The following is a 144,179-nucleotide window of genomic DNA, read 5'->3' on the forward strand; positions in this document are numbered from 1 at the left end:
ACGATGATTTAGACAAACAAAAAGACTTGGACACAGTAGCTCACACATCACAATATATTATAATAAAGGGCAAAAATATATATGGTAACAATAAATTCAAAAATAAGTAGCAAAAATAGCAACAGACTGGTGTCAAATAAGGAAACCAGTTCACATAAAGCGTATCTGGAGCGCCCGGCCGCACCCATATTCTCGGCAAAAGTCTCCTTCTCTGTCAGCTCGGCTCCTCACACCAGGCACAGCACAGCCAGTCTGATGAAGGGCAGCTGCTCAAAAGTGCTGCCCTGCTCTCATGCACAATGCTTTAGCGCTCCCTGGTGGTGGGTTGAATTACTGCATTGATTCGCTTCACAGCTCACCACGTTGTTAATCTGTGAACCCTATGAAGTACTGGTGCAATAGATTTAGTGATTAGAAAAGAAAGGAGACCACTAAAATACAGAAATTGTGAAGAATGAACATAAATACTGTTGTGTGTAATATTTTACAAACACTCAAATATATTTGGATGGGAAACTGCAACAATTTAAGCAATACATGAATGATATCAAGTCCAGCAGAGCAGCAGCTACTTGAAATGTTCTTCTTATTAAAATAAATGTTTAATAATAGTTTTGCTTAAGGTGATCTCATATAAAAAATAATTTCTCTATCAATAATATTTTTTAATCTGGTTAAGGAAAGGCTGATCTTGTTATTGTCTTTTAACAGACAAAACCTCTTATATTAAGATATCATGGTCTTTATTTCTCTACAGCAGGGGTCTCAAACTCAATTTACCTGGGGGCCACATTAGATAAAGTCTGAGTGAGGCTGGGCCGCATTGAGTATTCGATAAATAGCGGTTGCACGGGAAAAAAAGGAGAGAGAAAGAACAACACGCAACACACTTTCTTAATCTTTAATAACAGTTCAGAACATGAAAATGTATTCAGAACGTAAGTTTAAACTGATACGTCTACTCTTCTTCTTTTGCCTACTTCTTGCTGGTTGAAACCTGGCAACGATTCATCTTGTACAGCTGAGAGATATTTGGCTTGCAGGAGGAAGCGTATGAGATCCTCAGGATAGATTGAAGATGCTCATCAGTGAGCCTTGACCTGTATTAGGTGCTTTCACACCGACAGTATTTGGTGCGCACCAAACGATCCATTCGAACCAGAAGTGGTTAGCTCAGGTCGTTTGCGTTGGTGTGAAAGCGTCAATCGGACTCTGACCCGGACCAACTCAAGTGGACCGAGACCTAAAAAAAGAGGTGGTCTCGGTTCGCTTGAATCCGCACCAAAGTTGGTCATTTGGTGCGTGTGTTCTTCTGGTGTGAACGCGAACCCGGGTCCAAACCACAGACAGCAGGTCCAAAGGAACTATTCTAGATGCATCATGGGAGAAACGCGTCTCCTGCCTGTAATGACGCGCTGTACGACTCCAGCGCAGTAACAGATTGTTTTCCAGACGCAGCCGCGATTCATTTTCGAAATATTTTACCAACAATGGCCAATACAGAGAATGTAATACACGAAGATCAGAGCAAGAACGTGTGAACGTGTGGCTCCAGAGTGAGTCAAAAATGGGGGAGTGTACTTCTGTTCTGGACCTGCACAGAGGTCCCCGTGTTCCCCGTGATCATGTAGGAATCAGCATTTGTTATTTTAGGCTTTAATTAACCAAGTAATTTTATGGCAATAGGCAATCGCCCATTCAATTGATTCACCTTTAAAAAATGTCCTGCGTTTAGCCTAGTGTGAGAAATACAGTCGGACTAGATCCAAACCAGAGTCCCGATCCAGCAGGAGCAGCTCCGGTTCTGTCCGGGCTCAGATGACGTGGAGCGGGGAGTGAAAAGCGCTTTTCCCGGGAAGAACCAAATGCGGACACCAACTAAACTGGATTCACGTTCTGTCCGGATGCTTTGCACCACCTCGGAACCAGCCGCGGTTCTTGAGCGCGGAGGACAGGAGCAGCACAGACCTGTAGGTGTAGTCCACAGAACATTCTCACTTTCCCCGCACGGAACACGGAACCAGCGCGCAGACGGCGGAACGTACCCGCTCAGACCCAGTCATTGCGCACTGGTCTTGCTCGCCACCGTCTGGAACCAGCACATGGAGGATGGAGCCTCCGGACCATCTGACCAACGCGCTTGTAGGACGACAGAAGACCAAGAACCAGACTCCAGCACTGTCCTGAGGAGCTGCGCGCTACTGTGAGCGCTGTTGGCTTCTGCTGTTACCCGAACTCAGGACTGATGCGGTAAGTTTGTACAAAGTTCTACGTTGCTGTTTTATGAGTTCATGGTGATAATTTGAGATGAGGACGCCCGCGGTATTAACAGGGAACATCAGTATTAGTTACTGGAGATATCACTGTTCTACCGGGATACAGAGGCTCGTTAATCGGACCAGTTTTGGTTCGTTTGCCGGTGTGAAAGCGCCACACTGGAGTGTATCTGCTTCTCGTATGTCAAACATGGATGGAAGACGCTTGTTTTTGCCTCGTACTTTTTGCTAACATGTCGCCAAGCCTCTGGAATAGATCAGTGCAGTTTTGTGGTGCTTGCATATTGATGGGACAGCTGTGTTTGCCGCTGAGTGCGCGTGGATTTCGGTGACACATACGTGGAGCTTGGTCATCGAGTTGCCAGCAAGTTACGCACCGAGTGTTGAACAGGTAAACAGACTGTCAGTGTCTTTTTATTTCTTATTAGCCCCTCCAATAAAGGTCCCATACTTATGAACAGGGGAATTGTGTCAGCGCCTCCTCTGCGCTCTGATACTGTGGTTGTGGGAGCGTAAAGTGAAGTTTGCACACATGTACCACCACGTGTGGTTTGTTTTGGTTCTTCGGTGACGCCGTATGTGCACGTGTACTTGTATTAACAGATCCACTTAGACTTGTTGCTTCACAACTGCTGTAAATTGAGTTTTGGGATGTAAACTGCGTTAATAATCTGTTGTGAATCTGCATGGGCACCGACTGCAGCTTCATCTGTCAGTGCGGCCCGCGGCAGAGGGGTGGGATTGTGCGTACGTCTACCGCGGGCCGCACTGACATTATTCTTTGGAATCAAGTGGAGGGCCGCAAAAAATCCTTCCGCGAGTCTGAGACCCCTGGTGTAGAGCTTCCTATTTTGTGACAGACGGATTCAGAACTAGCCAGACTAGCATGATTCTCAATGTCTCACGTGAGTCCACCACATTTATTATTTTACCATGTTACTTGGTTATTTAAGTGTGTGTGTGTGTGTGTGTGTGTGTGTGTGTGTGTGTGTGTGTGTGTGTGTGTGTGTGTGTGTGTGTGTGTGTGTATTATGATACAGAATTCATAAAGCATTGCTTTTTTATTTGTCATTTGGATTTATGCTAATATCTAGATCTGTTCAAAGGTGCTGCAGCCCTGAAGCCTATAGAACACAATGACCACATGACAGAGACAAATACTACTACTACTACTACTACTACTCCTACTACTACTACTACTACTACTACTGCTACTACTACTACTACTACTACTACTACTACTACTACTACTACTACTACTACTGCTACTACTACTACTACTACTACTGCTACTACTGCTACTACTGCTACTACTACTACTACTACTACTACTACTACTACTACTACTACTACTGCTACTACTACTACTACTACTACTACTCCTACTCCTACTCCTACTCCTACTACTACTACTACTACTACTACTACTACTACTTACTACTACTACTGCTACTACTACTACTACTACGCTACTACTACTGCTACTACTACTGCTACTACTACTACTGCTCTCTTCTGCTCTTCTGTCATCTGCTGTCATCTCCTCATCTGCACTGCTGCTGCTGCTGTTAATATTGTTCGGTTTAGCTTTGATTCTCCTAAAACTGGGAAAGGTACAAGTAAGTATTTTTTTGTTTTTTTTTGTTTTTCCTCTCTCACTCTGTGTGTGTGTGTGTGTGTGTGTGTGTGTGTGTGTGTGTGTGTGTGTGTGTGTGTGTGTGTGTGTGTGTGTGTGTTTGCGTGCATGCGCGAGCCTGTGCTAGTTTCTTGTTATACAATTTATAGCCCAAGTTTAAATTGGACTTATTTATCTTATAGGTCAATTGTTTTCTTGCAAAACATGGACCAGGACATCGCACTCCTTCTGATCTACATCATGTGTATGAGGACATGTTATGAGATAAGATTCATACCTGTGTATGAAGAAATGTCATCCTGTCACCTTGGCCACGACGACGACGACAATGACAATGACAATGACAATGACAACAACAACAACCTGATAAAATAGAGTGAAAGAAAAGCCTCTGACGTCTTGTGACGTCTGTGCTCATGTTGCAGCACTTGGCAGGACTTGCCCAGAGCTCCTATTGCTTCTTCTTCTTCTTCTTTTTCTTGTTGTGACATTGTGTCATTTCATGTGCATATTATTATTTAGATGTGTTGTAATTCAATCTCCAATAAATGATTTTCTTTGTTTTTAACCTTTTGTATGTGTAACAAAGTGTAATAAAAAAAATAAAAATAAATAAATATATATATATATGAATAATTTTACAACTTGTAAGTTTTGCAGTACCAACAATATGCACTTTTGATCATTATTATGCATAATAATATAATAATAATAATAATAATAATAATAATAAAGCCGCATAGCGGCAATGATTGGCCCGCGCCTCGCACGCACGCGCGAGATGCCGAGGGTCCCTGGTCACTACGGGCGAGTCAGGTTTTAAATATATACTATGTACAAATTATTACATCGTAAATCAAAAGACAGTATTAGATTTATGTGTCTGAAGTCAAGAAAAGGTATGTGTCAGAAGTGGGATTCGAACCCACGCCTCCAGTCGGAGACCAGAAGTCCCGTTTCTACGGAAGGAAGGAGACTATCCTTGAGTCTGGCGCCTTAGACCACTCGGCCATCCTGACACGTTGCGAATACACAAACACAAGTATATATTTAAGCGCTAAACCGTAAAGCATGACTCAGTATTTGATTAAAGTACTACGAATATTTTGAAATCACGTTTACGAATGCATATCGCTATTTTTTTTTTATGTTTTACGTGTCTCTAGAAAGGAAACGTCACCTCATTGCGATCGCGGTTGTGTTCAGACGCTGTTTATCGCCAAAGACGCAGCGTAAACCAGCGGGATACAGCCTAACTTCTATTTTCTGTTCAATGCTTAAATGTTTTAATTTAATTTAATTTAATTTAATTTAATTTAATACAAACAAACGGAGCATTTTGTTTTAGCTGTAAAATTCATAGGAAGTAGCCTTAAAAGTGGACATGCGTAGATAAGGCGCATTACTGCCACTACAGGACAAACACTGAGTTGACCAGGCAGGATCATATGCTGATTATTCACTGTTTTGTTGTTGTTGTTGTTGTTGTTTTCTTTATGAAATTACGGTTTTGGTGTAGTAAAAATTAAAGTGAACTCCTAAATTAGGGAAAGAAGTTATAACAACAACATTTGAATGGTTTGATCACACTGCTTTCATCAATCTCCTCGATAAACCTTTTACCCAATTTTATTACAGCAAATATAGTCAAGTAGATACAAAATAAATAAAAAGTAATAGCATGCAAAAGTTTAGCCCATGTTTACTCCAGGTTGAGTCCTGGTTTAGCCCATGTGTAGTTCTGACTCTGGACACCAGCAGGAGGCCGGTCCCTGAGCTCCTAGTTTTCCCCATGTTTAGCCCATGTTTAGTCCATGTTTAGTCATAGTTTAGTCCTGGTTTAGCCCATGTATTATTATTATTATTAGTAGTAGTAGTAGTAGTAGTAGTAGTAGTAGTAGTAGTAGTAGTAGTAGTAGTAGTAGTAGTAGTAGTATTAAATAATAATATCATTATTATTACAATATACTGGACTGATCTGAAGGATAGCACAAGGGTTAAACAATCCAGAACAAGCATAATGTAAAATAATAACAAAATTTTAAATAAATAATGTCTCTATAGCCTGTCTGTAGCCGGCGGGCAAGCTCTAATATGTATTTGATATGATCTCGCGGGCCAAATATTATTATATCACAGGCCAAATATGGCCCCTGGGCCTGAGTCTGACATGTCTGCTCTATATCATGGGTTTATCTAACTCTTAAACATGTACGTTCCACATACCAATTCCAATACTGTGGCTTTGAGTCTCTGCCAATACCAACAGATACCAGCGTAGAGCATTTTTTTCCTTTAAACTAAAATAAAAAAAGACAGAACTTTTTCTTAATACTAGAGGTGAAGTATTTGTTATTTTTCTATTCTATGATTAGATTTAGAAGGGTTATATAAACAACTTCCATGACTCATAGATCCAAAATAACTACTACTAAGTGTTTAATTATGCTTTTTATTTATGGGAGTTGATGTTTTTAAACCACATTGTACATTTAAGAATATTTTTTTGTTGATAATTCTGATTCAGGTCTATTGTGTCAGTGGCATGACTTAGTTTCAACCTTTTCTTCAGCAATATATTGTGATAAAGTGTGTTATCACGACAAGCCTATATTGGGTATTGTGTATTTGCTGTAGTTGTAGTAAGTTAACAGACATTTGTTAACTTTATAATTATGACAAACTCTCTCAGAATACATTAGAGCTTCTGCTATTCTCACCTCTGTAGAACTGAAACAACCAATAGGAGCTCCTACACAGGTACAGCACCCATGTGGCTCCTGTCAATCAAACACATTTTTCCTGCTTCAAGAAAATCAACTCTGAGGACGAAATGTTCACCTGCTTCTTAATATATCAGCTAACAAGTTTGTGCAGGAGTTCACCTGTATTCTCTGTGTACCTGTCAGAAATCTCATGTCTCATCTCAAATTTAATCGCATAACACATAAAGGGTGCACAGTTTGGGGAAAAAAAGAAAAAAAAAAAGTGATTTGATTTGCGTGAGAGATTAGATGTTTAAAGGCGCATTTTGCAACTTTAGTGGAGGAGGGTCTGCCACCTGCTTGTTTCCATGGAGATGTCATGGCACAGTAATAATGTTTTTGTGGTATTTTTAAGAAACAAAAATACTCGTAACTGAATAAATACAAGATATATTTGTTTAATACTGTGTTCAATACTGTGGAGCATCCCAAGAAAAAGCAATAACATCAGAACAGACTCAAGCAGATGAGGATGGTCCATGAGAAAAGTTACACAGTGCACCTTTGATTCTATTATCTTTTAGAGTTTGTATGTAGTTTGTATGGCCAAAAACACATTGAGAAGCATTTTTGGGGGATAATTTCGCTTCACGATTATTGTGTCAGTGACATAAATTTGTTTTCTTTGTTATCATTTATCATCTATATTTTCTTCAGCAATATATCATACTTTAAAGGTGCAGTGCATAAGTTTTCTAGTAAAGGGTCTGCCACCTGCTTGGAAATGTTATTGCTTTGTCTAAAATATTCCATGTTATACATTAAATTTGTCTGTCTCAAGGGTTACAGCACTACGCTACATTACAGTTCAGATCTGCGGAGAGTCTCCCCTATTCACAGAAGGAATTATTAATAACAATAACACCTGTAATAAAATATGCTTGATGCGTGTTTAATGTCATTCCAAGCAAAGCAATAACAAGCAGGTTGCGGACTCTCCACCTTTAAAGGGAGAGTCCGTAATTTTGGACATAGGACCTCATTTGCTAGTGAGCCAAAGTGTTGGAGACATGTGGAGACACTTTTTTAAACATTCCATCCAGTCCTTTTATTTGCAGAGGTCACTGGTGCTAGGTTAGCGCATGTCAATGGCCATAGTTATCATGCCACTTAAAACAGACTTACCTACTCCACAAAGCACCCGAAGCAAATCTATTATTACGCCAGACTGTCAATGTGAATGTTTGTGTCGATAAAATAATTTTAGAAGTGAAACCATCCATCCATCCATCCATTTTCGTCCGCTTATCCGGGGCCGGGTCGCGGGGGGAGCAGCCTAAGCAGGGACTCCCAGACTTCCTTCACCCCAGACACGTCCTCCAGCTCCTCCAGGGGGACCCCGAGGCGTTCCCAGGCCAGCCGAGAGACATAGTCCCTCCAGCGTGTCCTGGGTCTTCCCCGGGGCCTCCTCCCGGCGGGACATGCCCGGAACACCTCCCGAGGGAGGCGCCCAGGAGGCATCCGGAACAGATGCCCGAGCCACCTCAACTGGCTCCTCTCGACGTGGAGGAGCAGCGGCTCTACTCCGAGCTCCTCCCGTGTGACTGAGCTCCTCACCCTATCTCTAAGGGAGCGCCCAGCCACCCTGCGGAGGAAACTCATTTCGAGCGCTTGTATCCGCGATCTCGTCCTTTCGGTCACTACCCAGAGCTCATGACCATAGGTGAGAGTAGGAACGAAGACTGACCGGTAAATCGAGAGCTTCGCCTTTCGACTCAGCTCCCTCTTCACCACAACGGTCCGATACAGCGACCGCATCACTGCCGAAGCTGCACCGATCCGCCTGTCAATCTCACGTTCCGTCCTTCCCTCACTCGTGAACAAGACCCCGAGATACTTGAACTCCTCCACTTGAGGCAAAGACTCCCCACCCACCCGGAGAGGGCAAGCCACCTTTTTCCGGTCGAGAACCATGGCCTCGGACTTGGAAGAGCTGATCCTTCATCCCAGCCGCTTCACACTCGGCTGCAAACCGCCCCAGTGCACATTGCAGGTCCTGGTTCGATGAAGCCAACAGGACAACATCGTCCGCAAACAGCAGAGATGAAATCCTGTGGTCCCCAAACCGGACCCCCTCCGGCCCTGACTGCGCCTAGAAATTCTGTCCATAAATACAATGAACAGAACCGGTGACAAAGGGCAGCCCTGGCGGAGTCCAACATGCACCGGGAACAGGTCTGACTTACTGCCGGCAATGCGAACACAGCTCCTGCTCCGGTCATACAGGGACCGGACAGCCCTTAGCAAAGGGCCCCGGACCCCATACTCCCAGAGCACCCCCCACAGGACACCACGAGGGACACGGTCGAATGCCTTCTCCAGATCCACAAAACACATGTGGACTGGTTGGGCAAACTCCCATGAACCCTCGAGCACCCTATGGAGAGTGTAGAGCTGGTCCAGTGTTCCACGGCCAGGACGAAAACCACACTGCTCCTCCTGAATCCGAGGTTCGACTATCGGCCGGATTCTCCTCTCCAGTACCCTGGCATAGACCTTACCGGGAAGGCTGAGAAGTGTGATCCCCCTATAGTTGGAACACACCCTCCGGTCCCCCTTCTTATACAGAGGGACCACCACCCCGGTTTGCCAGTCCAGAGGTACTGTCCCCGACCGCCACGCGATGTTGAAGAGGCGTGTCAGCCAAGACAGCCCCACAACATCCAGAGACTTCAGGTACTCAGGGACGGATCTCATCCAACCCCGGAGCCTTGCCACCAAGGAGCTTGCCAACCACCTCAGTGACTTCGGCCAGGGTGATGGATGAGTCCGCCTCCGAGTCCCCAGCCTCGGCCTCCTCCTCGGAGGACGTGACGGTGGGATTGAGGAGATCCTCAAAGTATTCCTTCCACCGCCGGACAACGTCCCCAGTCGAGGTCAGCAGCTCTCCCCCCGCACTGTAAACAGTGTTGGTGAAGAACTGCTTCCCCTCCTGAGGCGCCGGACGGTTTGCCAGAATCTCTTTGAGGCCGTCCGATAGTCCTTCTCCATGGCCTCCCCGAACTCCTCCCAGCTCCGAGTTTTTGCCTCCGCGACCACACGGGCTGCAGCACGCTTGGCCCGCCGGTACCTGTCAGCTGCCTCAGGAGTCCCCCGAGCCAGCAAGGCCCGATAGGACTCCTTCTTCAGCTTGACAGCATCCCTTACTTCCGGTGTCCACCACCGGGTTCTGGGGTTGCCGCCGCGACAGGCACCACAGACCTTACGCCCACAGCTCCGAGCAGCTGCATTGACAATAGAGGCCGAGAATGAAGCCCACTCGGACTCCATATCTCCAGCCTCCCCCGGAATCCGGGAGAAGTCCTCCCGAAGGTGCGAGTTGAAGGTCCCTCTGACAGAGGGCTCCGCCAGACGTTCCCAACAGACCCTCACTACACGCTTGGGCCTGCCAGGTCTTTCCGGCTTCCTCCTCCGCCAGCGAACCCAACTCACGACCAGGTGGTGATCAGTTGACAGCTCAGCCCCTCTCTTCACCCGAGTGTCCAAGACACGCGGCCGGAGATCAGATGACACGACGACAAAGTCGATCATCGACCTCCGGCCTAGGGTGTCCTGGTGCCACGTGCACTTATGGACACCCTTGTGCTCGAACATGGTGTTTGTTATGGACAAACTGTGACTAGCACAGAAGTCCAATAACAAAACACCACTCGGGTTCAGATCGGGGAGGCCGTTCCTCCCAATCACCCCTCTCCAAGTGTCACTGTCGTTGCCCACGTGGGCGTTGAAGTCCCCCAGGAGAACAACGGAGTCCCCGGTCGGTGCACTGTCTAGTACCCCTCCCAAGGACTCCAAGAAGGCCGGGTACTCTGCACTGCTGTTCGGCCCGTAGGCCGACACCACAGTGAGAGACCTGTCCCCGACCCGAAGGCGCAGGGACGCGACCCTCTCGTTCACCGGGGTGAACTCCAACACACAGCGACTGAGCTGTGGGGCAATGAGCAGGCCCACACCAGCCCGCCGCCGCTCCCGCGGCCAACGCCAGAGAAATGGAGAGTCCAGCCCCTCTCAAGGAGTTGGGTTCCAGAGCCCAAACTGTGCGTGGAGGTGAGGCCGACTATATCTAGTCGGTAACGCTCAACCTCCCGCACAAGCTCAGGCTCCTTACCCCCCAGCGAGGTGACATTCCATGTCCCCAGAGCTAGTCTCCATGTCCGGAGATCCGGTCGCCAAGGCCCCCGCCGTCGACTGCTGCCCAGATCTCTCTGCACCGGCCCCATATGGATCCTCCTGCGGGTGGTGGGCCCACGTGAGGACGGCCCCACGTCGCTCCTTCGGGCTGAGCCCGGCCGAGCCCCGTGGGGGGAGGCTCGGCCACCAGGCGCTCGCTGGCGAGCACCCACCCCAGGCCTGGCTCCAGGGTGAGGCCCCGGTGACGCCAATCCGGGCGACGTAACTGGCCTTGCTCGTACACTCATCATAGGGGCTTCTGAACCGTTCTTCGTCTGACCCGTCCCCCGGACCTGTTTGCCTTGGGTGACCCTACCAGGGGCATGAAGCCCCCGACAACATAGCTCCCGGGATCATTCGGGCACTCAAACCCCTCCACCACGATAAGGTGACGGTTCAAGGAGGGCAAGTGAAACCAACTTTACATTTATGTCTGCCGTAATACAGTAAGTGCTCCACTGTGTTTTTAAACTCCATACACCTTAACTACAATCATTTGGATAATTTCAGCCCTTGCTAATTTTAAACACAGAAAATAAATAAATAAATAAAAATTATGCATTAAATAATACGGTAGCCAAAGATCACATAACCAAAGTTTTGAAGGAGTTTTTTGAAGGATTTATGTAAGAGTAGCAGCAGCGAGTTGTACTTCCTGATAGAAAGCTTGGCAGCGGCAGACTGATATGAGAAAATAGTCACTCAACATGCAGTGATTCATGTGATGCAAAGTTTGTTTTATTTCAAACATTATTCTATCAACACAGACATTCACATCGACAGTCTGGCATTATATTTGTTTTGCTTCAGGTGCTTTGTAGAGTGAGTAAGACTGTTTTTAGTGGCAGGCTAACTATGGCCATTGACATGCACTAGCCTAGCACCAGCGACCTCTGCAAATACAAGAACTGGATGGAATATTTAAAAAATGTCTCCACACATCTCCAACACTCTGGCTAACTAGGAAATGAGGTCCTATGTCCAAAATTCCAGACTGTCCCTTTAACTCTTTTCCCCATGAAGACGACATTTGACGACCCCCCCTGAACCCTTAATGACGACTTTTGACACCTCCGCCGTATCACTAAAGACGAGATTTGACGACCTTTAGAAACGGCTCGGTTTTTCACATTTAAACAGAGGCTGTGATAGGTGGGGGCCACTACAACCCACACTAGACTGACCAATAGGATTCAAGGATATGTTTTCGCCGATTTTTTCCGAAGTTAATCGAAATAGTGACGATGGTAGCTTCCGGAAAAAACACAACACGAAACACGTGCAATGGAAAGATCGCGGCGCTGCAGCGCACAGTTTTAGAAATAATGAGGAGCGGACGTATTTTATGGATAAGTTTAGAGAAAGTGACTTTTATAGATTTCAAAGTGATGATGTTGAAGTTGATTATAAAGTGGAAAACAGCGATAGCGACGGACTTTTTGGGAGAAGGGGAGAATGCCGCTAATGCGTCTGTGTGGAGTCCTGCGATATCCGAACAAACTGTCTGAGCTTTATACTCGATTATGAACCAAAATTGCCCTGAAATCTGTATGTTGCCCAGGCTAGTCCTTTAAAATATTTCAGTCTTTTTTTCCAAGATGCGATGTATAACAGAATCGCTACAGAAGAAGCAAAAACTCAATAACAAAACTATAACCTAACCACCTCATCCATCAGATCTAATTGCCGTGGTTTTTAATGGTACGAGTGTTTGCACTATGCATGGGAAGATAGATACCAACTCACTCAGTATTGATTCGAATAAGATTTCAAGCCCAAGCAAATAACCAAAAACAAACTCCTCCACACAGAGTTTTTAGCGTCTTGACAGTGAAGTTAATTAGTAGTTAAGATGGGATTTGAGCAGTCAGGTACTTGGAGGCGAGGCGCAGTGAGTCAGCCTGAAGCCAACCATGTCAAAGTTTAATCAGACCTAAACTAATTACTCATACTTCATACTGAGCAACTTTTAAAATGCCTTACTTCAAAAAGAATTGGCTATTTCCATCTATGTGTTATTTAAAAAGAGATTAAAAGCAAATGTTATTACCTGTTTTCAGTGGTCAATTTTACCTAAAGGCGTTTTGTATAATGAACGGCTCTGCACAGTTCAATGCAAAACACATTTGTTCTAAACTTATATCTATATTATAATGTTGTTTCCACATCACAAACAGACGTGGAGTTGTGTTTTGTTCCATTCACACATGTTTAACACATATATCCTGCATATTTAGGCTGAGTTCTCCTCTGAAACAGAAAACACCTTGATGCAACTTGTGATGTCATGGAGTAATACAGGAAGTGCTCCACTGTGTTTTTCAACTCCATACACCTTAATAATAATCATTTGAATAATTTCAGCCCTGGAATTGCAAAGCTCTACTGAAGGTAAAAGGAGCTGTTTATTTTATTTATTATTATTATTATAATATTAATAATATTAATAATAATTTTACACAGAAAATAAATAAATACAAATTATGCATTAAATAACAAACAATACTGGACAGGGGTAGGGTAGACAAAGGTCACACATAACCAAAGTTCACATTTACATAAAAAATAAATACATAAAACCATAATAATAATAATAATAATAATAATAATTAATAATAATGCATTTAATTGTTCAAAATTTTCCTCGGTTTTAACTGCTCTGGAATTGGATGATAAGTGGATGGTTTTCTTACAGCACTGTTTTTCGGACAGGAAAATGGAGAAGTAGGTTTTACAAATCATTTATTTACATTTGTGGATATGAAATTTTGCCAAGATGATTCAAAGATTAATTATATAGTATTGTTTACAGAATGTCTTCAAAAGTGAGACATAAAGTCAAAAGAGGGTAAAAGGAGCTTCTAGACATTAATCTAATAATTCAGAATTAATCAGATTTGTGTGAATGAAACAAAAGTATCTTTTTGATAAGGTAACAACATAATAACATGGTTTAATGCTCATAAAAGTAAATTTGACATAATATAGGATCCTTAAACATCTTGTTATTAAAGGTACTTATCGTGTGGACCCATCTCCAGATCTACACCTTTAGGTTTGGTCAGAACTAAAGCTAATTTTGTTTCTAAAAATGTCAAGTTATTTTATTTTAAGAAAATAAATATATTATAGATAGATCATGTATTTTTAAATATTTTACCATCCACCTGACCTGATTTTTTTCTTGGTTGTGGTGATGGATTTACTTCAGTGATCCCCTTTCAGACAAGTTTCTACTTTTTTCAGACTCAGTACTGGCACAATCCACAAACCTGTGCTTTTTAACAGACATACTGTATATTCAGTTCTTTTCAAACATGTGTATTTGTTGTCATGTGGACTGGAGGTCCAAAACAGCATTTAATACAAAATTACATCACCATGTCACTTCCACTAGTTTCTCCTCACCTTAACTTTTTAGTTGGCAACTTTTTTGGTTTTGATTTGTGATGCGACAACAGATGGAAAAATGAAAATAATGAAAAAAGAGAGTGTGCCAAGGGAAATTAGGCTTGAAGCTTGTTTTTCAAAGCTTGACTAACCAGTTATGTCACAACAAATCCAGCTCGGGGCGCAGCGGCTCTGGAGCCTCTCTTGGCCGGGCTGTGCGTGTCAGCTCAGGCCCTCTCCACCGGAGGGAGCCGCCGAGCTTCAACTTCATGAATCATGCAAGACCCCAGCTTTGAGCTCCAAATCTGTCGTTTGGAGCCTTTTTTCTCCTTTTTCTGCACTAACAATGTTGGACGGTTGGCACCAGGAGCTGTAACAAGAAAGGGGATTTTTAAGTGCTATCGGTGAGCAGTGACTCAGTGGCTGAGCATGTGCCCACTAACCCAGAGGTTTAAGGTTTAATCCTGTCCAGTGAAGACTTTTTCTTGTCCCACTGCTGTGTTGTAAATCAAATGGTTTTCAAATGTTTTCTTGGAAACAATATAAAGAGGGCTGCTTTATCATGTTATTATGCCATTACTGTTATGCTGTAACACTGTTTCCCAAAACTGGGTTGCGACCCTCAGATGAGTCGCAATGTAGGTCTGCAACATACAGTTCTGACACAGTGCTAGTGACTATTTTGTTCCAATATTCCAATTGAATGTTGAAAAGAAAAAGAAAGGGGCTATATTTAATGTCCAGATAGGCGACTTATGGATCCTTTTATTGCTGGGTCAATCACTGTTTATCATTGTTTAAAACTTGAGTAATACTAATTCTTCAGAGAGACACGATCACTCAGTCAACAGTAAAATATCCTCATTATTGTACAATAATGGTCAAATCCACATTTATTTTGAGATTTACCAATAATGTCTATTGACTTGGGTCGGAAAGGTTTGTGAGTTTTAAAATATGGGCCCCCAGAAAAAAAAAACTTTGGGAAACACTGCGCTATACTGTTCAATTACACACTATACTGTTCACTTTAGTAAAGTACAAGATATTTTCTCTGTTATTGCATAATATTATGGTAAGTAAGGTTTAACACTCACATTTCATTCATTTGTCTCAAAATGTAACTGTGGATTATTACATAAAGTTGCAAAGTACTGCAAAATATGTTTTTATTACATAATAAAGAGACCTTCTTCACATTATGATTACATAATTCAGTTTTATTACATAATGCAGCTGCAAGGTTTAACATTTCAGGTATTTCCAGATTAATGATGTCAAGAAACTTCTCCTGAGATATGAATCAATACTAAAACTATCTCAAAACTAGATAAAATTGATCTAGTCTCAATATTGAAAAATGGTAATGGTAAAGATCTAATCAAAATTGGTATTGAGTATTTTCATCAGTATTGGACTTGAGTTTGACATTTTCATAAACAACACTGACCCAGATTAAGCCCAGTCAGTCCGGCCGGTGACAAGACGCTTTTCAAGAAAAACGGTGACATCATCACTTCCTGTTTCATATATGCCGGTGTGCACAGGTCACTCTCACGTTCTTCTTATCCGTCTTTCTCTACCCCCCTGTCTCCACCCCCCCTTTTCCCTCTCTCTCTCTCCTTATCTGTATAGTTTTACGACTCTTTAGTTTAGACAGAGTAAAGTTCACCACGCCTCGCTGCTGTCAAAATGAATGAGCCCCAATGCACACACCGCACTTCAACAGGTAAGACAACTACGCTTACTATTATTAATCTTACGACTACTAGGCCTGTCACGGTAATTACTATATCGACTTCAGTACATGACAGATGGAACAATATGTTTTGGGACTCAGTGTTTATTGTGGTACTTTCTTTGTGCTAGTGGGAACATTTTAGTTATTTTTCTGTACTACGATGAGATTTGAGCTGAAGGAGGTTGAATTATGAACTTTTATGACTCATTATAGAGACAAGGTAAGTACTTAAAGGTGTACTGTGTAATTTTACTGGTGGAGAGTCCGTCAAATGCTTTTCTCCATCATCTGGAATGTTTCACAGTATGGCATTTAACATTTCTGTCTTCATGGAGACCAAACCAGACCAAGTTACAGGTCAAATCTGAGGAGAGGCAACCCCACTCAGTCAGAATACCTCTTTTTCAAGGTATTTTTTACCTATAAAACCACCTGTAATTTAATAAATGTAAAGAAGAGCAGTTTAATGTCATACTGTGGAACATTCCAGGCAGAGCAATGACATCTCCATAGAAACAAGCAGGTGACAAACCCCCCAAAACGTTACATGGTGCAGTCTTGCAGTCTTACTTATTTTTGCACCTCATGGTTTTTAACAATTTTGTGCAATTACAGTAAAATGTTTTTGTGAATAATTCTGCTTTATGATTTAGTTTCAACATTATCCTTTATTGTCTATATTTACTTCAGCAATATATCAAATTTCAAAATGTGTTATCATGACAGGTCTAATTATTGCTTCTACTTTTTTCAATTAATACTCCGTCACAACTTTTACTAAAGTTAATACTACAGTGTGACTAATTTCTTGCCTAGAATGTCCCACAGTATGGCAATAAGAACAACCATAGTGTTTATTCTTGACTGGTAACTTTGTGCTTTGTGGTGCCATCTGTTTGTGTGTAATTTAAAGCCATACCGTGGAACATTCAAGGCAAAGTAATAGCACCTCCTCGGAGACAAGCAGGTGGCGCACCCTCAACCAGAAATGTTACGCAGTGTGCTTTGAAATAATGATGAATGAATACTGCATTTTGAGATGAAGGATACAACTTAAAGAACTTTGTGTAAATTTTTAAGGTCACAAACTTTACTTTTGATTCTACTTGTTGCTAACAGAAATAAATGGTCTATATATTTAAGGCATTTTAAATTAAGAAAATTGTTGACATGTCTGTGTGCACAAAAGCGTTCTCAAGGTTTTTAACACATACTTGAAATGTTTAAAAAGAAGAATACTGTAATTGTCATATAACAGTGTGTGTTAGTTTAGCGTCATCCAAACTCCACAGGTTTATAGATAAACAAATAATAAAACGGAAGTAAATTTTTATGATACCACAAGGAGGGCCTTAAAGGGACATTAAAATAGATGTGCTAGTGTTGTTGGGACTGGGCGGACTTCAGGGACAAACTAGTCTTTACATTTGTTTTAAACGGTTTTGAATCTGGCTTAAAGGGCCATATTACAACATTTTCTGATCTATGTTGTTTCCTGATCCAAAACAGACCTGGTGTTGTGTTTTGTTTCATTCACACACGTTTAAACACATAAACTGGCATATTTAATATGAGTTCAAACAGAAAACACTCTGTTCCACCTTGTGATGTCATGTGGTAATACAGGAAGTGCTCCACTGTGTTTTTAAACTCTATACACATTCACTAGAATCATTTGGACAATTTCCATCTCTCCTGTACTAAAGATAAAATGTAGCTGTTAACTTGAAAACGACCGCTTCATGACATCAAGGTGGAGCAGAGCATGTTGAGCGTTGGAAATGTAGACAGAGTAATAATAAAGGATTACTCAAAACGTGTGAATGAAACAAAACACAATTCCAAGTACATTTTTTGATGAGGTAACAGCATTATAACGTGGCTTAAAGCTCACAAGAGTCAATTTTGAGATTGCAACATCATCACGTAATCTGTGAAGCAGTTCACACACGTAAATCTACATCTGTAATTTAGATTAAGACTGACCAACTTTATTGCTAAACCAGGGACATTATTTAGACACAGCTCTTATATTTTAATATAAAGAGTTACCAAAGAGTGAATCAAATGGTAAGAAAACTGTAAAAAAATAGCAAATCATAAAATGTATAAATGAAGAGTGCATTTGCAGATATCTCCATTTTGAAAAATTGCATAAAAGTATTTTTCTTTTTGTTACCATTTTCTGCAGGTATCAATCAATATAATGTATAGTGGATTTTATCAAGGAGGGATATAATAATAGTTTGATAGCAGTCAAATGCATTTGATTTTTTTGCAAGTCTTGGATGATTTTTTTTCAGTGGCACTTTTTGCTAAGTAGTGATTGATTCACTGAATGGTTCGCTACAATCAGAAATAAAAGTGTTAGTGATTAGTCTGAGGCAAATAGAGCCAATGTATAAGATATTTGAAACAGGTTTAATTTTCTTTCAGGTCTATTCTTAGTGTTTTCAGTGGTTTGCGCCTTCTCAAACAGAGACACAAATAGTATAGAGACATTCTTCATAATTTATGTTCAGTTAACAGGTCAAACTCTGCCTCGTTTTGCCTGGGCTTGTATGAAAACTGAGGAATGAAGGGACATGGGGTCGTCCATTGTATCCTATATGTTAAAGTATTGATTTTAAATGTTTACATACTTTAGTGGGTTATAATAAGTTATCCCCTTGTGTTTAAGTAATAAGTTACATATTTAATAAACAAGTCCCGGGCGCTATGACAGCTACAGAACAGTATGTCCAATGTCAACACACCCTCACATTATAATAATACTCTATGTTCTTAAAGGGCCATTTTCTGATCTATAATGTTGTTTTCTCATCACAAAAACACACCCAGAGTTGTGGTTTGTTTCACTGACACATGTTTAACACATAAACTCTGCATATTTAGGCTGAGTCCTTCTCTCAAACTGAAAACACTCTGTTCCACCTTGTGATGTCATGTGATAACACAGGAAGTGCTCCACTTTTTCAAATTCCATACACACTGTAAAAAAAACAATATCTAGTTAAAATAAAATGAAATATATTAAGAACATTTGACTTTATTTGAGGAGATTTAACTTGACAAGTAGAATCATCTGCCAAAGGAATAAGTGTGTTTTTGCATCATTTGATTTGGTTTGTTAAGGGCAAAAAGTTGTTGTTTTTCTTATTTGAAGTGAAGCAAGTTGTGTTTTCATTTTTTAAGTACAAAAATTCTTGTTCCACTGGCAGATAATTTTACTTGTCAAGTGAAATTACTCAAATTATGATCAAACTTTCTGAATTCAAGTCATCTTAACTTGGCTAGATTTTATTTTTTGCGGTGCACCTTAACTAGAATTATTTGGGTGAATTTATCCATCAAATTGCCAATTTCTACTAAACAAAAAGTAGGTGTTAACTTACAAACTACCTCTTAATGACATCACAAGGTGGAACAGAACATTTTGAGCTTTCAAGATATACACAGACAGGATTACTCAAACAAATGTAAATGAAACACAACACAGCTGTTTGGAAGGTTTCACAGTATGGCATTATCTTACTACATTTTTCTATTGCTAAAGATTGTTACTGTTGGCGGGGTTGCCTCTCCACAGATCTGGCCTCTAACTTGGGTTGGTGAAGTTACCTGCTTGTCTCCATGGAGTTAGATAAGTTTAATGTCTTATTATGGAACACTCTAGCCAATAACATTTCCCATGAAGATATGCAGATTTTACAGTTTAAAGTTACATGTTACACCTTTAAGAGTGTATAGTAGCCTTCTTTCTCTTCTTTCAACAGCTCAAAGAAAATGTGACAGCTGAAAAACCAACTTAACTCTCAAAATGTACCATCAGACCAAGGGTAAGGCAACAGCTTTCACATATTTTCTAAATGTTTTTAAACATAAAATATAGCACCCATCACATAAGCATCTGGGACACTCAAGATTCTTTGTCCATGTATTTGAAATAATGCGTAGTTTTGCCAGTTAATTAAATGTATATCTCATTGCTCATTACTGTGTCCACATGAGACCATAAACCAGACTGCTGCTGTCTGTAGTTAGAGGTAATATTGTAATTATCGACCTCCCTGTTTTCCCTAGATCTGTCAAACGATACTCAAACACATGCATATTGCTGTGGTTATTTATACTCTGGAAGGAATTGCAGGACAAATACAGATGTTTAGTGTTAAAGTACTAAATACAACTACATAGAACAGAACAAAAAGGTCTTATATTATGCAAAATGTACTCTTGTGAGCTTTTAGCCAAGTTAAATGTTGTTATCTCCGCAAAAACACACCTGTACTTATGTTTTCTTTCTTCACACACATTTGAGTAATCCTGTATTATTACTCTGTCTACACCTCCAAAGCTCAAAATGCTCTGTTCCACCATGTGATGTCATGAAGTTGCACTATATATGCCTTTTGCAGTTTTGCACTATTTACGTTTATTATTTATTAGGGGTGTACCAATATCCAAGTCTCACGATACGATGTCGTCACGGTTTGAATCTCACGGTACGATATTTATTATGATATCGTGGGAAAGATCATGATATGGTGGGGAGGCTCATGATTAGCGATGTAACAATATTCAATTCTCTCGGTACGATATTTTCATGATATACATCTCACAGTACGATATTTATTGTGATATTTTGTGAAGACTACCAAAACTGTTAATATGTTACTTTTTCCTCTTAAAATGCTTTGACAAGACTTAATCCAGAGAACCAAGACTTAAAAGTGCTTAGAACTGTTATTTGTTCTTGTAGTCTACACTGAAATGGAGCAAAGGATCATGGTCGATGCAGTTCCCCCTGTCTTTTTTTAGCTGTTGCTGCACCATAACTCTTCATTTAAGCAAAGAGACTTGTAATTTGATATATTGTGATGGTCCACGATATTATTGTGAGAACTTTGACGATACAATATCGCGATATTTCGGTTATTGTTACATCCCTAATATTTATTATTTATTTATACGCATGGGAGTGAGAAACACAATTTCGATTCTTTATATATATTTTTCGTATGAAGAATTGACAATAAACTTTTTTGAACTTTGAACATTGAACTTTACAAGGCGACAGCTACCTTTTGTTCAGTAGAGATCAGCAATTCTGAAATCATCCAAATGATTCTACTGAAGGTGTAGAGTGTCTTCTATTTGAGAGAAGGAATCAGAAAAAAAATATGCAGGATTTGTGTGTTAAACATGTGTGAATGAAACAACACAACTCCAGGCATGTTTGTGATGAGGAATGTTAATAAAACATAGAACAGAAAAAAGCGTAATATGGGCCCTTTAAAAATAATTCACTTATTTAAACAATGGCTCCTAGTTTTTTCAGAAAAGCATAAAGTTCCATGTGAAAATAGTTTCTAATCTACACGTACTGAAGTAAACACATGCTTGTTATTGCTTAGCTAAACAAAAAACGCAGTTATGTTGAGGACCAAACTAAACAGTGTCCAAAAGTCCAACTCAAAATATCAAATTCATAACTTCTAACTACTTTACTTCAGCCACAACATCAAAGACCTCAATACAACCAGTGTTATTTTTCCCATTTCAAATACTGTCAGGTATTTTCAAGGCTTTTTCAGAATCCCTGTCTGCATGCTTAAAATAGGTGATCACTGAGCAAGTTTTCATATCAGATTTAGAAGGTCACCAATTTCCATTTGTGCGAATATAGTTTTGAAAATCTTATCAGCTAATGCTTCTCATAATGTATAGCTTCAGGGTTATCACTATTGTACAGAGCCCTGGTGGAATAAACAAATAATACTGTTAGTGAGTCACATAAATGTTTAAAATACAATGTTATAGGACTATAACATAAATATAATGTTGTTCCAGACGAAGTTTATGCGTACGCCCTGTCCAAGACCCTGAGTAAAGTGAGAGCTCCGGCTACAGTGGGGCTGTATTCAACATGTCAGGACCGTATCAGCCTTGTGCTCAAACAGATGGAAGGTAAGAAGTTTGTAAACACAGGTCTATATGGTAATACAGGCCTTTATTCGGTTCTTTTCAACAAACTTTTACACGGTCACGGTCATGTTGTACTCAAAGACTGCACTCCTCTCTAAAGGAACAACTAAGCTCAAGAACTCTTCAAAATAATGCAGAATCTAAACTCTTTTCGGTCTTTCGTAAACTATAAAAAATAAGTGCATTAAGCAAAGAGAAACTGATAGATGAAAGTGCAAAGAGTGTATGACCAATTTTCATGATTCTCTATTTTTGACTAAATTTGGCGGGGTAATATCTATTGTAAATAAAAATTCTAGTTTTACATCAATCAAGAAACAATTTGTGAAGAAAAGTTGAAAAATATATTGAAAATCACAGGAAGTAGCAAGTTCTAAACATACTGATGCTATCACACTAGGGAGAATTCTGTCCAAAGTTTAGCACAATTTTCATGTTAAGAACGATTTTTTTCTTATATCTGTATTTGTCAGATAATTTTTAATTTTACATTAGAGGAGATCTGGAGGTAACAATGGAAATCCCTAGTGTGATGTCATAATTTCTAACCAAGCTTTAAGGCTAAAAAAATGTCTAAAATGGGACAGTGAGTATGAATATTTTTGCAAAAATCTTAAATATAACTGTGTTTTAGTCAAATTTGTGGTGAAACCTGTCATGGGCTAGCCTGATTCTGAATTCTAATGCTGGTCTGACCTCGCAGCATTAGAATTTGTTAGCTCGATGGTAGGCGGGTCCTTTTTTATTTAGCCAGTCGCGGCTATTTGGTCGTGACGTAATGTGCTGCTAAAGGGGTATATTAAGCTTTTCCCAAATCCCTTAAGAAAAGGGCAATAACGTCTTCCCCCTTGATAAAATTCACCAAACATTCCCTTTGTTCCAGCTTTAAATCCTCGATCTCGGGAATCTTTGCCAACACAGAATGTATGGCTTCGTGTACATCCATCTCGACCACTTTGTTTACTGTTGTGCTGTACCATAAAAAGGAACCCAGACAGGAGCTTGAGTTTCACATTATGGCTTCACAGCTCTTCGCTGATTGACCGGTGCGTGGTCTACAACCTCTGGGATTCTTGGAAACTGTCTAGTGTATTCCGATTCCTGACCTAGTCGCTGGAGAGAAATTAAATTGAGCGGAGGCATTAGGTAGCGCCAGCCTGGTTAGTCATGGGCACTTCAAGTTTTTTGTTTTTTTTTTAACCCGCCAGAACCCATACCCCCATTTAAGGCCCTACATTTCATAAATTCAGTCTCAGATTTTAGTCCTGACAAAGTATTACATGCGCTGTGAATCAAATTTAGGATCGATTCTGTAAATAAAGAGTAAGTAAATAGTTTAATGAGTGGGAGATTGTTTTTCCAAATACATCCATGGCGACAGCATGTGACCAGATGTCCCTATTTACCCGGGACAGTCCCAGTTTTGAGTTTTGTGTCCCCTGTCCCAGCAGATTTATACAAAACCAGTGATTTGTCCCAGTTTTAGACAAGAAATGTCCAAGCTGTCCCTATTTTTGACCAATTTGATACCCGCTAACAGCAGAGAGGGGAATATATTTTCATTTGTTTAAAAACATGCTCGAAAATTACCAATGTACTCAACTGCGCTCTCTCAAGTTTCTCTGGTTATATAATGATTCACAACAAGGTATGAGAATGAGTCATAACAATTTTCCTTAATTATGCACTCGTTTCTACAAATAGGCAAGGTTTACATAAGGCCAAAAAGAAAATCTGCCAATATGCGTAAAGAATCTTATAAGGCAAAAATGAAAGATGATCAAATCTGTTGCCTAATATTCAATTCAAAAGATACAATGTGTGGTTGGTTTGAGCTGGAAGAGGCAGAAAGAGAAGCTCATCGTATGTTCGAAAGTATTGTCCTTTCTGTAATGAATTTAGAAATAATTTATTTGCAGTAATGTTCCCCCAAAGTCCTGATACATTCTGGAGTAAAGACAAGAGAGGGAAGAAATGGTCGCTTAATTCTAATGTTTATTCATTGGCTTCATTTATTCATGTAAAGCTTGGAAGAGGCAGCAGACTTGTTTGTAAATGAGTTCATTTGCGGTGGTGGAATGTAATGAAGTAAAAGTAGTAAAGGACTGTGCTTAAGTTTACATTTTAAGTATCTGCACTTTAATGAAGTACATTTTAAATTGGATACTTTTTACATTAAGTTCAATACATTTTTGAACAGGACTGAAAATTATTTATGTTTTAAATTATTATTATTATTGCATGAGACCTGCTGAAAAGGCTGAGGGGTTTACTTTTAACATGTTGATAATTTGAGCAAACAAAATTATACAATAAAATAAAAACAGCTAGGAAAAAAAAGAATCCAGTTGTTTCTGTTAAATGAAAATTCAGTGTAAATCTGCAGGCCTATTAAAAAACTGTTATTATATTCAAATAATATAACTCAAACTTTTTTCTTTTTTTACTTTTTACTCATTAAGTAAACTTTTAAACAGCTGCTTTAATACTTTTACCTAACTTTTTTTATGTGATACTTTAACTTCAGTATTCTTTTGCTTATGTACCTCTACTTTTACTTAAGTATCAAAACTGACCTACTTCTTCCATCATTGTTCATTTGTATTTGTAAACAAATATGTATTTATCTTTATCTGGAAACTGGCCAACTGAACTTTTGTCTAGAGCTGAGCAGAGGATATAAGACACAATAATACAAATGACTTCAATTCAATACAATGAGAATAAGCTTACTTTCTGACTTGTCCAGACACTTTTTCTTACCTTGTTTCCTCTCCTGCAGCGCACCTGAGCTCAGAGGCGCAGCTCGTGGAGCAGGAGCGCGCAGACGCACCCGCGCCTCGCTCCACGCGGCCCTCCCTCTGCGCGTGCGTGTCGCTCATGTGGAAACTGCTCTTCTACAAACCCATCTGGACCCAACACAACCAGAACCACCGCAACGTCAGGTTTGTCCACGTGCACTTCAGCGCCTGGCACTTTGCGGGCAGCGACCTCTTGTGGGCGGGAATGGCGCTGCGGCTCTTCTACGCCATGCAGGTGCACTTCGGGAAACTACAGCTCGTGTTGCACCGAGTGGCTCAGTACGATGAAGAGGATGAAGTCAAGAAAAGGGTTAGTTGATGATTCTTCCATTATGTAAAATGACCTAGTCCCAGAACATATTAAAAAAAAGAGATAAAATAAAAAACTGAAAATGTTATAGAAATATAGCCTTTAAATGTCTAGTAGTGTCATATTATGAATTGGTAATTTCAGATAGATTCTTTATTATCCCGAAGGAAATTCGTAAATTTTGTAGTGTACAAAGCAGGAGAATTAGAATTACCGTGATTGTGATGTCCCCGACCCTATACTCCAAAAAAGGATCAATAATGTTTCTCTGATGTTGGTTATACAAACCTAACATGATAGATAGGTCGAGGTAGGATCTATAGCAAAGGAGAAATTCAGTTCTGTCAACTGGACAAAAGTTTTTGATTGAATATGTTTTCTCCCTTCAGACAGATATAAGGCAGTGTCCATCTGACCAGAACTGAAGAAGCAGCTTGGATGAACTGTGAAACATACTCAATCAAAAAACCTTTGGACAGTCGACAGAATTTAATTTCTCCTTTGCTAACATTATATTCACCAATTTGGCAAATTCTGCATTGCAATAAATCCAAAAACAATGGTGAATAAAAAATATTTAAATATTTTGAGCTCGGCTGCTTTTAGTATGGTCAAACAAACCAGAACCAGCCACTGCGTTTTTGATTTGACTCATTATTGCTGAGCCAAACAAGCAGGCAGGAGTTAGTTTTGCCCATCAGCAAATCTAACCAAAAATATCAGCTTCAACAAAGTCTAGACTTGGCATAAACTCAGCTTTTTTTTCATTTATTTGTTTTGTTTCTCACAGCTACTTTACTTTCTTCTTTAGCCACAACATCAAAACCTCGATCAGTGTCTCATTATTTTTCCTGTTTCAAAGTGAGACTTGGGACTGTATATTTAGTGCAGAAAACATAGTAATTTATTCAACAAAAATAATGACCGTGACACAAACTAGAATACAAACTTTTTCCTTTGATAAACAGCTTTCTCACACAAAGGAAACATATCAATATTACTGTTTTATGGTTTGTTGGTAAGGAACAAAGTCTAACTCCATACTGACCTGGGAGTTTAATCATTAATTATTATTAAGCCACATTGTACTTCCTATACTCTTATTAAATGGCATTCTCAGTCCAGTGCAAATCACTACTGTGTCTTTGGGCAAGACACTTCACCTACTTTAGCTGTCATATAAATGTGGCGAGTGACTGATTAATGGTTTTTGGAGGGGCCATTGGTGCAGATCGGCCGCCTCTCTTCCAGGACAGAAAGAATCAGGACTTCAGCAAGTTGAAGTTTGTAGGGTCAAAAATTAAGTGAAATATTTATGTAAAAAAAAAGATTTACGTTTTACATTTAAGTGCCCATGTTGTACCATTTTCTGATCCGTGATATAAGGTTGTTTCCTCATCAAAAACAGCTCTTCTCTCAAACAGAAAAGACGCTGTTCCACCTTGTGATGTCATGTGGTAATACCGGAAGTGCTTTGCTTGTTTTTAAACTCCATACACCTTCACTAGAATCATTTGGATAATTTCAGACCTGGACTTGCCCATCTCTAGTGAGCAAAAGCAAAAAAGCTGATGTTAACTTAAAAATTACTGCTTCATGACATCACAAGGTGGAACAGATCATTTTAAGCTTTGGAGATGTATAAAAGAATAATAAAAAAAGGGTTACTCAAACTCAAATGAATGAAACGAAACACAACTCCAGGTATGTTTTTGAGGAGGTAACAACATTCTAACATGACATAAATCTCACAAGAGTCAATTTTGCATAATATAGGACCTTTAAAAGCTTTAATAAGACAAAACTTTGCAGGTGAATATGGAAAAACTTACATGTTAAAACTTCTTTTGTAGTTTCCTTGCATAAATGTTAAAAATGTAAGAAAAAAGTTTAAGTTCAAAGTTTAAGTAGATGAAATTATAAAACATCATGCAAATTGTTTCCATATGAAAGCTTAAAAGACCAAACAAAACATGAGTTACGCCTGAAGTGTCTCCTTAGGAAGCACTTAAACAGGTTTTATGAAGATATTAAAACCATTTTCTTGTATTTCAGGAGATAGAAGACTCTACAAATGACTGGAGAGCTAAAAAATGCTGCTGCTGTCCTCTTTGGCTGTGTTCCCTTTTCATTCTGATCATCCCATTGGGCTTCCTCATCTTCTATCTGACATTAGGCTCACGTGACCCAAACCCCAGCGAGATGGTCAACAACGGCACCACAAGCCAAGTTAACATGATTGAGGGCCTAGTCATCGCTTCTTTTGGGGTCCCTGCTGCAACTGCTTTAAGATTTGTCCTTTCAACCATCAAAAACCTCATATTTTCCCAAGATCATAACATCAAACGTGGCATGGACAACGAAAAAGTTAGCTCCAAACTTGGCTTCATGAACGAGGTGCGCAAAGAGATCTGGTTTTTGACCCGTTTCGTGCAGTTCATGGAAGTTTTTGAGAGACGTCGGATTCGGATAGTGCTGCAAATAACCAACGTAGATCGCTGCCCGCCGATGAAAATAGTTGCGGTTTTGGACGCTATAAATATATTGTTATCAGATGAAGAAAGTCCATTTATTCCAATCCTAGCTGTCAATCCTGAAATTCTAGTTGAGAAAGTGAATTTCTCAGATTATTGTTTCATCAAAGAGGACCAAGCGCATGCCCTTTTGAATCGAATTGTAACTCTACCGTTCACTATCCCACCAATGTGTGCGTACTCAAAACGTACTTTATTCTACAACCTTGCTTGCAGTGGGAATATCAGCGATAAAAACAACCATATTAAGAATAAATCCTCAGGGAATATTCCTTTAGTGGAAGTCTCAATGGACAACGAAAAGCACCCTCTGATCACTTCAAGATCTAGTTTTGAAGTTAACGAAGAGGAAGTTGAGACGATGGTCGAAAGTATTGCGAAAAATACTGATTCAAATTTGAAGAAGTACATTTTAGATGACGCCATGTCCATGCGGAGGGTGATCAACTCTTTTCGAATGGTTGTAATCATCATGAAAGCGTTACAAAAAGACATATCGTCGACAGAAAATATTGCAGCTTGGGTGGTTGTCGCAAACCACTGGCCGTGCCGCCTAAGTTGGATTATACAGTGTGTGGAGGACGCCAAGCAAAGAGCAGAAATTGAGTGCACGAGTATCAACAAATTGAAAACACTTTGGCAGGTTTTTGAAGAGTCTAAAGCAGAATTACATGTTATGAGAGAAGAGATTGAAGAGTTTCTGGAACAAGACAGAGATCCAGAAATGTTCGAAATGTTTCTCAAAGAGGATTTCCAGTTCACCATAAAAGATTTGGAGATTTTGGAGGAAGCAACAGTGAACTTGGACCATTCGATTAAAAAGGAAATGGCGAGAATCAGAGGCACTTCAACGCTGAGGGATACGAGATGGAAGAGGAGTCTGGCCCCGCTGCCGATCACAACGATTATTAACATGAAAACTGCAGATGTGTGTGCAGAGGTAAGGGGCAAGCACTTTTGTAATCTCAAATCACAACAAATGATCACACTGTGGAGGTTTTGTAAAAAAAAAAAAAAAAAACACACATTTCAATCATTTTCAGGTAGTTTTACCCAACTTTGCTAATGGACTGTCCACCAGTGTTCCACAGAATGAAATTCAACTTATCTCTTATCTTATCTTAACTTAAAATTTTTGCAAGAAAAGAAATTTAAATAGACAAGCCAAATGCCACACAGTGAAACATTTCAGGCAATGCAATAACATTTCCCTAGAGACAAACAAGACTAGGGTTATTTATACTATATACAGGGTTCCCACTCTTTTTCACTGACAGACTTTCAAAACATTTCCATGACTTTTTCATGCCCTAAAGTGAATTTTCCATGACTTCTACATGTGTATAATTGAGCATACTTTTAGGGCTAAATATAAAAATGTTAACCCTTTCCACTCACCTTATGGTGTAGTTTGTTAATATTCAAAATACTGTCAGTGCATTTATTGTCATTTCTTTTAAACAAAAGGTGCACATGTTTGGAAATAATCATAATAGCTGAATTATAACTTAACAGAACGCTGTAGTTGCATGACATACTAAAATTCCATGCCTGTTCCAAAACATTCTTTGAATTTACATTAATTCTATAACATTTCTAGGCCTGGAAAATGACATTTCCAATTTCCATGACTTTTCCAGGATTTCCATGACCTTGGGAACCCTGTATATAATTTAGAAAAATGTTTTGCATATAAAATTAGTTGCGGCTACATTTTTAGCTCTGATGATTATGTTATATGCTTACATTTAAATGGTAATTGAAGTAGATTTATTTAAATGCTACTATTTAAATACATTTTTCATAATGTGATTCTTTTTCTTAATGATAGGAAACACCATGTGTTTTCATTTTTTTCCCTTTTAATTCCTCCCTTATTCTATTTGTGAGCAGTGTTTAAATGCACCCTTTCTCCTCCAGATGGAGCGGATGGACTTCCCCTCTCAGTACACTGACATTGTAAAAGCCAACGACCTGAACGGGCCTGCGCTGGTGTTTGGAGACAGAAAAGACCTGAAAGAGCTCCTGGGCATGACATTTGGAGAATGGGCCAAGTTTAAGATACGATTTTTGATTTTTAAGACAAATAAACCAAATCAGAACAAGAAAACTGAGCCTCCACCACAGCGACTTTATCTTCACAGACAACATCAAGCAAATGAATGAAGCATGTTAAACTGAGGCATGTAAAAATCTAATTAGTATGTACACTGTTTGGTTTGACATTTGTTTGTTTGTGTGTAAAAATGTGTTGTTGTGAAGTTTACTAATAAAAATCTTAATCATTTTACATTATGGTGACATAGTATTAGTTCAAATCAGAAAGCATCAAGTCTCAAGTATATTTTAAGTGGTTTAAGAGGTTTTCCAGTTGGATAGTCCAAAGTATAAATACCCAGATAACTGAGACCAAAATTAGTATTTAATACTTTTTCTAATTATTTTTGGCAAATAATAACACATCTGCATCTTGTGATTTTGTTGATTTTTTTCAAGTAAAAAATGACATTTATATGAAGTATTTATATTTAAATAATTATATGACGTATTTACATTTGCCACCAAATTTGCTGCCAAATTTTCATCATCTGACAAGCTCGAGATCAAATAGTGACATTCAGCACACGTGCAGAGTACTGTAGTGCAGTTAAGGACAGTGTTACAGTGTTAAAGTACGAAAAGTTGACAGAGAGAAGAGTTACAGAAGCCGGGAGGGCTCATAACAAATGCGAACTCCACAACAAATAGAAACGCGACAAAACAACAAAAAGCCACAACAAACCAAAAAATACCACAACATACCAAAAAAAGCTAAAACGGGAGTGACCGCGGGACTCTAATTTAATGCAAACGCCGCAACAAATACAAATGCCACAACACAAATGCAAATGTCACAACACAGCAAAAAGCCACAGAAAACCAAAAAAAGCCACAATGGAAGTGACCGCGGGACTCTATTTTCCAACAGATCAAGCAAAGCATTAAAGGATCAAGCGGGAAGTGAATGGGAAAAGTTGAAGAAGAACAAGATTATGAAAAGTAAAGGAACAGAGAAGTGAACGAAGTTGGAAACGTAAGTAAAAGTAATTTATTGTTTTGCTTGTCTGTTGGAAAATAGAGTCCCGCGGTCAATTCCATTGTGGCTTTTTTTGGTGTGTTGTGCCGTTTGCATTTTTTTTTTTTTTTTGCATTTGTATTTGTTGCTGCGGAGTGTAAGGACCGTGCAGTTTGTCTGATATGTAAAGAAAATGTGGCGGTTTTCAAAGGATATAATCTGCATCATCAGGGTCATACAATTCTGTTATACAGCCGACCCGACCCCGGCCCCCATCACAGTCAGGAGTGATAATGTGGCCCCAAGAGAAAAAAGTTTGGTGACCTCTGTTTTACATTATGAAGTATTAGTTTAAATCAAGTCTGTTGTTGGATGATATGAGAGCTCAGCTGCTGATGATACCTCTTTGCTAAAGATCCTTCCAGTATTACTAAAGGATTATACCGGAACCAAACCAGTATCACAGCTAGATACTGGAACTTTGAACTAATACTGACGCTGAAAACATAGAAACATTTTTCGAAGAACTGTCTTTCAAAACAATTATCAGACCACATGGAAATATTAAATAAACTACTTTTATGTTGTATTAAAACTCATCTAGTGTCTGAAAAGAGTTTATTCTGATAGAATAATTGAAAATCTGTGTGTCATAATATATACTGAAACTTCAGGGTTAACGCCATTGTACTGAACCCTGGCGGAATAAACAAATAAACTGTTAGTGAGTTATACAAAAGTTTTAAAGGAAATACAAATCTTTTATACAGCGATATATAGGACTAATATGTTGTTCAAGATGAAGTTTATGCGTACGCCCTGTCCATGACCCTGAGTAAAGTGAGAGCTCCGGCTACAGTGGGGCTGTATTCAACACGTCAGGACCGTATCAGCCTTGCACTCAAACAGATGGAAGGTAAGAAGTTTATAAACATAGGTCTATATGGCAATATAAGACCTTTATTCTCTTCTTTTCAACAAATGTTTATGTGGTCTTGGTCATGTTGTACTCGATGAATGCACTCCTCTAAAGGAACAACTAAGATCAAGAACTCTTATAAAAACTTTTCAAAATAATACAGAATCTAAACTCTTTTGGTCTTTTGTAAAATCTTGGGTAAAATAAATAATGCATTAAACAAAGGAAAGCTGATAAAGTGATTTTTACATTCAACATAAAGTAATGCGATAAAAACAATAGCTATACATGTGCATAGTGCAAAGGCTTAAAGGTGCACTGCGTAACTTTCTTGAAGAGGAGATATTACCGCTTTTGCCTTAATTATTCCACAGTATCAAAATAAACTTGGTTATAAAATGGAGGCAGATTAATGTTCAGATCTATGGAGAAGCAACCCTGTACAAGCATTCATGTTTTTAAGCAAGTTTTTTTTTTTATTTATATAGAGCTTTTCACAGACATTTGTCACAAAGACGCTTTACAGAGTATTATTTCATTTCATTTGTAAGGTATTTTTGAGCTATAAAACACCTGTAATTGAACAAATGCAAGGGAGATATGTTTAATGCCCTAATGTGGAATATTAGGCAAAGAAATAACATCTCCATGGCAACAAGTAGCAGACCCTCCACCTTAGAAGTTGCATAGTGCACCTTTTTAATCCTCCAGAACCCATAGTCCTATTTAAGGAACTACATTTCATAAATTCATTCATATCTTCAGGTCATGACAAAGTAGTCCCATTACACTTGGATACATGTGGATAAAATTAAGGAGTGATTCTAGAAATAAAGAGTGGACTGTACTGAGTGAGAGTGAGTTTCTCCTACTTTTATGTTATATTAAAACTAGGGATGTAACAATACCCAACTCTCTTGGTACGATATTATCACGATAAGCATCTCATGGTACGATCTATATTTTGGATTGTAGATGGGACACTTTTTTGTTTTTAAAATACCTTGACAAGATTTTGGTGTGAATTATTTCTGTCATAATCAATATTATATATATTATATATTATTATTCAATATTATCAATATTGAATTCAAGTAAAAAACATATTTCATCATGTTGTCTGCACTGAAATGAATCATGGTATATGTAGTTTCCGATGTTTATAAGCTGTTGCTACTGTAAAACTATGCATTTAAGCAAAGGAACTTAATTCGATATATTGTGACGCCCCACAATATTATTGTGAGACTTCTGACGATACAGTATCACAATATTTTGGTTATTGTTACATCCCTAATTAAAGCTCATCTATTGTCTGAAAAGAGTGTTTTCATTTGCATTGTGTTTGAAATTACAGACCACAGGATTTGCTACTTACAAAATGTGTATAATTTTAAAAAATCCACTTACCAAAATGTGTTAAATTTGTCTAAAATATATATAAAAGAGCATCTTTGAAATTTCTCATGCACATTTATCAAAGCTAAAATAACTTAAAGGTTAATCAAACAAAACAAACTGCTTAAGTTAATATAGCTGCTTTTATTGAGTAAAGCTTTTGATTACATTATTCTTGTTAAACGTTGCTTTTTTGCATATGTCTTTGCATCCACCATCATAGACAACAAATTAGAGAAATGTATCTATAGGTACCATCATATAAATGCATATAGACAGATTGTATATATAACTTAATATCTCTGTACCATGCCCCCAAGCTACATGCTGACTCATTACAGCGTAACTTCAAAGACTTCTATGTGAAATATTCTGCTCATCTGAATAACTTTGAACTCTGCCCCACGGAAGTGGAATAAAAGACTAAAAATAAAGGCAAATGAGCCTCATGTAACTACCGTATGATATCAATATACTTTCACACACACACACAAAGGCTTAGACAAAGTACAGTACATACAGGACAATATCTTCACAGACCAGACACGTTTTCATATAATAAAAAAGGGAAATGCTAACTTTGCCATTCATTAGTAGGTATTGTATGATTGACAGCTTAATACAATAAGGCCATTTTAGTTAAAGGTGCAGCTCAGTAAACTGCATTATTGTAGTAAATTTATTTTAGAAGTTTGTTTTAAATTCATGAGACAAAATTTAAGAAAATAAAAACCCTTTGAAATGAATGCAAGCCAATTCAAAATTCTCTTTTAGCTATTTTGAAAGATGTACACTGACCACACCAGAGCTGCTGTTTACATGTTCACAATACATAAAAAATTCATTAGGATACACCACCTGCTTGTCCCGTGAGTGCTTTGGCAAGAATGTTTCATAGTATGGCATTAAACTTATCTTTTTTGATTGAGACAAGCCAGTGACACCGCCACATCACAAGTTCGATTTGTAAAGAGGCAACGCCACTCACAGTAAAAATGTGTCTTTTTTTTTTTTTTTAATATTCAATAAAGTGTATAAAAATGTTATTAAGAAAATGCAAGATAGATTAGTTTAATGCCTTAATGTGGAGAATTATTGACAAAAACACTTCAGGTGGTAGAAACCTTAAAAGAAAATCTATGTAGTGCCACTTTAACTTGAGGAAAAATTTTCATTTACTACAAGCCAAGCTAAGTTGACAGTTGATAATGTTCTACTTAGTAAGAAGGCTATAGCTTAAAAAAATCTTTAATGTTTAAGAATTACAACTATACTGTAACTTAATGCGATGCATCTGCATGAAATAGTCAAGGCACAAGGGAACAGACACTAAATGATAATAAAAATCTTGAAGGAGAGAGTAAAATTTAGGAATGCATGTAAAAAGCAAATTCATACAAAAATGAAATGTTTGGTTATCTACTGGGTTTACATAGTGTATCTTTGCAGTTTTAAGGCAACGTAGCATTAAAATCAAATGTAAAGGACAGATATAAGGCAGCCAGGACTGTGAGCATTTTTCACTTGCGTCCTAAAGACTCAGCCAGTTTCTTGAGTCTCTTCTTCAGCTCCAGAGGAAACTTCTCATAACATTTTTTACAAACTGGCTTCATGTCAAACTCAACAAATTTGTTCCTGAAAAGAAGCAAAAATATCACGTGACCACTAATTTTGGTAAAAACAGTTGGCGGTCAATTATACAGGGCACACAGCTTTGTATACAATAAATAGATTTGATATTAAATAGGATTAGGTTAGGAATGTTAGTAGTGAGTATAAAGATACAATACAATCTTTTCAGGATATTAAAGTGACTGAGGTGTAAGCATTATATATAAAAAATATGTTTTAAATAATACTGTCAGCACAAATTAATACATTTTAATATAGTGCTAAAATAAACATGCTTTAAATAATAGCGTTTGCATGTCAGTTGTTATTGAAAAGTTATATTTCACAAATTAACTACATTTTGAATATATAATTTTACATTTGTTTGGTTTAATTCACGTGTAAAATTTTAAAATTGAACCTGAATTTTCATTAAAAGGAAAAAAAAAAATCTGTATGTGCATTTCACTTTGAACTGAACCAACATTTGTACATAAATAATTCAAAATAAATAACTGATACTGTAATGAATTGACCTCACTGTGTACATTCATTGGATTACACTGGATTACATCTGAAACATGCCTAAGTGTTGAAGTGTTGAAGTGTTGAAGTGGACTGGACTGTCTAAAAGATGGAGTTTTTTTTCTTGCGTTCTTTGGCCTCGCGCTCACGACGGGCCAAACGGCGCTTAAGCTCCTCAGGCAGACGCTCATAACAGTGCTTACAGACCGGCCTCAGGTCAACCTCTACAAACTTATCTCTGACAAACAGCAGACGCAGCAAAGGAGGCGGAGAGAGAGAAGAGGATAGAGGGATAGAGAAGCAAATAGAATGAGGGAGAGAGAGAAGGGGAGAGAGGGAGAAGGAGAAAGGAAAGGGATAGAGGCAAAGAGAGAAAGGAGGAGAGAGTGGGAGAGGAGAGAGATACAGACACAGAGGGAGAAGAGAGGAGAGACAGGAGTAGATAAAAAGGAGAGAATCAAACAGAAAGGCCGTAGAGAGGCAAAGAGAAAGAATGGAGAAAGACAGAAGAGGAAGAAAAGAGGAAAGGGAGGGGAAAAGAAAAGGGAGGGGAGGAGAGAGAGTACAAGACACAGGTGAAGTGTTAGGACTGGACAAGTGTTAGAGACAACAGAAAAACAGTAGAGGTGGGTAGTAAATGTACTTCTTAAATAACACTATACCTGCATCAGCTTTTATGAATACTTTTTACTTTTACTCAAACAATGTAACATTTCTGGTGGAAGGATCACCATTGAAATATTGCTGCTTTTAAAATTTTCAACAGTATTGCATTAAATTCATGTGTAACCATGAAGACTTGCAGGGGATGCCACCAGGCCAAATTACAGGATAGATATAAACATATATGAATACTACAATGTTTCAAAATAGCGTTAAATTGTGTGCCTATTTAATCTTTTGTGCTTTATGTAAATAAATTAATTTCAATTATTGTTTTTAACAGTTCTGCATATTAGCTCCATTTGATTACCTCAAACCAAAAGTAAATTAAATTTGACATTAAAACTAATTTTGTTTTGTAATTATTTTTCAGTTAACTTTTAATGATTTCTTTTCACTTCTACATGAGTAATATTACATAGAAGTAATAATTAAATGTTAGCCCTACTCACCTCTGAAACAGCAGCGGTTAAACAGTGATTAGAAGTAAAGCACAAAATGCATAAAATCACACGTAACTTACTTGAGAGTGAGTTTGGTGTTGCAAGTGGAGCAGGAGAAACAGCTGACGCACCAGGCTTTGTTCAGGGCAGAAACCACTGAAAATAACAATAAAAAATATATATATTATTAGCTTAAGGCCACCACACACCACAGGATTTTTGAGTCTTAAGCCATTTTCAGATGTGTGGCCAAAACCGCACACCATCAGAAATCTTATTTTAACTCTTGATTTTAAATCTTCGATCGCAAAGCCTGCAGTGGGATATGGCTGCGGACCACAAGCTACAAACCTAGAGCCAAGGAGGCTGTTACCTTCTAGGCTACTATTTACTGTGCTAAATCCAATATCAAATATTTAGAATGTTCTTTTGAGGATCTAAGCTTGAAAAAAGCACTGATGGCTCATTCCAACCTGTTTGAAATGCACAGATTTCAACTAGTCACTGTAAGTCTTCTTGCTTCGTCTGCATTTAAATAAGCGGCCCTAGATGAAAAAAGCTTGGACACTCCTGGAATAAATGATATTGTATTGTTCTTACCGTCGCCCTCAATCACACGGTTGCAGTGATAGCAAACATCTCCAAAAAGCTGAAAGAAAAAAAATAGTGAGTGCAACATAAAAGAGGATAAAATTGGCTCATAATGTATGAAGACTAAGTTGTTTTTCAAAAAAAAGTACAATTTAAAAGTTTATTTTAAGAAATAAAAATCTCACCTGGTTGTAGTGGGTCTCGCAGTAAGCAAGTCCTTTCCGTTCATAATGACGATGACCGAGGAAGGGCTTCTCACATTTAGCACACACAAAATGCTAAAATGAAGATAAAGAAATTATGTGTTACAACTTTGATTTATGTACACTTTATTGTCCCTGTGGGAATAGTTGTCCTCTGCATTTGACCTATCATACCTTGTCAGGATCAGCACCCATCTCCAGATTTTGTGCTAGGCTTGTTCAGGTTTGTCTTAGCAGTGGATTTTACCACAAGAAGCTCTAGCATATTTTAGTCCATACACCTGACTTTTTCTAATGCTTCAATTAGTCTTCAGTTTTTTGCCACTAGTGCATAGTCATTTTGAATCATGCATCAAAGGGCTTCATTTTGATGTAGAAGTAGATGTGTTTTTAGCGCCCTCTAAAGGTTATTTGCATAGAAAATTTCATGAACCAACACCTAAATAACACATACACAACCAGTCAAAAATTTGAACAATAAAGAAAAAAAAACATTGACAGGGTGTGTCCAAACTTTTGACTGGTAGTGTATTGTATTGTATTGTATTTATGGGCCCAGCCAAACCCACATGCTTTGACGGAGGTTTCTCATGCTCTATTGTCCAGTTCCAGTCCCTTCTGGATTCGAACAGAGATAGAAGAGACTGGCTGGTGAGGCAAGTATTCTATTGCAACTTATACTAAAGCCCAAAGCCTTATCAGTCACTAAAGCCATTACGGTTTTGACACTGTAATTTTTCCACATTCCGCTAATATTGAACTCTGACATTGTTCCAGTTAAAGCTGCAGTGTTTCCTCACCTCGACGTGCCACTGCTTGCCCATGGCATTGACGACACGCCCCTCGATGGGCCGTCTGCACGCTCCACAGATCGGGACGCCCATTTTGTCGTGACAGGGCAGACAGTAGAGCTCTCCCTTCAGCTCGCGCGCATCTGCTGTCAGCTCTTTACTGTGGGCAGAGACAATGATATTCCCACTCAAAGAGAAGAGGTTTCTTATATAATGTAATGTATTCAAGAGGTTTTTTTTTTTTTACTTGCAGCATGGGACTTTTTAAGGGCCCATGTTAATCTATTTTGTGATCTGTGTAATAATGTTTGCTCATCAAAACAGACCTGGAGTTGTGTTTTGTTTCATTCACATGTTTAACCTACAAATCCTGCATATTTAGAGTTCTGAGGTCTGTTTTTAAACTCCATAAACCTTCACTAGAATCATTTTGGTGACTTCAGACGTAGAATTGCCAATCTTTACTGAACAAAAGGTAAAAGGCATTTAACAGAGACAGACTAAAGGGTCACTCAAACATGTGAATGAAACAAACTCCAGGCATGTTCTTGATGAGGTAACAGAATTATAACACAGCTTAAAGCTCACAAGAGTCAATTTCGTTTAATATAGGACCTTTAAACTTGGTAACACACCTAAAAAGTGCTCTGTAATTTCACTGGTGGAGAGTTCACTGCCTGCTTGCCTGCTTGGAGATAATATAGTACTGCCTTCAGTGTTCCACGGTATGATATCCAGTTTATCATTGAATTACTGGAAAACAAGTATTCTTACAATGAGCTGCTTTTCTCTAGATCAGTAAGTTTAAAGTTATGCTCTGGAACATTGGTCTTTTAGTCTCAAGACCTCTTTTAGTAACGAGAATTGCATTACAGCTTAAAGATATTATATCATGCAAAATTGATTCTTGTGATATTTAAGGTATGTTAGTTCTTACCTTACCTTACCTGGAGTTGTGTTTTGTTTCAATCACACATGTTTGAATAACCCTTTATTATTAGTCTGTCTAGATTCCCAAAACCTCTGTTCCACCTTGTGATGTCATGAAGTGGTAGTTTTCAAGTTAACAGCTACCTTTTACTTTTAGTTCAGTAGAGATCGGCAATTCCAGGGCTGAAATCATCCAAATTGTTCTAATGAAGGTGAATGGAGTTTAAAAATAAAAACAGTGGAGCACAAGGTGGAGTGCTTTCTGTTTGAGAGAAGAACTCTAAATCTGCAGGATTTGTGTGTTAAATCTGTGAAACTAAACCCAACTTCAAGTATGTTTTTGATGAGGAAACAACATAATAACACAAATAAGAGAACAGTGTAATATGGGCCCTATAAATCTAATTCTAATATTGAACACAAACCCTTTATAACATTACTAAAAAACTGCTCTGGTAGTAAGAGTGGTGGCAGAGTTGAAGATTACAGAAATGTAGTAGACAGAACAGTGGATTCTACTGACCCACAGTTGCTGCAGTTGAAATGGTCAGGGTGATAGGGGTCGTTCTTGAAAATCAGCGGCTGCTCCTCAATGATGGCGTGACACTTCTGACAGATGTATTTGCCCAAACCTCGAGCCTTTTCGCGGTTATGGCACGGGCGACACAGATGCCTAGGGAAGAAAAAAAAAAAAAAGAAAACTCAATAAAACGTCAAAGCGTCAAAATTCTAGTTACAACTATGAAATATCCTGTCCAAGCTGCTCAGAAACCAGTATGGTGTGTGGTATTGCTGAGTGAGTTGCCAGGTTGACAGGCCTAAGTAGGAGTATTAAGACAGTAATGGGACGGGCTACAGACCTGCCGGCGTTCTTGACAAAGCCCACGTCGGCGAGGACAGCCTGGCAAATGTCGCAGCAGAAGCAGTCGGGATGCCAGCTGTTGTTCATGGCCTTTATGACGCGCCCAATGATGAACTCCCCTGAGCACGAAGAGAGGGAGCCGTCAATGTCAGGAGACGGAAGAGTCCATTTATATGAATACAGGAGTGGGACTTGGCACTATTGCAGATATACAGTGTATATACTTGGAATACTTTTTTTTTAACTTATTTTACATAGAGTTAGGAGAGGTTTTGCAGTTGTTTTGAGGATTTTTAATTAGAAAACCCACTAATAGAAAAGTGTTATGTGCTGCTGGTGTACTTTTGTTTACTTACACCTTCATCTGTTTTGTTAACCTTTTGGTACTCAAGTTTTTGTAAGTTTCTTGATCAATATTGTTCCTGAATATTTTTGTAGTTTATTTGCGTGGCTTTTTGACATGCGCCCTGCTCCACCCAGCCTCACTCACCTTGTACGCCCCAGCCAACATGGTGGAGGTCGTGGTCATCTCTGTACTTTTTTTTTTTTTTTCTTAGCCTTTAGCCCTCTGCCTCTTCTTTGGATTCAGGTTTGTGTTTTTATTTTGTCTTAAGTTAGTGGTGTTGGCACCGACTCCTAAGGCCCTGTGCGGGGTTGGCCCGGTATCGCACCTTTTTGTTCTGTTTGGTCGAGTCATCAGGTCCACCTTTTTGTTGATTACATGTCGTTATTTAAAAACCCTCCTGTGCCTGAAAATAACTCCTTAAAAAGAATAAAAATCAAGAAAAACCAAGAAGAAACCAGCTAAAATAAAATAAATTAAAAGTGAACCCTTGGCTACTGTGTTCTTTTTAATATGTTCTGTCCTTTGGGTCGTAACAAATAGACGCAGCAATAAATGCGCAAAGGGGCTATAATAAAAATATTTGAATATGTAGCAAAAAGGGTGATAAACAATAAAAGAAAACAAACAGAAATTCGCAATGTCATCTTCTAAACAAGGGTAGATGACTGCATTTTATGTTTAATCTCACAGTCAATTTACTTTTGTGCAATAACTGAGTACAAGCCAGTGCATTTACAGGCATGTTTTAACAGATTTTTGATGAACTAATGTCTGACTATCATCATTGGGATTATAACACAAGATGTAATATTCTTTTTATTGTCAATAATATTGTCTCTAACAGAACCTAAACCCACAGAACACAAAGAGGCAACAATGAAATCCATTCATCATATTTCCATGTTCTCTGTGGGATGCAGCTATTTAACCCAAGAACAAGAAAATCTTTGTTCTACATTTTTGTCATTACTAAGCCTTTATTGGTGTGGCACCACACCAATAAACACCACAGTTTCTGAATCCAGATAATTAGTATTATACGTTACATTTTGATCTTACAATATGCAATTAGTAGAGTCCCATGCCAGATTTGGGATCAGTGTGTGAAAACCTTGACTAAACAGTTAAAACAATTAGGCAGACAGTCTGTTGACACTTACCACACTGGTGGCAGCATGGAGCGAAGAGCATCTGGAAATCATGCTCACAGTATTTCCTTCCTTCAAACTGTAAAGAGACAGAAATGGTTAGATAGATAGACTAAAATTCAGTGTTTCCCATTTATACAGGAGACTAGGGTGGCCCCCCATAATCCCCCATAGTCTAAAAACAACCTGGACTAAACAATGGCATAACAAAATTAGACTTTGCTGCTTATTGTATTTCATAAACTGATAACACTGGTCCACAGTGACTCATTAAATATAGGCAGAAAGTGACATTTATACTCCACACATGTAATGAGATTAAATAATTCAAATAAAAATCAGTTGTGCCGCCATAGTCTTAATAAAATCTATTGGAAACACTTAATATTTTACTATTGTAGTGCATTTTACGGGTTGTTTTCTGATTGTTACTCATTCAGGTTTAGAAAGGGGGAAAACTATAATTCTTGTATCCACACCACAACTTTACCATGAAATCTGCCTTGCTTCATATGTCAGCAACTCACTATATGGATTAAGACTGCAGATTTACCTCATAAAAGAGTCCCTCGGGAAACTGCTGGAAACACTGGGCGCAGACGAAGCACTGCTCGTGGTACAGCTCTCCATTACTGTTGACGATCTTCTCCGTCGCTGCAAAACCGCTCTTACACCGCTCACAGTTTGCAGAGGCAAGGGCATTGGAAATACTGCCAAGGATCAAAACACACATCATTTCAGAAACAAAAGCGTCTTATTAGCTTGAGACGGTCAAAATTTGCTACAAATGAGAAGTTAATATATACAATTATACTTTGCAATATATTGTTTTTCTACGTTTGGCCATGTAAAATATATTTTACAATGTTGACAGAGAGCAAAAAAATCTGCAAAAAATGTCTTTGTTTGGTAATAACATGATTTTCAATAAAAAATTTTAGATTTACATCAGTATGTCCAAATCCTATGCATTTTGCAATTATTTTGATGACATTTCACTTTTGAAGTATCAGCCCTTTAGTATAACTCCTGCATTTCAATCATTTTTCCACTTGACTTTACCTACTTTGCCATAAACAAGGCAATCAAGAAATAAATACGGGGACGCTAGGGGAAGCATTAGATAAATCATTATGTGGCATAGCAAATCAAATACTCTGATTATTTGAATAACAACATTTTACTTCAGTTGTATTACCTATTATATTATCTCTTAATATAGGTCTTTGTGTATTATTGCATTGTCCCTGATACATAAACTAATAAACTAAACTATTTGAAGTAACCTTTCTGCCTGCTTTGACTTGACTACAGTGAAAATGGGGCCTAAGGGCACAGTTAAAATCAAAACACATCTAGTGTTAGTCACTGTAGTATTATCAGTTCCTGTTAGAGCAGCAGCTGCACAGTGGAGGAGGGAATAAGTGAATCACACAGGGGAACTCAATTATTCACAAGAGAGCCACCCCCAAATTTAGGAAGGAGACATGAACTTGTACTGCATAACAAATGTAAATGAAAGTTATCAAATTTCCAAAACAAAAAATATTACTATTACTATTTTGGTCACCATACTGAATTTAAAAAAACATTATTCAACTTCTGCAGATATAAACTATTTTCTCGTGAGTTATCAAATTTCAAAAACAACCAAAAAACAAAAAAAAAATTACACATCTATTTTAAATGCCAGTGTTTTACAATATTTTCAAAAACATAGCAACTTCTACACAAAAGAGGAATACAGTAAACGGTCACAATACTGTACAGAGAAGTTACTTTGCCATAAACTATTTTCTCGTGAGCTATCAAAAAAAAAAAAAAAGCTAAATTACACACCTATTTGAAATGCCATACAATATTATCGAAAACATAACATAACATAACTTCTACACAAAAGGGAATAAATTAACTGATCAAGACAACAAAACAAGGTATATAGAAAGCCAAGAACATAATAATGACTACTTTTACTGTACAATATAACAAATGTTAATGGGAGTTGTGCAATTTCAAAAACAAAAAGACAAAAATAAAAACATTACAAACCTATGTTAAGTGCCATACATTTTTTAAAAAGCTTCTACTATTTTGTACTTCTACATATTTTCTTCAACTTCTACACAAAAGAGGAATAAATTAATTAACTGAACAAAACAAAGTACAAAGAAAGCCAGGAACATAATAATAATAATTACTTTTACTCTACAGAGGAGGTATTTTGTCATGAACTATTTCCTCTCAAAAATCACTCCTGAACCTCAAACAAATCATTCACCACCATCAAAAACTATCATTAAAACTAAACTATCAAATAAACATCCAGATAACGCAATACTATGGAAAATCGTTGACTGACAGACTGGAAAAAACGCGAAACAGATTAGAAATGATTAAAATGTGAAGTATGTGATGTGGTATGATTAGCTTGTTAGCATCAAAGCTAACTAGCTGACTAGATGGCAGAGCTTTCGTGCGCTTTTTAGTCCAAATACTCACCTGCCCGGCATGCCTGCTACCCCCAACATGGCCGGCAAGTTCCGTAGATTTAGTAACAAAAATAAAACAGATTAATTTCTACTTTTGTGGGCAATATTAGGTAAACTTTACGGGGGACACCCAAGGGAGACGGGTCCGGTCTACTCCCGCAGCGCAGGGCGGAGGTTGCCAGATCAGAGAAATGCCATCCTCAAATCGGACACTTTTTCCTCTTTTGGCAGATCAAGCGTGTCCATGTGTAATGCCGCCACCTGCTGCTTGAAGAAATGTACTTTTTGTGGTTCATTTTGACTTTTTTCTGTTCTTGAAAGTGAGGCGTGCGAGCCAGTAGTTTCAAAAGGAAAAACAGACTAACACAATGGTAAGTTAAACACATTTAAAGCAGGATTTATTTTAAAGACGATCCGTAGGTGCACAATTTTAGGGTGGCTAGTCGTCCCTGTTTACCCGGGACAGTCCCAGTTTTGAGCCCTGTGTCCCCTATCTTACCAGATTTATCCAAAACCAATGATTTGTCCCAGTTTTATACAAGAAATGTACCTATTTTGGACCAATTTGATCCCTGCCAACATTAAAGAAAGGCATACGTTGTCATTTATATAGGTAAAATTCAGAAAACCTGCTTAACAATGACTAAAACACGAAGAAAATGTGACTGTACTGACTCACATTAGTGCCGATTGCAGAACAGTTTTCCTTACTTACGCACTGGTTTCACAATTTTATTATTACCAACCGAAACCAAGCATGTCCAAGTTTTTTTGTTTTTTTTTTTTTTTTCTTTTTTGAAAGTCTGATCAACCTATGCACAATAGATCTGGCAGATAATTTTTCACACATTTTCACGAATACATTGGAGTTGTATTTAAATAACGTGGCCGATTATGCCATTTTGAGTGTGACTGACTGGATAATTTGCTGAATATTTCACATTTTACAGCAGCAGTGAACGCAAACTTCATGAATGTCGTGTCAAGGTTTAATTGTAATGTTCTCATACAGGCACAAGAGGACGCTGTTATACTGTGGTGTAAAAGGTGAAACGTAGTGAATCCAGGTGAGATTAAATTTAATGTTTATTATTCCAGTGAGGAGGCAGGGCCATTCCAGCCTCACGCCTCACTGATTAATAATCCTGCAGAAAAAGCTCTGTACATTTTATTGATTTTATTTTTATGGGCGCGTGTGTTTTGTTCACGGCTCCAGCTCCTTCCCTCCGCCTTTATTCACACCAAGGCCCTGCTCTGATTGTGTTCTTCATAAATGATGCAGCTGCATTAGTGTCACCCCTCGGAGGAGGCACTTTAGGCACCAAGATTTACTATTAGCCCTTAAAATCACATTTTTCTGGCTTTATGCGAAAGACCAGAGAGAAATAGGTAAAATAAATGAGCACTTACATCTAAAACACACAAACTTGTTTAATTTATATCACGTAACTGTGCAATGTAATATTTTGTAGGTTTTTCCATTTGCATGTGAGACATTTATTATTGATTTCTTCTGCACTTGATGTAGTTGTCAATTCATCATAGTAGCTGCTCAAGAACTGCACAAGTAACTAGGTATTTTACTTAAAAGGTGGTTTATGTAAGTTTTCTTCCACTTGTGTGAAAAATCCCTCAGTCGTCCAGGTAGAATCCATGGCAAAGGAGAGAAATCAGTTTGTTGAATGGCCAAAAATTTTGTTTCGTTGAATACGTGTCGCAGCTCCACCAGCATTCTGACCAGAACTGAAGAAGCAGCTTGGATGAGCTGCGAAATGTGGCTTAACTTGGCTTAGTAGCATTACCTCCTTCTATCCATGGAGCTGGACAAGTTTCATGCCATAGACTGGAACATAGGCAAAGCAATAAGCATCAGAATAGCTGTAGGACGTTGTTTATTAAGCGAGAAAGAGATTATTGTCAAGTCCAGGTGTGTATGTTTAGTTTGAAGATAGTGTATACAGCCCAAATAGAAATGCATTAGTAAGACCCAATATTTTTAGGTTAAAGGTGCACTATGTAACTTTTATGGTGGAGGGTCTATCACATGCTTTTCTCCATGGAGATGTTATTGCTTTGTCTTGAACGTTCCACAGTTTGGCTTTAAACTATCCATCTTGCCTTTAATGAATTACATATGTTTTTATTGACTTAAAAACATGCATTCTTACTGTGAATGGGGTCACCTGTTCATAGATCTGGTCCATAACTTAGCTTAACTATCACATGCTTACGGAAATGGCTGTAAAAATCTAATACCATTCTAATACCATATTGTGGCAAATTCTAGGCAAAGCATCTTTATGGAAAGAAATAGTGAGTAGACCCTCTACTACAAAAGTTGTACCTTTAATTCAAGTATTATAACATGCTGAAGTAACTGTGATTGTGAGTTGTGTCTGTCTGCCATCATTGTTTTCAGGACCTCAACATTCTCCACCTGTTGAAGAGACCTCACATTTTCCATCACTCAAATGGCAGGAGGTAAAAAGGTAAAAAGGACTCAATCAGATTTGTTGATGTAATGTGATGCTGTAGTCACTGTCGTCATATCACTTTTACACACAGAATGTATTTACCATTGGATTTCTCTCGCTCTCTGGGGGTTTGAGCTGACATAAAACTCTGTGACTTACAGAAAATACTTGTCATAGGTTTATTTTTATATTCTGCTAAATATGAGGACAATTGTGTAAAACTGATCTTCCAGCTTTTGACCAAGCTCCTGTATTAAAGGGCCCATATTACGCTATTTTCTGATCTATTATAATGTTGTTTCCTCATCACAAATGTACCTGGAGTTGAGTTTAATTCACACATGCAACCCTGCATATTTAGGCTAAGTTCTTCTCTCAAATGGAAAACAGTTTGTCCCACCTTGTGATGTCACGTGGTAATACAGGAAGTGCTCCACTGTGTTTTTAAACTCCTCACACCGTCACTTGAATCATTTGGATAATTTCAATCTTGGAATTGCCTATTTCTTCTGAAGTAAGGGTAAATGCAAAATTGTTAACTTGAAAACTACCACAACATGACATCACAATGTGGAACAGAGCATTTTGAGGTTTGGGGATATAAACAGACTTATTATAATAAATGGTTACTCAAATGAAACAAAACAGAGCTTCATGTATATTTTTGACTTGTACCCTGGCATGTTGGCGTCAACCTGCTTTTCTTTACAGATATACGGTAAATTGAGTGCCTTACTGTTAGGGGTGTAACAGTAACCGAAATATCGTGGTATCGTATCGTCAAAGTTCTCACAATAATATCGTGGACCATCACAATATATTGAATCACATGTTTCTTTGCTTAAATTAAGAGTTTTGGTGTAGCAATAGCTAAAAAAAGAGAGAGGGAACTACATAGACCATGATCCTTTGCTCCATTTCAGTGCAGACAACATGAAGAAATAACTGTTCTAAGCACTTTTAAGTCTTAGTTCTTTGGATTAAGTCTTGTCAAGGCATTAAGAGGACAAAGTAACATATTAACAATTTTGTTAGCCTCCACAAAATATCGCAATAAAAATCAAGTGAGATGTATATTGTGAAAACATCGTACAAAGAAATTTGGATATTGTTACATTCCTAATCGTGAGCCTCCCCATCATATCATTAGCTTTCCGCCGATATCGCAATAAATATTGTACCGTGAGGTTCATACCGTGACGATATCATATCGTGAGACTTGGATATCGTTACACTCCTACTTACTGTGGAACATTCTTGGCAAAGCAGTAACATCTACATGGAGACAGGCAGGTGGGGGACCTTACACTTTTTTTATCCCTGAAAAAACCTTGAAGAACAAATTTAGTGAGCGGGCAGCTTCTCCACAACCTGACGCATCCCTTAGGAAGATAGGATGTTTATTGTATGTATTGTCACTCTTGTAAAGTAAAACAAATCGCACGTTTCAGCAAAATAGAAAAGATTTGTAATACATTCATTCTCTGATTCTGCTCTCTTTAATTACAGCCCGTTAAACATCCCCACAGAGACTTAAACTGTGGGTCCGCTGAGTCCCTTTAGACAGACTTTGGTTAAATATGAGACATCTGTCCAGTCTTCAAGGCCCATTGCAGCCTGTGACTGTGGATGGGGCCGGAGCCAACGCGACATAAGGGACATTACGCTGTGGATTTGTCTCTTTTAATGGGATGCACTAAACGGAAATGTCTTCACAGAGAGTTATTTAACACATGGACGGTCTGAGAAAATCAACTGCAGACTTCACTGGATACATGTTCATTGCACTACAGCAGCCACTAGAGGCTTCTGACTCCATATCAGTTATAAATAGTAGGATTTTTCTGAAGCTGCAATACAAAAAAAAGGTAAAATCACAGAAGAAATTGATCATTCAGAAGCTAATTATTCGAAAATGACTATTTAAAATTGCTCATCACATCACAATTTGTCTCCATAGGGATTGCTTCGCTTGGAATCTTCCACAGTGTTAGACATGGGACGATACTGAAATTTAGTGTCACTATTATCATGGTCAACATAATAGTAAGTAACAATAATATCATGATGACGATTAAAGTTGCTGACAGTTTCAAAATGTTACGGATACAATGAACTGTAAAGCGCTTTAGGTGTCTTGAAAGGTGCTTTAAAAATGCTATTATTAATTAATTAATTGATTTTAATGTTATGAATAGGTTCTATGTTAAACCACTTTTATATAATTGTCTACACTTTTTATTACGCTAAACAGTATTAAGAAAAAGTTTCAAAAGGAGCGCTTCCTGGACCTCCAGAGGATAATACACAGTAGATAGAACTCAGTGGTGCTCTTTGGAAAGGGAAGACAATTTAAAGATGCACTCACTGGGTAAAATAAAATGCCTTTATTAATTTACGGCATGTCTTAATGGACAACTTACAAAGTCCCGACGCGTTTCAGCCTTAGGACAAACCAACGCTAAACAGTATTATTGTTTATTGTCCCATCCCTACACTTCAAGGCATTAAGCTTATCATTCTCCATAGAGACAAGCAGATGACGGCACCAAGCCAAGTTCCAGTTCAGATTTGTGGAGCACAACACTACTCACACTATGACCCCATGTTTTTTGAGGCAATAAAAAGACACATGTATTTCAATAAATGGAAATAGGTTTAATGCAATACTGTGGAACATTCAGGGCCAAGCAATATCTGCATCAGGACAGGCAGGCGGCAGACCCTGCTTCGGAACTGTCCTTAGTGCACTTTTAAATCACTGCTAGTTGAAGTATAGCAGAATCAAAAATGGTTAATGTAAATGGTTGTAGTAACAATATGAAGTAATAGTTGTGTAGTTGGAGTTGTAATGAAGGACATTCTTGCTGTGATGTTGCAAAATATCTGATTATGTGCCAAATCAGCCACAGAGAAAAGCAGTGTGAAATTAAGAATGACTTTTACGTATTTGGCGCTGTCCCTTTAAGACTGTGGGACTGTTGTGATTGGCCTGAAGGATGTTTATGAGCAGTGATCAGAGAGGGGTCCCGAGCAGCAGGTAGCCCCTCCTCACTCCTCTCTGCTCCTCTCTCAAGTCCAGGTTCAGTCCTGGCACTAGTCCTGGTCTAGTCCTACTCAAATCCTGCTTTAGCCTTGGTCTAGTCCTGATTTAGCTTAGTTTTAGTCTATTCTACTTTATGTTTAGTCCTGGTTTAGTCCCAGTCTTGGTCTTTCACTGGTCCAGTCCTGATCAAGTTGTTGCTCAGACCTGGTCTAGTCTAGCTTTAGTCCTCTTATAGTCCTGATTTAATATAGTCTGGGTCTGGTCCCAGTCCAGTCCAACTTGGGTCCTGGTGTAGTCCACAGAGATGAGTTCAGTTTCAGAGCCCTTGGTGCGGGGGGGCAGTGGCAGGTCGGGCCCAAAGAGACACAAGAGTGTCCGGAAGAACTCTCGGAGACTGTACTCCTCATTCCCGAACCACCAGGGGTAAGTTATCTGAGCATTTCCTCCAGTTCATGTGATTAGTGTAAAGCAAATCTAATCATCAAGTCCTGTTTGTAAAGTAATGTTATTTACAAGTCTTTGAAGTGCATCATTTAGTTAATTTTACTCTTCATAGTAGTATTCATCAGCTTGTATTGGTTTGCAGTTGTAAATCTATTATTCAATTGGTTGCAGTTGTAAATAAAGCAAATACTTACTTAGAAATTATAAAAACGGGACAAAGTTGGAGCTTTCTTAAATAGTTTTTAAATGGGCTATGTGTTACAGTAAGATAACCATTATTTTGTTTTGGAAATAACATTCTATTGTATAAAAAATGTGTTTTCATTGCCACATATTGAAACTGTTATGAAGTATGAAGTCTGTTCTGTAGCATCAAAATGCAGTTTGAAATTTTAGAATTGTCTATTGTGTGTGCTATGTTTTATGTCTTATGGCAAAATGTGACAAAAACATAAACTAATAATAACTGGCCTTATTTGCTTTTCTAAGTTTGAAATAACTGAGGAAAACGTATGCCACACAATACATATTTTCAGTCTCTCAGTGTCTACTCTCTCCTAAAGCAATGCCTATCTTCTGAAAACAAAACTATCAATATTATTATGGTACATAAAAACACAGCAGCCACATTTGGTTTTGTCTTTTGGTCTAATTTGTTAATACTACACTCAAATATTCTGCATGTTTTAGAACAAACAACAAGTCTCAAATTATAAAATATATGTAATAATAATGATATTATAATACACTTTGTTTTTCTGCATATTGGTACTATATAAATAAACGTCACTTTCTTGTCTGTGTTATTCCTCAGTCATCTAGGTAAAATCCATAGATAAAGAAAAATTCAAGTCGTCAATTGGACAAAAGTTTTTGAGTGTTTTGTGTTCATCGAAACGGCTTCTTCTGATTTAATCCTTAACTTAATAACTTTGTGACTTACTTTTTTAACACTGTATTTTTATTTATTGATTGAATTGTTCATCAAAAATTAAAAAAAATTCCTGTCAGCTATTACTATTACTTATTATTGTCCCAAAAGTAAATTGATATGCAACAGTGTCAGACGTACAGTATAATATAATGCAATAATAAACTCCTCTATACATTCTATGTTCTTGATTAATTTTATCTCTCACTTGTTGCCCTCTGAGCTGTGCCTTTTCGTTTCAGCTCTTCAGACGATGAGGACAAAGAGGACGAGCGCGTGGAGAGCGATGATCCTGAGGAGATGTTCCAGAACATTCAGCACCAAAAAGAAATCATCGCCAACATCCGGACCAGGCCCTGGCCCATGAGACGCAAACTCAAAGTGCTCAAGTACGTCTCTCGCTTCACTTCATTTACATAATGACTCTGGTCTCAGGTCTGTGCTGTTGTTCCAACCACTCTGAATATATACGCAGTGATAAATCAGGTTTAAATCAAGTTCTGGTAAATCAAATTTTATAAAAGTCTGGGCCACTGCCAAAAGAATTCAATTATTAAATGCTATATCATAACAAGGTCTTAAGCCAAACTGCCAAACTACTTAAAGGTGCAATACTTCTCTGGCGCGGAGGGGCGCTACCTGCCTGTCTCCATGGAGATTGGTTGACTATTGGTTGGTAAATTGGTTGGTTATTGCTCTGCCATGAATGTTTCACAGTAGCGGAGTGCAAAAATATCGATATATCATATCGTTTATTGTGATAATACAGTATCAATATCGTGGACTGCTGTATTGATATCGCCAAGAGTATTTTTTGGTATATTTTACTAAAATATTTTGTTAAAGCACTATAGTTTTCTTGCTTGTTCAGAGGAAGGAAACTTGTTTATGTAACACATTTGACATATTGAGCTTATTTTTTTATCATGGGTTTTCTTCTTTCATTCTTACTGTCAGTGGGGTCTCCTCTCCACAGATCTGATCTGTAATGTGGCCTAGTACTTGCATCACCTGCTTGTCTCCATGGAGATAGGTTTACAGCCATACTATGAGACCGTGGTACTGTGAGGTGGCATACCCTCCACCAGAAAATGCGAATAGTGCACAGTGATTTTAGTGAACTAGATCACATTCAGACTGTTTTTATTCAAATTATTTTAATAGTTTTAAATATAAGCCAACATGTAACTTATTTTCAACACATTTAAAACAAATAATTACCTAAATAAAAATAAGATATATTAAATAGATTTATGGATAACCATTTTCCCCCCAAATTACACTTATCACACTTACTACACATACTATTATACTTCAAAATCCTTTTAAAAACATTGTGTAGTTGTCCAAATGTCTTTTTTTTCCCCACCCACATCTTGGCCTGTCACAAATTTTGAAGCATGATTTTGCTAAAGAGAAATATAATGATAAACACTAAAACAATAAAACAGGATAATCCCACTAAACCATTTTTAAATAGACAGTATAATTTAAAGGCCTGAGCTACAACAAACTATTAGCATAATATTAGTATAATCGCATATGTGTGGGTCTACTGTGGGATTATAATATAGAATTGTGAAAAAAATACTTCGTATTGAACTGGATAATGAAACCATAAAAGTTATTCAACCCTCTACTGCTCAAATCTTATTGTTTTACAACTAAAATAGCAAAAATCTCCCTATTATTGTGAAGAAAATGTACAAATGATAAATATTGAATCCCAAAATATATTGTTCCAGCTTCCATATATTGAACTATTATTATGACAGGCCTACCCATATCCACACAGATTAACCCTCTGGACTATGATGAAGATGAAGTGTTTGTAGTATTTAGCGATGGGTGATTATTGAAACAGGTCCAGCTCCGTTAGACCAGAGCGTGTGGAGGAGAGAGAACTGGAGATGTGCTGAGTAATGCGCCGTGGATAACAGCTTTTATACGGGCAGTTTGTTATTAGGACTCTAGTTTTATTACAGTCATCAGGAAGAGCCACTGCAAGTCTGCATTTTTACACCGCTCTAATCTGCGCCTGTACTTCTGTGATTACTCCCACTGCAGTAACGAGCAGTATTTTACTTCAAAAATCAGAGATACTGCAAAAATGGGTTTAATCATAAAGGCTTATCTGGTGTTTCTGAATAATGAGTTTGCTCTGCTGGGGAGAGACGCTACTCAGGTTTTTTCAATTATAATTTATCAAGTAAAAGTAAAAAAAATAAGCACTTGGGGAGAAATATAACCAAACAAAAAATTTATGGAGATAGTTGTACAGAGAACCAACAAAAAAAAAACAGTGGCATTTGTGTGTATTGAGTATTCAGATCAGAGAATCAATCAAGTTTATTTTCAAAAGGTTTATTTTCAAGAGTTTCAAGAGGTTTTTCAAACTGTGAACACATGTTAGGCTAATACTGTTTTCTTATTGCATAAGAAGCTTGAGAACAAAAACATGATATAAAAAAAATTACAGTTCAACATTACAATTGTATGAGTAAAAGCAATATTTGATTTGAACTGTGACCTGTATCTTGGGACAATGACAGGTCATTATATCTACATAACATTACCTGGCCAGTCAGAACCACACACTTTTTAAAACGTTACAAAGATGAGTGGATCTGGAGCTGTATCTTGTCTCTGTGATTTCAGAGGGTGTGATTGATAGGTGGATTAACCAATCAGAGATCATACAGGTTAAAAATTAGGAAAATACAACATAGAAACAACATGGATTTTCACAAAATCAAGATCGAAGCACTAAACTACTACTTATCTAAGGCAAACGAAGTTTATATTTCGTTCTGAATGTTACAAGATTTTTTGAGAGGAGATGTCTTCCACATTTGAGAGACGTTTTACAAATTAGCAGCTCTGGTTGGACCGTCTCAAGTTTGGACGGATGATTTTCACGCTGTATGGTCCGAATCCAGCCCTTTCTGGATTCGAAGGGGCTGTTTGGTCAGGCAATAAACTGCATATACCCTACCTTAAAACAAAAAATTAGTTAGTTAGCTAGTTATGCTTTTGATACATTTGATGCTACTCTTGAAGGTAACACCAACTTTTTCAAAATAAATGTAAATTACTTTCCACTTGCTTTTATATGTAGACTTTTGGGTCTCAGTGCTCTTGCAATCAATAATAACTAGACTATCTTGTCATCTAACCATCATAATATCGTGAATAGAGTGTATTTTAAGATGGTTTGGTTCAATAATGTCTGAAAAGTAAATGTGAGAGGATAAGCTGCTTTCATGACTCTGTCTCACGCGCTGTAAACCTCAGAAATACTTTTAATTTATCTTTATGGGACCAGCCAGCTGCAAGGGAATTAATAAAGTTTGTCTGGCTGTAATATTGTTGATAAAATGTAGAAGCTCGTAATATTCAGTCTGATAGTCTGAAGTTGTTATGTGTGTTATGTTGCTATTAAAAACTTTATTTAGACTTACGTAATGGAAAATGTTATGACTTGTTTGTACAGCAGATATAGGATGAGGCTGTTGTCTGCAGTGTAAGCAAAGAAGTAACATTTGTGCACTTTTATATAGATTACGCCAGTCCCCTTTGACTATGTTTCAATCTTAACAGTGCAGTCTGTATCTTTTCTGGTGGGGTGTCTGCCACGTGTTTGTTTCCAAGAAGATATTACATTACCTGGAAGTAAAAATTTGTTGATGCCATACTATGGAACATTCCTGGCAGAACAATCACATTTCCATGGAGAGAGGCACGTGACAGTAGCCAAGCTGGTGCCACCTAGTGCCTCCGCTCAATTTCCTTTCTCTCCAGTGACTACATCAGGAATTGGAATACACTAGACGGTTTGCAAGAACCCTGGAAGTCCGAGTCAGGGCACCAGCCAATCAGTGAAGAGCCATATATTCTGTGTTGGCAATGATTCCCGAGATCAAGGATTTAAAGCCAGAACAACAAGAATGTTTGGTGAATTTTATCAAGAGGAAGTACGTTATTGCCCTTCTTCCTACAGGATTTGGCACATTACATACGTCACGACCAAATAACAACGATTGGTTAAATTTTAAAAAGTACCCGCCTACTGTCGAGTGAACAAATTCCAATGCTGCGAGGTCAGATGGTTTCTACAAAGTGAAACCAGCTGATGAATCAGGCTAAAGTGACAGATCCTCATCAGAAAAGCTACATAGGGCATCTTTATGTTAAACTTGTCAAAAGTGAAATTGTCTATAAAATGCTAGTGTTACAGTGACTTAATATATAGTAAATACATAAACTTTGGCACTGGGAGATACTCATAGTTTGATGAGTGTAGAGTGTGATAAAGTGGTATAATGTTTACTGTCCCCACAGGGAGATTTAGTTTTCAGAGCTGTACAAAAGGAGCTCAGTTTCAAAGGACTCAATCACAACATGACACTGAGGAGACATAAAACAAGTGTGATATGTAATCTGAACAGAGCAGGAGGAACTGGTTTGCGATGATTGGTTGGGAGGCCGAGATGCAGGCTGTGATTGGGGATAGAATTGTTTGTAAAGAATGGAAAATACTTCTTCTTGTTTTATTCTGTGCTATAAATTTGGTTTTGTTATGCTGACAATAATCACAACAGCTCATTGCTTCATCTGCATCTTAAATTTAGTTAAGTGGGTTGAATATTTTGCTTATTTATTTGCATTGTTTGCCCCTATATTTAAAAGCACAATATGATTTCCTTTATGTTTCAGACAGGCCAGAGAGATCGTGCTGAAGTATGAAGGCAGACTGACCAGGACCAGAGGATACCAGACTGCAGGAGCTGACGTGAGTATCTGAGAGAGACCCAGTACTCTAATACCTGGGGGAAGCTATTCAGTCACATTATACAGTGTTTCCCAAACTTTTTTTCTGGGGACCCATATTTTAAAAGTCCAAACCTCTGCACCCCAAGTCAATCGACATTATTCGCAAATCACAAAATAAAGGTGGATTTGACCATTATTGAACATTAATGAGGATATTTTATTGTTGACTCTCTCTGAACATTTAGTATTACTCAAGTTTTAAAATATGAAAAAATGTGTAGCCCACTTCTTTTTCTTTTCAGCATTCAATTGAGTCAGCAATATTGGAACAAAATAGTCTGTAGAACTGTGTATTTCAGACCTACACTCACATTGTAACAAGACGACCCAAAAAAAAATCTCTTGTGACCCACCTGAGGATCGCCACTCAGTCTTTGGAAAACAATGACGTAATACATATTAGATATCATTCTTCTTTTGAGATGTCACAATCAGTGATCTGAGAAGATAATTTGAGGCACAGTGCTTTAGTGACTAATACTCATGCCTCACAACAAGACGGTCTAAGGTTCAAATCAACAAGTTGCTCGATCTGCACTGAAGCTTGGGTCAAATGTAGATGATGGATTTCTATATGGAATACTAAATTTACCTGACAGGAACAACAAAAACTTTTCCTAAGTTTTCATTTTTTTTCCACATACATACTATATATAAGTGAACTGGGAACTTAAATGAATAAACTTCATCTAAATTAAACTTAATACTCCTACTCCTTTTTGATTTTTTGCATTTTGTTGTACCTGCTTAAACAAATAAAAATGAATGAATGAATGAATTGAACACTTAAATCAGAAAAGTAATGTTAAGTTAAAAAAATAAAATGCTTACATATGCACAAAAAACAAAGTCTCCGCTGCAACAGGAAAATTGAAGGCAGAGCTTTTAAACACACCAAAATGATTTTAAATGACTGCTCCTTTCGTTTGGCTGAAACTGTAGCTAACTTTATCTTCTTCAGTGATTTTTCCTCCTCTCAAACAGACAGGGCACAGGGCTGCAGCTCCACTGGATTTATAGGCTGTTGTTATGGCTGAGTTTAATTAAAATGTTCAGGCAGCTCAGCCCCATTAGAATTAATTGACTTTTAGTGAGGGCCCTTACTATGAATTATTAATTCAACTGTTTGGCTTCAAGTTAATTGAAAATTTAAAAATATCGACCTAAAGCCGACCTTATCATGGGTAGTAATCCATTTCTCAATTCAGACAGTATGACTCAAACTCCAACTTCAATCTGTGAAGTCACTTGGTTTGGGAGACTAGAGTAAAAAACATGCACCAATTTCAACAACTTAATGATTTTACAATGTTATTGTGAGACCAAAAAGAAAGTTTTAGTAAGATTTGCATGAGAATTTTCTACATCATTATAAACAATGATTTATTTGATGAGCTGTTGTAAAAACTATAAGTGGCAATTGTATTTCACTGCAGAGCAAATAAAAGATCACTGCACTTTGCACCATTAGAAAAGCATGGTAAATATAAATAGATTAAGTTTATTTTTATACGTTTACATTTAAATAAGTCTTGTGATGTGTGATCTACTGTGTCTAAATTATTTCCCTTGTGGATCAATAAAGTTTGTCTAAATTTACATCTAAAATCTAAGTTACGTTAAAATAAAAAGCTTTTGACATTGACATAATCATAATCTGCATGAAGTGTATGATGTGTGGAGAAAATGTTGTTTCTTTGTTTTTTCTTGAAGCTTTTGAAGAAACTTTCTCGACTGCTTTACAACATTGTGGTCTTGTTCATCCCCTGGGAGGTCAGGATCAAGAAGATTGAGAGTAAGTCAATAACACCATAGAACTGTATTGACTATAAACTTCTGCCAAATGTCCTAGTGCCACCTTGTCCATTACAAACTACTTTATTGCTTGAGTACCTTAGTTTGACCTGTTTTAGGTCATTTTGGGTCGGGTGTGGCCTCTTACTTCATCTTCCTACGGTGGCTGTTTGGCATCAACATCGTCCTGACCATCATGACTGGAGCCTTTATCGTGTTGCCTGAGGTCAGTAATGAAAATGAAAATGCTACAAATATTCACAATCATAGTAATTGGCATTTTAATGGTCGCAATTAGCAAATCCCAAAGACTGCTGTATAAACTATAGACTATAACTCTTAATAGGTATATTTATAGTCTTTAATATGTTTAAAATCTGCTAATTCAACCATGTGTCAAATGTTAATTTGCTGGATTTTAAAATGTAAAAAATGTTTGCCTGTGTAATCCCTGACTTCATAACTTTAACCTTATCCAGTGCAGAACATTTTGATGTTTTTGTTACATTAAAATATGCAGTATTATTTAAAAATTGGATTGATTTAAAATAAAAACAATCCTAAATTAATTCAGTGCTATAATTTATCCCTATAACTCTGAACAAAAGAAAAGATGACCTAAATGTATGCTAAAATTACATCGCATTCCTATAATCCTCGTGCCATTGGGGTGAATTCTGTGAAGGTTTAAATATCCAGACAGACATAAAAAACAGTTTGATCTAACCCCAGTGACATGTAGACACAGCCAATTTTCCCACACGTGATTTACTGTGAGCCCTGCGCCTCTCGTCTGTAATGGAGCTAACCTTTCCCAGTGTCCTCGAACACATCACGGCCTTATCTCTCCTCTGCTCATTGAGTTTTATTGTTCTGGGTGGGTTTGTGCTGATACAAAATTTAACACAGACATCTCATTCCCAGAAATCAAATGCAACCAGTGGGAAAATAAAGTATGGCTTGTCTGTAATACAATTTCAAACTCCCAATTATGCCAAAATATGCGATAGGGGATAAGAATATGAGGCAAATGTAAAGAATGCAGTTTTAAAATTGACCCTTATGAGCTTTAAGCCAGGCTACAATGTTGTTACCTCATTAAAAACATACCTGCTTTGCGTTTTTGCTTCATTCACATGTTTGAGTAACCCTTTATTATTAGTCTGTCTACATCTCCAAAACTCAAAATGCTCTGTTCCACCTTGTGATGTCATGAAGTGGTAGTTTTCAGGTTAACCTTTTACTTTTAGTTCAGTAGGTTTGGTTAGATTGGCAATTACAGGACTGAAATCATCCAAATGATTCTAGTGAAGGTGTATGGAGAGAAAAACTCAACCTAAATATGCAGTTTGTGCGGAAATGGAAACCCAATGTGTGTATAAAGTGGTGAGTAGTTCATTGACGTAAAACTTTTAAGTGCACATTGGGAGTTGAAAATTACATTATAATTGGGTTCATTGACCATTTAATAATATTTGCTGTGTTTTGTTTGTAGCTGTTGGCCGGAGCTCCATTCGGGACGACCCGGAGTAAAACCATCCCCAAAGAGCACCTGGCATCAGCCCAGGACCTGGACACCATCTGGTCGCTCGGGGCAAGTCTCTTTGTCTTTTACACTTCTGTCGATAGCTCTTTAATACACAGACAAAAGACTATTAGTCCAACATTACTTTACTGCCTCCTTGACCTTCTTTGACCACTGCAATGAGCTGATACAACCTTCACTATCTCAGCAAAGTCAGCAGGTAGTTTGGTTTCAATATTCACAAATCAAGCATAGCATTACCGATCTAATGTAAAAAATAAAAAATAAAAAATGCTGTATGTTAGTTTGCTATCAGTGTTTTGCACATTAATCCAAAGGTTGGTAATTTCATTCCTCCTCCCCTTACCAGTGCATTTTGTTGTGGCAAGACACTTAACCCACTTTGCTTACTGTCCTCTCACACTTGAGTATTGATGTAAAGCTCTTTTGTGTTAATCATATAAATGAAAAATCAACACCCAGACAATAACTGATAATAAATCTAGTATTAAAACTAATTACTCAGCAAATGTTTTAGCAGGTATCAAGACTGAAAACAACAATAATTTTAGAATCTATTAAAAAAAAACTACTTAAAGACCACTTGGTAATACTAGACATTATACTATTTTTTTCAGTTTTAAATAAAATAGCTTTTTGTATTGCCATTGGGGTGTTGAAATAAACACTTTCTCCTTAGTATCTAAATAGACTAATTTTTTGTATTATTACAATACTAGGTAACCAGTTGATGTTTTCAAAATTTAATAACCTTTCTCGCCTCTCACTTTTGGCTGAAGTCAGGGTCAGACTTGCAAATTCATGCCGTCTCTAAGGTGTCATACATTTTTGAATGATTTTTTGTGGTTATTCAATTGTTATTATTTGCAGGTTTATATTCCCTCTATACAAAACAAGTGCAAATTTCCCCGGTCAAAAGACATCAGCAGAAATTGCATTATACATACTTATTATGTACCATACTTAAAAAATTTACTAAGAGTATACATATTGTGTACATTTCAAGAACATATACTACAATGAAAGGTCTCTAGGTAACAACTGTACAATAGAGTCAGATCTCAATTTGGTCAGTAGATTGGAAAAATGTTTAATAATTATTATCTGATACGGTGGCTACATCTTTATTGCATATCCATCCACCAAGGGTTCTCATTGTAGTTATGATCTTTCATTGTTTTAAATTCTTTTGATTGTGTAGGGATATCTGCAGTACTCTGTGTTGTTCTATGGATACTACAGCAGTGTGAGAAAAATCGGCAGTGCAGGGTACAGACTGCCCCTCGCCTACTTCCTGGTTGGGATGGCCGTATTTGCCTACAGCTTCATCATTTTGCTCAGAAAGTAAGACACTGAAGATATTTGCTACCATGAATCCATGTTTTAAGATAGTGTTTTTTTGTACTGTATGAATTAGTTTGAATTTATTTTTAAAGATCCTTCCTATATTATGCAAATTTAACTCTTGTGAGCTTTAAGACATGTTATAATGTGGTTATCTTGTCAAAAACATGTATGGAATTGTGTTTCATTTAGTTGTATTCACACATGTTTGAGTAATCCTGCATTAGTCTGTCCACAGCTCTAAAGATCAAAATAATCTGTTTCACTTCTGTTCCACATCTACCTTTCAGTTTTAGTTCAGTAGAGATCGGCAATTCCAGGGCTGAAATTATCTAAATGTTTCTAGTGAAGGTGTATAGAGTTTAAAACACAGTGGAGAACTCAGCATCTTCAAAATGTGTGCCAAACGATGTGTGTAATGTGTGATTTCTATTTTCAGAATGGCTAGAAACTCTCGTCTGAGTTTGGCGAGTGCATCAGACGAGAACTTCACCTTCTGCTGGAGAGTGTTCTGTGCCTGGGATTATCTGATCGGAAACCCAGAGGCAGCGGAGAGCAAAGGGGCTGCAATCGTCAACAACATCAGGGTCAGGCCTCAATATTCACTGTTTATCTGCGACATTTTGAGAACTTTTAACCATTCATAAGATAATGCATATTGAGGTGTTAATTACTATGGTATTATTACTTTTATACATTGTTTATACACATTCTATGTTTTTATATATTACATGATTATGACATGTCACTTTAATCTTACAGGAGGCCATTTGTGAGGAACAAGAAAAGAAGAAAGACACCAGCCTGTAAGTGTTTTTACATGAAACAGATTAAAACAGTTTATAGTATTCAAATATGACCTAAAAGCGTAGTATATATTCACATTTACACATAGAACCCATCAAACTTGGGACTAAACTGGGATTAATTTCAGAACTAATCCTGGGCTAGACCAGAACCAAACCAAATCTATAAACCAAATTCATAGTTTTTTAATATATTATTTTTTTCAGACTAAGATTTAGGTTGCTTTCATACCTAACAGTTTCAACTTCTTACTAGCAGTCTTCCTCAGAGTATGAAAACAAACTAAATCCTGGTCTGAAAAAATAATTTATTAAAATCAATTATTGGAAGACCAGATGAACTACACTGTACAAGATCCATAGCATCTTATCTACTACAGCTCATTTAGTATATTCACTTAATTTGCTCTTGTGTATTTCAGAGCCGTCCTGATCAGCCTGAGGATCTTAGCCAACATCCTGGTTCTTCTGTCTCTCGCTGGCAGCATCTACATCATTTATTTTGTGGTGGACCGCTCTCAGAAATTGGAGCAAGAGAAGCCCGAGCTGACTCTGTGGGAGAAGAACGAGGTACAGCAGCTATAGGAGCGTTATTGCATTATTACATAGAGTCCAATGGAATCAATAGAAACACAGAGGGATGGGACATGTGCACTGTGGCGTGGATGCTGCTGTCAAGGCTGTTTGAGTCATGTTTGAGCAGTGCTGGGCTACAGATAATGGCTTTTAAGTTTGGAGATGTTTCACTGTCAAACATCTAACTGTATTGTTATTGGTCCATTGAACAGTCATTTGTTTAAAGGGTACATCTTCTGATCTATGTGATAATGTTGTTTCCTCATCAAAAACATACCTGGAGTTGTGTTTTGTTTCGTTCAACATGTTTAACACACAAATTCAGCATATTTAGGCTGAGTTCACTCTGCTCCTCCTTGTAATACAGGAAATGCTCTACTGTGTTTTTAAACTTAATACAAATTCACTAGAATAATTTTAATGATTACAGCCCTGGAATTCCCAATCTTTACTAAACTAACAGTGAATTGTAGCTGTTAACTTGAAAACTACCATTTCATGATATCACATAGTGGAACAGAGCATTTGCTGCTTTGGTGATGTAAAAAAAATTATAATAAAGGATCATTTAAAATGTGTGAATGAAACAAAACACAACTCTGTGTTTTTGAAGAGGTAGCAACATTATAACATGGCTAAAAGCTCACAAGAGTCAGTTTTGTGTAATATAGGGCCTTTAATTTATATAACCAAATGTCTTTTCATTATAAAAAACATTTGCTGTGGCCATACCAAATTACAAATGCCAGATCTCTTGTGATCTCAGAAGTTAGGCAGAGTTGGGCCTGGTTGGAAGAGTTTGAGGTTGTGTCCTTAGGCAAGACACTTCACCCACCTTGCCTTGTGAATGTGGTGTGTGCATAAGTGTTTGTGGTGGTCAGAGGGGCCAGTATCACAGATTGGCAGTTTCACTTCCATCTGTCTTCCCCAGGGAAACTGTATCTACACTTAAAGCTTAACACCACTGAGTCAGGAGTGACTGAATACTACAATGTAAAGTGTTTTTGAGTGCCCCAAAATTGCCATATACAGTACTTTTCAAACAAATGTGTTATTATTGTCACTGTGATATGCATATGACTATACAGAATGATTTATAGAATATTAATTTAATGGCTATTGGCATAATTTAATTTCATATTCTCTAAAGGTGAGTGTGGTGGTTTCCCTTATCACTATGATCGCTCCGTCTGCGTTTGAGTTGGTGGCTCAGCTCGAGATGTACCACCCGAGGACCTCTCTGCGCTTTCAGCTCGCCAGGTGATAAAAACACTCCTCACATTATACACTAAATTTCCTTCAGGACCAATCAATCTATCTACATATATTCGACAGTCTAAGCTATGTGTGCTTAGAAATTACCATATAGATGTTATGGTTCTCCACAGGGTCCTTGTTTTGTACCTGGGGAATCTCTACAGTCTCATTATTGCTCTGCTGGACAAGGTCAACAGTATGAGCTCTGCAGTAAGTACAGAAAAATTTAAATATATCATGCAGAAACCCATATTGTAACACCATATACCATATATATGAGCATGCTATAAATGTGTATGTATTTTTTCTGCCATTTGTTTGAAAATTAAATTAATTTATCTCCCAGAAATACAGGATGCGCAGTGCTCTAGACATGCACGTGCTGGTATGAATGTCAACTTGAATTTAAAGCTGCACTATGTAACTTTTCAGGTGTAGTTTCTGACACTTGCTTTGCCTAGAATGTTCTCTATAGGTGAAACTTATCTAACCTGCTTTTGTGTGTGTGTTGTATATGTTAAGTTCTAAAAATACATCGAAAAACTTGTATTCTTTGTGTGAGAATTAGAGAGAATTATTGTATTTTTGAGCAATAGAAACGCCTGTAATTAATAAATGCTACATAGATGCATTTAAAATCACACCATGGAACATTCCAGGCAAAGCAATAATATCTCCATTTTGGTTAATAATTTCTACAACAAAAATACACTTTTAAATGAAGGTGTTTTTAATTTCAGATTCCTGTCACAGCCTCAAATTGGACGGACTCGAGCTCGTTCCTGGCTACAATCTCACAGCCTGAGGGCATGTCCACACCGGTGCCCAGGAACATTAGCGCTTTAGCTACTGTCGCGACTGTTTTGGACCCAACCAACACCACCAGAGGCAGCATCGCACTGGCGCTCTCCAACCAGACCTCTGTGTTTGAGAAGAACAAGCAGGATCAGTGCTGGGAGACCTACGTGGGACAGGTGCAAAATACCAAAATACCTCTCTCAGTAATACACACTGTCCATATCAATTAAATGTCACTGCAAGATTACAATATATATACAAGTAGTCATCCAGGAATTAAGTTAAAGTTTAAATTGAAGTTTAAATGTGTATTTAAAGCATTAAACGTTTAAAATAAGGACAATTTGATGCTAATCTTTGGAGACAGTGCCACACATGCACACTCAAAATCAGATTATTAGATTTATGTTATTTGTAGGGATGTAACGATATCCAATCTCCAATGATATGCATTTCACGGTACAATATTTATTGCGATATTTGTAGATAGGACATGTTTCTGCTTTTAAAATACCTTGACAAGATTTTGGTGTGTGTTTTGGTCATAATCCCAAGAATTCAAGTAAAAAAACATATTTCTTCATGTTGTCTGCACTGAAATGAATCATGGGAAATGTAGTTCCCTATGTGTATAAGCTGTTGCTACTGTAAAACCATGAACTTGTAATTCGATATATTGTGACAGCCCACGATATTATTGTGAGACTTCTGACGATGCGATATTACGATATTTCAGTTATTGTTAAGTTAACTAGTTATCTGAGTTGTAAAATCTATAAATTATAATCTGGTTTCTTTTTGATCATGGTCCCTCTGATAACTCGCTAATCAGAGGTTAGAGTTTGTATGTAATTCAATTCATCTTAAGGTCCAGAAAATGGATAATAATATTTCTGTGTGCATGTAAACAAAACCAGAGTTGTCATTAATGTAACTGTAATACAAATATTATAGTATAGTGTTAGTTCAGAATTGGATATAAGAAATAATTGTATGAAACATCTTCAAAACCTAATCCTGATTCTACATTTGAAACCTTTTCTTGATATGGGACTATCCTGGTATTGCTGTTAACCCTGTGCTCTGTAATTTGCGCAGGAGATGCTGAAGTTGTCCATTATCGACATGATCTTCACTGTGGCCAGTATTCTGCTCATTGACTTTATTAGAGGGCTGGTGGTGCGGTACCTGAGTGACTGCTGCTGCTGGGACCTCGAGAGCAAGTTTGTGTGTACACAGTTAAATCATTACAGGTGGTTTTATTGCTAAGAAATACCTTGAAAAACTGGCATTCTGACTGTGAGCGGTAGCTTGGCCTTGTTTGTTTGTCTCCGTGCTGATAGAAAGGTTAAATGCCATACCTTGAAACATTTCAGACAAAGCAATAACATATCCATGGAGAAAAACAGGTTGATTGATTAATTGATTTCGGTCGCAGTTATATTCTGACATTTCACAGACAGTCATATTTAACATACGCAGACTGAAAAGGTGTAGTCTGAAGCTTGAGCCTATTATGCCTTTACCCTTTATTCCTTTGTCAGAGCATCATGTTGACACCAGTTCATATTCATAAATACATCAAGAGAAAACAAATCAGTAACAGTACAGCAAAATACTACAGCACAAACTAAGTCTCATAATTCATGTATCTGCCCAGAGTTAAACATTTAAACTGCTTTATAAAATGGAAGAGAGTGGTGCGCAGTTTTAGGTTTTCTGTACAAATGTTCCAGAGCTCCACCCCTTTAATATAGACACAAAATTTCATGTTTGTTCTGATTTTCTTTTTGATAAGCACAGCCATTCCTCTGAGCTCATATTGGCTATTTTGGATTTTTAACATGTTCTGTAATGATTTTGACAAGAGATTGTTGTTTACTTTGAACATGATTTTCAAAGTGTAAAGGTCGACAAAATCATAAAATTTCAGAGTTTGAAGGTTTATAAATAGTGCATTGGTTGGTTCATTGTAAATTGATAATGTGATTGCTCTTATTGCCCTTTTTTGCAAAGTAAAGATTGGATTTGTATTAGTCTTGTATGTACTGCCCCAAAACAGATGGCAGACCCTCCACCAGAAAAGATACACAATGTTAAATCATTAATGTTTAAATTCTGTATTGTTTTTATTTTTATTCCTCATAGCCTTTTTAATATGCATCTCCACTCACATCCTCTTATGATTCATTATTACTGCACAGAGACTCGAGTGGTGATCAATGTTTACACGAGTTTAGTTTATTTAGTATTTCAGTAGAACTTGAATCATTGCCACTAATCATTTTATAATCATTTTTTCACTCTGTAGATATTATGATAATGCAAGAAGCAAATGTGTAACTCTCCAACAGATTAGTTTAGACTATGAAAATCCTGCCATGGTCTCATTTAGTGTACACATTTCTATCTTCACTGCATATCTGTGAAGTTTTTATTGCCACTTTTGATTTAGTGACAGACAATTAAGTATCTATTTGATGTGTCTCTTTTCTAGCCTGAATACGGGGAGTTCAAAATAGCTGAAAATGTCTTACATCTCATTTACAACCAAGGCATGATCTGGTGAGTGCTCTACTGAAAACACTGAATTGTATCTGTCAAACCTGCTGGCCAGTCTCAGTGACCCTGCTTAAATCTTGCAATAATATGTCCATTACTTCTTTGTGCTCCACTGAACTGTTTTCTCTCCAGTCATTTCTAAAATGTCACCTTGCTACAAATAAAGTAGTAATGATAAATAGCATTGGTCTGTGAATGTAAGGTCAAGTATTTTTTGATCTCAAGGGAAATTCAAGTTTTGTTGCAGCAACATTTACACTGCGCTTCTCAGTTGCTTTTGTGTCTCAGTCAAAGGTCTCAGTGCAATTTAACGGGAGGACTGGTCAGGTAGGGTGAACAGATCTGTGACAGGGCAGTTTGAGGAGCGGAAGATCCAAAAGTGTCCCTCCTCTGTGTCCTGCAGCATCACACCAGCCTCCGGGGGAACCAGGTGAACACAACAGGAAAGGCCTCACTTTTACTTTGCCCTGGTGTTTTGGTTGGTGATGAAATGGTTAAATCCCTCAGATCTTTCCTCTGTTTGGTCTTCTGCCACATCTGCTGCCACATATGAAGAAAAAAGCCTGTAGCATCTCAAATATCCATAGCTAGATGCTTAGCTTCTTAAAGTTGGTTAAAATCCTAATCCCAAAAACTTGAGCTTGAAAAACAAAAAGTTTCTCTTATGTAGGTGTAGCTTATATTTGTCTTGATTTTTTTTTAGGATGGGGGCCTTCTTCTCTCCGTGTCTCCCTGCCTTTAATGTGTTGAAGCTGATTGGTTTGATGTATCTAAGGAGCTGGGCGGTCCTCACCTGCAATGTCCCACATCAGCAAGTGTTCAGAGCATCAAGGTACATGTCACTGTTTTATTTTATTTTACTTTATTTATCCTGGAGGTCACATTGAGATTCAGAGACCTGAGACTCAGAGGCAAACTGTTGTGTCCTTGGGAACTCTACCCATGTTGAATACTAGGGATGGCTATTATATTGGTTCCAATATTGGGAATATTATTCAATAGGTATTGGTAATAATACAGGGCTGTCCCAGATATTGGCAGTGGTGAGATATTGGACAATGTCGCAGATATTTGGCACCAGCTTTTTGTTATACTGTCATGAGTTTCTGTGTGATGCTTGAGTGCTTATTAATCTGTCATTAGAGAAGGAAAATGGCATAGCACAAACTGTGTTTTCCAGTTTTCCCCCCAAAGCTGTGGATTTTAGTAACTGCTGATCTGTAAAGCTGATCACATGAGCAGCTTGAGACATTTGTCACGGTGAGGGACAGGAGGACACTGGACAAACTGCTCTCCATCATGGACACTCCTGCTCACCCACTGGACCAGACTATAGAGGGACCGAGGAGCTCATTCTCCAACAGGCTCCTACAGCTCCGCTCAAACAGTGAGAGACACAGGACAACATTCATACCATACTCCATACAGATGTACAACAACTCAGCCTTGTGTAACAGATAACCCTATGTCCTTGTCTAAGTTTACGTACTTTGAATACCATCAAATGAAAGAGCAACTGCACTATTATGTTAGCTTCTAGTCCATATTGAATAACTTTGGTAACATCTGATTTTTGCTTGTTCTCCTCAGATCAAATAACTTCTACCTGGCGATGCTGCTCTTCATGCTGTTCCTGTGTATGCTGCCCACCATCTTTGCCATCGTCAGATACAGACCCTCTCAGCATTGTGGCCCATTCAGGTACTGGTACATGCTTTATTTAATTTATATGAACATGAATAAACCTTTTTCTTCTTCTTCTTCTTTTCGTGAGAGATACAAAACAGTCTTAAGAGCCCCTAGGTTAGATTTCATTTTGAAGGTAATGTCCAAATGCAGATGTACCCTAATGTTTATTTAATAGTTTTCCACAGACATAAATATATGAACAGTTTTGTAAGGATTTATTTTGATGTTGTCCATACATTTTAAAGTAGTAAAAGTAATGCTTAATTATATTTGGTCCAAATCAGAGAAGTAAAAGATGTGATAAACAAATCGGAGTACCAGTATAAATGAGTTTTATAACATTTGGGGAATAAACAGAATTATAAGATTATTTGATTTGTGTAATGGCATTGTAGTCACTGTAAAATGTGTATAGTAAGAGTATTTATGTATGGGTTTCAAAGTGGTTAAAAAAAATGAGGTTCATTGTCATAGCAATTAACAATTCAAAACAAAATATCCTGTCTTTTGAACAGTCAAAAGCCTATAATTGGAATCTGAAGTCCATTTATATGTATTTGTTTCAGTGGCCAGGAAAAGATCTACGACATAATTTCAGAAACGGTTGAGAAAGATTTTCCTTTGTGGTTTGGTAAAGTCATGAGCTACGTCACCAGTCCCATCGTAGTGCTACCTGCTCTTCTACTGCTCTTGTAAGTCTATCAAATACTTAACAACCGTATATTCATGTTAAAAATGTACATATAATCTGATATTCCTCCTTTGTTTTAGCATGCTCATATATTACCTGCAGTCCATCGCTCGATCGCTGAAATTCACCAATAATCAACTAAGGCTACAGCTTCAGACGGTAACTCTCTATTATTTCTTTGTAAAAGCTATTTTATGAGACAAACACAGCACAATGTCCTCTCATTGCACTCCACAGTCTGTTGCAGCTTGGTGAAGTAATATTATAAATGCTCTGTGAACGACATCTAGTGGACAAACCTGTCAACTACAAACAAGCTGTTAAATTCTGTAGCTGCTTGCATGCTGTGTTTCTTGTTTTTTAAAGATTGTAATATTGTGTAATATTTGCATTGTTGTTTACAGGGAATTGTTAAGGAATAGATGATGAGATAATGCAAAGTTTAATTCGTAATTACACGGGACTGTAAGGATAAATAGTTAGATTGATGTGTTCTGTTTTAGTGGAACAGTAGTTGTGGTTAGCACTCTGACTTCACAACATGAAGGTCTGGACTACCTGGCATCCTCCTGCTAAGGTAGTGCTGACCAAGCTTAGCTCAAGATCTAGAGATGGGTTACTCCACTCCTGACAGATTACTCCTGCAGCATTGCATGGGCCAAATGCAGAAGACAAATTTCCCTACAGGGACAATAAAATGAACCTTAACCTTCTGTTCTGTTCAGGAGCGGACAGAGGATAAGAAGAAAGTTTTCCAGATGGCTGCAGGTATCTTCACTGTAATATTTGATCCATAAACTCTTGTTATGTATGTATTTGTAATGTAAAAACCTAATAATAACTATAGATATAATTCCTCAGCCCGACTGCAGGCCCCGGAGCCTACCGCTGATCCGAGCACAGAGCAGCAGGAGAGCGACATCACCAGTCACGAGGCGTCCATCCAAACCCCGTCACCACGGAGAAACGGCAGCGTCACCAACTTTCAGTCTCCTGTTCGCCGTGGCAACAGCATCAGGACCATCACCCAGTCTGCCTCCAGGTCCGAGCTGAACCATGGGGGGGTACCAGGGACCTCCCGAAGTCCATCAGTGTCTATCCTGCCCAAGCACAGGCTGGAGCACAGGTGAAATTTTACTTAAATCATTCTTAGAGTTGTATTGATTATTTTGTTAAACTGTTCATAGAAATTAATTGGACAATAATCAAGTGGTATAGGAGAGAACCTAAGTTACTAGATTATTGTAGAATCAAAGTGTTAACAATGTAACAAACCTGGAAAGGCTTTCAGGTGCTGTTTCAGACTCTAACAGGACTCTTGTTCTGTAAGTTCTGGGAATATAATTATTGGCATGTTAGAAGATAGTGGCTTATTTGATTGAAGGCATGTGGTAGAATAGTTTGCACTCCTAGACTGCATGGCAGTAGTTTGAAACCTGTAGCATTACACCAACCAGCCACAATGTTCAAGCATCTGTTTTTGTCTGACTGTTTTACTGCATCAGAATCAAGTTTTTAAAAAGAACCCTGATCCTTAAAGATTGGCACAGATAATCTGCTTTAGTTTACAAACTTTTTTGGAAGTTTCTGGTTTGGCAAGCATCACACTGAAGCACTCAAAGTTACAAAACATATTTTGGTGCTGTTCAAAACAAAGGTCAGTGCTGGTTGGTGTATAAAACACGTAAGACATGCTTAACTTAATTACTTGTGTAATTAAGTATTTAGAAGCATATTTTTGTATCTCCAGACTTTAACTTTATCTCTTTGCTCTTCCCTTTTATAACAGGCCCCCACCATCACATAGTGGTCATAGTGGTGCTAGCAGCTCCTGCAGATCAAAGTCCTACCACCAGGTGGTGTACAGTCCTCGTTATTCTGACCACTTGACCTCTGAACCTGTGTACAGAAAGACCATCCACACGCTCCATCCTGTGGAGAGGATCATCACAGCTCAGAACTTTGGGGGCCGGAGGGGTCACACTACGAGATACGTCATCGTCAATGAACACGAGCCACGGAAACACCTGCTGCGCTCGGCAACCAGAGTCCCACGACACTACCTGATGGAGGAGCCCGCTGAGATCCTGGAGCTGTACCCACGAAACTTCAAACGCTACACAGCCCGCGCACTGCACCACCAGCCACACCTGCACCGAGCCCACCAATCACAGCACAACCTGAGTGAGGAAGAGGAGGACGAAGAGGAGCAGGGCCCCAGCACCAGGAGGAGGATGCCTTTAGGAAAGACCCTCAGACCCAAGTCTCTGTCTGACCTGAACCAGCCGGCACACTTTTACATCGGGGAGCGGGCTGAGAGCCAGACCTCTATGGCCAAGGGCCCGTACGAGGCGCCAGAGGAGGAGGAGGGAGAGAGGGACTGGGGCGAGTTAGAGCGTAAAGCTCCTTCTCAGGGCAAAGCCAGGGGGGTGGACCAGGTGGTACGCACCCGGAGGTATGTGCCCTCTTCAGTGAGGCACAGCGGGTCCCCATCCAGAGGCAGACATGTGGAGGCTCACGTCAAACCAAAGACCAGGCCCAAAGTGGACACCGCTCTGACCGAATCTGACTCAGCGTCTGTGGCCTCCAGCAGTGACCAGCAGAACAGCAGCGTAGACCAGTACATCCAGGTCATCCACAACAAGGAGCGCTTTGTGAAAGCAGATGCCCGCCACGGAAAACTTGCCAAGAAGAAATCGAAGACCACCTTTGACCCCAATGTCACTGAGGTCAATGATCTGGTCTGTTCCAACGTTTGACTCATGAGAATCATTAAGAAACTATGCACAAGATGTTTAACATGTACTACGCCTCATTGATTCTGAGCTATTTATTTTATTTTATGTGTTCTGTTGTGTTAATGTTTTCATTTTTGCATAATATGTAACATGATTTAGGATGCACTGTGCTGTACTTGGTGTTCTGATACATTGTACTGCACTTAAGGCCTCACCTCAGATGTTGTTTCACAATATAAAAGCAAATGGTTTGTTCCCATCATATACAGTACTGTAGACAGTAACCTCCTATAAAACTATTGTGATTTTGTTTGTAACACAACTCTTGCACTTTTGAAGAGATTATGTTTGAGACAAAAAGAGTTGTGCACTAGTAATTCTGTTAGGAAATTAAATTTCAATGTCTGTGAACATTTGTAAAGTGAATGTATTTATATTCAAAGTCTAAATACCTAGATTTACAAGTAAAATATGTTTATGTCATAACCAAGAGTTTAATCATGTAAATGCATATCAAACTTATTTAACAAACATATTTTGAACTTCCGGTAAAAAGTAGTTTTATATTTACAAATGAAATGGCATGGACAGATGGTGAGGCAAAAGCATAAACATAGCAGATTACAGCGTATTCTGTCTATGGTAATAAAGAAAAACAAAAGAAAAACCTCTTAAAACAAGCCCTACTAAAACCTGAGATTCACGTTAAAGCAATATGGTTTCAAGTATAACTCATCACACTACAGGAGAGCCAAAGCAAGAACTACAACAGGCAGGTTTGGTTTATAAATGATTCTGAAATGTTCAGAAAATGAGTTTTTCTGCCATGGAAAAACAAAGCAATATTTAAGATTATATTTACTGACAAAACACCATCCTGTAGGTAGTTATATGACACAAGAGTATTTCAGGCAGAAAAGCTGATACACATACGCTTGATACAGGTTAATATGCTTTCTTACAGTATAAAACCATATCAAAAACAACCTTTTGTCTCTATACAAAGTCCCTGTTTATGTACACAGCTCAAACTTGCAGTATCCCAGTCACTTCAGTCAATCCTTTCAGTTCAAATGTCTCTATGTAACGTTCCCAAAAATATTAGATTTCTCATTGTACATCACAGTTATAATTGGAAACATTAAATAGTAAATATAGTACAGTACACTCTTCTTGCTTGCATTGGTCTTGTGTATTCTTCTGTGCCTTGACCACGTTCACATTGCATCCAAATGTTATCGCTAAAATCTGATTTAATATACTGTCAGTACTATTCTTATAAATGGTACTGTCATTGTATTTCAACATTAATGTGTACACATATAATATAACGTTTTGTGCATTTAAACATCGAATTAGGGCTGGGTAATAGTGTTTTCCTCATAATGATTTATCTTGATTTTCAATTCAGTTTTATTGTTTCTTTTCAAAAACTAAATAAAAGTCAGTGCCTTTTAACAAACAAAAAGCCCAATTTCTACTTCCAAAGTCAAAATTCTGATAAAACATCTTCTAAACCATATGAAATATTATGATAAAAGTTGTGCAAAAGTACAATTATTCTCAAAAAGGCATAGGAAGAAGTGTACATGTATAAACTCCTTCCTCTCCACTTTTACGGGCAGTAAAATAAAAATTAAAAATGACTCTCGACCTCAATTATGAATCTATTAACTGCCCTGCCCTACTCCCATATTTTTGTCCAAATCAAAATAAATTTATACAGTACAGTTACTTATCCAAATACTTTGATTTTGTCTTCTTTTATATTTTAATTTCTTTTTAAAGACAGTAGAGTAGGTGTATTTACCGTCTCGTTCTGGCAGCTCGCAGCCAAAACATGTCAACAAGGTAAATGCATCTCCTACTGTGTTGTTTTTAAAAAGTTAATAGCCCAGTTACTTAGCTTAATTGTTTTAGCAACATCTGACTGCAGTGTGACCATGGCCAATATACCTCATGGCAAATACTAGACAAACATTAGAATACATTTTTATATTTAAGTTGACAACCAAATCCAGTGATACTAAAATTAAAACAGAATAAACAGGTAATTGAACACTAATCTCTCAATTGTCTATTAATTTGGTGAGCTATATTTGTGATGACTTTGCATATTCACTGACAAAATACACTTTTATTGCAATATTCAACAAAATTATATACTGTATTTGCAGTAAGTAGTTCTCAACGTAAAGGTGCACTGTGTAACTTTTATGGTGGAGGATCTGTCTCCTGTGTGTCTCCATGGACATGTGGTTGCTTTTACAGTATGGAAATAAACTTGGTTATCACAATGGAGACAAGTTACTGGTCAGATCTATGGAAAAGCAAACCCACACGTAGTAAAAATTCATGTTTTTCAATATATATAAGATATAAAACACCAGTAATTGAATACAGGCAAGGCAGATAAGTTTAATACCATACTTTGTCAAACATTTCATGCATCTCCATCAAGAAAGTAGCCAGCCCTCCACCTTAGAAGTTACACAGTGCACCTTTAATCAAACCTGTCTGTTATGAGAATACAATGTCCTTTCATAGATTCTGGCAAAGCAGGCACAACAAAACAATACATGATCTGTTTGTAGTTGTCAAAGGCATTTACATTACAATGAGAACACAATATATAGTTATAAGTGTGCATCTTGCTTCAAAACTTGATCCACCAGAGTTTGGACTCCCATAGACTAGATTTGCTATGTGCTGCAGGATCCAATGGGAAAAAGGCATTCAAATCCAATACCATCAATGTTATCCATATCAGTGGTGATAACAGTATTTGTATTATTGTTTATGAGAAACTGAAATGGTAATAAATAAATCCTTCAGTTTGTTGTGAAATAAAATCCAGACGTCATGCTTGTTGTTTTAGTTCAGTAAAGTTGAAGGTGAGGGTGCACGTGTTTGCAGTTCATATGAAATACTTTGTTTGGTTTCCAGGGAGATTGTTCCTTGTTGTTTCACGGTTTGGAGTGTTTTAGCTTCTCGATGTGGTGGCACAATTTAAGCGCAGGCCCCAGTTTCAGTCCCATGTACTTCATTATGACATCGCTGCGTAACAGCATCAGAGCCTTCCCGTCAATCTCCTACAAAGAAAAATTACAGTACAGCTAGTTTAATGTAAGACAATGCCACATTACCAGCCAAGTCATACCTATGACCCCAGATACAAGGCAGACCTCATCAAATCAAATAATTTTACTGGTAACAATTGTTCTTATGTTGAATCTCAAGACGATTATCAAATGAGCATGATTACCATATTTTTCAGACTATAAAGCACACCGTATTATAAGGCACAATATCAATAATGTTGAATTCTCTCGTCTATTTTCATACATAAAGCACACTGTATTATACGGCGCATTAAGCGAAACCAAACAGTCAGATAAGTCAAACTTTATTCAACTCATTCACAATAACTCAATAACAGAATATGGATTGTCCTGAATTTTTCTGTCCGAGCCCGGCCTGTGTCTGACAGAGCAGTGATCGAATCCATCTTGAGCCAGACACAATTAAAATCACACTATTTTCATGGGCCTAATGAGGATATTGTTTGTGTGGCCTCTAACGGACACAGAGATGCAAAATACAAACTCCAGATACAGCGAAAATAATGAGATTTAATACATAAGCCACAGTGTCGATTTTTGAGAAAATTAAAAGATTTTATAGTCCGAAAAATACAATATATAAAGCAGAAAGAGCATTATTTGGGTTGCCTGTTCCATTGTCTAAATCCAGTTAGTTTAAACCTAAAAGGACTATCTGATCTGAATTCTCACTACCTCTATATGCATATTTATATTTCAGCTGTACTTTTATTACCTTTTTAATAACTATAAGAGCCCTGGCTACATACTGCTCCTTTAAATTACACAGTTCCTCACATTTATAGCTGCAAAATGTTTGAAGAACTATAATAAATGTGCAAAAAAATTGTAAAATACTCACATGTTTCCTGAACAGATCTACATGTGGACCCAGAGTGTGGGGATCTGCCTCTTGGACAAACCGGATCACTTCCTCCACTGTCCAGGAGGAGGCATCATTTCCCGAGGTCTCTGTGTCCTGCTTCATATGGTCTGGGCCTGTAGTAGAGCTGGGAGCTGTAAAAAATATATTATAATAAAATAAAATTAATTATAGTTGTAGTTATAATTATAGAAAATAAAAATAAAAATGAAAATAATCTAAAAAAGGTTTCAAGGTGCTCTTTGAGAAGGGAGGTCAGTAAAAAGATGCAAAAAACCCAAGGCACTCACTAGTTACAATAAAATGCCTTTATTAATTATTTTTACTGAAAATAATCTAAATTTGAATGGAAATGTTTATGATTCTGGGGTGAAGGAAGTCTGGGAGTCCCTGCTTAGACTGCTGCCCCTGCGACCCGGCCTCGGATAAGCGGAAGAAAATGGATGGATGTTTATGATTGACCATTCTCTGCTTACTTGTTGTGCAATACTTCTCTTCAGTTTTTCACTTTTCTATAATTTTTGTCTTAAAATGATAATTGCTATGAAAAAGGTGATCATTTATTACCAATATGAACCATGCATAATGCTGGTGAATTCTGGTGGGTTGTAAAAATATTACTGGATTATCGTTATTGATAGAATAATCATTTAAAAATCAAGATATTCCCAACCCTACATCGTAATACTGAAGTCATATTTTCATGTCTTTCTCTCTTACCTTCCACTCTTCTGGTGATGTGTGCTGGGGTGATGTCGGAGGGATTGGAGTTGACTCGCCGCAGAGGGGGCGGAGTCTGCTGGGCGTGGCCGTGGTAAAAAGCTCGCTCTTTCTTTGCCGCTCGATAGTCAGCGCTGTTATTGTGAGGAGGACGAGGGATGGGAGTGCTGTCCTTTGAAGAGTTCTCATTGGACAAACCGTTTTCTGTTTGGCACAACAGACATTATAACGAGATATTGCCTTCTTGATGCATTTTAATGTAATTCCATTGCTTTCAAACAATAATATGAAAAGAAAAAATAATAATAATACTGATACAAAAAACTTAGGTTAAAGTAAAAAATATTGGTGAAAATACTACTTGAGAACTAAGTTACAGGACATTTGATTTATGTTTTAATATCTGCAAGTGAATTCAAGGCATACTACTTACTGTGACTAAACTATAAATATCTAAGAATTTGAAAACTAAAGAATATCTTAAGGCAGGGATCTCCAACCTTTTGCACCTAATGAGCTACCTTTACAAAATGAAAATGCCGGTTGGAAAACCCTGTCTTAAGGTTATTAAAAATAGAAAACAAAAATATACATAAAAGTAAGATAATTGATGCACATAGTAAATGAAACTAAAGGTGCATTGTGTAACATTTCTGGTGGAGGGTCAGTCAAATGCTTGTCTTCCTCGAAATGTCATTGCTTTGTCTGGAATATTTCACACTATGGCATTAAGCCTTTCTATCTTCATGGTGACCAAACAAGGCCAAGTCTGAATGCCCATTTTTCTTGGTGTTTTTGAGCTATAAAGAGACTTATAATTGGATAAATATAAGGTAGAGATGTTTAAAGTCATATTGTGGAGCATTCCAGGCAGAATAATGACATATCCATAGAAACAAACAGGTGAAGGATCTGCAACCAAAAAGTTACAGTATACCTTCAAACTTCTAAAAGTACAATTTTCAAATAAATGTAACTTAATATAACCCCACCCTGCGCTTTATATCCTGAGTTTTACTGAACAATTTAAACTAATTTAATCCTGCTATTTTTTTTATCAAGCTGCCACAAACTAAAAAATACACTATGCAAAATCTAAAACACATATTTAGCTTCATAGTTTCCCCAGACAGTGTATAGTCTGACCTGACTTGCTCCTCTCGTAGTAGCGTGTGTTGTTTGTGAACGGGCTGAAAGGCTGTGAGCTGAACACACAGTCGCTCTCCAGATGTGAGCAGAGGTTTTCCAGGAAGCGCAGCACGGACGAGGCACTGGACACAGACGGGAGCTTCACGTATCGGATACCATGGTCTGACCGAACTGTGGACACACAGAAATACATGGAGTTAAATCATCAAGGAAAACTGTTTAGGACTGTCTAAAGAGAGGTTCTCAAAATGTGGTTATGCATAAGCTTGTTCTGTGCTTGTTTTTGGTCTTGGTTGGGCCATATCAACCAAAAAAATTTGCATACAAAAAAAAAAGAAAACAAAACAAAACATGCTGCTTTTGTGGCTTCCTGGCTGCCATAATGAGAAATTTTGGAGCGTTCTGTTTCTTGAGCTCAGTTTTTTTACATCATATCATAGATCATGGAAGTAAGGGACAGGTGGCTGTGTGAAATTAGCTTTTTGTTTTTTGTCTCATATCCATGGAGGCCATGAAAAAGACTAGGTAAGGAGGTAGCTAACTTAGACTTAGACAAACTTCATTGATCTACAAGGAAAATTACTTGGAGCTAGTTATGGACATTTGAGATTCTACAGGCTTTTTTCTCCATATGTGGCAGCAAATGTGGTAGAAGACCTTCCAGAGGAAACACTTTGAGAGAATGAACCATTTTGTCACTAAATGAAACACCAGAGCGGAGTAAAAGTGAAGCCTTTTGCTGTTGTGTTCACCTGGCGCCCCCTGGAGGTTGCTGTGATGCTGCAGGACATAAAGAAGGGACACTTTTGGCTCTTACTCTCCTCCGCCCTGTCACAGATCTGCTTATCCTACCTGACCAGTCCTCCTGTTAAACCCCACTGAGACCTCTGACTGAGACACAAAGGCGACTGAGATGTGCAGTGTAAATATTGCTGCATCAAAACTTGAATTTCCCTCGGGATCAATAAAGTATATCTCTATGTCTATCTATCCATCCAGCTATCTATACATATATAGTCAGTTTTTAGATTTGTCCTATTTTACTCTGGCTGTTCGTTCATATGCACAATGTTTAGTGCTGATTAGGGATGTAACAATAAAAGAAATATTGTGATATCGTATCGTCACAATATCGAACTACAAGTCTCTTTATTTAAATTCATTGCTATAGTGCAGCTATATCTAAAAGCAACCAGAGGGAACGACATAGACCATGATCCTTTGGTGCTGTCAGTGGAGATTTAACATTAATAACAATTTTAAATCTTAATTCTTCATATTACAACGGTACCATTATTAACAGTATCAATGTTTTTTTTAAAGAAGTAAGTAGCATATTCACAGTTTTGTTAGCCTCCACAAATATTGCAATAAATATCGTATTGTGAGATTTGGATATCATTACATCCCTAGTGCTGATTCTATTTGAAAATATTATGGTAAATGCAAGTCATTTACAAGGTATGTCTTCATAATGCTCTATACCAACCATTTTTGGCAAGAGAATCAGAGAATTATACATTTCAGTTTATTTCAAACAGAGGAATAAATTGAAAAAGCGAATGGGAACTGCGATAGAAATGACAGAAGAAAAGAGACAAATAGCAGATGTTTTGGGATTATCATCTCGCCTGCCCTTCTCAAACAACCAAACTGCATTAGACCCTCCCACCCAAGCCAAGCCTCCACAAATCCACAATTAAGCCCCGCTCCTGCCCCTCCCGCCCCCTCCTGCCCGGTCCAGAGCTGATCAGACCCCCAGGGGAGAGGCACTTCCCAGAATCCCACACCAGGTTATGCGCACATGTCAGCATTGATTACAGACTCTCAGCTGCTGCACATGGCTTTGGCTTTGTGTAAATGATAAATATACGCCATCAGATGTACTAGTATAACAATATAACATTTTGTATGGTAAGTAAAAAAAAAATTATATTTACATACATCAGTTAGAAACTATTGGCCTGAAGCATGAAAGCATCAAATTTCCCTGTTAATAATTTATGCTACAAATTAACAATTAACATGAGTTCTGTTCTCAGGTAGTCAAATTTCTTCTCAAAAAAAGAGTAGTGCCTAATAAAATGTACATATTAAAGTCACCCGCACAGCAAATGTAACACAGGTAAAGTTGCACTACTCTGCAAAAAAACTAAATCTAGTCAAGTTAAGATGACTTGAATTAAGAAATTTTTATCATGATTTGAGTCGATTTCACTTCACAAGTAAAATTACCTGCCAGAGGAGTAAAATTTTTTGTACTTAAATATGAAAATACATCTTGCTACACTTAAAATAAGAAAAACTAAAACTTTTTGCCCTTAAAAATCGAAAGTTGCTTGAATTAAGAAAAACACACTTATTCCATTGGCAGATAATTTTACTTGTCAGGTTGACTCTACTCAAATAAATTAAAATGTTCTTAATTTAAGTCATTTTAACTTACCTAGATATAGTTTTTTTTTTCCAGTGTATGTAACTTTACTAGTGGGACATTTACCACTTTTTTGTGATGAGAGCATCCTGGAATATTCCACAGTGAGGCATTAAACTATGAAACTCCATGAAAATCTATCTTGCATTTATTCAGTAACACATTTTTGCTAAAAAAAAAAAAAAAAAAAAACTTAAAAATGCAATAAACTGGGCTTATTCACAGATCTGACTTGTCTCTATCTAGCTGCTTGTCTCTATGTAAACAGACTGGTTTAATGCTGTACTGTGGAACATTCCAAGAAAAGGAAAAAAAAGACTTGTGACAGGCCCTATACCATGAAGGTTACATAGTGGAGCTTTAAGAGACAAATTAAGGGTCCGTTCACACAATCACCACACAAACTGGACCTAAACTGGGAATAAACCTGGAACTAAACTTGGGTTTGACTAGGACTAGAATAGGACCAAACCAAGTCTACATTAGGACTCAAACTAGGCCTAACCAGAACAAAACCAAAGACAAGTGTGAACTGTGAACACATACTGAAACTCAAGCAGAATCATTAACAGTAGTGTTGTGTGTCTGACCTCTGATGACCTCTCCTCCGCTGTGGGACTGGCTCTGCAGAAAGGTGAGCAGAGAGGACGGCGTGTAGGTGCAGTCCACACACGCCTGGACTGCCTGCTGCAGCACCGAGTTCACCGGGGCTGGGCCGAAGTGGTCTGGGAGCTGCTGGACCAGTTTACGATCCAGGTTTGGACCATAGTTTCCGTGTTTGTTCACATACACACATACTGCAAAAGAAGGGACAAATACATGGGTTGAAAAAGTGTGTACAGACCTACGGCCATGTAACTGACCCTACAACCTGCAGCTCTATAATACACTTGAAGGTATTTTTTTAGTTCAGGAGTATTGTTTATATTGTTATTTCAGACACATGAGTCAGTATTATTATTTTTATTTTAGAATATTTTAAAGGAACTGTGTTTTACTGTCTTAAAAAAGTGAAAAACAGAAGTTCATTTGAAACCATTTGCTCAGGTCTAAGCTTATTTCCCACACATTCCTAGTAGAGAGTTTGGCTGTCATATCAGTGCTACCAACTAGTATGCTAACGAAGCACTAGCCTTACTTCCTGGTTCAATGGTGATTTTTTTTTTTTTTTTGAAGATTTTAAGCAGAATGCACGCCGCAATCTCGTTTTGACCTTATGAGCTGCTTTTCCAATTCTATAGCAGTTTTGGGGCAAGACAAATGTTACTTTATCACACAAAATAAACCAGATACAGACATTTTAACTAAATGGTTGGAGTATAAAACATACATTTACTTCTTTAGTAAACCTTATGGCTAATCTGATCTGATCTTGATTTCATACAGATTCGATTTTTAAGTCTAACTTGAATAACAGAGCTTCAGACAGAGCAGTGCCTCCATTTAGCACGATGACATCAGCTGCAAAGTATCATTACCAAATAAACTTAAGAAAGAAACCAACTTGTAAGAGGTAGAACTTGTAATTGCCCATACTGAATGACCGTAAACGTACCATTAGCATTCATTAATTATTAGCAGCCTTGGCTTAATGTGATTTACCTGTGCAGACGACATTGGACCCGTTGCTATGGTTACTGTCCTTGGAGACTAGACTGGAGCTGAGTCTGGTCTCTGAAGGAGACGGTGAGACTGGGGAGGACCCTAAAGACTGGACCAGGCGGGACTTCCTCTGTGCCAAACACAAAGAAACGCTCATTAATTAGTCAGTCTGGGTTCAGATCTTAGTCTTTGTTTAGTTTTGGTTTTGTCAAGGAACTGTTAAGGTTTAGTATTGCATTTAGTCCTGGTGGAGTTCTGGTTAGGTCATTTGTTTAGTCCTGTTTTATCCTGGTTAAGTCTAGGTCCAGTCTTGTTTTAGCTATGTCCCCTTTAAGATCACAGATTATGTTTAATTCTGCGTATCTGTCTTAGAAAAACATAATCGGTCGCATATGAGGGTTATTTTGTTGAAATTAAAACAGAAAGTTGTTATTTATTTGAAATTACACACCTTCATACCTTGAAAATGTTGCAAAATTATTATTAGATTATCAGATAAGCCTAAGGTATAATCTATATTTAAAGTCCATATTACACTATCTTCTGATCTATGTTATAATGTTTCCTCGTCACAAACAGACCTGGAGTTGTCTTTTGTTTCATTCACACATGTTTAACACACAAACCTGCATATTTAGGCTGAGTTCATCTCTCAAAACAGAAAACACTCTGTGTCCCCTTGTGATTTCATTCGGAAATACAGTACATCATTGTGTTTTTAACTCCATTCACCTTCAGTAGAATCATTTGGATAATTTCAGTCCTGTAATAACCACTACATGACATCACAAAGTAGAACAGAGCGTTCTGAGCTTTGGAGATGTAAACAGAATAATACCTAAGGGTTACTTAAATGTGCGTGAATGAAACAAAACACAACTCCATGTATGTTTTTGGGGAGGTGACAACATTATAACTTGGCTTAAAGCTCACATCAACAATCTTGCATAATACAGTCATCCCTCATTATATTGCAGTTCACCTTTCACAGCCTCACTGTTTCGTAGATTTAGTTTTTGTACAATTTTTGCTTTTTTTTTTTTTTTTAACGGCGTATGATCGCGCGTTATGCTCCTCCCCCTGCATCCAGATTGGCTATGGGACTGTAGACCATTATCAATCAATCTCCTCCGTGCTATGTCTCCTGTACAATATAGAATGTGTTCAGTTTACCAAATTTACATAAATCTTTGATCGCTAGCAGTGTGATTCTGAAGTCCTGTATGTTTGCAAGTTTTCTCCCCATCAAAATCCAGTGTCAATGGAATGTTCTACACCGACAAAGGCTCTCAAAAGACAGAGGAAGATGCAAACCATCACACAAAATGTTGGACTTCTGGACATGCTGAAGGAAGGTAGAAGTTACGCAGCTGTAGGTGCCATTAAGGAATAAATTAATCTTCAGTTCGTTAAATAAAGAAGGAGGAAAATAGCATAAGGATGACAGAAGCAATAAGTTTTAAGAACAATGCCGAAAGATAAATAAAGTGTGTAATGAGGGGTTTTACAGCCTTAAAACATATATAATAATAAAACTGACTACTTCACGGAAGACAAAGAAAGTGTATGTACCATATAGATTCTATTTTGTTACTATAATTAATCATTGTCTTCACAACTGGCTTGTATTAAGGGCTGGTTTAATCTTTATAACACTGTTTGACAGCTAAATAAATACTCTAGCGCTATTAGTTACATGTTCCCAAATTAGAAGAGGATTTGGTACAATTTATTACAAAGATTTATGTTAACTCCAAACTCTAAATAAGCTAAGAACCAAAACAGGGCAGCCAAAACAGCCTCTTTGCTAAACTTGTCTCAACATAATGTATTACCTCCCCTCCCCGTCTTTCAGTCCCCTGTCCTCCTCTGCTCTTTATCACCTTGTTAGCCAATAGCCACATCCATAAAACATTACCAAAACTCAATGGGCCATATCATAACATATTACTCTTCAGATGTAGTGTTTACCCGGCTGCCTGGCTTCGGACCCCTCTTCTTGTGTGGTCGGGGGGCCAGTGTTACCCCTGTGGAGATGTTGGTCCTGGGGGGGCTTTTACTGGACAGTCCATTCCCATTGACCGATGAAGAAGAGGCTGCTGCCGCCTCTGCAGCTGCTGCCTCTGCCGCGGCCTTCAGGAGGGCGATGGTCTGGGATTTGGGTCTTCTCCCCCGGACCCCCTTCCGCACCGGGAGGGGGGGTAAGGGGTGGGGCAGGCGGTACGAGGTCTGCATGAAGGAGGAGCTGTGTGACGAGCGCCGAGTGGTGAGAGAGGAAGAGGAGGAGACAGGAGCCAGGAGCGCACTGGGCAAAGTGACTGAGGGACAGAAGAAAGACAAAAGATTAATACTATTTTTATATCATCAGTTTAAAGTGCATATAACATGTTTTCATGATTTTCTAATTATTACTTGGTTTGATAATAAACATAAAGAAGTGAAATAAGGGAGTGTGACGTCACCCAAAGCATTCAGGTCCAGTTAAATGAAGTTGTAGCAGTTATGGGGCATATTTGGTGCTGAGCTCCGTATTAGGAATAGCAATTTATTCACTAGGGATGTAACAATATCTAAATGTCTTGGTACGATATTTTCACAATATACATCTCACAGTAGGATATTTATTGTGATATTTTTTGGAGGCTAACAAAACTGTGAATATGCTACTTTTTCCTCTTAAAATGCCATGACAAGACTTAATAAGATTTAAAAGTGCTTATAACAGTTATTCCGTCATGTAGTCTGCACTGAAATGGAGCAAAGGATCATGGTCTATGTAGTTCCCTCTGTTTTTTTAGCTATTGCTGCACCATGACTCTTAATTTAAGCAAAGAGTCTTGTAATTTGATATATTGTGATGGTCCACGATATTATTGTGAGACCTTTGACAATACGATATCACGATATTTCTGTTACTGTTACATCCCTATTAGTACATACAAAATAACAAAAGAAAAACATAAAGATCATGTAGAGTTGGTTAATACAAACATTTTAAAACAGTGTCCAAGCGACCATCACTCAAACCTTTTCTACATTAAGTTGGTATACAATTTCAACAGATGTACTTAAAGGTGCACTGTGTAACTTTTCTGCTTGTTTCATAGTGATGTTATTGCTTTGCCTGGGATGTTCCAAAACATGGCATCTTGGATTTATTTATTTTTTAATATATTTTTAAATGTGTGTATTTTTTTTTTTTTTATTTTTTTTCAGATGAAACAGGAAACGCACACCAAGGTTCTTGTAGAGGTGCAAATGCAAAGAACTATGAAATAAAAGTGAAAAAATGCATAGCACACTCAGATGTTTGTTTTTTTTTTATTTGATGATTGTATGATTTTTATTTATTTTTTTAATAACGTTTTGGCAAAAGTTGGTCTTTGCTGTGCTCCGAAGAAGAAGAACGAAGAAGAAAAATGATCTGATAAAGGCTTTTTTGCCAAAACGTTATTGAAAATTAAAAAAAAAAAAAAGCTTTGGGACATGGGCCATCTGAGTGTGCTATGCATTTTTTCACTTTCATATATTTATTTTTTTATTTATCAAAACTACCACAAAAACATGCATTCTCACTGAGAGTGGGACCCCTTCTCACCAGATCTAACCAGTAAGGTGGTGATGTGGCCTGCTTGTCTCCACGGAGATAGTTAAATTAAATGCCATAAGGTGACGGACCCTCTACCAGAAAAGTTACACTGTGCACCTTTAAGCAAGCAAACGCAATGATGCACAAAATCAGACTTAACATCCCCCTAATCATTCAATTACTTCATATTGCGATGCGTATGATCTATACAGACACTTTTACCAAATAATTGGATGGGAATGTTCAAAGGTCAAAGACTAAATGCAGACTGAGCTGTTTTGCCTCAAACAGAAGATCTTCTGTTTAAAACACTTTCATCTAATGAGGTCCAAAGTCAGGAGCCTCAGGGCAACGCTTCAGGAAACAACAATCAACATCATTATAAAGCCGCTCAGATGGAGAGGGGTCAGGAAAGAGAGAGTTTAACTTTCCATCCAGTAATTAAGGTTAAAAGACAAGGAAATTATCTGTTTGATTCTAAACCCTAAAGTTAAAGCCTGAAAAATGAACTTAATATGACCAAATAAGGATGAAAGAGGAACTGAAACAAACTGAACTAATTCATCTGATAAAGAAAGACATAAATAAACTTGTTTGTTCTGAAAGTCGAAACAGAATGTGAAATTGTGTTTCAAATGAACTAGACAATAGACACTCTGAATCAGTTTTAGCCCAGTTATTATTTACAAAAATGTATTACAAAAAAATGTATTTCAAATCTGTAAAGGCCACAAGGTTCTTAACTCTGGGAAGTATTAAAATAGGTCCAAACCAGTGCAAGAAAACAATTGGTAGCATTTTATTTTAGGGTACACTTATTAACATCTAACTACCTGTTAATTAGAATAGTTGTAGATGCTTAATTTGTCATTAATTAGTATTTATTCAGTCCTTATTAATGTCTAATACCCCATAAGCTTATTCTGCTATCAGTTAGACATTTACAAACACTTTCCATTTAATACACTCCTTATTAATGTTTTTTAGTATGATACTAGGCCATTTTTTCCCGTGAATTGTTTTGTACAACTATCTATTCATATATAAACCTTTAATATGAATGTCACAATAGATGAATTAAGGGTGAAGAAGAGACCACTTTAGAATAGGGACCATATTTCATTTTAATTTGTGTCAAACTCGTCATTTATTAAAAATGATCAAAACATCATATTAGAATGGGGAACATATTTAGAGCTTAATGACTTAATTCATGGCTACTTGGACTCTATTAACACCAAATAGAGAGTGTTTTATTAGCCAAGAGTAAACAAAATGTATTAAGTGTAAATAGTGTAAAGTGTAAATAAAAGTAAAAACTACATTTCTTGTGCTACTAGTCCTTAACAACACATTTATTACCAAAGGTTTATTAGAATGATGGACAAAAATGGCTTAGTATCATATTAATAAGCAGTAATAAGGAGTGTAACAGAAAAGTGTTTGTAAATGTCTAACTAACTGGAGAATAATCTTATGGGGAATTAGACATTAATAAGGGCTGAATAAATACTAATTAATGACAAATTAACCATCTATAATTATGCTAATTTGCAGGTAGTTAGAAGTTATTAAGTGTACCCTAAAATAAAGTGTTACCAAATATTTTTATAGCAATGAAAGTTTAAAAGTGTAACTGTGTAACTTTTCCGGTGGAGCGTCCGCTATCTGCTTGTCTCCATGGTGGTGTTATTGTATTGCCTGGGATGTTCCACAGTATGGCATTAAATAAATATATTTTGCATTTATTCAGTTAGAGGGGGTTTTGTTTCTGAAAACTACCACAAAAATGATAATACGTTCAGCGAGTGGGCCCACTTCTCTGCAGATTTGACCTGTAACTTCTGGTGATGTCTCCATAGAGATGGATAATTAAAGCCACACTGTAGAACATTCCAGGAGAAAATGATAACATCTTCATGGAGTGAAGCAGGTGATGAATTAAGCAATGCACTTTTAAGTAAAAAGCAAGTTATTTAAATATTTCACAGCCTAAAACAATGATGATCTGTAGATTAAAATCCCTAAAGTCTCAATTATAATTGACACACCAACACTTTTTAAAACATTTTGAGTTGTTGAGTGCAAATTTGTATAACTTCTTTACTTACTTTTTCAGACAATAGACTGTACTACGACGCAAAATAGCTAGAGAATGTTTTCACTATCCCTCATTGTTTTCCTACTTTAAAAATCATGGCGTCTTATTTTCAACTGTCACTCCTCCACTTCTCACTCTGCCTTCCTTATCTGCGCTCGGCTGCTGCTAAAATCCACATCCCAAAACAATGGCCCTTGAGTCTTTTAAAGAGACATCATCCGTGACCAAACAAAGAGGGTCCCTGCCTGAAGGAGAAATATAATCCTACTTTTACAAACAAAAGAGTGATTTACATGAAGAAAAGAATACAGCATTGTTAGGCAAAATACACTGTCCATCTTAATTAGCCTGAGTGTGACCTTGTAATATGAAAAAGTAATATAGTGATTATAAGCTCTGTTTCAGACTAGGCACTTCCTCCATGTTTGGGTTTTCATGCTGCTATAATGGGTAAAAATAAACCAAAAAACTGACTGTGAAAATAGATACCCAGTTACTAGCTAACTGATTCTAGAAATAGTACTGAAACTAGATTCTCATTTGAACAAGTATGAATGCTGAAATAATATGACTGAACTAGGGCCTTTCATAACTAGTTTTAGAATAGTCTTTTATATTAGAACTATAACATAACATTGAAGAAACTAAAATTTTGTGTTGAAAATGAAACTGTCTCTGTAAATCAGTGTTTCCAAAACTTTTTTCAAGGGACCCATGTTTTAAAAGTCACAAACCTTCGTGACCCAAGTTAATAGACATTATTCATAAATCGTAATCGTAATTCGTAAATAAAATAAAGCTGGACAATTAGTATTACTCAAGTTTTAAAGAATGAAAAACAGTAATTGAACCAGCAATAAAATGAATCCATAAGTCGCCTGTCTGGACATCAGTTGAAACAATGAGGTGACAGACCCCCCAATCAAAAAGTTACACAGTGCACCTTTAAGCAAAAGATACAGAAAAAAATACTATTCAGGTGGTACATAAAAACAGGTGTCTGTAAAGGTATCCAGCCTTTTTCTTAGTATCAAATGGAGTATTGTAGCGTAGTCTATCGTGACTACACAAGAAGAGAACTGAAATGAGCCGTAGCTCTGAGTACAATGTTTTTGGCAGAGGCTGTGGGGCTTGAGTTACTCTGTAAGGGGGACAGACTGTAAAAGCATGAAAAGCTGCTTAATTGGAGAATGAGTGAAAGCAGGTGAAGAAAGAGCAGGTTTTTGGTTTCAAAGAGTCACAGGGGACGGCAAAGCTAATCAGGCTAAAGCATGAAGCTAGTGTAGAAAAACAACTGCGCTGGGCTGTTTTTGGTATGCTAATGCACCAAAAGGGAAAAATAGGCCATGTACTGTCATTTAATCATTACTTTTAGATTGCAGTTGCCAAATAATCAGCAGCACTTTCAAGCTTTGAAGGTGCATTGTGCAACATTTCTGGTGGAAGATCCATCAAATGCTCTTCTCCATGGAGATGTTGCTTTGTCTGGAGTGTTTCACAGTATTAAACCTTTCTATCTTCCTCGAGACCAAACCAAACGAAGTTACAGGTCATATCTGTGGAGAGGCAACCCCGCTCACAATCAGAGTTCTTGTTTTTCTATGCATTTTTGTGATATAACGTCACCTGTATTTAAATAAATGTAAGGTAGAGCCATTTAATGTCATACTGTGGATTCATAGAAACAAGCAGGTAATAAAAAAAATGTATACAGTGCACTTTTAAATTAAAACAGGACTAACCATGGTGAATCACTGTAACTGAAATCTAGAACAGACTTCCTGAACATCTGAGACAAACTTCTGCTTTGACTGTTTTAAATCAGGCTCAAAAAAAGTTCTGTGATCTGAATGAAATGTGTTTAATCAGCTCTCTTCTTTATTATTATTATTTCTGTTTTGATCTGTTTGTATTGTGAGTTTAAAGTCTTTCTTATTATTATGTAGTAGTAGTAGTACTTTGAATTACTTTGTGTATGAATTGTGTTATACAAATAAACTTCTCTTGCCTAAAACAACAATTGGATGCAAAGTTCTCTAATGGTTTTCAGTTACTGCATTTAAATACACAGAATTCTCAAACAAAAAAACAAACAAACTAACAAAAAAAAAAAAAAATACAAAAATGCTACTATGCTACCACAATAAAATTTAAGTTGTTAAAGTTTGCTATGGATAAGTAACCCCAGAACCAGAATTGTAAAACTGATTTTTTTTTTTTTTTTTTTATTAGATTAGATTAGATTAGATTAGAAAACTTTATTTATCCCCAAGGGGCAATACTGTTTGCAGTCATAGACCACAGCATAAAAAACACACACACATTTCACACAGGTCAGGTGCTCGTACAATTATGGGCATCAGAGCTGAGCATCAGAGCAAAATGGGTTTAATAAAAAAATTTTAAAAGTCTAGATTCACGTTTTTTACTCTTTGTGATGTCATGTAAATTTTGTACAATTTCTGTATAAGTCAAATAAGCAAATTTTGAATAAATAAATAAACAAAAGTCTACATTGTACACTCATTGCGATATGCCATGCAAATTCTAAATGGCTGGCTGATGCTAATGGCTCATATAAACGCAACAATAACTTTCCAAACCTAAACCAATTGTAAACGAGCTAACATCTTTATTAGCCTGGTGTGTATTGTTCTGGGTGTAATTAAAAAAACATATGGCACTGATCATGTCTCTGTAACAAAGGCTGACCCACTGACCCGCCATCCACAGTTCGCCCAGGGGTAACGAGCGTGCACGAGACTCTGCGTGTGCACGTGTGCATGAGAAGATGGAGTGTTGTTATTTTTCTGTCTTAACAAAACAATGTGCCCTGATCCTTTAAGAGCATCTCATGAGCAAGGAATGAAAAAAATTTGGCTTGGAGTAGATGGTTGCTTCTTACAACTGTGTTACTCAAATAAAGGAGAGTAAGAATTATGTAAAATGAGATGGTGTAATCCCTCATTTGTCCAATAAAATATAAACAATACTCAATGCAATAGTTTGGTCATCTCCAAAGAAAATCTGATACAAGATTTTGTATGGCGCCTACTCAAGTTTTACCACACAACAAACTGACTTGTTGTTGAACAAAATGAATAGTTCAAGGATTGAAACTGGCACAAACACATTACCTCTTTGTGCACATCAATGTTTTTATTGTTTTTAATGTGTCTGATCAATAAACAAATAACTAAACTAAACTAACTAAACTTTACTGTACTGGTAAAATACAAAAACACATGTTTTATGGCAACTTCAGTCAAGGCAAAACAACCAAAAATAAAACGTTTGTTAAGTGAAACCATGACTAATACACCAGTATTAGTTAAAAAGTAAAATGTGAATGCCTTTACACCCAAAACTAAGTTCATTCAGTGTTTTTTTCCTCGCATTTTACTACTTTCTTCTATACATACAAATACCAAATATCAAAAAAGTAGCAAAAATAAAGAAAATAACCTGAAAATGATTAATTAATGAGATGGTGTGAGTCTTGGTTTCAAAATCAAGAAAGCGTGACTGGAAACACAAGTTGTAAGAAACTCCTACTTCAAACTGATCATTCACAAAACTATTGATTTTTCTAGTACTATATAACATCTGAGGAATTTAGAGACATGCAGTTTACTAATTTATAACACTTTGGTTCAGATTAAATGCTTAGTAGACAGTCACGGTTAGTTTACAAAAAGTGAAACTTGATACATATTTACGATCAAGATATGTGCCACTTTAAATAGGATTATAAAACACTGGCAAACTGTGAAACATGATGATGATGAGGATGCTGATAAGAAAGAGTGGCGTGATTAGTGTAATTGCTCACACGGATTATAAAGCTTTACAAAAACAACTCAAACTCAAAATTCCTACCAGATTAGCAAAGAAAAACAAAAGATAAGTGTTAGGAAATCCGCAATAATCTATTTCCAAAACTATTTTCCAAAGCCAACCATGAAAGAAAAACAGAATTCTTTGTTATATTTTCTCTACAAATGACCAAGAAAGAAAGTAATTCAAGAAAGCATGGCCAAACCAACACTTGAGGACAAAAATGAAAGTTTACAGTTTTGAAATTGTACAAAGAAAGAACATTGTGAACTCACCAGAAGTCCTCCAACAGCAGAAGTTGGAGAAAAAGTATTTCCCGACAATGTAAGTTTCTCAAGCCAGCCGTTTCCTGGTTCTGCTTTTTGTTACAAGAACCACAAACAAAACACTTTTACGCTTCAGTTATTCAAATGTTAAATGGCTTCCTAATAATTATCCTTCAATCTTTTGCTACTTCCTTGTGTTTTTGTTGTAGTAGTAGTAGTTTTCTCCCGGCACTATATGGTCCACAACAAAGGAACTGCTACTACTATTACTACTACTGCAAATCCTGCCCAGCGAATGAATGAGCGGCAGGGGCGGCAGGGGCGGGCAGAGGGGGTATGTTTGATTTGCATATCGCGAAGGGGAGGGACGGGTGGAGACACCAAAAAAGAGAGAGAGAGAAAAAGAGAGAGGAGGAGGAAGGGGGGGGGTAGGCTTGGCTGTTTATGCATGTTATCTGTGGGCCAAATCGACAGGCAGTCAGTCACCTGCCTCTGGATCTGGCAGGGGCTTTGGGGGGATGGGGGAGGTTAGAGCAGGGTTAGCATGGGGCTAATGGGGCTAGCGTGGCGAGGGTCCCGGGGGAGGGTCCGACAAGGAGACGAAGGAGGGAGGAGGGAGGAGGGAGGAGGGAGGAGGGAGGAGGGGTTAAAGTGGATTAGAGCAGTTGTGATTGAATTGTAGACAGCCGGGCCAACTCCAAACTCTATGGAGAAATAAACAGTAAAGAAGTAGTAAAAGTAGTAGTAGTAGTACTAGTAGCAGTAGTAGTAGTAGCAGCAGCAGCAGCAGTAGCAGCAGTAGTAGTAGTAGTAGTAATATCATAGTAGAGTAGTAGTAATAGTAGAAGTAGCTTTTTTTCAGGCTGGGTTACTCTGGGCTAGGATTTCAAAAGTACTATTAGTATTACTGCTTAGTAGTAGTAGCATTAGTACTAGCAGCAATAGCAAAACTATTAAAAAAGATAAAAGTAGTAGTAGGAGTAGAAGTAATAGTAGTAGTAGTAGAAGTAGTAGTAGTAATAGCAATAATAACAGTAGTAGTAATAGTAGTAAGTAGTAATAACAGTAGTATTAGTATGTAATAGTAGTAGTAGTAGTAGTTATAGTAATAGTTGTAGTAAAAGCAATAGTAGTAGCAGTAATAGTAGCAGTAATAGTAGTAGTAGTTATTGTAGTAGCAATAGTAGTAGTAGTAGTAGTAGTAGTAGTAGTAGTAGTAGTAGTAGTAGTAGTAGTAGTAGTAGTAGTAGTAGTAGTAGTAGTAGTAGTAGTAGTAGTAGTAGTAGTAGAAAAGATCAAACTGTATCCATGTCTCCATAAAGCATATTTAGGTCTTGTATTTTGATCTTAGTTGGGAGTTAATGCAGTACAGTCCTCTAGTAATACACACACAGTACAATAATACTGGCTAAGGTTGTAATACAGACTGAAGTAGTAGCTGTAAAAGTTTAAGTGTAAAAGCATTTTTACTTCAATGAATCATATAACCTTAATATTTATACTTAGAAAATGACTCAAAAGGGAAACTTTGACTTTAAGTAAATTAATTGTGTAATCTCTTCCATGTAGCTGTTAACTTGAAAACTACACATTTATGACATCACAAGGTGGGACAGAGCATTTTGAGCTTTGGAGATGTGGACAAACTAAAAATGAAGGATTTACTTATTATTATTGAGGAGGTAACAGCATTATAACATGGCTTAAACCACACAATAGTGAATTTTGTGTAATATAGAGCCTGTAAAATGTAGAGCTATACTACATAACAACTTGTAGACAGAGGTACTGAAAAGATCTGTAAAACCCACACAGATTCAACTCATTGACCGAGCCCAGGGGGAGGTCTTATATTGAGTGCAACCTTAGCCGTGTGTCAGGGAGGCCAGAGAAAGCAGCAGTCAGGAGCCAGACACTGAGCAATGTGCAACAGAGCAAAGAGGGACAAAGAGGGGGAGAGGGAGCTGTCACTAAAGACATCTTCATCGGAAAGGATCACTCATATATACTTGAAAACTGCTGGTGTGCAGTTCACAACATTTTATTCACCTTATTCCAGAAGCTGCCGTGCACTTCCATCATCATTTGGATTGTAATATTTTTCATGGGGCACCCAATCTTGACAGCAGATAAGTTCAGTACGGACTATGAAGCTGTTTTAAAGCCTCCCAGAAAATCAGAGCAGTGACTTGTTTGCACATGAAATTTTAACATTTTACACAAATGAACTGACTTTATGTTACATTTTAGGTACAAAACATTTCCCAAATTCTCAATTGAAATGAATAATATCCCAGTTTAACCAGAAGTGTCACCAAAAGAAAGCACGGTTTATTAACATTTGGAGACAAAAGCGGGCAAGGCTGAATAAGGTGAATAGTACACCTTGTGATGTCATGAAGTGGTAGTTTTGAAGTTTACAGATATACCATTTACCTTTTGTTTAGCAGAGATGGCAATTCCAGGGTTGAAATCCTCCAAATGATTCTCGTGAAGGAGTACGGACTTTAAAAACACACTGAAGCACTCAGCTTAAATATGCATGGATTGTGTGTTAAATAGGGGTGTAACGGTAAGTATATTTGTGCCGAACCATTTCAGTACGAGATGTTCGGTTCGGTTCAGGGCTGTGCGTGAGTGAATTCATTCAATTTGTGTGTGTTTACATTCCACCACTACATGTGTAGCTACACAGAAGGCTCAGCTCTTTCATATTCACAAGGAAACTCGTCCGTGATTGGGGTGGCAGTGTTTCCGACAGCACTTTATAGTTAGGGCAGCCGCCTTGACAGCAACTGTCCCCGGCCTTGACTATGTCCCTCCAAACCACGTGAATCCTCATAAAACTACAGTCATTGTGGCGCGGTCCTCACTTTCACCCTTCGCTGGCACATAATCTCTGCCCCCCCAAGTTGTTTTTTCTGGCCAAAAATATGAAAATTAAGTAAAATTTCATACTGTAACTGTTAGTTGTGCGCTTTACTTTGTGAAAAGTTTTGTTTACTGTTTACAAGGAATTTATTTTTTATAATATTTAATTCATTTGTTGTTTATTTGGGAATATTTTATTTAATTCATAAGTATTACCAAGCAACTCTTTGCATTTATTTTATTTTCCCGTTTGTAAAAAATTAACCGAACCGTGACCTCAAAATCAAGGTATGCACCGAACCGTGATTTTTGTGTACCTTTAGGCCCCTAAGTGTTAAACATGTGTGAATGAAACAAAACTCCAGGTATGTTTTTGATGAGAAAACAACATTATAACATAGACATAATAAAATATTCACCCTTTATACTATGAAACAGAATCGTACTTTTAATCATACATCTAAAGTACGCGGCCCCACTGAACCACCAAACCATTTACACAAAACAATATAAATTATTTTTGTATAGTGAAAGTAACATTATCTCATCATATTCAGTCTAAATAATGCAATTTAGATTCAAATCAAAATAATACCCATTTTTTAACTTTTATATTTTCATGTGATTTTAATGATGATTGATTCTTATTGAAATTGTGAGAAGCCTCATTTTGGCTTTCATTCACTGTAAACTGAACCTTGTCATCAGGATAATTTGTCATTGAAATATAATTAAGTCCTACTTGCACCGCCCCAGAGAACGCCATTGAATCTTATTTATAGTACCATAAATTACATTCAAAAAGACTGCCAGCTTTGAAATTGAATTGGGTAAAATTGATCTCCTTTGAGAAAGATTATTTCTATATAAACTCAATTGTATTATCTTCCTTTGCCACATTTCTTCAGTATTTTTTCCAAGCGAGATACAGCCGCATAAACAACTGTAGATAAGACACATATAGTTCTTTCTCATCACAGTAAAACCTTGTATCTCTCATGTGCACACACCAAGTATTATTTCTGCTGACTACATATTTTATTTGTCTATTTTTAAAGGTGCATTGTGTAAACTTGTCTGGTGGAGAGTCCGTCAAATGCTTTTCTTAGTGGAGATGCTATTGCTTTGTCTACATTGTTCTACAGTACACTGTTAAGCCTTTCATGGAGACCAAGTCAGATATCAAGTTACAGGTCAGATCTGGGGAGAGGCAACCCCTCTCACAGTCAGAATGCCTGTTTTTCAAGGTATTTTTGAGCTTTAAAACCACCTGTAATTGAATAAATGTAAAGTAGAGCTGTTTAATGTCCTACTGTGGAACATTCCAGGCAGAGAAAGTACAAGCAGGTGATGAACTCTCACCCAAAAGTTACATAGTGCACCTTTACTTGTATTACATAAACATGGTACTTGCTTGCAAGACAGTTGTGAATATACACAAGTAGCTATCATGTTAACACAAGAATACATAATAGATACAAGAATTACATGGCGCACCTTTAAAGCTGCAGTATGTAACCTTTGTGCCAAAAAAATTAAATAAAAGTCTGTGTGTGTTTATTGCACTGAAAAACATAAAAAAAAAAACTGCATCCTTAGTCTGAGTGTGCTTGCATCTTTGCAAATCTGGCTCTTATTTGGTCTAGGAGTGGACTTCCTCCTGCTTGTTTCCATGGAAATGTTGTCCCTTTGGCTATAATCTTCCAAATTACAGCTTTAAGCCAGGGGTCTTTGACTGGCCCCCCAGCCTCTCTGCCCCCCAACATTTGAACTGGCCCTATGAAGCAGTCCCCAAAAGTTGTCATGACCTTTTTTTTTTATTATTATTATTTTTGGCAAATATTAACACATCTGCAGCTTGTATTTAGTAGATTTTTCAATTAAAAATGATATTTATGTGAAGTATTTATATTTATATTTAAATAATTAGATGACGTATTCACATTTGCTGCTGAATTTTCATCACCTGACGAGCTCGAGATCAAACAGCGAGAGTCAATGCACGCACAGAGTTCTGTAGTGTAGTTAAGGACAGCAAAATGACTAGTTAAATATGAAAACTTGACAGAGAGTGCCGAGTTTTCAAAGAACAATGGACAACTGATTTTTTTTTTTTTTTGTTCAGTGTAAGAACCATGCAGTTTGTTTGATATGTAAAGAAAGTGTGGCGGGTTTCAAATAATATAATCTGCATTGTTGTCAGGGTCATACAATTCTGTTATACGGCCGACCCAACCCCGGCCCCCATCACAGCCAGGAGTGATAATGTGACCCCCAGAGAAAACTGTTTGGAGACCCCTGTTTTAAGCTTATCTAAGTCTTATCTAAACTTCCTGAAATCAAGAAGGTGACATGCCACTTCAGAAAGTTACTGTATCTTTAAACAAGCACTGTGTATTTAAACAGACTTTGATAAATAAGTATAGACCGAATTGACTGAACTTAAATCAGTAATGTATTTAAATAAGTATAATGCATTCACATGTTTAAGCTGTTATGACAAAAGAAGCCATTAAATCCATAGAAAAGACTTGACACTGCGGCCCCAGTGTCTCCCCGGGTCCCTCTGACACTCACTGTTATAGACTTATGAATAATTCAATATGAGCCGATTTGCATAATGACCTACATTCAATAATTATAATTAAAATAACAATTCAGCGAAAAACTGGGATAACTCTACAGAAAAACAAACCTGTATAAAATATTACTTAAAGGCATATTACATGTTGTTTTGGAAAGTTGTAATTTCATTTTAAAAGGCAATTTAAAAGTACAGTATGTGACTCTCTTAAAACCATACTTTGGAACATTTTTCATAGCGCGGTGTTTTATGTGATACTGTGGAAGATTATAGCCATAGGAACAACATTTCCATGCCGGCCAAGTAAGAGTCAGGTTTGTGGAGATGCAAGAACACATGTATTTCTATGTTTTCAGGGCAATAAATACAAGCAAAATGAAAAAAAGAAAACAAAACAAAAAACAAACAAACATGCTTTTATGGTTTAAATGACTAATTTTTTCAATCTCAAGCACACTTTCATTATTTTTATTTTTATTTTTTTTTCAGTTTCATCACTATTGCATACAAATCATCTTTCAGACTTTGTGTACAGTAAGTAAAAAATAAAAACAAATAAAAATCATCAAGAAGGCAATGCAATCTAGCCAAATTGCTCAAATATTTCATATAGTATATCATAATAGATTATTTCAGTATATATGAGCAATGTAGTAACAGCATTAGGAGTAATAGTAGAAGTAGTAGCAGTAATAGAGGTACCAAACATGAATGATTTCCCTACACAATCTCTATGTTTAAGAAGGTGTAGAATTATAATAGCAAAGGCCTAATCAGAGAAGCTTAATGAAAGATAATGATGATTTTTAATTAGTGTCAACTCCTCTCACATCTGTGGTAATTATTAGCTCATTAGTGCTGAAATCGTTACCTGCTCATCTGAACCAAGTGCAACCTGCTTCATTTCACTGCCATGTGCTTATTACATTTTCTCTTTGTTAGAATTGGTCCAATATATAGATTTTTCTTTTTTTTCCCCCCATATCAATTCGATATTTGGTCTTGCTGTTGTGATCAAGAACTAGGAGATAAATCAAAACATGTATGATATTAAAATGTATGTTTTGAAGATTGAAAATTAGAATATCAAGTTTATTGTCTATTGTCTGTGATTAAAGGACCTGGACTTAATTTTTGTCATGTCACTAAATGCGCTGTACCTGATTTTTAAAAACAGAACTAGTTCATTTTAAATGATTTGCAGTTATCCAAAAATCCAAATTATTTACCGCAATGACATTTATAAGCGTTTTTTCACAGCTTTCAGAGAAAAGCGCAGAGTGTTGCCATCACATTAAAGCAGACAAGTCAAACTCAGGCCCAGGGGCCAAATTTGGCCCAGGATATAATTATATTTGGCTCGTGAGATCATATTAAATATGTATTAGAGCTGGCCCACTGGCTATAGAGACATGATTTAAAATGTTGTTATTATTTTATATGATGCTTATTCTGGATTTAATATTTAAGTAAAACTATTATTTATTTTAATAAGAAAAGGTTTAACATTACATATCTCGAAAGAAGAGAAAACATGCAGATGATGTTGAAATTTTTCAATAAATATTTAGTTTGGCCCACGACTTTGGCCCATGATTTCAACACATAAGAGGTGAACAGCAGGTTCTTACAATCTTCTTCTTCTAACAATAAGTAGTTTAAGATTAAATTTAATCATTAATTTGTAAAACTTTTCCACTCTTGTTCCCATCTCCTGCCATGTCAGGCTACATCTAAATTCTTAATAACAGCTTAGCTACAAAATCCTAAACAGGCTAAGGGGGGATTGTGGCAATTTGTCGCAAAAATTCCTATTATTATTATCACATCCATATACTTTTAAAATTGCTTAATCTTGTATCATTACTTAGATAAAACTGATTATCAAGCAATAATGTTATAATTACAGGGATGTGACCTTTGTTCTTATGTTTGTTTTATGTATTTGAGTCTTGTATCTTTATTAGTATTGTATTATTTCATGTTTTATTCTATTGCCTTTAATGAAAATATATATACAGTAGTAAGGGCCACACACTGAAATAAAATTGTAAAGTGCCTAGACAGCTTCAATACACAAATGCATATTTGAATCTCCTCCTTTGGCCCCTCCCCCCGACTCCTGTCTCTAAGGACGACCAATCCACCCACAGACCTCTCAGACAGTCACACATCAAACCATCACCTTCATGTCACCTGAATAGTGTTATATAAACTGACCATAGTATTCTTTGATGTCTGTGTGGCCCTTTCAGATCAGAGAAGCTGCTGAGACAGTGTCAACTCCTCTAACTGTAAGTCCCACGTCTGAAGTTATAAATTTTTATACTTGTATAAGGACCCATATCACACATACACATATTTTTCTGATCGTCATTTGCTCCCCAAAAACACTCATCTGTACCATGATGTACTAACACAGACGAGAGAGCAGCAGTGGACCTGAGTCTGCTGTACATCTACACCTCAAAGCCTCGGGCCACTCCTTTGAGGACAGCGAGGTACAGATTTTAGCCAGAGAAAAGAATTGCTTTGGGAGGAGTTAAAGAAGCTATTATTGTTAAGAAAGAAAATCTTTCTCTAAACAGAAATGGAGCACTCAGACACCATCTGTCTCCTATTTACAACTCCATCCTCAAACCTAAATCAAAACAAACAAGAGAACAATAGGTGTAGCCAGGTCAGGTCTAGAGGTGTGAAAGCTCCCCTATGGCCCTGATTATACTAATATGACCCCACACTCTGTGCAGTTCAAAAGGTCTAACTAACTAACAGAAACTGTAAACAAGTAGATGTGTTAGTTTCTGAAGAGATAACATTATAACATGGCTTAAAGCTCACAAGAGTCAACTTTGCTCAATGTTGGAGCTATAATTCAACTATTGTCCATGTGATACATCTGAGGGGAATTTTGCACTGTGGCAGTAAGATTATAGACAGTTTGGTTTATGCTGTTTAGGTTGACCTTCATTCTTCCAGGAAACCAGAGCAGCCAGAGGAAATCTACTCAGACACAGGAAGTAAACTCTTGAAAACAACAGGCCTACAAATGTGTTACTTAAAAGAAAATCCCCAGTACGCTTTAAGTCATGAGTATGGACTGTGTGCTTCGGTCCTGTTATGTGCTTTTTACTGTCTTGCCATCACCCTGCCGGTGGGACTTCAGATGAAAATGACATTATATTTAGGCATTAGGCATTGCAGTTAGGCATTATTATACTTTTTACTTCAGCCTAAACCCTTTTGGTCATGATCCATGGGGTTGGAGTTTTTGTTTTGTTTTGTAGTGCTGCAAAATGACCGAATAAAAGTACTACTATTAAACTACTACAACTACATTTGCATGCTGGACTGACACATATTAATTAAAGGGCCCATATTATTATTTGATATGATCTATCTTATTATTATCACAAACATACTTAGAGATGTGTTTTGTTTCATTCACACAGGTTGACCATCTATAATAACGTCATCTAGAATTTCTATAAATGTTATTCATTTGGTTTACCTGCAACTCTTTAATATTTTGCTTTCGATTTATAATAGCATTTTCATTATTGCCATGGGAGTTATAATAAAAATACTCTACTACTTGTATTGACTGATTGCAGATGTAATAGAGACAGTAATAGCAATAGTAATGTAGTAGTTTTTTGGAGTAGTTTAGTGGTACAGTCTCCCTTCTTAAAGAGCCCAATTTATTGTTTTTTGATCTGTTATACATGTAATGTTGTTTCCTCATCAAAACCCCAGAGTTGTGTTTTGTTTCATTCACACATGTTTAACACACAAATCCTGCATATTTAGGCTGAGTTCTCTCAACTAGAAAGCACTTTTTTCCACCTTGTGATGTCATGTGGTAATACAGAAGGTCCTACACTGTGTTAAAAACATTCAGTAGAATCATTTGGATAATTTCAGCCCTGTAATCATCAGTCTCTACCTAATGAAATGTAAACAGTAGCTGTTACTTTGCAAATTACCACTGCATGATATCACAAGATGGAACAGAGCATTAAAAATCCAGGGTTACTCAACTCCAGGTCTGTTCTTTAACAATTTGTCCTTACTTAATTGACTATTGAGAACTTTTACTGCAATAGGACAAGTTCAGCATATTATGAGTTTTGCAGTAATATGCATTGAAGCTCCAGAGCTCAAAACCGAACTTATTATTATTTTGTTTTTTTACTTTTGTTTTTTTTATCTTTTTGTGAGAAATTTAACTTTTTTTAAACATGAAAAATAGTTTTGTTTTTATAAAGTAAGTGGTGAAAATCAATCTATCTATCTATATTTATTCTTTACGTTTTTACCTTTTAGTTGTAGGAATGTACACTTTTCCAAAATATATTGACGTCTTTACAGTCCCAAAACATGTGGATAAAAGTAACAATGACGGTAAGTTTTATCAGATACATACACACACAGATACATTTTTGTGTGTCAAATAAGTTAAATGTAAAAAGTTAAAGTGCAATGTCTGATGATTTGGATTTTTTGATGAGTAGGTAATTTTGTTACATATTCCTTTCCAGTTGTCTTTCTCCAGTGCTGCATCCAAATCCTTACTCCACGTGTTCAATTTTCAATGGTTTATAATTTGCAATCAATAACAGATTATATATTTGTGAAACAAGGCTCTTTTGGGTTTTCCTGTTTAATATATTGTGTAATTTGTGTGTAGTAAGAGGTTCATTCCATGGAACCCCAGACACTTTCATGGAGGATCTCAACAGAAGGTACACAAAAAAAAAAGATGTTGACAGGTTAAAGGTGACACGTAAATCGTTAAAGGAGAGAAGCCCAGAATCATCAAACATGTCTGCTTCTAGTACATGAAACCCTTTCTCTTCCTACTGTGAGAATGCAAATGGTTTAGCACCAAAGAGTAATGAATATTTATGAAAAAGTCAATTAACTTTTTGCCATTTTTGTATGCTTTTTGATTCTTTTTCAATTTTACCCCACACTGATAGAAGATTAGTAATTATTGGGCCAAAACAAGTCTTGTTTGTTTAAGTGAATTTAAGTACGTTTATTATTACCATTTATATTTTCGCTCTTTGTTATTATATTTATTGTGATGTGTGAGCTACTGTGACCAAATAATTTCCTTTGTGGATCAATAAAGTTTGTCTAAGTCTAAGTGAAATAAAGGAGTAATTCAGGTCCCTTAGTCTGTGAGGATAAACTAGTTTCTCTCCTACACATTTTCATGAACCAGGTCTTGGTTTTTGAGGTTGATGTGAAACTTCCATCCATCAACGCAACACAACAGACCCAAACAGCCCACACACACTTCTCATTTATCACAGAAGTTTAGACCAGTGTCATTTAAACAACAACTGGACAGCATCTGTACCTGTCACTAAACGATTAAGATAAATGACTACATACAGAGAAATTAAACTTAAAGGCGTAACTGCGTAACTTTTCTTGTGGAAGATGCGTAACCTCATTGTTTCCACATGATGTTATTTCTTTGTCTAGAATGTTCAACTGTGTGGCATTAAACTCATAGAACGTGCATTGATACAACTACAAGTGTTTTTATTGCTCAAGTAGTTTGAAAAGCATGCATTCTTACTAAGAGTGTCGTCTCCTCTGCACAGATCTGACATATATTGTTGAACATTCAAAGCAAAGCAATAACTTCCCTGGAGACTATATCAAGTGACAGACCCTTCATGAGAAAAATTACACACTGCACCTTTAATATTGGCTTTCTACTTCAAAACATGAAACAGGACAAGTAAGGTTCACATTGTTAAGTCTGAGTATAGAACAATCTAGATCAGGGCTGGATATCATTAAAAAGTTGCAGATACGATACATACCTCATAGGCTACGATATGATACATAACTTAATACAGTGCAATTTTGATTTGATATGATATTTTTCAAATCGACTTGATACGGTTCAATAAAAAATAAAGGTTAAATCTTGGCTGTGACACTAAAAGTCTTTGTTAAACCTCTTCTTGTGCAAAGTTCATATGAAACACACCCATTTTAATCATCAAAACAAATCATCAAAACAGTGAAAATGTCAAATGTGTCGCATAAACGAGTTTCCTTCCACTAAAAAAGCAACAAAACTGTAGCGCTGTAAGAAAACAATTTAAAAAATATTTTAGAAAATATACAAAAAAATACTCTTGGCGATATATTGATATAGCAGCTCACAATATCGATACTGTATTATCACATTAAACTATACAATACATTTTAATATTTTTGCACACCCCTAATCTAGACATATGTAGCCCCCAAAAGCACTGAATATCTATTTTTTGGTTCATGTCAAAAACACAATGGTACACTGTGGTGGATGGTATACTGTAGTTTCAGGCTTTCAAACTCTTCTTCATGCTCTGCAGTGATACCCCGACCCTCGCACCAGAACTATGGGTTAAGTTTGACATGTGCTGCCCTTTAGTGGCATTAACACAGTACTGCAGCCCTATCTTACACTGTAATACACATGATAAACTGCATAATATTTCACCACAAAAAAATTTGAGACGACTACAAAGGAAATACATCAATATTTTTTAAACTAAACCAGGTTCAGGCAGACTAGTCACAGCGGCAGATGGAGAAAAGTAGACGGCACGTGAAATGTCAGCAAGTAAAGTGCAATCAAAAAATGAGCAAAAACACAACAGAAAAGCACTGAATAAAGACTACGGGTTGTCCAACAAACTGACCCATTATATCTCTAGGATTCAGAATGATGAAAAATGAGGACAGTTGCTATAGCGATTAGCAATTTAAAACAATATATTATATCTCCTGAATAGAGATGTAACAATATCAAAATCCCTTGATATGATATTTTCACGATATTTATGTCATGGTTTGATATTTATTGCGATATTTTGTAGAGGCAAACAAAACTGTGAATATGCTACATTTCCTTCTAAAAGGTCTTGGACAAGCCTTGAAAACCCTTTGATGGGGTTACAATATGATGACGGTGATGATTATTTTTTTAAAGTGCTTAATAAATGTTATTTCTTCATGGAGTCTGCACTGATAACACCAAACGATCATGGTCTATGAAGTTCCCTCTGTTTTTTAGCGGTTTCTGCACCATAACAAGGGAAGGGAAGTTTATTTGTACAGCACAATTCCTACACAAAGTAATTCAAAGTGCTTTACGGAATAAAAAATCACATTAAAATCACAAAGAAAGGCATTAAAATCACCATAGCTATTAATTTAAGCGAAGATACTTACGATAATTCGATATATTGTGATGGCCCATGATATTATTGTGAGACTTTAGACGATACGATATCACGATATTTTGGTTACTGTTACATCCCTACTGACTGTGGTATCAAAACTGGAATTGAGTATACAGTCATTTCCTTACTTTAAATAAATGTATTGTAGTGTGTATTATGACTTCTTATTCTAACCAAGACTAATCATGTCATAAATACATCTCAGTATTGGACACCACACCCTCCCATAAACCATAAATCATACTCACAGAAGTTCCCCGGGGGCTGTAGGCTGTGTTTAGTCATGGCGCACCATCCGACCGGGAAAATGTCTCTGGAGTCGTAGGGGCACCAGTAGTCGAAGGCCCCCCTCCATCCATCAAACATGACGAATATCTCCTGACCTCTGACCTCTCCTACCGTGGCGGGACAGATCAGATATGGGTTCTTCCTGTCCACCGCCTCCAGTTTCATCCCAGGCTGGAACATGTTTTTCGCTGGACTCACAGGTTCCTAAAAACAATGATGACATTTATTAAAAAAATAGTGGTTACCAAACATTTAGACAAACTGTATTGATTAAGGAGGGTTATTTGGATACATAACCTTAAAATTTCAATACAAATACAATAAAAACAAACAATGTTGATAATAGCAGCTCAATAATATCAGTAAAATATAGTGTATATATGATAAAAATATGAGGAAATTTGGCAAGGTAAACATGTGAAACAAATTCCCAAACTATTTTAATCAGGTCTACTATAACCTAACCATAACTGCTGTCAATTTCAAGGACAATTTACAAGGTTATTATATAAGAAAATACAATGGGACCAGTAATATCAATGTTAATATGGTACTATCAGAATGTGTATGGCTCCCTCTACTGTCCACGGTGGATATTGCATAGAAGAAAAAAAATCTTTGGAGCCTTCACAGGACAAGAGAAACAACACATAAAAATAAAAAATAACATGTACCTTCTTAAAAACAGAACTTGGGGCCATTTCTGCTCCACTCAGAGTTCGAAGAAGGAACATAGGCCACGAAGAAGCATTCATCCTAAAACCTGAAACACAAATATAAAAAAGAATATTTTTAAAAGTTGTACACACATGAAGATGATAGAAAATTAAGAGGTAAATGATTAAGGGGTTATAAGTTATTATTATGAATGGGATAAATAAATGTTTGTTTTAGTTTCTATTAGGACCAAAAGCAGAACTTCTAGTAGTCATTTACCAAAATCATACTTTTCTAATGATCACTATTGGGTATTTTAATTTTAAACAAATTCTAATATTTCTGAACATTAAAAACATAAAAAATAGGAAAACATAAAACAATCTTAAATAAAACCTAAAATGCAAAAACAAACATAATACAACAAATAAATTAGTGTGGGTTATAATAAAATAGTTGTAGTTCTAGACAAATTAACAAATTGGAATATTTTTGAAGTACCTGAACTGTAAAAGTTAAGTAATCACACTTTTGTAATGATCATTGTTGGATATTTTAATTGAAACTTTTTAAGTAATTCAAATATTTATTAACACAAAAAAATAACAAAACATAAACAAATTTAAATAAAATGCAAAATCAAACAGTACAACAAACAAAACAGTGACGGTTAAGATAAAATAGTTGTAGTTCTAGACAAATGAACAAATTGCAATATATTTGAAGTATCTGAACTGTAAAAGTTAAGTACTTTTTAAATGAATTATTGAGTATTTCCACTTTCAGCAAATCTGATAAGAGAGGTTAACTGTTGCAAAAACTATGCCAATATAATCGGGATGTAACAATAACCAAAATATCGTAATATCGTATGGTCAAAAGCCTCAATAATATCGTGGGGCGTCACAATATATCAGATTACAAGTTTCTTTGCTTAAATGCATGGTTTTACAGTAGCAACAGCTTATGAACACTGGAAACTACATATCCCATGATTCATTTCAGTGCGAACAACATGAAGAAATATGTTTTTGACTTGAATTCTTGGGATTATGATGGGAATAATTCGCACTAAAATCTTGTCAAGGTATTTTAAAAGCAGAAATGTGTCCTATCTATAGTTATATCAGCCTCTACAAAATATCACAATAAATATCGTGCCGTGAGATGCATATCGTGATAATATTGTACTGAGAAAATACATCCCTACAATATAATCTAACTATCCATATACACCGCTCCGTACCTAGAGGCGGCTGCAGCATGTCACCGCTCCTCTCGCACGTTCCTATTGGCTGAATCTCGGACGAATCGACCAATCTCCAGAAGTCGTTGGTGTTGTCACTTCCGTCGAGTCTGAGCCGTAGCCGCGTGCCCACCATGCCCATCACCGTGGCGATGCACACAGAGTTGGAGTTTCGAGGGTCCCGCGCCTCCAGCTTCATGCCCGCCTTGAAGTCATTGGAGGGAGGGACTCTGGACTGGGGGACGGAGGAGACAGAAATAGAAAACATTTTGACCAATATCATGTAAATAGCACAGATTTTCATTTTGTTAGTGGGTCACAAATTAAAGAAGTATCACAAAATTATAACCAATGTCTTGACTCAGAAAATATTATGCTATATAGTCTTCTCTAACAGTTTTTTCTATCTATATTTATACTGTTATATACTTGCATACACATTAGAAAATGTAAATGTATGCAATTTACATAATACACATTTATTTTATTTCTTGAGCTTTATTTAACCAGAATAGTCCCACTGAGCTTTTACATCTCTTTTTTAAGGAAAAGTCCAGGTCCCAGAGAGTAGGCCTACAGGGAAACTGGAGCACGAGCAGGTGTCGGGTTTTATAAATGAAATTGAGATGAACATTAATGTGTGAAACCTGGAGCTGAACAGGACATTACCTGTTTGAAGCATGAGGGCGGGGCTGCGATGGAGGAGGTTTCTTTCAGATAGTCATCCCAACTAAATGGTTCTGTGGGAAATAAACACGCTTTGAAATTTATTGCAAAACACAACAAGACGTTCATTGTGGGTTGTGTATTTTTATGTCTGCTTTGAATAAATGAATGTTTTGGCAATGTGTTTTTTGCCAATGTGGTTTTTAAACCGAAAACAGGAAATTAACTGAACTGATTTTTCCGTTCTAAATTCAGCTTACTGATTTGCTGAGCCTTTAACCTCTTCATCATACAAAAGTGAATTCAGTCTTTGCTGTCTTGTCTTGTCTTGTTTGGTTGACATAGTGAATAAAGGATTAACCATCAACAAAGACATAACCCCAAAACTCAATATATCACGAATAAAGAATACAAAAAGGGTACACTACTAGTATGTACACTTATCTGGCAGTTTGTCTCCATGGAGGTGTTATGTTTGATGGAAATGTTTCATAATATGGCATTTATTTTATGCATGAAGACATGAAGACAAGCAGGTGACACCACACTACAAGGAAGAAGCGACTCCGCATATTTTTACAACATCCATGAATAAAACAAATGATACTTTAATGCCATACAGTTGAACTTTCTGTGAAAAGCAATAAGATCCCCGTGAGACAAGCAGGTGGTGGATAAATAGTGCACAACTCTACTGTATTTCACAAGAAAGAGAGGATAAAATAGGTTGGCAAGATGAATCACAATCAAATCAAAATCTAATTTCCGGAAAACAACAAAATGTCTTGTCTTACTTTGCATAAAAACCCAGTAGTTTTGATTTGTATAAACATGTTCTAAAATGTGATTCTTGTATTAGATTGTCAATGTCAGGTCATGGGCCTATTTCAGTCTTTTTGTCTATTATCTTGAGAATCCAATGACTAAAACATAAATCATAAATCTAATAACAATGGCAATGCTTGTAATTATGGATGTAATAATTATATACTTTCCCTAATCGCTCAGCCATAGCACAAAACCCACTGAATCAGGACTAAAAATACTGTAATTAAATTAAAAACAACTCTAACAGCTGAATAAAAGCGGAGCCAAAAGCCCCCCGTGTCCTGTGTGATTTGAAATGCTGTGATTGGAGACATATGTCAGCGGGGGACAGAGCCTCACCCACCAGTGGATTTGTCAAGGGCAGACCCCACAGAGAGGCCGCTCCTCCGCTCCTTCTTCTCCTCTTTCTGATCTGAAATGAAAAGATGATTGAAGACTCATTTGCATTTTGATACAGACGCCCCAATTACCAACTGAGTGAGGACTGAAAAGTGCATTCTCATCTAATAGAAGGCACCAAAGGCATTTAAACACAACTTTGTTCAGAGTAATGAGTAAAGACGGAGCAGGGAGATTTGGACAGTTTCCTCATGTGGAATTTTGTAGACTTAAAGGTAGAGAAAATACATTGATAGTGAGAAATTGATTGATAATTTAATTGATAACCAAGACTGTAATATCTCATCAAACCTGGATAATTTGAGCAAGTATTGATATTGGATCTTTCCTGAAGAATTTTTTGAATAATTTGAATCAATATCTGAAATATTATAGGCCCACACAATAATAAATCACACTGTAGTGATTATTTGTTCACTCTATACTTGATGGTGTTAAGTATTGTTGCTACAGTTGCCCTGGGGCAGACTGACATAAGCGAGGCTGGCAATCACAATGTCAGAACTGTTTTTTAATTATAATTTTAGACAAAGTGTAACATTTCAAGAATATGCTTTGGGGGAAATGGGGGTGGTCCTACTTTCATTAATTAAAATCACAAATACAGCATGTAATATATGTTTTACCTCAAAGCCAACAGAAGTAGCTAGTAGCAGAGCAAGTAGAGCAAGTAAGTAATAATATTAAAGGAACAGTTCGGAATTTTGGACATAGAACCTCATTTCCTAGTGAGCCAGAGTGTTGGAGATGTGTGGAGACACTTTTAAAAAAATATTCCATCCAGTCCTTGTATTTGCAGGAGTCGCTGGTGCTAGACTAGTGCATGTCAATGGCCATAGTTAGACTGCTACTAAAAACAGTCTTACCCACTCCACAAAACACCCGAAGCAAATCTATTATACACCAGACTGTCGATGTAAATGTCTGTGTCGATAGAAAAATTTTAGAAGTAAAAACAACCTTGCATTTGAAGGAATTATGTCTGAGCAGCAGTAGCGAGTTGTACTTCCTGATAGAAAGCTTGGCAGCGGCGGACTGATATCACCAAGCACCCATCTTACTGGCAAAGTAAAATTCCGCTGCTGCTGAGAAAATAGTCCCTCAACATGCGACGATTCATGCGACGCAATGTTAGTTTTATTTCAAACATTATTCTATCTATTATTCTGCTTCGGGTCCTTTGTGGAGTGGGTAAGACTGTTTTTAGTGGCAGGATAACTATGGCCATTGACATGTACTAGCACCAGCGACCTCTGTAAATACAAGGACTGGATGGAATATTTAAAAAAGTGTCTCCACACGTCTCCAACACTCTGGCTCACTAGGAAATGAGGTCCTATGTCCAAAATTCCAGACTGTCCCTTTAAAGTAGTTAATAAATTGTAGTAAATGAATAATAGCACTCAAATGTAATATTGTAACAGTAGCAATATGGCAAGGAGTTGAAGTACTTGCCACTCACTCACCATGTTTCCTTTTTACTTTAACTATTTTTTTTTAAGTAGCAGTACTTATTTTTTCACAGTTTGAAATTGATAATGTAAGCTCAAATGTTCAAATTGAGAGGCCTAGGTGAAAATCTTGCACTGAACCGAAGTAAAAGCTTGAGCATTCAACATTCATATCAATTGCAAAACTTTGAACTGCACAATGCAAATACATGCAGCCGGTGTTTACCTCTGTGTGGAGTGCGGCCCATGTTGACCACAGGATGTTGAAAAGGAAATCACCTGCAGAGACAAAGGAAAAGAAAAATATTGCCTTACTAAAACTGTGAATTTATCCAAGAATAAAATGTATACTTCTATATATCCTGAAGAACTGGCATCTAATGTTTACAGAAACTCGATGGAGTGAAAACAAAGAGCCCATTCAGAGTGAGATATTTCTGATCACACGTGGACCACAGACTGAGTGAGTGCGTCCTCCCTCCCTCCTATAAAGATGTTTTCTTGTGATTGCATCTCTAAAAATAACTTGTGTTTCCCCAGGTTTTATTGTAAATGTATAAAAAGAGAAAAGATCTAAAATGTTGACCAAGAGATTAACTTCAATATTATTACATATATTACCATTTGGATAATACAATCAACTTTAATCTAGTTTATTTTATTTAGTGTAATTACTAATATCTAAAGTAACACTGAAAACTGTTCACAGGGTTTTTATTTTATTACATGACATTTGCTTAAAGGTCCTCTAATATGCAAAGTTGACTCTTGTGAGCTTTAAGCCATGTTAGAAGGTTGTTAGCTCCTGAAAAACATACCCATACCCAGAGTTATGTTTTGTTTCATTCACACATGTTTAAGTAATCCTTTATTATAAGTTTGTTTAGTAGAGAGTGGCAATCCCATGTCTAAAGTCATCCAAATGATTCTAGTGAATGTGTACAGAGTTTGAAAACACAGTGGAGCACTTCCTGTATTACCTCATGACATCACAAGGTGGAAGAGAGTGTTTTGAGAGAAGAACTCAACATTGTTAAACATGTGTGAATAAAACAAAACAAAACTTCAGGTGTGTTTGTGATGAAGAAACAACATGATAACAGAAAATAGTGAAATATGGGCCTTTTTAAGCAAGTCATACAGAAAATGCCACTAACATTCTGACCAACTAAAACAATTTTTATCAAATGCAAAATGAGTCACCTTTTCATGTGATTTATTTTAGTAAATGAAATAATAGCCCAAATATTCTCATTTCCAAAAATAACACTGTTGAGGACTAAAAGCAACAGAAGATATAAAGTCTCTACAATAATTTTAGAACGGAACATTATAAATTAATAAACTATATGAAATGTCTCTCACCATGAATTAAATATACCACACTGCACGAGATGAACAAAATGAAGTACTGTGTGTAGAATCCATGGCAAAGGAGATTTTTTTTTTTTTAAGTTTATTTATTTAATAGGACAAGGACAGTGCACAGTCTACATTAACCTTAACAGGAGAGATGCATTGTAGAACCAGTGCTAATTTTCACCTGTCGTCCCTGGACAGGTTAATTGATTGATTGTATTTAATTGACCTGAGCTATCAGCTATTCTTCCTGGAGACCTACGTAGCATGTTTTGGGTTGATGGGGGAACTAAAGTGCCTGGAGGAAACCTATCCAGACACAGGGAGAAACATGCAAACTCCACAAAGAAAGAAAAAGAAAAAAAGAAGAAAGAACCGGGTGACCTAGGAATCAAACCCAGAACCTTCTTGCTGTGAGGCATAAGTGTTGACCACTCAGTCACAGTGCCGCCAAAATGTTTCGTAGTTCATCCAAGCTGCTTCTGACCAGAACTGAAGAAGCAGCTTGGATGAGCTACAAAACATTTTCAACCTAAATAAACATTTGTCCAGTTGACATATTTAATTTCTCCTTTGCCAAAAATTAAGTACTGTTGATAAAACTCTATAAGCATTAACACATATTGTATTAAAAAAAACTTAATTTTATTTTTATTTTAAAAGCCCATATTATGCTATTTTCTCATCAATGTTGTTTCCTCTTCACAAGCAGATATGAAGTTGTGTTTTGTTTCATTCACTCATGTTTAACACATAAATCCTGCATATTCCACCTTGTGAAGTGCTCCGCTGTGTTTTCAAACTCCATACACCTTCACTCATTTGGATAATTTACAATCTCTAGTGAACAAAAAGTAATAGGTAGCTTCACTTGAAAAATACAGCTTCATGAAATCACAAGGTGGGACAGAGCATTTTGAGTTTTGGAGATGTAAACAGACTAATAATAATGCTACTCATGTGTGAATGAAACAAAACACAACTCCAGCTACAGTATGTTTTTGATGAGGTAACAACATCATAACACAACTTGAACCTCACAAAAATCAATTTTGCATAATGACCTTTAAACTGACTTATTATGTTGAAACGGAATATAAAACCCTCCAAAATATAAATAACATAAAGTGCATTCTCTCTTTGGATTAAAACACAAAAATCCGGTTAATTTTCCATTTTAGTGATATGAACCCAGTCCCCTGCAAAAAATAATTGAACTGTCACACATGGTTTCATTACGTTGTTATATTTAACCAACAAAATCAAAACAAAGTGAATGTCAATGATATGAGTCACAGATGGAGTGGTATTTTTGGCTCTGGTGTTTTTGTTTCCGCTGCATTAGAATAACCTTTAAAAGCATGTAGAGCTGACATTAATATTATTGTTTGTTTTGCCAATTATCTGCAAAAGCTACATGTGGCAGAGAAGGTGTGAAAATAAAGTTATTTATAGAAGAGACTACACTAGTAACAAGCTTATAGGATTTAAATACGCGACAAGAAAAAGTTTTATGGACTATCTACAAGACATATACAGAAATAATGACTGTCTTCATGTTGTGACACTGTAATATTCTACAACTGCTGGAATTACAGGTCCTATATTATGCAAAATTGACTCTTGCAAGCTTTTAGTCATGTTAGAATGATCAAAAACATACCTGGAGTTGCTCAAAATGCTCCACCTTGTGATGCCATGAAGTGATAGTTTACACATTAACTTTTCACCTTTAGTTCAGCAGAGATTAGCAATTCCAGGTCTGAAATTGTCCAAATGATTCCAGTGAAGGTGTATGAAGTTTAAAACACAGTGGAGCACTTCCTGTATTACCACATGAATCACAAGGTGGAACAGTGTGTTTTCAGTTTGAGTGAAGAACTCAGCCTAAATATGCATAAGTGAATGAAACAAAATACAACTCCAGGTCTGTTTGTGATGAGGAAACAAGATTATAACATCAGAAAATAGTGTAATATGGGGCCTTTAACTGTTTAACTGCCAAAATACAGATGTTTAATCTAGTTTAAGGTTAATATCGTTGTAATTACTGGGCCTATCCACTAGTTTCAAACTCAATTTTAACACGAAAGAATAGATTTGAATAGATTTGATATTTAATACCAATTTTGATACCTAAATAATCATTTTAAACAGTATTTCTTTATTAAACCACATGGTCTTAAAATAGTTCTGATAAAACTCAAGATAAACTGTTGAAGAAAGGTAAATTTAATCCAGTTACTTGATTTTTTCAGTATCGATAGTTGCTTTAATGAAAATCTAGTTCCGATACTAATTTTGGTATTGATTGGTCGGGCTGGGTATCATTAAAAAGTTGCTGATACGATACATAGACCACGATACAATACCTATCTCGATACAGTGAGCTTTCGATTAGATACGATATATTTCAAATTGATTAGATACAGTTCAATAAAAAATAATGGCTAAATCGTGGCTGTGATACTATAAGTCTTTGTTAAACCACTTTTTGTGCAAAGTTAAAACACACCCATTTCAATCATCAAAACAGTGAAAATGTCAAATATGTTGCATAAACTGATTTTCTTCCTCTAAACAAACACCAAAACTGTAGCACTGTAACAAAATAATGTAGTAAAACATACCAAAAAATACTCTTGGCGATATATCGATACAGCAGCCCACGACATCAATACTGTATCATCACATTAAACGATATGATATATTGATAATTCAATACTTTTGCACACCCCTATTGATAATGGTGTCTGATTCTCCATACTTTTGACAAAAAAGTAAATGGTGATTGTTCTAAGTTCAATAGACTTGATGACTTGTTTGTTAAATTTGTGGAGTTCAAACAATTAAAGGTTGTATAGAGGATTTTCCAAGGAACGAGAAATCCAGCGACTTGTTTGTCCTTTTTCAAATGTTGCGCATGCGTGAAACCACCCCCCCCTCCCCTACAGCTCCCTACGTAGAAACGCCTTCTCCCGCCTCCTCTTTACGCCAGAAACAGGTTTGTTTACAGCCGGTGCTGCACATGACTTGTAAACAACTAACTACAGTGTTGGTTAGGCAAGGCGGAGAAGTGAGGAGCGGGGAGAGCGGGTGTGCGGACATTTCGTTCGCGGACGAGAAGTGAGGAGCAGGAAGAAGAGCGGAGCAGGGAGAGAGGAGAGAGGAGAGGGGAGCGGTGCGCGGAGATTCCGTGCCCGGAGAAGTGAGGAGCAGGGGGAAGAGCGGAACGGGCAGCGGGGACAGGAGCAGGAAAGGGGTGCAGAGAAGGTTGCGCGGAGATTCAGTGCGAATGAACTAGCTACAACACGCAGCAGCAAGCGGACTCTTTCTTTGCCTTGAAAATTACGTTTTCAGACATAGGATATCGCTTTCGTGTCCTGAAAAACGTTTGACTAGCTCTTGGAAATAAAGTACGTTTTCATAATAAGCAGAAGTGACCTGTCCAGGAGTAATTTGGCGACCAATGCGTCAGTCTTTAGACCCTGCGTCTGCTTCAGTCGCGCCATCGCTGGAATGAATCTTCAAGAATCACCTTAGTTTGGCTTCGCTGCTTTTCCCCTTGTCTTCTTCTTTCAGCGACCTCAAAAACGGACTTTCTTTTGCGGCTAACTGCTCCTGGATTCTTGTCTGCCATTGCAACAAACTTTGTGCTAACTGCGAGGAAGATATAGGTCAAAAAAAGCCGCTAAGAACTGTTGCGTTGGTGGAGTAAACAGCGTCTGTGCGGCTTGCGTCTGTGCGACTGCGTGTGGACTGCGTGACAGGCGTACGTAAACCACGTACCGGCGGCGCAGGCAAGTCAGTTACGCTAGAAACGTAGGGAGATTGATTGACAGCCTGTCAGCTAACAGATAACGAGGCAGTGTCGTTATATATTGGCAAATGTTTAGCTGGCCCCACCACGTCCAGAGTTGATGAATTTTTATTCTCTTTTTTTTGGTCATCATAATTACAAGGCTACTGCACCTCTATAATGCTATCATTGACAACTTGAAACAAAAAAAACAAAAAAATCCTCCATACAACCTTTAATGCTAAGGTTAAACATGTGTGGATTTTAAATTTAGATATTATATCCCCCAAAAATGTGAATCCCCCTATAGTTATAAAGACCTAAAAACTATAGCTACTGTATCAATTTCCAACAATGAACACAGCCTATGAGATAAGCATCAGAAATTATAGATTAGATGTTACTATACCTTACTAAAGCAGCATATCCAATTGAAAACAGTCAACAGCCAGTAAAGTTCTCTTTGTATTCGCAACAAAGAGCTCCAATCGAAAAGTAATTGGAAGATTCTCCAGAATTTAAGAGCATGATGACGTAATAACATTAGTATAAATATATCAAAGATTTTTCTAAAGTGGTGCTCTTCTCTCTGTGTAGTGTGTGTGGTTCTGAGTGTAGGTCTGAGGACACTCCCCATTCAATCAAATGGAGCCATAAAGATTCCTGCAGGCCATAAAAACCCATTTAGAAGTGTGGAAAAGAAAAGAGAGGGAGAGAAGGGAGAGAAAGGAGAGAAAGGGTATGGGTGGGCTATTTGATTAAATGTAAATCTTGATTATTCTGGTTACAATTAAATCGCAATTAATAAAAATATTGTTAATGAAATTTCACTATAATAGACCCTCCCAAAGTTAACCTAAATTTAGTTGTTTTTTTTTTTATTATTATTATTTGGCTGTTCACTTTATCCAGTAGTGTTAAATATTAATAAACTACTGACAATGTGAATGAAAATGACTTAATGACTTCTTGTTTGGAGTCATTAATTCTGAAAATGTGATGTTTCTTCTCCAATAATCATAACAGTAAGAAAAAATGTATATACACTGTGACATCCATCGACTGGAGAGATAAATTAAGCGAGGGAGAAAGACAGAAAGAAAAAAGGAGGGGAGAGAGAGAGACGGAGAGAGAGAGACGGAGATGAAAGAGATTCCCGCTCCTTTCCAGACTCCAGACTGGTTCATCAGCTCTGGGGTCAGACAGAGGAAGACCCACCAGGAAGTAATTGATTTTTACAACCTCGGTGCAAATAAGACAGCACCGCCACAAAAAAGTAGTAGCGCAACAATCAAATACATATGTGAAAACAAAAACGTGCAAAAGATTAAATATGAAAGCTCAGTTTGTATTTAGCTCACCATATCCTAACTTGTTTTATGTAACTTTGCTACTCCCCATGCTCTTTCATTGCCCATTTGGGATAAAAAAGTGACTTAATTGAATTCCACTATCAAAATAATCAAACATTGCCTAAAATAAACTTCAAAATGTATGTATTTCTGAATATTTTGCAACACCATAACTAAGTAACCCACCAAAAGAATACCATGATTTTTTTGAGCTTGTCTTTTCAGCAAATGTTTTCATCTGCAGCTGATTATAGAAGTCTACTCCTTCTGTCTGACTCTGGGCCATAACTCTTGAGCTGCTGTTTTTACTCTTAGGATTTTATTTTTGTAGATGAAAAAATAGAGTTAGACTGCAACTTATCTAAAAGACAAGCAGTAATGACATTAAGTAGTGCATTTGCCATTTGTAAAAGTATTCCAAAATAAAGCCAAAAACTGAATTGCAGTACTCAAAGCAGCATAAATAAAGATGGAATTTATCTAAACAATATTTGCTCAAAAATGTCTTCTTGATCTTGGAGTGCATTTGCGAGAAACTTTTATTATTAGCCTGAATACTGCTGAAAAGAACAACGATGCATAGGCTAATTCATGGTAATGTCGTTAAAATAAATGCTTTTTTTTTTAACTATATATGACCCCAATAGCACGAGGCCTGACCGCAGTGAGTCTCGGGCCCTAATTAAAATAGAGGGAACGAGTGACGCAGCTCGTGTATATGTCCACATTTAGTGGGCGGGACACCTCTCATTATTCAGCCCCTAAACCGCTGCAATCTTTTACAATAGCCGCAATTTAGCGCGAAAACGTAACCATGCGCACTCAAAATCACCCATGTGCACTGTTAGATTGGCGAACATCCACTACTAAACTGTAAAAGCAACGTGAATTTGCAGCAGAGTTGGACGTAAGGTACAGTACGCACAACACATAAACACGCTCCTACGTCTATCTCTACGAGGACGTATTGTGGCCGTTTCGTTGCGTTCCGTCATGCAAAAATGGGCCCAAACGAAGCACAAAGCGTTGTTCTGTAGTGTATTAGAAAAGGAATGAGGCAGGAGACGTACCGAGCGTGTGAGCAGCGTATTTTGGTCAGAGAATCCTCAGTTTCCATCAGATGCGAGCCGCCATGTTCGCTGCAGCCTTCGCGCATGTCTACAGCGCTGTGCAATGTTCCCAATTCATATTTCTCCACTGGGGGAAAGAATTAAATAAATGCGAAGGAAGGAGAGCCAGAGGGGGCATGCTAATTAGTCATTTTGCCAGGGCGGATATTGTTACTTGTTTGGTTGGATAATGCGCTTCGTGCCAAGCGTAAACGAAAACAAATGTGTTATTTACATGATGTGGCTTCCTGGTTTTGTGGTAAAAAGGGCAAAAGGAGATGACAAAGGCGGACGCAGACACACACCTGCGGGCTCCGGACAGAGGGACGATAATAAAGAAATATGTATTATATAGGTAATATTATATAAGTGTGGATAATATTGACAAAACACACGAGGATTGGACGACAACAGCACTGTAGTTTTATGTTTATAGCTGCAAGCCATCCTGAAATGTAAACCATTATACCAATGTTCTGTCTGTCCTTCGGGATACGTTTTCAATATTTATTTACTTGTTATTTTTGTTTGTATTAAATATTATTATTCAGTAGTCAATGTTCAATCTTTATAATCATTATGGCACAACAATTTAAGCTAAAAAGACATTTAAACGTAACCTACCTATACAACAGTATGAAACAAAAGACTATTAAGTCATCTGCATAAATAAATGCATTAAACAGTCAAAAAAAGATTTGAAAGTTGATTTGGAAAAGATAATGTAAATGCAATTAGAAAAAATGCACAATAGGCTACGTAAAAGTATAGGCCTGTCTATTTATTTGCATATATTTTATAGCCTATGTTATTAAACTATGTGGTTTACAGGTTTAATTTAAAGATAATTTTTATTTAAAAATCAAATGCTCGCAACTTAATCATTGTGTAAGATTTTATATAATACGTTTTCGCAAATGTAACAAACGGATATGTTGATCTATTTTTATTATTTGGTTTGAAGTTTGCGGTGCTGTAATGCTTCCTTTAAGTGTGACTGCCTGTTTCGTTTTGCCTGCAGAGTTTGTGGTGAATTTAGACTGAAATATGTCTGTGCAATCCTCAGTCGTCTAAATATGATCCATAGAAAAGATGTTTGACTGTTGCTGTCATTTTGGCCTATTTATTTTAAAGGCAAAGGAAAAATTGCGTTCAGTTCACTATTGTCCCATTGGCGATTTGAAATATGATTATGTAATAATGAGTTAGTAGATAGATAAACGTGGTAAATGCTGTAATTTTAGAGCAAATTAACATGAACTTCCTTCAGAACGCGCTTGCAGGTTTTAAACACAACTGTTTTTGTCAGATTTTGGCAAGTGACCAACGTGGTGTTAAAAACCTGCTAATATTTAGTGATGGGCGTGATGATTTGTTAAGCTTAAAATGAATCCTATTACAATCCTAAAGTTTTATTTCTTTGCAGTTCACGGCTGCAAAACTGGACACGGGGAGCGCGCGCACGTCTCTCCTCCTATTGGCCGTCCGCTGCGTCGCTCACACAAATGACGATTTTGCTGCTATAACCAGCTGATGCCGAGGCAGGCTGCGAGCACAGAGCCTGCGAAGAACTGTTGACGGTTCATGGATACGCGGCTCTCGGCTCTCCGTGTGTGGATCGTCTCCGGTCCAGTGACGGCGAGCGGGGGACATCGGCGACTTGTCACGACGCGCGACCCGGGCTTTTCCCCTGTCGCGTTGCACTTGTCGCTCCTTCGTCTTCTCTCACCGTCTTCTCCATTGGCATGATGCTCTGTACTTCACAGCTCCAGCGCGCTCACCTCACGCACGGACACGTCACATCTGCAGGTACAAGGCTTCACTGATTTTAATGACATAATGCTAGCCACCGGCGTCCTGCCTTGGCATCGCCGTTTTGTGCGTAAAAATGTGCGTTATCGTGGCATATGGCCGGAGGAAAACGCAATATGTAGTCGCTGTTGTGCAATACTGACGTGAACGTGGCTGGGTTAATGTATGCACTGGTTGCTGTGTAGGCTGAGAAACGCGTGGACAGCAGAGGAATGGTGGCGTGCATCGATGAGAGAGAGAGACGCAGTTTAGGTGCAGAGCATTAGGGCTACTATCCCCCCATTCGTGTCCCCCCTCACTCCTCACTCCTCACGCGCACGGACACCGACACGCACGCTCACACATCGGTAATATATTCACGCGACCGAAACCAAGTCGGTCATTAGGATGGATCAGAGAGGAGCACATCCGCATACATCGTAACTGCGTCTCAGAAATTCACCAGCAAATCTATGGAGACGTATTCAAAAGGATTAGCTCTGCCGTATAGACCAGGGTAAACCAGAACCAAACCAGGACTAAATGCATGGCTATAAGGGTCTAGCCACGAATATGTTTCCAGATTTGCACCAGAACAAATCTTGAAGCCTTCAGCAACCGGTTTAAACCAGGACTGGTTTATAGGTCCAAGCCAAAAGACCCAAAATCTAAAGTGATGACTTCAGTTATACACTACAGTATGAAAATTCCAAAACGCATGAGTAAACCAGGTCCAAACCAGAACTAATAGTGCAAGAGGCAGCAAAATGAGGACAGAACCATGATTATACCAGGACTGGACCAGGTCTAGAGCATGACCAAGGACTAAAATGCTCTGAAAATGGCTCTGAAATGGGTCTTTATATATGGCACAGTTAAATTTACTCATGACCTGATCAGCTGAACCACAAACAGAATGTAGAAGGGAATGGCTGGTCAGGCAACATGAAGGGAGCATAACACCGCAGATTATAGAATGTATGTAGACAGCACGGGCCAATCAAGACCCCAGACTATGAAAAAGACAAGAATATATCAAGTATAATTAGAGGTCATCATATTAATCAACATAAACATTACAGACTTTTAATCAGTGGCATTTACAGATTCAGATTCAGACTTTATTAATCCCACCCGGTGCAAAGTTTGAGCAGTAAACAATTTAGTGACAAACAAATGTTCAACACATGGAGCGAACAAAGAGGAGCTCTGCGGAATAAGAAGCACCCAATAAAAAGACATTACATCAAGTAGAATTTAAAAGGCAAATGGCAGTAGGAATAAAAGATTTCAAATATCTACTCATTTTTGAATAGTGGACATCATACAGTAAACAAATGTTTCTCTAAAGTCTCAACTCTGCCCCAAACCACATGCTTTTATTGACAGAGGACTGGCTGTACCTCTCGATTCAAGTAACCCAACCATGTCATTGACAATTGGACATGACTGAATCACAATCTGTTGCTCAGCTCTAGGCCGGTTGTGATAACAAATACTGAAGCACAATGTGTTCCTGCAGAGAAATACTGCGATAAACGATAATATTGAAACTATATATGCTTCTAACATAACGCAAGGTAATCCCAGTAAACCATTTTTTAAACGTCCAATATCATTAAAAAGCCAGAGCAGCAACAGATTAATCATAGAATGAACCGTTAATTAGCCAGAGAAGTTATTTTTTCTACTCTCTGCAGCTCAAATCTCATCGCATTACATAAAAACGGCTAAAATCTCCCCACTATTGCTAAGAAAAAGTACTCACGATAAATACTGAGCCCTAAAATATACTGTTCCAGCTTTCAAATATTGAACAATAAGTCGATATTGTAAGTAGTATTACGTGTAAATATGATATATGATAAGACTTAACTAGGTCCAGTCAACAAAGCCAACTCTGCATGCACAAAGACAACAAAGTCATTTGAATCAAAGTCAGTCAGGTCTAAACTATAACCAACCCAACCAAACTGTCTCTTCAACACCTTAATCTATATTCTGAATTAAATATATCCAACAAAATGTACAGAAAAACATGATTACAATATGATTTCAACAAAAAAATGTTTCAGTAATCTTGTTTAGAATTGCAGTTATGTTAAACATGTTTATAACCATATGCTCAAGTATGGCAAAAATCCAAGCAGCACTTTTGATTTCTGGTAACATCTCCTGTCAATAATCACTATATCAAGTTATCCTTCAATATATGAAAGATGGAATTTGGAATATTTTCATGCTCAGTATTTATTGTGTATACATTTTCTTTTCCATAATGGGGAAATTTTTGCTATTTTATTTGTAACACCATAAGATTTGAGCAGTAGGGGGCTGAATGAGTAACGTTTATGGCTCCAGTATGCTAAATATTTGTTGCAGCTCAGGCCTTTAAATGATACTGTCTATTAAAAACTGCTTTACTGGGATTATCCTGTTTTATTGTTATAGTGTACAGTAAATCGTGCTTCAAAATTTGTTTAGTTGAATATTTTAGTCTAAAATGGGGTCATATAATCTCTAGGCCCCACTCGAATTGTGCACATTACTGTTTAAAGGTCCTATATTACACGAAATTGACTCTTGTGACATTTTAGCCATGTTATAATGTTGTCACCTCATCAAAAACATACTTGGAGTTGTATTTTGTTGTTGTTTGTTACATATGTTTGGTTTATTTTTTTCTATTTGAGAGAAGAACTTGTCCTAAATCTGCAGGTTTGTGCGTTAAACATGTGTGAATGAAACAAAACTCAACTCTAGTTAATGTTTGTGACAAGGAAACAACATTATAACAAACTAGATCACAAAATAGCGTAATATGGTCACTTTAATTTGATGCTGAATTTGGCTGGTAGCTTTTGCAAGGGATGAACTCCGCATCCACCTTATCACTTCTCCTGGAAAGATTTGGCTCTGTACACCGCATAGGAAAACACCCACACAACCAAATCAACATTTAAGTCTGCGTGCTTTTTTTTTTTTTCTTTTTAACACCAGAATAAATCGAATAGAAATGGTGGAAAATGAATTGATGGCTACATAGTCCAACTGTGTCCATGTGGTGCTTTTAATAATAGTGGATTTGTATGTGTGAAAGAAGAAAGTGTAACTGGTTTACTGGTGTTGTTTTTAATAGTAAAAATAGTTTCTGAAAATGTGAAGAAAAGGACAACGCAAATATGAGCAGCCTTTTACTTTTTCGACAGAGTATAAATTGATGGTTTTAACATGTTTTTAAGATAGTCCTGTAGTGTTTAATTAATGGTGCATTGTGTAACTCTTCTGGCGGAGGGTCCATCTTATGCTTTTCTTCATGGAGATGTTATTGCTTTGTCTGGTATTAAAGCTTTCTATCTTCTTTTTCAGGCATTTTCAGGCGATAAAAGCACCTGTAATTGGATAAATGTATGTTAAATCTGTTTAATGTCATACTGTGGAACATTCCAGGCAGAGCAATGACATATCCATAGAAACAAGCAGGTGAGGGACGTTTAAGCTGGCAAAATGTGCTATTGGTAATATGATGCTGTTGATTTTGTGTTGTAGTTAGTACAACAGCAGGTAGCGATACAGGGGTCACACTGTTATTAATAAACTCTGAATCAGTCCTGTGACTATTTGGTCTGTAAAGAATAGATCTTTTTCCCTTAGCATTAAATCCTGGTTCAGTACTGGTTTAGTCCTGGTTTAGTCCTGGTTCGGGTTCAGCTTTATAGTTTAGTCCTGATTTAGCCCAGGTTTAGTCTGTGTTTTCCTGGTTCAGTCCTGATTTTCATGTTTAGTTTAGTTTAGTCCTGGTTCAGTCCATGCTTAGTCTCTATTCAGTTCAAGTTCAGTTCTGGTTTAGTATAGGTTTAGTTCTAGTATAGTCCTGATACAGTCCAGGTTTAGTCCTGGTTTAGTCCTGATACAGTCCAGGTTTAGTCCTGGTTCAGTCCTGGTTTAATCCTGGTTTAGTCATGGTTCAGTCCCTGCTCAGTCGCTGTTCAGTTCAAGTTCAGTCCTTGTTTAGTCCTAATTTAGTCTCAATAGAGTCCAGGTTTAATCCTGGTTTAGTCCTGATTCTGGTTTAGTCCTAGTTCAATCCTGGTTTAGTCCTGGTTCAGGTTCAGCCCTATAGTTTATTCCTGATTTAGTTCCGGTTTAGTCTGTGTTTTCCTGGTTCAGTCTTGATTTTAATGTTTAGTCTAGTTTAGTTCTGGTTCAGTCCCTGTTCAGTTCAGGTTAAATTCTGGTTTAGTACTGGTTTAGTCCTGGTTTAGTCCTAGTTTAGTCCTGATACAGTCCAGGTTTAGTCCTGGTTCAGTCCTGGTTTAATCCTGGTTTGGTCCTGGTTTGGTCCTGGTTTAGTCCTGGTTCAGTCCTGTTTCGGTCCTGGTTTAGTCCTGGGTAAATTCTGGTTCAGACCTTGTTTAATCCTGGTTTAGTCTTGGTTTAGTCCTGGTTCAATCCTAGTTTAGTCCTGGTTCAGTCCTGGTTTAGTCTTGGTTCAGTCCTGGTTCAGTCCTGATTCAGTCCTGGTTTAGTCCTGGTTTAGTCCTGGTTCAGTCCTGGTTCAGTCCTGGTTTAGTCCTGGTTCTGACAGCAAAACAACCTAATTTCCTTCTGTGGTAACATGTTGGGAGACCCTCACTGATCATAATAATAACGGCTTTTGGGTTTACACTGTGTTGCACTTACAGCTTGACTCATTTCTCAAAGTGCTGCATTTGGCGTCATTCATTTGTTTGCACATTTAGTGATGGTTTAAGCTTCTTCTGTAGCCGCAGCTGCCCTGGGCCGACTCACTCTCACATCATACTGACACATGTGTGGTCAAAGTGTCTTGCCCAAGGACACAGCAACAGTATACATCCTCACAATTGCCCCATTGAGTACACAAATATCCAAATGTTTTTATATCTTCTCAAATTAGGTGATTTTTGCAGTTTAGTCCAATAAAAGGCACATTTTGTTGGAAATATTGGAACATTTTCAATAAAAGGTATGACTAATGTTATGTCTATACCTATCTTTCATTACTTTACTATAATTTTCCTCAGCCTCTCCTTTGTGAATTCAGCCAACTTGAACTTTGTATAATTAATTGAAAACCCTGAAAAAGTGTTACTCCCTTTCATACATTTTGCATCATATTCTCGCCATATGTCAAGTCTTAATGTGTCTAAAACCTCCAGACGTGTTTTTGTGCTAACCTAATGCACTGACACATCTGCCGCTCCGGGTCCCACTGTCTACAGAGCTCAGTGTGAAGCAGAGTGAAGTCATCCATGATTTAAGCCTCCAGGAAAGACACGATTTCACAATATACAGGCCTGTTCCATTTACCATTTACCTTCACAGAACAGTCAGTCAATATAGGGTGCTTTCCGATAACGTTATAACTAAGACATGTCGCTTTCTGATCGAATGTGGGTTCTTCTTCTTCTTTACGGAGTTTGCAGCTCCTTTGCTATGAATGATTTCTCCACAGTACAAGGATTTATATATTGTGAACTGGTGAAGGCTGGGGTTTGTAGACTGCACTCTTTAAAAAATACTACAGTCACAACTAACCTGGGCTGACAGTGGTTTAACCTGCATAGGGGTAGGGTTATTTTTTTTGCTATATAGGCTTTTGTGAACAGGTCAGTCTCATGTGAAAGATCAGAACCTCCACAATTCCCTTAATGAGCTGCAGAGGCTGCACTAGCACAGATTCACAATTTAGCTGCAGGCTCTGGGAGGATTGTGGAGTGAGGATTCAGTCATTTTAGGCTTAATATGCATTGGAACTGGCAACCCGAATGAAGAAATCCATACTGCTTTCTGATTCGATAATCGGCTTGAGAACCAAAACACCAAATCAAGACATTGACAACTTGGTTAATGTCCAATGTTTCTGTAATTAAGAATAAACTAACATTTCAATTGCTATCAGTAAAAGCAATATTTCATTTGGACAACTTTACATTATATCTGGGGACAGATTAACTTGTCTCATGTCAGATTGATACATGAATCATTCTGAATTGAGTTCTACACGTTATCCATCTGGAACAGTTCTCGCTGAAAGCATTTAGGAAAAGGAGGGGCTTGCTGCAGAATGCCTCGATCTGATTGAGTGACTCATCCACACCCCAGTTTCTTTTTAGCCAATCACAGAAAGCAGGTCAAAATGGCATATCAAACTTGCACCAGGTAAAACCAAAACAAGTGTCATGCTGGAGAGGGAGCATATCAGTAAACAAATTTAACCGTTTTTGCAATACAAGTTTGCTCATTAAGGGTGTTATAAGTCAACATCAGTGTTCGCCTGCACTGCAATGTTTATTTTGCTCTGTGTAGGCCTGGCTCTTGGGGTTATCATCATGTTGTCTGAAACACCTCCCCCTGTGCGTAGAAGCCCTGTTGTGCCGACCACTGCGGGGGTCCAATTTAAACCGTACAGCGGGAGCACCTCAAGATGGATTCTTGTGAGTTTGTGAACTCACAAATATCGTGAGAATCCATCTTGCTGCGCGAGGGTAGACACAGATGGGAGTGAATGAACTGGAAAATGTTATTATTATCCAAGTGGTACTGAAACCTTTCCACTTCTTGGGGTGCATAATGGCTCCAGTTGTGTTAAATTATGGGTACCTCTTAGTAGGACTTGGGTCTGTGGGACTTTGAGTCCACCTCAGGTCCACCTACATTAATTGATTTCATTTTGACTCAGAAAGTACATTTCAGAATCAGTTCAGTCACTCAAATGTTTTATTATTTTAATTCTGTCAGAGCTAAAATTACACTATTTTTAACTTGTAGCTATGTGTCATCACAAATCAGCATAAAATCTTCAATAATGTTTTGCAGTTGTGTTAATGATTGCTACTTTTATTACGGGTACAGTGTAGTTCTTATTATGCACTACTCCACTGCAGTTACGTACACCACTACTGCAACTACAATGATGCTACTACAGGGTCAGAGAATACTTTTACTAATAGTTTAAACAAAATTAAAAAGTCCTCTCTATCAAAGTGCTAGAATAAGTAACATTTTCTGTATTTCTACTCACTGTTAAAATCTATGAGAGATTTCAAAACTATAACAGAAAATATTTTGGTTTCCTCTTGTCTTCTGAACACCAAGCGCATATCCAAGAATGGTTACATAACTTTAACCAGTGCCCTATTTTCTCTCTTTCAGGAGCAACTGTGTGGAGATTTGGATAAGAACAACCAGCAAGACAACAAGACACAAGAAATGGAATAAAACAAACAGGTTTCAAACACCACTGAACCAGTCCAAGTCAGAGCTAAAAATACAAGAGACTGACATTTAGAAAAACACAGCTTAAGAAGTCTCTGTGTGGAGTTAGACCGGGCACAGAGGATGGGGAGTGGAGCGGTCATCAAACTGAACCAGGACTTCAGCATCGCTCACGGGTCCAAACAGGAGTGTCCTCTTTAAGACCAGAGCTGCACTGTTCACCTGCTGGAGGAGCGCCCCCTCCTGGTGATGTGATGAATAAGTTTGAAGTCCTTGGTATTGTGGGAGAAGGTGGGTGACTTTACACTTTTATGTGGCATTGCTGTTTTTGTACTTAAGTAATTGTGTCTTAATAATGTCATTTCTAACTTTACTGGAGGAGCTGCCCCCACCTGCTTGTCTCCATGGAGATATTATAGCACTGAAATGTTCCACTGTATGGCATTAAAAGTGTCCCTCTTGCATGTATTCACATATATTCAGTTACAGGTGTTTTTATGATTAAAAAAATAATATTAAAAGCATCTCCATGTAGACAGGTATGTGGCAAACACTCCTCCAGACCAGTAAGATTCAGGGGCACAGGAGCAAAGTGGATTTTGTGGATTTATTCTCAAATTGCACACACAGCAACAACTTGGATTGTTTTTAGATCGGTTCCAAGTCCCTCCCTGCACTGTGCTCTCGCAGATGGAGTTTATGCGTCGTCTGCTGGTGATTTTTTTTGGTGTAGAAATTTCACAAATGTACTACCGGTCAAAAGTTTTAGAACACCCTAATTTTTCCAAACAAAGGTAAGAAGTGAACAGCCAGAGGTTAAAAAAAAAAAAAAAGATAATAAAACTCAAGTCCAAGCTCTGCCAAAACTACCTCAGGAAAAAAAGAACAAGATGGTAAACTTGAAAACATGGAGTGGCCAGCACAGTTTCCAGACTTAAACCCCATCGAGCTGGTTTGGGATGAACTGGACAGAAGAGTGAAAGTGAAACAACCTACAAGTGCCACACATTTATGGAAACTTCTGCAACAGACTTGGGAAGAACTTTCTGAAGAATATTTGATTTCTATTGTAAAAAGAACGAGCCACGAGTGTGTTCAGCTGTTATATCTGCCAAAGATGGACACTTTTATGAATCAAAAGTTTAGAATACATTTTTGTCAACAGTATACAGAAAAAACTGGAAAAAGTGTGGTGTTCTAAAACTTTTGACCTATAGTGTACATGTAAAAGAAATTGACATGTAATTCTGTTTTTAGTTTCCAAAGTAGTAGTTTTAAAAACCTGAATTCTGAAAAGTATATTTTAATAATAAATTAACTGTTTGCCCAATCCTAAAACATTTGTTAGACTTGGTAAATATAGTATGCTATATTAGGTGATATATTTTATATTCAAAATTTTTGATTCAATCTTTTGGTTTTCTTAAAAATTTATAAACATGGCTTCCAATCTTAATTCCATGAACATAAACAAGACAGATTTTTCTAGTGACTTTTCTGCTTGTCTCCATGGAAATGCTGTTGCCTTGTGTAGAAGATTAAACCTATCTAGACAAACAGGATACAGCACTACGCTACATTACAATTCAGATCTGTGGAGAGTCGTTCCTATTCACAGAAGGAATTATTGCATTTTTGAGCAATAGAAACACCCGTAATGAATAAATGCTCAATGTATATGTTTAATGTCATATCATGGAACATTCCAGGCAAAGCAATGACATCTCCATGGAAACAGCTAGGTAGAGGACTCCACCAGAAAAGTTGCACAGTGCACCTTTAACACTAAAATACTCCAAAGTGTGAGTTCTAATCCATATACTTTCTCTGACAGAGCTGACCTTTCGTATCCATTTGGAGTTTGCAGATTAACCAGCCAGAACCAAATCTGATTATTGATTATTTGAGTGGATTTAAAATATGATTAATTACACTGCCCTGCAGTACAGTGAACTTGATGCACTCTGTAGTCCACAGTAAGGAGGGGTAAAGGGTAGACAATATTTATTTTGTATAATCTTGTTAATTGCCAACAAACATAATCACCATAATATCTCCAGAGTGTGTAAAAAGCTACTTATCTATGGTGTTTTCTTCTAGATGTTGTACATTACATACAAGTACAAGTACAATTATAATGTTCTTTAAGTGTGGAACTAACACATAATATTAAAATTAAAATGATAATATATCCAGAACATTTCTAAACTGCCAGTAGTTTTAAATGGTCCATATTACGCTATTTCTGATCTATCTTATAATGTTGTTTTCTCATCAGAAACAGACTTGGAGTTGTGTTTTGTTTCATTTACACATGTTTAACACACAAACCCTGTTTATTTAGGCTTAGGAGTTCTCTTAAAGAGACAGTTTGGAATTTTGGACATAGGGCCTCATTTCCTAGTTAGCCAGAGTGTTGGAGATGTGTGGAGAAATTTTTTTTTAAATATTCCACCCAGTCCTTGTATTTGCAGAGGTTGCTGGTGCTAGGCTAGCACATGTCAATGGCCATAGTTAGCCTGCCACTAAAAACAGTCTTACCCACTCCACAAAACACCCGAAACAAATCTATTATTACGCCAGACTGTCGATGTAAATGTCTGGGTTGATAGAATAATGTTTGAAATAAAACTAACCTTGCATTGCGTGCATTGTCGCATGTTGAGGGACTATTTTCTCATATATCAGTCCGCTGCTGCCAAGTTTTCTATCAGGAAGTACAAGTCGCTACTGCTGCTCTGACATAAATCCTTTAACTGCAATCTTGGTTTTACTTCTAAAATTATTCCATCGACACAGACATGCACATCTACAGTCTGACGTTATATTTTTTAGTGGCAGGCTAACTATGGCCATTGACATGATTGTATTACCACATGACAAAGATCTCGTGTGGTAATACAAGTACTCCACTGTGTTTTTAAACTCCAGACACCTTCACTGGAATAACGTGGATAATTTCAGCCAAACTTTACTGAACAAAAGGTAAAAGGAGCTGTTAATTTGATGGTGGAGCAGAGCATTTTGAGCTTTGGAGATGAAGACAAAACATGTGTGAATGAAATAAAACACAACTCCGGGTATGGTTTTTATGTGGTAACAACATTATAACATGGTTTAAAGCTCACAAGAGTAAATTTTGTGTAATATAGGACCTTTAATATTGTGATACTGTTAATTGCAAATTACTCTGACCATGATAACCATCACAGGAAATAACAGTATGGTCCCACGTCTAGTCCACAGAGACACAGTTTGTGCTATCCAGCCTTGTGCATGTATTACAGTGTATTACAATGCATTTAACCTCCTCACTCCTTATCGGGGATTGGCTGGCAGCGTTACACGAAGTATCTTAATCAGTTTTGGTGTGAAGTCTTTGGGGGGGACGTTGCTAATTAAAATGTTATATGAGACACGCACGTTTCTGTTGCACTAAATGATCTTTGTGTTTGTTTACATCTTAGGCGCATATGGAGTGGTGCTGAAGTGCAGGCACAAGGTAAGGACGGCTCTCTGCGTAATTACTGTTTCAAATTGGCACGATTCAAATGATGCATGTTTTGATGTTAAAGATGCACTGTGCAATTTGTCCAGTGGAGGGTTCGTCATCTGCTCGTCTCCATGAAAAGACATAAACTTAAGAATCTCCATGGAGAATTGTTAGCCAAATTACTGGTTAGATTTGTGGAGAGACGACCACATTCACAGTAAGAATTAAGTTGGTTTTTTTTAGTATATATTTGAGCAATAAATAACACCAGCACAGTTTAGTTTAATACCAAACTTTGAACAATTTAAACCAAAGTATTAACATCATGGAGACAAACAGATTCGGACCCTCATCAGAAAAGTTACACAGTGCATCTTTAAAGTTCAAATTAACAAATGCCACATCATTTGTTTATGTACATCAAAGTGGGATGGATATTACAGAAAAAATTATATATACTATACTATTGATAGTAATTGATTTATAGTTACCAAGAATGAATGAAAATAACTCAAATTTGAAAAGTAGCCTACAACACATGCGCTAATGAAACTCATACTAAAGTACTTTTCACAGAGAAAACACTAAAGGGAGGAATTTAATATCTAATATACCTCTACATTTGCCTTTTTGAATATGTACTGTAATGAAAATGTCTATATGTTTACATTATTGCATTTTAAATTGAATCTTGTGAGTTTTAAGCCATGTTATAATGTTGTGCTCTCATCATAAACATACCCGGAGTTGTGTTTTGTTTCATGCACACGTTTGTTACCTTTTGTTCAGTATAGATAGGAAATTCTAGGGCTAAAATTATCCAAATGATTCTAGTGAAAGTGTGTGGAGATTAAAAACACAGTGATCCTGCATTACCTCATGACATCACAAGGTGGAACAGAGTGTTTTCCATTTGAGAGAAGAAATAAATATGTAGGGTTTATGTATTAAACATGAACGAAACAAAACAGAATTCCAGGTGTGTTTGTGTTGAGGAAATATTATAACATTGAGCAGAAAATAGCGTAATATGGGGCCTTTAAATAATTGTATTTAAGATCATGCATTAGTTTTATCAGGCTTGATACCAGAAGTGGTTTTGCAGGCAATGTTGGCAGTGTGTCTTGCCCGAGGATACAACAATAGCATGAACTACATGATGCATGAACTGCTTCAGCCCGCCCATAGTTGTGGTACTGGTAATAGTTGGAGTATAATTGTTTTTTCAAATGCCCTATAAACCTCAAATGGAATTGTTCAGTCTCATATTACACTATCTTCTGATCTATGTTATTACACATAATCTACTCTTGTGAGCTTTAAGTCATGTTAGAACACTGTATATTTATTTATTTATTTATTTATTATTTACAATTATTACATTAACCTTTACAGGAGAGATGCATTGTACCAGGTTGTAGCACCAGTGCTAATTTCCACCTGTAGTCCCTGGGCAGGTTCATTGATTGATTGTATTTAATTGACCTGAGATATCAGCTGTTCTGTTCTGTTACTCATCATTTCATTGGCACAGGTTTAACACACAAACCCTCAAACAGAAAACACTCCTCCACCTTGTGATGTCATGCGCTAATACAGGAAGTACTGAAATGTGCTTTTAAACTCCATACACCTTCATCATCATTTGGATAATGTCAGTCCTGGAATTACCAATCTGTACTAATAATCCATCAAATAATTTCCCTTGTTGCAAATAATTTCCTTTGTGGATCAGTAAAGTTTGTCTAAATAAGTCTAAATCTACATACTGAACAAAAGTAAAAAGGTAGATGTTAACTTGAAAATGACCACTTCATGACATCACAAAGTGGAACATAGCATTCTGATCTTTGGAGATGTAGACAGGCTGATAATAAAGGATTGTTCAAGCGTGAGTCAATGAATCAAAACACAACTCCATGTCTGTTTTTGAGGAGGTAACAACATTATAACATGGTTTAAAGCTCACAAGAGTAAATTTTGTGTAATATAGGGCCTTTAATCCGTAGTTCCAGTTGTATTGTTGGTTACATAGATGAGATGGAAGTAGTTTTCATGGTACCGTTGGTGTTGGAGGATAAAATTAGAATTTTCCTTTTTAACTGTCACTGTCAACTGTTTAACCGACACTTATGGTTCAAATCTCTGTAATTACTGGGCCTATCCACATGAAACTGGCAATCATTGTCTTCTCTGTCAAAAAGATCTTTTTTTTTTTTGTTGTTGTTTTTTTTTCATAATAACTTAAAATGTGGTGCCATTATCCATCCATCCATCCATTTTCTTCCGCTTATCCAAGGTCAGGTCGCGGGGGCAACAGTCTGAGGAGGGCCTCCCAGACTTCCCTCTCCACACACACGTCCTCCAGCTCTTCCAGGGGGATCCCGAGACGTTCCCAGGCCAGCCGAGAGACATAGTCCCTCCAGCGTGTCCTGGGTCTTCCCCGGGGCCTCCTCCCGGTGGGACATGCCCGGAACACCTCCCGAGGGAGGCGTCCATGAGGCATCCGAAACAGATGCCCGAGCCACCTCAACTGGCTCCTCTCAATGTGGAGGAGCAGCGGCTCTACTCCGAGCTCCTCCCGTGTGACTGAGCTCCTCACCCTATTTCTAAGGGAGCGCCCAGCCACCCTGTGGAGGAAACTCATTTCGACCGCTTGTATCCGCGATCTTGTCCTTTCGGTCATTACCCAAAGCTCATGACCATAGGTGAGGGTAGGAACGTAGATTGACCGGTAAATCGAGAGCTTCGCCTTTCGACTCAGCTCTCTCTTCACCACAACAGTCCGATACAGCGACCGCATCACTGCAGACGCTGCACCGATCCGCCTGTCAATCTCACGCTCCATCCTTCCCTCACTCGTGAACAAGACCCCGAGATACTTGAACTCCTCCACCTGAGGCAAGGACTCCACCCACCCGGAGAGGGCAAGCCACCTTTATCCGGTGGAGAACCATGGCCTCGGATTTGAAGGAGCTGATCTTCATCCCAGCTGCTTCACACTCGGCTGCAAACCGCCCCAGTGCACGTTGAAGGTCCTGGTTTGATGGAGCCATCAGGACAACATCATCTGCGAACAGCAGAGATGAGATCCTGTGGTCCCCAAACCAGACCCCCTCCGGCCCCTGACTGCACCTAGAAATTCTGTCCATAAACACAATGAACAGAACCGGTGACAAAGGGCAGCCCTGGCGGAGTCCAACATGCACTGGGAACAGGTCTGACTTACTGCCGGCAATGCGAACACAGCTCCTGCTCTGGTCATACAGGGACCGGACAGCCCTTAGCAAAGGGCCCCGGACCCCATACTCCCAGAGCACCCCCCACAGGACACCACGAGGGACACGGTCGAATGCCTTCTCCAGATCCACAAGGCACATGTGGACTGGTTGGGCAAACTCCTATGAACCCTCGAGCACCCGATGGAGAGTGTAGAGCTGGTCCAGTGTTCCACGGCCAGGACGAAAACCACACGGCTCCTCCTGAATCCGAGGTTCAACTATCGGCCAGATTCTCCTCTCCAGTACCCTGGCATAGACCTTACTGGGAAGGCTGAGGAGTGTGATTCCCCTGTAATTGGAACACACCCTCCGGTCCCCCTTCTTATACAGAGGGACCACCACCCCGGTTTGCCAGTCCAGAGGTACTGTCCCCAAATGCCACGCGATGTTGCAGAGGCGTGTCAGCCAAGACAGCCCCACAACATCCAGAGACTTAAGGTACTCAGGACGGATCTCGTCCACCCCCGAAGCCTTGCCACCAAGGAGCTTGCCAACCACCTCAGTGACTTCAGCCAGGGTGATGGACGAGTCCGCCTCTGAGTCTCCAGCCTCAGCTTCCTCCTCGAGAGAATTGAGGAGATCCTCAAAGTATTCCTTCCACCGCCCGACAACATCCCCAGTCGAGGTCAACAGCTCTTCCCCCGCACTGTAAACAGTGTTGGCGAAGAACTGCTTCCCCCTCCTGAGGCGTCGGACGGTTTGCCAGAATTTCTTTGAGGCCGTCCGATAGTCCTCCTCCATGGCCTCCCCGAACTCCTCCCAGCTCAGAGTTTTTGCCTCTGCGACCGCACGGGCTGCAGCACGCTTGGCCCGCCGGTACCCATCAGCTGCCTCAGGAGTCCCATGAGCCAACAAGGCCCGATAGGACTCCTTCTTCAGCCTGACAGCATGCCTTACTTCCAGTGTCCACCACCGGGTTCGGGGATTGCCGCCACGACAGTCACCACAAACCTTACGCCCACAGCTACAAGCGGCCGCATTGACAATAGAGGCTGAGAACATAGCCCACTCGGACTCCATGTCCCCAGCCTCCCCCGGAATCTGGGAGAAGTCCTCCCGGAGGTGTGAGTTGAAGATCCCTCTGACAGAGGGCTCTGCCAGACGTTCCCAACAGACCCTCACAATACGCTTGGGCCTGCCAGGTCCCTCCGGCTTCCTCCTCTGCCAGTGGATCCAAGTCACAACCAGGTGGTGATCGGTTGACAGCTCAGCCCCTCTCTTCACCCGAGTGTCCAAGACACGCGGCCGGAGGTCAGATGACACGACGACAAAGTCGATCATCGACCTCCGACCTAGGGTGTCCTGGTGCCACACTTATGGACACCCTTGTGCTCGAACATGGTGTTTGTTATGGACAAACTGTGACTAGCACAGAGGTCCAACAACAAAACACCGCTCGGGTTCAGATCAGGGAGGCCGTTCCTCCCGATCACCCCTCTCCAAGTGTCACTGTCGTTGCCCACGTGGGCGTTGAAGTCCCCCAGTAGAACAACGGAGTCCCCAGTCGGTGCACTGTCCAGTACCCCTCCCAGGGACTCCAAGAAGGCCGGGTACTCAGCACTGCTGTTCGGCCCGTAGGCCGACACCACAGTGAGAGACCTGACCCCAACCCGAAGGCGCAGGGACACGACCCTCTCGTTCACCGGGGTAAACTCCAACACGTGGCGGCTGAGCTGTGGGGCTATAAGCAAGCCCACACCAGCTCGCCACCGCTCCCCGTGGGCAACGCCAGAGAAATGAAGGGTCCAACCCCCTTCAAGGAGTTGGGTACCAGAGCCCAGGCTGTGCGTAGAAGTGAGCCCGACTATATTTAGCCGGTATCTCTCAACCTCCCGCACAAGCTCGGGCTCCTTCCCCCCCAGCGAGGTGACATTCCATGTCGCCACAGCCAGATGCTGTGTGTGCGGACCAGGCCGTCGGGACACCCGTCCCCAACCGCCGCCCAGTCCTCTATGCACCCGACCCCTATGAACCCCTCTGCGGGTGGTGAGCCCACAGGAGGGTGGACCCACGTCGTCCTTTCGGGCTGAGCCCGGCCGGGCCCCGTGGGCAAAGGCCCGACCACCACCTTACTTAGATAACTACAGCATCATGACATCACAAGGCGAAACACAGCGTTTTAAGATTCAGAGATGTAGACGAACTAATAATCTAGAATTATTTAATGTGTAAATAAAACAAAACACAACTCAGGGTATGTTTTTTGGTGAGGTAACAACATTATAACATGGACTTTAGCTCACAAGAGTCAGTATTGTACAAAGTGTGTAAAACTGTACAAAATATTAAGTAGAAAATAGGACCATCCAAGTCTATTATGAAACTGAATTATGAGCCAAAATTAGTGTCTACCAGGATTTGATAGGAGGGCTGTGGTGAATGATGTTAAATATAATAGCCATGGTTATATTGATGTTAGAAGCAAAAACTCTTTACTGTATAGCTGTAATCTCTATGTTAAATGCACTATTAGCCAACTGTTATTTTAAAGTGCTGCAATTACATTGGCAGTATGTGCATAATGTTGTTCCTAATGGTTTTGTAATTCCGGTCCAACAACAGCTTTGCTTTGAAGCTTTTTAATTTATTCCATTAATGTAGTTGTTGCATGAAGGACATGACTCATACGGAGACCCAGGGGGCGTGACTGAGCGACGCAGGGTTTTGCATCCAAAAAAGAAGACAAGGAAAGACTGGTCACATGTGCTATTATAATCGACAGAACAGATCAATATAAATACATAAAGCCTCAATGAATAAAGGGAAAAGAGACTAATAATGTATCTGTATCTGCTATTTTGGTCTCTAGAAAATACAGTATGTACAAATTTTTCAATTTCAGATAATTCAAATTCAGATTTATTTATTTTTTTTTTTTTCATTTTTTTCATTTTTTTTGTTTGTTTGTTTTTTTTTAATGTTGAATGTTTTTTATTGCTCTTAAAACATAGAAAGCATGTGTTACTCTGAGTGGGCTTACATCTCCACAAACCTGACTTTAGCTTTGAGGAGGTCTTTCTCTTGCTCATTTCCATGGAAATGTTGATCTTTTGGCTATAATAATCCACAGTATGGCATAAAACGTATCTATCTCCAGGGAGAGTGTCACAATGGTTTTAACTTTCTATTTGAATCATGCTGGTGATATGCCACCTCCGGACAGTTACATGATGTTGCTTTAAATTCAATTGCAGTAACTCAATCAGACTTAGAAAGCACAGAAAATAGAGCGAGAGAACCGCCATTGGCAACTTATGAAATTTGCATTGATCATGAACATTTTAAATGGGGAAAAGGTGGATGGAATTAAAGGTCCTGTATTACACAAAATTGGCTCTTATGAAAATGATGTAACAATAACCCAAATATTATGATATCGACCATGATCCTTTGCTCCATTTCAGTGTAGATTACATGAAGAAATAACAGTTTTAAGCACTTTTAAGTCTTTGTTCTTTGGATCAAGTCTTGTCAAGGCATTTAAGAGGAAAAATGTAGCATATTAACAGTTTTGTTTTGTTAGCCTCCACCAAATATCGCAATAAATATTGTACCGTGAGGTTCATACCGTGACGATATCGTATCGTGAGACTTGAATATCGTTACACTCCTATTTTATGAGAATTAATCCATGTTAGAATGTTGTTACTTCATCAAAAACATACTCAGAGTTGCGTTTTGTTTCATTCATACATGTTTGAGTATGAGTATATTATCCTGTCTACATCTCCAAAGTTCAAAATGCTTTGCTCCAACTTGTGATGTCATGAAGTGGTAGTTTTCAAGTTCACAGCTGTCTTTTACCTTTTGTTCAGTAGAGATTACAGGGCTGAAATTACCCAAATGATTCTAGTGAAGGTGTATGGAGTTTAAAAACACATTGGAGCACTTCCTGTGTTACCACATGACATCACAAGGTTCAACAGAGTGTTTTCTTTTAGAGAGAAGAACTCGGCTGCAGGGTTTGTGTGTTAAACATGTGTGAATGAAACAAAACACAGCTCCACTGCGCGGAAGCTGTTATCACCTCCCTATTGTTCCTTTGAAGTTCGTCTCAGATACTGTAACTATATTTATCTCTCTTTAATAAAGTGTTGATTGAGACTTTGGTGTAAATAAGCGCGACCCAGTTACACTTCAGCTGCACCCTTTTGCTCTGACACAGACTGTGGTCACACTTATTACATTAACACCATTTCTAAGAGGGGTTTTCACTAATTCACTTCATTCATTCAAAAATCGACAACTTTGGGACTTAAGGGCAAAACCATAGACTGTATATGTAAGTAGACATAGCCAACCCTCTAATTAACACGTTATAAACAGGAAGTGAGCACAGGGGCGCTTCCGGCTCCTCTAACTCTGACTCCAGTTCACTTTACATTGAAAAACTGTCACCCCTCTCGTTGTAACTGCTGCTGTACCGTCATTTTGGTCTTAAAATGTTTGTATTAACCCATTATTAAAAAAAGGTTAAAGGCACATTGTGTAAATTTTCAAGTCGAGGGTCCGTCAAAAGATTTTCTCCATGTCAATTTGTCTGGAATGTTTCACAGTATGGCATTAAACCTTTCTATGTTCATGGAGACCAAACCAGACCAAGTTACAGGTCAGATCTGTGGAAAGACAATCCCGCTCACAGTCAGAATCCCTGTTTTTGTATGTATTTTTGAGCTCTGCAACCACATGTGATTTAATAAATGTAAGATAGAGCCGTTTAATGTCACACTGTGGAACATTTCAAGCAGAGCAATGACGTATCCATAGAAAAAAGGAGGTGACGGACCCCCAATCAAAAAGCTGCAATAAATAAACAAAGCACTTACTGAGTCATAGCATCTACAGCTCAGATCTTATCTGAAAAATAACAGAAAGTTCTCCGCTAATATAAAAATTACCCACAATAAATATTGAGCCCCAACGATAATTGTTCCATCTATCATGTATTGAATGATAACTCAATATAGTAATTACTGTGACAGACCTAATTGCCCAGCCCTACTAGAAGATGAGAAGATTTGGTTGTAGTCTATGTTACAGCAAGTTCCAGCTCTATTTTTAGCCTGTACTGGGCTGCAAGAAGAGCCATTTGTTATTATTAAATCAGGTAATTGCAGTAAACACTTGGATATTTCTACTTAGATTACGTATGTTCATTATCTCTTTTTGTTGCCTGTTTTCACAATAGCACAGTTAATATTGTTGTAATTTGTAATATTGTTGACATTTGTATGCTACGTGTGTGCCTATAGTGGAAAAATGGTGGTTGTATTGGTGAAATCTGAGCAGGAGGAGGCCTGGAGTAAAAACAGAGAAGAGATTTATTGATATAAAGGCAGGGAATACATATTGATAGCCAGTTGTGAGAAAAGAGAATGTAGAATGGTTTGTTTTCTTGTTTAAATGTGGATATTATTATTATTAACATCTGTTTTTTTACTGTTATAACATTCTTTCATCAAAAACATATCTGAAGAGGTTTTAGATGTCATCCAAGTATGTTTCAGTAATTTAGTGATCTCTCCCGGGCCCTGTTGTAAGATTCTGTCCAATGCTCGGCCCGTAATCCTACATCACCCACGCTCCCACACGACATTTCTCCATAAGCATGACACAAAACTGTACACAACAATTTCACAAATCTGATGTAATGTGCAGTAGTTTTATTAGTGCTCTGGAGGGGAAGTAAAGTAGCCAGGATGGCGCCACCTAGTGCCTTTGCTCAATTTCATTTCTCTCCAGTGACTACGTCAGGAATCAGAATACACTAGATTGTTTGCAAGAACTCTAGAAGTTGTAGACCGCGCACTGGCCAATCAGCAAAGAGCTGTGAAGCCATGACGTCTTGGTTAAATAAAAAAAGTACTCACCTACTGCGAGGTCAGATGGTTTCCAAGAATGATACCGGCTGATGAATCAGGTTAGGTGTGAAGGGCATCGAAAATGAAAGTGACACTTATAAAACATGTTGGTACAATCTTTCCAGCAAAAATGGCATTTTCAAAACAATTAAAGCCCACATGGTGATCTAATTAAGAAATGTGTTAGCAGTTAATACCCCATACAAGTAAAATATCCCCTCTTTAAACCGCAATGCACTTAAACACAGCTCTGCTATAAGAATAATAGCAAGGTATTCACTGTCTAAAATTATACATTTTAGACGATTATTGTACCAAGGAGTTTGCAGTTCAATCCCAGCTCCAATATTGCTCTGTTCTTGTGCAAGACACTTCATCCATTTTGCCTTTGTATGAATATGGTGAGTGAATGATTTGTAATGGTTGACTGGTGGTTGGAAAAGGCCGATTGGCAGTTACTCTTCTGTCAGTGTGTCCCAGGGCAGCTGCAGCTATACATCCAAGGGTTTCAGGATGATAAAAAGTTAGGACTGTTGCCATATTTAAAATGTTGCATGTATCAGGAAGCTGAAACGCATGAATAACACAGAGAGAGTGAATGAATAATGCATGGAATTGTAAAGCTATTTTGAATGTTTGAAAAATGTGAGAATACTAATATTATTAATTCCCGTTTCAGCCATCATTTGTAGAAACACCGTTATTTTAGGCACATTTCCAAAAGCAAGCATGATTAAGTAGGCTATGTGTGATATGAAACAAGCTCTCCATTTTATACACTGGCCCAGAAACTACATTATACGCCTGGCCATTAATCTCTGCTTTGCTTCTGCGTGCCTCGTGCTGTATCGACTTGCTGCGAATTACTGATGATCCTTCTTTGGTATTTTCCCTACTTTTTTCTACAAGTTACCATGACAACTGTTGTAAAAAGGTCTTTCCCAGGAATGAGCTTTTAGTAAACAGGAGCAGAGGAGTAGGAATACCGCGTATGAAAACAATTGGATTTCTAAATCAATTCAAAGGATGCCTAAATTATATCCTTAGGCTAAATGAAAGTTTTGAAAAAGATTTCGTCATCTTAGTTGTAAACCAGGCTTACAGGAGGTCTAACTAGATCAGTTAAACCAAAAATCAAAACAAGAAGCAGTGGCTGATCTCTAAACAAGTTTGCACACATTATGGATGAGTGTGATTTGAGAGATTAGGATGTAGATGTGTGTGTGCAAATGTTGGGCCTTCATACAGGATGGAAGAGCCTCTGAGTGCATGTGGTTGCGCGTCTGGTATATGTTGCTTTTTAGAATAGTATTTCAACACTGTAACCCTAAGTAATATCAGTTTTCATTTATTTTTGGTCATTTTACCTATATACACTTAATTTGTACTTTTAGCATTTCCGCCAACCTGCTCAGGGACTGCAGGTGTAAATTCATTCTATAACCTGGCACCAACATCTTTCCTATGACTTCTGTCTTGGTTAAAGGGACAGTTCGGAATTTTGGACATAGGGCTTCATTTCCTAATTAGCCAGACTGTTGGAGATGTGTGGAGACACTTTTTAAAAATATTCCATCCAGTCCTTGTATTTGCAGAGGTCACTGGTGCTAGACTAGTGCATGTCAATGGCCATAGTTATCCTGCCACTAAAAACAGTCTTACCCACTCCACAAAGCACCTGAAACAAATTTATTATTAAGCCAGACTGTCGATGTGAATGTCTGTGTTGATGGAATAATTTTAGAAGTAAAACCAACCTTGCATTTGAAGGATTTATGTCTGAGCAGCAGCAGCGAGTTGTACTTCCAGATAAAAAGCTTGGCAGCGGTGGACTGATATATGAGAAAATAGTCCCTCAACATGCGATGCAAGGTTAGTTTTATTTCAAATATTATTTTATTGATACAGACATTTACATCGACAGTCTGGCATCGGGTGCTTTGTGGAGTGTTTTTAGTGGCAAGCTAACTATGGCCATTGACATGCACTAACCTAGCACCAGCGATCTCTGCAAATACAAGGACTGGATGGAATATTTTAAAAAGTGTCTCCACATGTCTCCAACACTCTTGCTCATGAAGAAATGAGGCCCTATGTCCAAAATTCCAAACTCTCCCTTTAATGTATTGTTGTGTACTGTCCCTGTACAAATAAAAAGCATACCACACCAACAATACTATATTTGCCTAAATGAGGTGTAAATGATTACTACATCTAGACTAACAATACTATATATATGTACTATAGTACTTTTTCACCTTAAAGGGTCTCAACGCTCTTAACATCAAGGAAACACTCACACACACACACAAACACACACACATTCATACACCAGTGTACGCAGACACTGGGGGCACAGTGGGTTAAGTGTCTTGCCCAGGGACACAACAGCAGCATTCATCAGTGGGAACTGGAATTGCACCACCAACTTGTGGGTGACCGCACAGCCTATAACATTTTATGTTGAGAGCTGGATTCCAACTGCCATCCTTCGGATCAGTGGACAAACACTCCGAGCAACTGCCCTGTCTTATTAAAAACTAATAAAATAATCACATTTCTTCCAGCACAGTCCAAACTCTGCTCCAAACCACATGCTTTACTGGCAGAGGACTGACTGTTGATCTCTCAATTAAAGCGCCCAAACTGATACTTGACAATTAGACATGATTGAACTTAATCTTGATTAAAGTTCAATCAGTTACTCAGTCTATTTGCGCTTCATAACATTAACCTAATGCATGCTTGATAGGTTTAATCCCTAATCTTTTAAACCAAGCTCATGATGAGTCTCCGGACACTGCGGTCATCCACAGGTTGTCTAAATGGCATTAAGGCATGGGTCATATTAACCAGACAAGTTTCCTTCTGATGACAATTAAGCACCTTATACCTAGGATTGCACCGATCCAACACTAGTATCAGATATTGGCGACAGTACAAAAAAATTTGCTGGATTTGACATTGGCCTCTTGTATCCTGAATTGATAAGAACATAATAAGACTATTTAGTGATCATAGTTGGCCCTGAAAGCCTTGAATTTTTATTTATACAAAGTTATTCTGTAGTTACTTGAAAAATAAATAACTGCTACAGAAGACATTTGGATCAGTTTTGTCATATTTGAAATAAATGCTGTTCTCAGTCTGCACAGGTATCGGTTTATATCGGAAATCAGCAGATGCTATAGTATCAGGTTCGGCATTGGAACTCAAAAAGTTGTATCGGTGCATCTCTGCTCTTAACTGTATTAAATGTTTGACTTAATAAAATAATTATATCACAGTTTAATTAAAGATTATAGCTCATGTTTTGAGATAAATGTAGCTGCTCCCAATCAAAGCACTTTTAAGTCGTACATTTTTAAAGCGTGTTATTTAGTGATGCGCTGGTTAAGTGGCTGTTTCTTAAACATGTGAATGTCGTACATTTTCAGAACAGTGCTTGCCCCTTGAACGCACCCCTCTTGGCAGCATGAGTTATTAAAGATTTAAACACTATATAAATTATATAGAATGAGGGGAAATCTGCATGAAGCAAGTCTCTGCCTGGAACAAGAAGGCATTTACTGTTAGAAAAATGTCTATGAGGCAGTAGGAGACAAAATAGAAAAGGAAATAATCTATAAAGAAAGTTGTATCAATGTACAAAAATACTAACATGCAAATAATCAAAACTAGAAGAATATGATTTGCCAGTGTTAAAGATGAGGTGCCCAGAAGTCAAGTCAATGATTTTCTAGTTCACTTGTAAGTGCCATCTCCATTGTCACTCTGCCTCTACACTTAGATTTAGATTTTTTTCAACCGGGGTGCACTGATCCAGCTCCTTCAGGTCTGATACCGTTTCCTATACTATAGCCTTAATTATCTGCCAGTAATATCAACAGATATGAGAGACTGAAAACTTACTTATTTCCTTTGAACAAAAATAAAATGAGAAAAAAAATGATCTAATTATGTTATGTCGCTTTTATTTATCATTCAAGTAGTTACAGGACACCTCTGTGTAAGGAAAGTTTTAGCCTTACTGGGCAAACTATGATGAGTAAATAGTCTTATTGCATACATGTAAATATCCAAACAGGATATCGGCTGAACTTTGGAAGTCGATATCCAATCCAGCACATTTTTCAGTATCGATATTCAGTACCAGTATCGGATCAGTGCATGCCTATTTTCAACCAAATAATCTGTTAATTTACAGTTTGTTAGCACCTGTAAATCAAAATTAGAGAATGATACCACGATTCACAACACATAAACTCAAATCAAAACCTAAATGATTTGAGATGTATTGTTTTATTTAAGGGCACATTGGACTGTGTAAACTGATGAGGAGGTCACCTATTATCTGTCTCCATGGTCATTGTTTTGCCTGGAATGTTTCACAATATATCTTTAGATGTCTATGGAGAAAAACTAATCTAACCTGTAATTCACCTGATTGTCTTCATGGAGTTAGATTAGTTTAAGGGCATACTGTGGAACACTCTAGGCATCTCAAATGGACTCAAACAGGTGATGGACTCTCAACCAGAAAAGATACTGAATGGTCCTGACCTATGAGCTTTATTTGTTTTACAGTGTTGTTCATGCCAATAGTGAAACCCATAATGTAATCTTTTTAGGAAGAAGATTTTATAGTGTGAAAAGACAAACACCTAGATGGTCAATGCTTCACTGTTGTGTGCCAGATATAGCACAGCAGCCGTGTAGTATAATGTAGTCTAATGTAATGTAGGTCATATAGGCTGAGGCAGGTAGACAACAGGGATTTCTCTACGATTCTGAAGGCAGCGCGCTTTTAGCTGTTTACTACTGACTCCAAAAGGGAACTGAATCACTGCAAAATGCAATAAACATATCAACTTTGAATACAGAAATGTTTTAATAACAATATTTGAGTAAGTAGCCAGTCACAGACATTATGACATTACTATTATAATGTTTTGTTTCATTCACACCTGTAAAAATCCTTTTTTACTAGTCTATTTACATCTCCAAAGCTCAAGTACTCTGTTCCTCTTATCCCTTAACTATTACTTTTTACCTTTTGTTCAGTAGAGACTGACAATTCCAAAGCTGAAATAATTCAAATTATTCAAGTGAATGTGTATGGAGTTTAAAAACACAGTGGAGCACTTCCTATATTTCCACATGACATCACAAGGTGGAACAGAGGTGGGACCAAGTGGTTGTTTTGCAAGTCTCAAGTAAGTCTCAAGTCTTTGACCTCAAGTCCGAGTCAAGTCTCAAGTCAAAGACAGGCAAGTCCAAGTCGAGTCTCGAGTCACTGCATAAGTCCAAGTCAAGTCCAAGTCTTCTGCTTTGACCTTCAAGTCATTTTAAGCCTTTAAACCAAAGCACCAAATATAGCTTAGATTTTTGCAATTTCTATGAATTTTAAACTGAATTGTACTTGGTCATGGTATATTTATATATGAGTATTTATTAAGAGGTATAGAAATGCTATTTTTTCTTCTGAAATATCATTGTTATCTTCTTAGTGTGAATCATTGCGGTCAGAATAGAAAGAATTCAGATTTAAAAGTGCTTAATAATTTATTTTGTTGTGTAGTCTGCACTGAAATGGAAGGATCATGTTCTATGTAGCTGTTCTACTGTATTGTACTGTATATTACTGTAGTACATTTGAGGATAACAGCTCACAGTACTTCAATTACATCCAAAGTAAAAAACAGAAGTGGGAGGGACAATAAAATTAACCTCGGCATGTATCAGCTATTTTGTAAAACCATATATTTTTTAGTAGAACATCAAATCTTCTCAAATTGTAGTCCCTTCTCAAGTCCTTCTCAAGTCCAAGTCCCAAGTCACTGAGCTTCA

The 144,179-nt window shown here is 37.7% G+C and overlaps 5 protein-coding genes and 1 non-coding gene across 7 annotated transcripts; 2 read left to right on the top strand and 4 right to left on the bottom strand.

Annotated features, from left to right (window-relative positions):
* Nucleotides 1-4,816: 4,816 nt before the first annotated feature.
* trnal-caa (transfer RNA leucine (anticodon CAA)) lies at nt 4,817-4,931 on the bottom strand. Its single transcript has 2 exons — nt 4,894-4,931; nt 4,817-4,862 (listed from the first exon to the last, which is right to left on the bottom strand). It is a non-coding gene; the product is annotated as a tRNA-Leu (tRNA).
* A 14,815-nt stretch (nt 4,932-19,746) lies between these two features.
* On the top strand, nt 19,747-29,777 carry nkpd1 (NTPase, KAP family P-loop domain containing 1). The gene is made up of 5 exons (XM_055154328.1): nt 19,747-19,817; nt 21,832-21,948; nt 24,749-25,077; nt 27,133-28,551; nt 29,532-29,777. The coding sequence occupies exons 1-5, from the start codon at nt 19,799-19,801 to the stop codon at nt 29,775-29,777; spliced, it is 2,130 nt and encodes a 709-aa protein (XP_055010303.1). The 5' UTR covers nt 19,747-19,798.
* Nucleotides 29,778-33,107: 3,330 nt separating this feature from the next.
* lims1 (LIM and senescent cell antigen-like domains 1) lies at nt 33,108-43,781 on the bottom strand. 2 transcript variants are annotated; one of them, XM_020938775.2, is made up of 10 exons: nt 43,596-43,778; nt 41,650-41,806; nt 41,109-41,175; nt 39,601-39,721; nt 39,264-39,413; nt 37,820-37,970; nt 37,002-37,094; nt 36,826-36,874; nt 36,306-36,381; nt 33,108-34,618 (listed from the first exon to the last, which is right to left on the bottom strand). In XM_020938775.2, exons 1-10 carry the CDS (start codon nt 43,622-43,624, stop codon nt 34,504-34,506), a joined length of 1,008 nt encoding a protein of 335 aa, XP_020794434.2. In that variant the 5' UTR covers nt 43,625-43,778; the 3' UTR covers nt 33,108-34,503. The 2 variants fall into 2 exon arrangements, with proteins under 2 accessions (XP_020794434.2, XP_055010648.1); XM_055154673.1 differs by lacking the exon at nt 33,108-34,618 and adding an exon at nt 35,001-35,357 and having other exon boundaries at nt 43,596-43,781.
* A 5,628-nt stretch (nt 43,782-49,409) lies between these two features.
* Nucleotides 49,410-71,322, top strand: LOC110173039 (transmembrane channel-like protein 3). Its single transcript, XM_055154718.1, has 22 exons — nt 49,410-49,528; nt 50,723-50,869; nt 55,197-55,272; nt 57,027-57,108; nt 57,227-57,333; nt 58,603-58,701; nt 59,855-59,997; nt 60,437-60,584; nt 60,760-60,803; nt 61,226-61,373; nt 62,530-62,639; nt 62,768-62,846; nt 63,377-63,610; nt 64,533-64,661; nt 65,932-65,999; nt 66,700-66,828; nt 67,587-67,697; nt 68,252-68,377; nt 68,457-68,535; nt 69,102-69,144; nt 69,238-69,502; nt 70,166-71,322. The coding sequence occupies exons 1-22, from the start codon at nt 49,410-49,412 to the stop codon at nt 71,133-71,135; spliced, it is 3,456 nt and encodes a 1,151-aa protein (XP_055010693.1). The 3' UTR covers nt 71,136-71,322.
* A 327-nt stretch (nt 71,323-71,649) lies between these two features.
* On the bottom strand, nt 71,650-91,078 carry LOC129409224 (polycomb protein SCMH1-like). Its single transcript, XM_055154695.1, has 8 exons — nt 90,806-91,078; nt 82,975-83,321; nt 81,004-81,133; nt 79,992-80,198; nt 76,965-77,138; nt 75,819-76,022; nt 75,078-75,232; nt 71,650-74,206 (listed from the first exon to the last, which is right to left on the bottom strand). The coding sequence occupies exons 2-8, from the start codon at nt 83,236-83,238 to the stop codon at nt 74,081-74,083; spliced, it is 1,260 nt and encodes a 419-aa protein (XP_055010670.1). The 5' UTR covers nt 83,239-83,321; nt 90,806-91,078; the 3' UTR covers nt 71,650-74,080.
* Nucleotides 91,079-103,711: 12,633 nt separating this feature from the next.
* LOC110172940 (sex comb on midleg-like protein 2) lies at nt 103,712-116,700 on the bottom strand. Its single transcript, XM_020938899.2, has 7 exons — nt 116,626-116,700; nt 109,272-109,324; nt 107,539-107,607; nt 106,371-106,441; nt 105,702-105,936; nt 104,473-104,561; nt 103,712-104,002 (listed from the first exon to the last, which is right to left on the bottom strand). The coding sequence occupies exons 2-7, from the start codon at nt 109,291-109,293 to the stop codon at nt 103,712-103,714; spliced, it is 777 nt and encodes a 258-aa protein (XP_020794558.2). The 5' UTR covers nt 109,294-109,324; nt 116,626-116,700.
* Nucleotides 116,701-144,179: the final 27,479 nt, after the last annotated feature.

Source organism: Boleophthalmus pectinirostris, unplaced genomic scaffold (genome assembly GCF_026225935.1).
Source record: "Boleophthalmus pectinirostris isolate CB_2022bp ecotype Guang Dong unplaced genomic scaffold, ASM2622593v1 HiC_scaffold_19, whole genome shotgun sequence".
Lineage (NCBI taxonomy): Eukaryota > Metazoa > Chordata > Actinopteri > Gobiiformes > Gobiidae > Boleophthalmus > Boleophthalmus pectinirostris.

Excerpts from the sequence above, each read along its gene's own strand:
- LOC110172940 (XM_020938899.2), bottom strand. The coding sequence starts at position 109,293 with ATGGGCCGCACTCCACACAGAG. Across the intron at positions 107,608-109,271 it reads GGGCCGCACTCCACACAGAG|ATCAGAAAGAGGAGAAGAAG; the intron begins GTAAACACCGGC and ends TTTTCATTTCAG. Across the intron at positions 104,003-104,472 it reads CAAGTTCTGTTTTTAAGAAG|GAACCTGTGAGTCCAGCGAA; the intron begins GTACATGTTATT and ends CATTGTTTTTAG.
- LOC110173039 (XM_055154718.1), top strand. The coding sequence starts at position 49,410 with ATGAGTTCAGTTTCAGAGCCCTTGGTGCGGGGGGGCAGTGGCAGGTCG. Across the intron at positions 61,374-62,529 it reads CTCTGTGGGAGAAGAACGAG|GTGAGTGTGGTGGTTTCCCT; the intron begins GTACAGCAGCTA and ends TATTCTCTAAAG. Across the intron at positions 67,698-68,251 it reads CAGCATTGTGGCCCATTCAG|TGGCCAGGAAAAGATCTACG; the intron begins GTACTGGTACAT and ends TATTTGTTTCAG.
- LOC129409224 (XM_055154695.1), bottom strand. The coding sequence starts at position 83,238 with ATGCAGACCTCGTACCGCCTGCCCCACCCCTTACCCCCCCTCCCGGTG. Across the intron at positions 81,134-82,974 it reads GTCCGAAGCCAGGCAGCCGG|AGGAAGTCCCGCCTGGTCCA; the intron begins GTAAACACTACA and ends TGTTTGGCACAG. Across the intron at positions 76,023-76,964 it reads CTACGAGAGGAGCAAGTCAG|AAAACGGTTTGTCCAATGAG; the intron begins GTCAGACTATAC and ends TGTGCCAAACAG.
- lims1 (XM_055154673.1), bottom strand. The coding sequence starts at position 43,624 with ATGTTGGGGGTAGCAGGCATGCCGGGCAG. Across the intron at positions 36,875-37,001 it reads GCGAGACCCACTACAACCAG|CTTTTTGGAGATGTTTGCTA; the intron begins GTGAGATTTTTA and ends TTTTTCTTTCAG. Across the intron at positions 36,382-36,825 it reads CCGTGTGATTGAGGGCGACG|TGGTTTCTGCCCTGAACAAA; the intron begins GTAAGAACAATA and ends TGTTATTTTCAG.
- nkpd1 (XM_055154328.1), top strand. Across the intron at positions 21,949-24,748 it reads TGTGCTCAAACAGATGGAAG|CGCACCTGAGCTCAGAGGCG; the intron begins GTAAGAAGTTTG and ends CCTCTCCTGCAG. Across the intron at positions 28,552-29,531 it reads CTGCAGATGTGTGTGCAGAG|ATGGAGCGGATGGACTTCCC; the intron begins GTAAGGGGCAAG and ends TTTCTCCTCCAG.